A 130,443-nucleotide genomic window follows, 5' to 3' on the forward strand; every position below is an offset into this window, starting at 1 on the left:
GACAAATGACAAATCAAGTAGGGAAACCCCTGAATAGCGACAGCTACTGGCGTGTGATACTGGCGAATACAAGTTGAACAAAAAAAAGTTACAGATTCACGAATTCGGCGCTGCAAATTTCTCGTCACGTTTATGAACCTGTTAGAAGGAGAGATTCGCCTATAATCTGTCCTCTTTTTTTTAGAAAAGTGTCTTCTGATTCAGGATTTTTTGATGCTCGTGGCATATCCGAACGAAAACACAGCAACCGAGTTGACCCCAGCCGAGATGTATTTTTGTTTTCAAAATACATGTAATCACGTTATTTAGTCTGTCTCTTATTGTACCCCGGGCACACGATGTACAGTCCCAGCTGAGGTGGGGACAAGCATCTATGTCGTTCTCCGGGTCAATACATTGAATTGAAACTAATTGGAAAGAGCGTCTGGCTTACTGTAATACTGAACTTTGACCTTTATGGTAAACAAAGGATCACCTGGGAGATATAGTTTTTATTTCGCCGCAAATCTACTTTCGAGTATTAAATAAAAAATACATTTTAGTTCGAATATGATACCCTCTCTGAAGGGCTATAACTTTCACTACGAGTGTTTTGTATCATCCTCTTTTCAATTAGATTCTAAGTGGCTTGGATTGGGTTTGGGAAATGTTAGCCTATTCTACGATTATGGGGATGGGGAAGATTCGTAAATTAGGAATGGGCCCAGAAGGAAAATAAAACAAATAAATAAAATGTTATTTATTTAATTAATGACAGTATACATATATTTTTTTTTATCGGCAAGGGAGGGAGAAATGAAATGACAAACGCGTCAATGCGATATGAGATACTCCCAATGATTTTCAAAATCACGTTCATTGCTACCGACTTAATATATAAACCCGAAATACAAGCTCCTATTTATATATTATATATATATATATATATATATATGTTATGACAGTATATATTTCGCGCACAAATTCTAATTCCTAACTCGGCTTTGATACGCTAATGTCCGCTGACGATCTGTATCGATCACAGTCCTTCACGGACATTCGTAACTCGGATGACAGGTTGCAGCAGAACGGAACGCCGGGATTTTGATTAGGGTGTATTTATCGACTTGGCAACATTAGCTTTCAAAGAAAATTAAGCAGTTTTCTTGTTCATGAATAATTTAAACCGCTGTAAAAAATGTTTGCTCCCAACGAAATTATTTCCCACAAAGGGGTAATAAACAAGACATGGACAATAGCGCTGTTATCACCACGTATTATACGATGATGCAGCATAGAGAGGGGTCACGTTGGCGGGATGTAATACAAAATACTTTAAAATTTACAGCGAACCATGAAAAACGAATCAGCTATTGCGCCAATATTACAATTTCCCGAGAGAAATTCACACAGTGTTCTGCAGCTTGAATTGAAAAAACTCCACTTTGGCGCCAAAACGAAATAGGCTAGATGCTACGAAAAGTCATGCTTAGAAAGGCAATTTGGCCCATGCTATCTGTAACACATAGTTTATTTTCTTTTCTTCCAGGCACTGATCGATCCCACTCTCACAATTTGCCTTGATGGTGTTTTGGTTTTGAATAATTCACGCTATACAAACAAATTCCATAAACATAGCGGTAAATGGAATGACGTCGCCTCGTCGTTGTCTATGATGACTGCGTAGCAACGCGCCCCACTAGGGATGAGCTTGGAAACGAGGACGTCTATCGCCAATGGAGCGCTGATATCGGGATTTTATTTTCACTTTCCTCGGAATTTATGAGTTCATTACTTTCTGTGTGATTGAATAACAATTTGTCTTCAAGTTTATACGATATTGTGCCGGCCGTGACTCTCGTCAAGAAAGCTTAATTTTAGACCTCGAACTCGAAACACGACATCCTCAATGTAAAACCGCACCCCAAGAACTGTCCATGAAAATCTCCTGTGCACGGGATGTGTATTGCAATGTGAAAAAAGTAACATTTTTCACTCACTATTTAACTGGTGTGATATGCAAACATTTTTTGAGGGACGAGGGCCGGGAAGTATTTATTTTTTTCCTCAAGTTCCCGGATGACCAACCGCTCCCGTATCCTCATCATTTACTTAGAAACGTCACGGTATTTCCGAGGTCTATGTCGTAATGCAGCTTATGTCAAGTTATGACTACTGGCGTTTTTGCTATGCTCACGATGAAGGTAGGATTTTACGAACAGAAACGCATCCACACTAGTGAGCAATAATTATTCCATTTCTACCTCCGCATGACGTTATACATACAATATAAATACTAAAGAATATTTTAATGTTTTTTACATCTACATCAGAAAGAAGAATCGCGAAAAACTCAGTCTGTCTCTTGGTCATCAAAAAACGCAATATTCTAAAAGTTTAGAATTATATCTCTGAAGCGTCATTTTTTTTAGTTACTGGCTAAATATGGTCGACCAATCAAAACAGCTCAAGGTGAACACGTGACTATGCGCGTTTAACGTGTCTGGTTCTACACAGATCCGTACCATTCAGCTGATGCCAGCTGATTACAGCTTGATAAAATATAAAAGCGTAATCTCTTTTTGTCTTATCGGTGTAATTTATCTAGGTATATTTTCACCTAAATTGTCATTTCTGTCACGAGAATAACTGTCTCCACGAATTAACCCGGTGGCATAAACGGGGTTCCGAGCTGGAGCCGAATCTCAGCTGACGCAACACTCGCGTAACTTTAGAAGGTGGTTAAAGACCGTTCGAACTATAAAACCTCTGTGGTTTGGCGAGTATATCTCCTAAAAATCCATATTGAGTTATGTTTGCATGGATTGCGTGGTAAACTCTACCTTGTTGGGTCGGCATGGTTCATACCGTGCACGCACACACACTCTACAAACCAGTAAACGAGCACGTTGCCACAATGCACAGTGCTAGTTCTTCTAAATCGTGTACGACTGGAGACAAGAAATTAACAAGGATATGGCCAGCACCAATGGCGGCTAGGCCGTCAGAGCGGCAGACCAAGTGGCTTAGACTAAAACGTACCAATAACAATGTCCACAGCGCTGTAACCCGATCACAAATAAAGCCAGATGGCTTTAAATTGATTCCAATCCGTTTTCGACATTAGGCTTTAATTTCTGACGTAAATAAATAAAAGCCAAGTTTTCTCTAGCTGCGGATAATTCATCATTCGAAAATTGGTTTTTGGATTCTTTAACACAGTATTACATCCAAAGCGCTTATTTCCTCATTTTCAGCGGCTATTGGCGTTCTGCTCATTTCACAAATCCATATATCACCGGGTGATATACAATAAGCGTAACAATCTTAATGAAAACAAATGCGAGGGGTCAGACATAGGTCATGTCCACTGATGGCCAAAACAAACTAGAGGTAATTTTACAAAGATATTGCCTACGTGACTTTTACTCTTAATGTTCGCAAATGCATCCACTTTATCTGAAATCCGACATTCACACCCGGCGGGCGTTTTTATTCCCGATTCTGATTTTCATACATAACAATTATTGTCACGAAATTATGTTTTCTTTTCATCATAATGGCCAGGTCGCCTTTATGTACCTATTCCAATATATATGTTCACTGTTTTAAAAGTTGGAAGCTTTTGCATTCACTAAGGGGCGGTGCCTCGTATTCTTACATAAACAAAATACGGATTGATGGAACGTTGATAGGACCGCTTCTCGTATCAGCGTTATCTTACGATGGCAACCGGAATCCATCGATGACCCCAGATTTTATAATTCATTCTAGATTTTTATCTGTTCTATTTTTTCTGCTTTAATGGATACATTGTATCCGTTTTAAACAAAAGGTGAGTTCATTTCATGTGTTCATGTAATCCACTCGACCCCATTAAGCCATTAGTAACAGAATACCGAACGCACAAATGACTTTCACGCGAGATGCACACTTCGAACATTGAGATTTTACTCATTGCCAATGTCAAATTCACAATTTATCTTCATGTTCGTCTTCGACATTGAAACGACCATCGGTGTCATTTTTTTACGACGAAGCGACGAATATTCCCCGTTCCAAGTTGATTAGTTTCTCATCCATTATCTCTGTGTTTTGACATTGACGTTACCGGCGAGTGTATCGCTTTTCCTTTGATGTGCCCTCAGCAAGACGGATAAGGCATAAGTGGCGTGGTATTGAAAAAAAGCGGAAAACATGACCGAGTGTGTTTTGATGTATATTGTAGGGAAATGCATCATACTCTAAATGAACACCTGCGTCCTCGCCGTCACCATGTCACCAGAACGAGACTCATCAAGCGCGCCCTCCTGCGGGAACTTGTTGCGTATGTTTGGCACGTGCTGTTAATATCGGCATTTGGTCACATAAAGAGACTCAATACAATGCAAAAGTGTGTTGCCAAGCAATAACTGTACCGAGAGGAAATGTCCGTAGAATTGCGTAGAAAAAGTATCCTATGGCAATAATTATAAATTATATGATTACACATTATAATAAAGACCGGGAATCAATCACGTTTACGTGTGCTTGGTCTAATTGCCCGTGTCATTGCCACTGCACAACGCTGAGTACTGACGCATTGTGACTTCGCGTTATTTTGTCGGCAACGTTTTATTTGAAGCATTTGAGTAATATGCGTACTGTAATACATGCAACAGGTTTGGTTGTCATTGAATTGTAATCATCTTAGTGTGTCACCAAGCCACCGAATCACATGCATGATTCTCTGACCAGCAATCGAAAAGATGGGCTATATTAAAAATAATAATAATAATTAAATATTCAATGTGAAGTAATTTCAAACACGATTAGTCTGAGACGCACACCGAAATCTTGAGTTACCTGTGCGAGTATAGCCATTTAGTCCCTCTTTTGAATTTATTGGGCGATCAAGTTTTTGCCAGTGTTACCACTGCCCGCCGGTCTCAATCGAGCTTCTAGCATTACATACTTCCTGGGTTGGTTGTTTAGTGCGTTTCCCAAGCACAATTCGAACAGCAATACGTAAGAGGATTTATTGTAGTGAAGGCAATAAATATTCTAGTCGGTAAGCGGCACAATAAGCCAGGTTTATTCAGTATAACTCACGAACGCCGTAACTCTCGGATTTGATTTTTGGCCATTTTGACTCAAAACCGAGTTTCGCCGATAATAGTACACAACTTCCAAGACACATAAAGTTTTGTTTTCTTCGCAACGACTAAAGTTTCCAGTAACTTTAAAAAAGGGATGATTGTGTTGTAAATATTATATTGGCCCAGAGGTGCTATGTTGCAGCACACCAGTGGTGAAACTTCGAATTGTTGCGCTGATGTTTTTTTTCTTCTTGGTGATTTCGTTATGATATGTAATTTTTTAAAAAATCATTTTGCTCAGATTACTGTCAGCATCTCGTGTATCATTTAACCAGTCTTGGTTTTAAACTTGGATTGAGAATGGGCGGATGCTACGAAAGGAACGTTTCCACCGGAAGTGACGATACGAAGAGTGAAGTAAAATTCGCAAGAGGGCATGTAGGAGTCGAGCCGTGGAGCCCACTGGGAAATAATAAGTGCATGTTACGTATATAGTTAGGCTGCTATACTATCAGACTGGTAATCTCGCATCACAAACCTCTGACATTTTGTTCCCATTACATGAAATTGGAATCTCGACATGCAGTTTTGAATTCACAACCCCCATCCGATTTCTCCCCTCTCAAATATTTTCTCGCAAATGTCTTTTTAAACATCTTTCTTAGAAGCCTTTGGGGGCTTAAATAAAATACGTAATTATTTGAATTATTGATCGCACAAATACGAACATGACAAGTCCATAACAATTCCATAAATGGAATACCAATGCCATATACGGAACACCGATGTTATATATAGAATACCAATGCCATATATGGAATACCGATGCTATATATAGAATACCAATGCCATATATGGCAAATCTCAATTAAAGCAGCGCCGGTCGAAGTCACTTACTTAAATATCGATTTTTTTGAAATGTTTTCACAATATTATGATTTAATAATACTAATATTATATGACATTTGCATTTTATGACATCGAACAAAATTTTGAGATATGATGAAATAATCTCACCACATAAACCAGTGTAAAAATGACAATTTTCGTGACATTTTGACTCTCGAATCTCGAAAAATTGTCCCGTGAACCAAATTGTCTTTCATTTTCTTATCCTCAAGGCATGAACCCACAACAAATAAAAGTATGATAAACATGACATATATTCTTCAATTCGTTTCGACCCTCTTTATCACCAAATACGGCCATAGCAGGTCTTCATCTACACCAAATACGGGCATAGCAAGTCTTCATCTACACCAAATACGGGCATAGCAAGTTTTCATCTACACCAAATACGGGCATATCAAGTTTTCATCTACACCAAATACGGGCATAGCAAGTTTTCATCTACAGCAAAAACGGCATAGCAAGTTTTCATCTACACCAAATACGGCCATAGCAAGTCTTCATCTACACCAAATATGACAATAGCAAGTCTTCATCTACACCAAATACGGGCATATCAAGTTTTCATCTACACCAAATATGACCATAGCAAGTCTTCATCTACACCAAATACGGCCATAGCAAGTCTTCATCTACACCAAATACGGGCATAGCAAGTTTTCATCTACACCAAGACGGCCATAGCAAGTCTTCATCTACACCAAATACGGGCATAGCAAGTTTTCATCTACACCAAATACGGCCATAGCAAGTCTTCATCTACACCAAATACGGGCATATCAAGTCTTCATCTACACCAAATATGACAATAGCAAGTCTTCATCTACACCAAATACGGCCATAGCAAGTCTTCATCTACACCAAATACGGGCACAGCAAGTTTTCATCTACACCAAGACGGCCATAGCAAGTCTTCATCTACACCAAATACGGGCATAGTAAGTTTTCATCTACACCAAGACGGCCATAGCAAGTCTTCATCTACACCAAATACGGCCATAGCAAGTCTTCATCTACACCAAATATGGCAATAGCAAGTCTTCATCTACACCAAATACGGCCATAGCAAGTCTTCATCTACACCAAATACGGGCACAGGAAGTTTTCATCTACACCAAGACGGCCATAGCAAGTCTTCATCTACACCAAATACGGGCATAGTAAGTTTTCATCTACACCAAGACGGCCATAGCAAGTCTTCATCTACACCAAATACGGCCATAGCAAGTCTTCATCTACACCAAATATGGCAATAGCAAGTCTTCATCTACACCAAATACGGCCATAGCAAGTCTTCATCTACACCAAATACGGGCATAGCAAGTTTTCATCTACACCAAGACGGCCATAGCAAGTCTTCATCTACACCAAATACGTGCATAGCGAGTCTTCATCTACACCAAATACGGCCATAGCAAGTCTTCATCTACACCAAATACGGGCATATCAAGTCTTCATCTACACCAAATACGGGCATAGCAAGTTTTCATCTACACCAAATATGGCAATAGCAAGTCTTCATCTACACCAAATATGACCATAGCAAGTCTTCATCTACACCAAATATGGACAAAGCAAGTCTTCATCTACACCAAATACGGGCATATCAAGTCTTCATCTACACCAAATATGACAATAGCAAGTCTTCATCTACACCAAATACGGCCATAGCAAGGCTTCATCTACACCAAATACGGGCATAGCAAGTTTTCATCTACACCAAGACGGCCATAGCAAGTCTTCCTCTACACCAAATACGGGCATAGTAAGTTTTCATCTACACCAAGACGGCCATAGCAAGTCTTCATCTACACCAAATACGGGCATAGAAAGTTTTCATCTACACCAAATACGGCCATAGCAAGTCTTCATCTACACCAAATACGGCCATAGCAAGTCTTCATCTACACCGAATATGGCAATAGCAAGTCTTCATCTACTTCAAATATGACAATAGCAAGTCTTCATCTACACCAAATACGGCCATAGCAAGTCTTCAACTACACCAAATATGACAATAGCAAGTTTTCATCTGCACCAAATATGGCCACAGCAAGTCTTCATCTACACCAAATATGACAATGGCAAGTCTTCATCTACACCAAATATGACAATGGCAAGTCTTCATCTACACCAAATACGGCCATAGCAAGTCTTCATCAACACCAAATACGGGCATAGCAAGTTTTCATCTACACCAAGACGGTCATAGCAAGTCTTCATCTACACCAAATACGGGCATAGCAAGTTTTCATCTACACCAAATACGGCCATAGCAAGTCTTCATCTACACCAAATACGGGCATAGCAAGTCTTCATCTACACCAAATACGGGCATAGCAAGTTTTCATCTACACCAAATATGGCAATAGCAAGTCTTCATCTACACCAAATATGACCATAGCAAGTCTTCATCTACACCAAGTATGGCCATAGCAAGTCTTCATCTACACCAAATACGGGCATAGCATGTTTTCATCTACACCAAATATGGCAATAGCAAGTCTTCATCTACACCAAATATGACCATAGCAAGTTTTCATCTACATCAAATATGGTCACAGCAAGTCTTCATCTACACCAAATACGGGCATATCAAGTCTTCATCTACACCAAGATGGCCATAGCAAGTCTTCATCTACACCAAATACGGGCATAGCAAGTTTTCATCTACACCAAATACAGCCGTAGCAAGTCTTCATCTACACCAAATACGAGCATATCAAGTCTTCATCTACACCAAATATGGGCATAGCAAGTTTTCATCTACACCAAATATGACCATAGCAATTCTTCATCTACACCAAATATGGCCACAGCAAGTCTTCATCTACACCAAATATGGCCTTAGCGAGTTTTCATCTACACCAAATATGGCCACAGCAAGTCTTCATCTACACCAAATATGGCCACAGCAAGTCTTCATCTACACCACATATGGCCACAGCAAGTCTTCATCTCCACCAAATATGGTCATAGCAAGTCCTCATCTACACCAAATATGGCTTTCTTCATCTACACCAAATATAACCATAGCAAGTCTTTATCTACACCAAATATAGTCATAGTAAGTCTTCATCTACACCAAATATGGCCTTAGCAAGTCTTCATCTACACCAAATATGGCTTTCTTCATCTACGCCAAATATAACCATAGCAAGTCTTTATCTACACCAAATATAGTCATAGTAAGTCTTCATCTACACCAAACATGGCCTTAGCGAGTCTTCATCTCCACCAAATACGGGCATAGCAAGTTTTCATCTACACCAAATATGGCAATAGCAAGTCTTCATCTACACCAAATATGACCATAGCAAGTCTTCATCTACACCAAATATGGCCATAACAAGTCTTCATCTACACCAAATACGGGAATAGCAAGTTCTCATCTACACCAAATACAGGCATAGCAAGTTTTCATCTACACCAAGACGGCCATAGCAAGTCTTCATCCACACCAAATACGGCCATAGCAAGTCTTCATCTACACCAAATACGGGCATATCAAGTCTTCATTTACACCAAATACGGGCATAGCAAGTTTTCATCTACACCAAATATGGCAATAGCAAATCTTCATCTACACCAAATATGATTATAGCAAGTCTTCATCTACACCAAATATGGCCATAGCAAGTCTTCATCTACACCAAATATGACCATAGCAAGTCTTCATCTACACCAAATGTGACCATAGCAAGTCTTCATCTACAGCAAATATGACCATAGCAAGTCTTCATCTACACCAAATATGACCATAGCAAGTCTTCATCTACACCAAATATAACCATAGCAAGTTTTCATCTACACCAAATATGACCATAGCAAGTCTTCATCTACACCAAATATGGCCACAGCAAGTCTTCATCAACACCAAATATGGCCTTAGCAAGTTTTCATCTACACCAAATATGGCCACAGCAAGTCTTCATCTACACCAAATATGGCCACAGCAAGTCTTCATCTACACCAAATATGGCCACAGCAAGTCTTCATCTACACCAAATATGGCCTTAGCAAGTTTTCATCTACACCAAATATGACCATTGCAAGTCTTCATCTACACCAAATATGCTGTTGATCTGCACTGGCTCGGAAGATGAATTCTGATTGGCTAAAAAAAAACAAAAGACTTGTGGCGTTGAATGCACGTTCATTCTCAGTAATGTTATGCAAATTAGAAATTCAAACTAGCTAATCATTTACAACCTTCCGAGCCAGTGCAGATTAGCCCCAAATATGGCCATAGCAAGTCTTTATCTACACCAAATATGGCCATAGCAAGTCTTCATCTACAGCAAATGTGGCCATAGCAAGTCTTCATCTACACCAAATACGGCCATAGCAAGTCTTCATCTACACCAAATACGGCCACAGCAAGCCTTCATCTACACCAAATATGGTCATAGCAAGTCCTCATCTACGCCAAATATGGCTTTCTTCATCTACACCAAATATAACCATAGCAAGTCTTCATCTACACCAAATATAGTCATAGTAAGTCTTCATCTACACCAAATATGGCCTTAGCAAGTCTTCATCTACACTAAATACGGCCTTAGCAAGTCTTTATCTACACCAAATACGACGATAGTAAATCTTCATCTACACCAAATATGACCATAGTAAGTCTTCATATACACCAAATATGACCATAGCATGTCTTTATCTACACCAAATATGGCCATAGCAAGTCTTCATCTACACCAAATATAACCATAGTAAGTCTTCATCTACACCAAATATGGCCTTAATAAGTCTACATCTACACCAAATATGGCCATAGTAAGTCGTCATCTTCTGTAACACCAAATATGGCCTTGGCAAGTCTACATCTACACCAAATATGGCAATAGCAAGTCTTTATCTACACCAAATATGGCCATAGCAAGTCTTCATCTACACCAAATATGGCCATAGCAAGTCTTCATCTACACCAAATATGGCAATAGCAAGTCTTCATCTACACCAAATATGGCCATAGCAAGTCTTCATCTAGACCAAATATGGCCATAGCAAGTCTTCATCTACACCAAATATGGTCATAGCAAGTCCTCATCTACGCCAAATATGGCTTTCTTCATCTACACCAAATATAACCATAGCAAGTCTTCATCTACACCAAATATAGTCATAGTATGTCTTCATCTACACCAAATATGACCATAGCAAGTCTTCATCTACACCAAATATGGCTTTCTTCATCTACACCAAATATAACCATAGCAAGTCTTCATCTACACCAAATATGGCCTTAGCAAGTCTTTATCTACACCGAATACAACCATAGTAAGTCTTCATCTACACCAAATATGACCATAGTAAGCCTTCATATACACCAAATATGACCATAGCATGTCTTTATCTACACCAAATATGGCCATAGCAAGTCTTCATCTACACCAAATATAACCATAGTAAGTCTTCATCTACACCAAATATGGCCTTAGCAAGTCTACATCTACACCAAATATGGCCATAGTAAGTCGTCATCTACTGTAACACCAAATATGGCCTTAGCAAGTCTACATCTACACCAAATATGGTAATAGCAAGTCTTCATCTACACCAAATATGGCCATAGCAAGTCTTCATCTACACCAAATATGGCCATAACAAGTCATCATCTACACCAAATATGGCAATAGCAATTCTTCATCTACACCAAATATGGCCATAGCAAGTCTTCATCTACACCAAATATGGCCACAGCAAGTCTTCATCTACACCATATATGGCCATAGCAAGTCTTCATCTACACCAAATATGGCCATAGCAAGTCTTCATCTACACCAAATATGGCCATAGTAAGTCTTCATCTACACCAAATACGGGCATAGCAAGTTTTCATCTGCACCAAATATAGTCATAGTAAGTCTTCATCTACACCATATATGGCTTTCTTCTACACAAAATATAACCATAGCAAGTCTTCATCTACACCAAATATAGTCATACTAAGTCTTCATCTACACCAAATATGGCCTTAGCAAGTCTTCATCTACACCAAATATGGCCTTAGCAAGTCTTTATCTACACCAAATATGACCATAGTAAGTCTTCATCTACACCAAATATGACCATAGCAAGTCTTCATCTACACCAAAATATGGCAATAGCAAGTCTTTATCTACACCAAATATGGCCATAGCAAGTCTTCATCTACATCAAATATGGCCATAGCAAGTCGTCATGTACACCAAATATGGCCATAGCAAGTCTTCATCTACACCAAATATGGCCATAGCAAGTCTTCATCTACACCAAATATGGCCATAGCAAGTCTTCATCTACACCAAATATGGCCATAGCTAGTCTTCATCTACACCAAATACGGGCATAGCAAGTTTTCATCTACACCAAATATGACCATAGCAAGTCTTCATCTACACCAAATACGGTCATAGTAAGTCTTCATCTACACCAAATACGGCCATAGCAAGTCTTTATCTACACCAAATATGACCATAGCAAGTCTTCATCTACACCAAATATGACCATAGCAAGTCTTCATCTACACCAAATATGGCCATAGCATGTCTTCATCTACATCTAATATGACCATAGCAAGTCTTCATCTATACGAAATATGACCATAGCAAGTCTTCATCTACACCAAATATGGCAATAGCAAGTCTTTATCTACACCAAATATGGCCATAGCAAGTCTTCATCTACATCAAATATGGCCATAGCAAGTCGTCATCTACACCAAATATGGCCATAGCAAGTCTTCATCTACACCAAATATGGCCATAGCAAGTCTTCATCTACACCAAATATGGCCATAGCAAGTCTTCATCTACACCATATATGGCCATAGCAAGTCTTCATCTACACCAAATATGGCCATAGCAAGTCTTCATCTACACCAAATATGGCCATAGTAAGTCTTCATCTACACCAAATACGGGCATAGCAAGTTTTCATCTACACCAAATATAGTCATAGTCAGTCTTCATCTACACCATATATGGCTTTCTTCTTCTACACCAAATATAACCATAGCAAGTCTTCATCTACACCAAATATAGTCATAGTAAGTCTTCATCTACACCAAATATGGCCTTAGCAAGTCTTCATCTACACCAAACATGGCCTTAGCAAGTCTTTATCTACACCAAATATGACCATAGTAAGTCTTCATCTACACCAAATATGACCATAGCAAGTCTTCATCTACACCAAAATATGGCAATAGCAAGTCTTTATCTACACCAAATATGGCCATAGCAAGTCTTCATCTACATCAAATATGGCCATAGCAAGTCGTCATCTACACCAAATATGGCCATAGCAAGTCTTCATCTACACCAAATATGGCCATAGCAAGTCTTCATCTACACCAAATATGGCCATAGCAAGTCTTCATCTACACCAAATATGGCCATAGCAAGTCTTCATCTACACCAAATATGGCCATAGCTAGTCTTCATCTACACCAAATACGGGCATAGCAAGTTTTCATCTACACCAAATAGGACCATAGCAAGTCTTCATCTACACCAAATACGGTCATAGTAAGTCTTCATCTACACCAAATACGGCCATAGCAAGTCTTTATCTACACCAAATATGACCATAGCAAGTCTTCATCTACACCAAATATGACCATAGCAAGTCTTCATCTACACCAAATATGGCCATAGCATGTCTTCATCTACATATAATATGACCATAGCAAGTCTTCATCTATACGAAATATGACCATAGCAAGTCTTAATCTACCTTAAATATGACCATAGCAAGTCTTCATCTACACCAAATATGGCCATAGCAAGTCTTCATCTACACCAAATATGGCCATAGCAAGTCTTCATCTACATCAAATATGGCCATAGCAAGTCGTCATCTACACCAAATATGGCCATAGCAAGTCTTCATCTACATCAAATATGGCCATAGCAAGTCTTCATCTACACCAAATATGGCCATAGCAAGTCTTCATCTACACCAAATACGGGCATAGCAAGTTTTCATCTACACCAAATATGACCATAGCAAGTCTTCATCTACACCAAATACGGTCTTAGTAAGTCTTCATCTACACCAAATACGGCCATAGCAAGTCTTTATCTACACCAAATATGACCATAGCAAGTCTTCATCTACACCAAATATGACCATAGCAAGTCTTCATCTACACCAAATATGGCCATAGCATGTCTTCATCTACATCTAATATGACCATAGCAAGTCTTCATCTATACCAAATATGACCATAGCAAGTCTTCATCTACCTTAAATATGACCACAGCAAGTCTTCATCTACACCAAATATGGCCATAGCAAGTCTTCATCTACACCAAATATGGCCATATCAAGTCTTCATCTACACCAAATATGACCATAGCAAGTCTTTATCTACACCAAATATGGCCATAGCAAGTCTTCATCTACACCAAATATGGCCATAGCAAGTCTTCATCTACACCAAATATGGCATAGCAAACTATTCATCTTTCCGTCTCAAAGAGGGGCATTTCAACACAGAGGTGTAAAAAAGGGAAAATAAAGTTCAAAATAAAATCTTTTGCTTTTAGCGGCAGTCGTCCAGTCTGCGCCAGTCACGCAATGCTTGAGATCTCGCAGTCAGGTGTGCGTGGCTAGACTAGGGACAGCTGATAATGATGTGATCAAAGTCTTCATCTCCGGATACACATGCCCGATGAGAATTATGATAAAGCTATAACAAAGATATTGTTTATTTGAATTATACAATTTACATGCAATTGTTACTTTGTTTTGAATACTTACCTTGTGAAATGCAGCCATCCAAAACCGATAATGTTCATTGAATTTGTATATTTCAACCATGAAATGATATCAAAATCCTAAACTAATTTAACTTGGTTCGTCCCCCGTCCTCCGCCAGTCTCCCTGTGGGTCAAATTATTTCCCTGAGCGGCGGGTGTATTTTATGCCTTAATGGGGTTATCAAATATGAACTGATGAATTTAATGCAAAATATTGAATGTTCTGTTGGTAGTTAAATACAATTGTTTAACGAATGGGAAAAGGGACCTTTTAATATCTCAGAAGAGTAGTATTATGTCTTGCCAGCGCTGCCGGCGATGATGATACCCACCCAAGTACAGTCTCTCTGTTTCATCGATGCCTACATTATTTATAGTCACAGTGCCGCATTGGGATAGCGTCACATCGTTCGTTCGCGATAGTTCGTCGGTAATTTTAAGCGTCAAGTCGCAAGGGTGTATTTCCTATACGTGTGTGTTCGTTTCTTTTGCAAATATGTTTATTACAACGAGCAATAACTCACTTATCTTCATCAATTGGTATCCAAACAAAGGCGAGGTTGGCGTTACGATCATTGAACAGTTGTTGTGTCACGGCTGTATGCAGAAGTATGGAGCGTGTGCGCTGATATCAGACACAAAAAGTAAGGGGGATTTATAGAGAAAAACATTTTCAGATAAACCACCGCATTTATTTATTTATTTATTTATTTATTTATTTATTTATTTATTTATTTATTTATTTATTTATTTGTTTGTTTGTTTGTTTGTTTGTTTGTTTGTTTATTTATTTGTTTATTTGTTTATTTATTTATTTCGGACACAACCAGATTATACTTATAATCCATAATTAGTTTGCGTGTTCCATAATGTCTCCACTACTCGATACCATGGTGCGCCGACCGCAACACCACCCATGTGTATGCGTTAAATGAGACTGAGTCCAATGTGTTCCGTCCCTTGATTCCACACTAGAGCTGAATTTAAAACATGGCCCGTACACACAAATACGACTTTGAAGAAACTTATATATCATAAAATTTAAACTTGAACATTTATTTAGACATATTTTTGCAACGGACTGTCCGCTTTACACCATAGCCCGAATATGCCACGTCTGTTTTAAAAACCGGTGTACTTTTGAATATGGTCAGTCAGTTTGTCCTCTGTTGTTGGTTTTCTCCGTCCATAGCGAGATATACCTGAAATAGTTTCAACCTCAGTCGTTTGGGGTGATGATTACGTAACTAATTAATAACTGACAGTTAAGCCGAGATAGTGGTATGCTACAATGCGAATACGAAGTTTGTTATAAGATAAGACGGTCCAATCCTCCTGTGTCCTGCTACGGCTAGCTTAGTGTATGTACTACACTCACTGTAAACATGCAATCTGAAATAGACATCAATAATGGTGACGGGTTTCGGTGACCAGGATTCCTAACTATACAACGCTCAAGTATGGAGATCTGTACATAATCAGCGCAACTAATCGTTTTTTTTTAACATCCGAGAATTTATTTTTCTTTTGTCGATCAATCGCCATCCTTCAACCTGGAGGTCGTGTGTTGAAGCGGAGTGTGGTTAGTTTAACTAATTTTGATTGCATAACAAGATGTATCGGTTTAATATATAACCTTAGAATGTCGATTTCTGTACCCACTCGGTTTGCTGTGAGTCAGTATACGTCGGTGGCACGTGTGCGGGAGTCCCTGTGCGCCATGGTCATGGAAGACAATTTACTCGGCGACACTGTTGGGAGAAATACAATGGTACTCTTACGATACAAGAATTTATTTTCTAATGTTGTACCCGATGGGTACGGTAATTTGTGGTCGGAGTGTCAGTCCATACAACACGTGTTTAAACGTTAAATCCAGTGATGATTTGTCGCAGTTAGGCGAGCAACAAATATGCTTAACGTCACGTGTGTTTTTTCGTTTTTTAAGTGTTATTCAGTTTTAATATATTTGTTTCTTTCAACGTTTGTTGCTCCATGTGGTTACCTCGCACATGATCTGTTGTATTTTGGTTTGAAAAGATTATCGCCATTTGCGTATGTCTGGACGTGTTTTATCCCCTGAAATCGACGTGTTCGTGTTTTATAGAGTCAATAACACGCGCAGCTGCTACAGGGGATTTGCAAAGTCTGCTTTTGAAAAAAAAATCTGTGATTTTTTAAAACTAACGTGTTCGTGCGTATCTTTTTTTTTTTTTTGTACATTACTTTTCAACATTCGTGTGTTCTTCAGACATACACCATACACACATGCTCGAAATTGGTTTAATGCGAAAGAGATCCAAATACGATGAGAACAAAACTCCCGGAATTACGGTGTATCTGTAAACTAGACTCCACAGCCTCGGGGTAAAAACATTAATACCGATATTTATATAAATCAATCGACTAATTCGAGTCATGGCAGATGACAAATCAGGTCGGGTATTCTCTACGCCGTACGTGGGATGAAGCAGGGAACAAAACAGTATACAGAAACGACGGATTCGTCCCATATGTCCTATAACAAAAAATACACAAAGAAAGATACAGACAGAACTGCAAGACGGCATTCACTTCACAAAAAACAACAACCTGGTCTCTTTTAGATTGAAAATTGTGTTTCTCTAAGCTAAAGTTGTTATGGGGGTCATGGTGATTTAAACGTGGAGTAGTTGTACTGGTATATTATTTGCTCATATATACGTGTATTCCTTTTTTCACCGAATAGATCTTTGTATAATCCATCTAGAGCACGTATTCATTTACACTGCTGTCTTGGTTTATAGAGGATTTCTTCGTAAGCATTTCTAATTACGGTTAGTAACATTGCAAAATTAAGGTGAAGCAAACTATTCTTTTCAGGGTTGAGCGTCTTTTTTCTCCCGATCTTTGTCTCTATTGATACTGGTTTGGGTCTTCGACTAATCCGTCGCGTATAGGTTGATCACTGCTTTTTTGATCACCGTGAATAATTTTGCGGTGTTTTTCAGCAGTGGTTTAGGTTCTATTCATTCGGTGTGGAGATTATACGAGTTGCCGATCCCCTCCACAATTAAGTTAACTTGGCGACCGTCGGGGACGTGACCTCGCTTTCATTAGAGGTTGAAAGTTACAGCACTACGCCTGACGGGCTTATCCGTACATTTCCATCCACTGCCACGTGAGGGCGAGCTCCACAATTCGGCCGACCAACCGGTAAACTGCGAAGCAAGGCCCGGCAATTGTATTGTACATAAACTACGGCTTTGCTACTACGTTACAAGTCGTTCGAACTTTCCTCCAGTCGCCGTACATTGATAACTTGTCCACTGAGGTCGCCAAGCTTCTTTCAACTTGACACTATTTCTTCTTAGCAAGTTACACTCAGTAAGTCCTTCTCTTTTTTCCGGGTTCTTTCTTTTTTATATTTCAGTTACGTTATTTTATAAAATAATGTGATGCAACCGAATATTCATTCATTTATGAGCAACTTGTCAAACTTTTAAATTTTTCATCATATTTCGTTCCCAATGTTTGCATTAGAGTCCCGGGTGTTTTGACTATGAGTATTTTAGCATTTTTTCTCGCTGTTTTTTGCTGACTTCGGGGATCAAGCGCAAAGCAGTAGAACCGGCAAGCAAAGAAATGACTCGTGCTAGACTCAACTCTCAGAACACTCATCATGTTATTGGCCAAAACACCAAATTGATCGGATTACGAAATGTCTTATTGAAAGCGGGACTTGGGCAAACAGTAGACACGACACTGCAGTAATTTCTATCGTGATCACAGCATAGTACAGGGGCAGGAGGGACCCGTACTCCAGTCAAGGACGTGCCAGTGGCAAACTTGAATGCGTGCAGTCGAGAGTTCCGTTACCTGGATTGAGACACAGGCAACGGGCACGACAAAACGAAGAACGTTTTCTGGTGCACTCGACCGGTTTTCGCGACAACGTTACGGAACTGAACACAATAAACAACCTGTCGAGGTTTTAGCGTGTTTAAAAGCGGTGACCCTGACAAGTTATCCGGAAAGTCGTTCTTATTTCCTCGCCCAGTGCGAATAGCTGAGCTCCCCAATGACATACACTATGAGTGAATCTCAATTGGAGTTGTCAACGGTTTCCGGAGCGCCGGCGAACGTCGGATTCCGCCTTCTGTTAATTCAATCAGCTAACAAAAGTTTTCGCTGTTGTCTTAAGGAAACTCAGCGAAAGTTTATTGCAAAGCCAGGTCGACAGTATCGCTAACACACTATCGACGATGTCCCAGTTAAAGATAATGACATGACCACAGAACGATACTCAATATCCAACGTTAAAAGTAAAATTTAATCGGCCGACTTGTGCGTTTAACAAAGCTTGACTATAGGGCTTGTGACATGTGACCACTTCGTCCATACAATTTCCAAGTCAATTTAATGAGTATTTTTCAATTACCAAGATTAAATAAATTTGATTTTAATGTGGTTATCTGACGTAGATTTATCTTTAAAGGCATAATCCGTGTTAACATTTGCGATCTTCTTAAAAGTTTCGCCAGGAATTGATTTTACGGAGTTTCCACACCGATATCTAATATGCTATATGGGTACGTGTCATACGGTGAATCGACAAGCTACCGTTCTCCGCGTGCGTAACCGGTGTCATTAGCTTATTAACTTTTAAGACTTCTAAAATTCGATTTTTTTTTATCTAGTAAAATTACGCTTTATGCATGAATATATCACAATAGGAGCTCGTCGATACATTTACGTGGTATATAGCAACACACCAGAATACATTGAATGGTGCAAATAAATTCCACGTACTAAAGGGTAGTAACTGTGGGTGATTGAACCGATCTGGTATTTCAATGTATTTATTAACGCAGTAGCACGGCGCGGGGAGGCGTACAATTATGATAAACATCACTACCGTTTGAACACACAAAAAACGGGGTGAAGTTTAAATCGCCGGAAGACGTGGACAATTTAATCCATGTGTGTTACATGTCATAAACTAATTTTGACGGAGTCACATAATTCTGCAAAGCGGTGGAGGAACATTGCACCTATCAAATATGAAGTGGGATGAGTCCGCGGACCCCTTGTGATCATCACCGTACGATTCCACCTTGGGCTAAGTGTGCGGCGAGAGTTCACATTCTCGAGACGCAGACACGACGGAGACTACCTATTTAGCCAACATAGCCCCTAAGCAGTGATTGAATTAATACTACGAGTATTAGAAACCTTCAGTACGATATATTTCCCGCTCTGGCTAAATTATACATGTGCGGCTAAATTTACCATTATACAACTGGGATCTTCCACACTATGGGGCTCATTTCTACCGGGCTATATGGACTATGATCAAGTACGTGAAATCCGAAGGGACCGGCACCATTCAGGTCGATTTCAGTATCCAAAGTCCGTTTCTCTTACGGGGAGACAACACAAAACAATACGACCAAACGCGCGTGCGTGCGTGCGTCGGTGATGACAGTAAAATACGTTGAGTATAAATTCATTATAATATCAGTTTATTTAATTATTCTTATTAGTTTTTCGCTAAAGGCACTAAAGGGGGACACTAATTCCGATCTCGACGCCCTTGCGCAAGGATAATGTTCTACTGTAGGGACTGTTAGTATTTGTTAATGGGTGATTTCCGTAGCTTTATCAAAAACGTAGTGACGCATACGGGAAAGCAAAAAAACAAACAAATGAACTTCACGCTTCCATAAGAATTATGCAATCATTATAGGGCAGACGACACTTAAAAAACACATCGAATGAAACCCACCACGTGTGTCGAATCGATGCACAGAAAACAAAGAGCTTCCACAAGTTTTCTTGTAATTGAAACCAATACGGTATTACGAGCTTCCTCTCCAGTGAGTTCGTTTCCGCTTAAAATGTTTCATTTTCAATCGAATGAGTATATCTGGGATAAAAAAAAAACACGGCAGATGCGCTAATCAAGGTACAATTATGAATGTTAAACATTGTCAAGGTTATTAAAGTAGAAACAAGACTGACGGAACATTTGAATTTGGGGTTATAAAGCGGATTATGGCGTGATCCTGCCCACACTTCTGTAGAATATTCAGCCTCGGTGTAATATCGAGAAGAGAAATAGTTAGTACACTCTATGACTGTCCATCCATTGCACCTGTTAACCGTATTATAGTGGCAACCTGTCTTCTCTCAAACAATATTTATTTAATCGATAGTAAACCAATTGAATGATTGTCTATTCGTCTTTTGAATCACTCAGATTTCTAGTTCAAACGCTGAGTTCACTCGGTAGACTATTTTCTCTGTGATTCTCAAACAACATCGATCCTCGGTTTTTCCGATCATATTCGAGTATTGGTTTTAATTTTGCGACTTTATCCAATCCGATTTGAAGCCTATTCGTCATGCACAATTGACCGCATTTGCGACGTGCTTTCCAATAATAGTATAATTTTAATATTTTTGAAAGAAAAACATAATAACAGAAAATATCTACCGTATGTATGAATATTTATATAATTTCGAATTAATCTAATAATTGGTTTTGAGCGTGGTTCAAACGTGGCGTGCTTATTGTATTGTAGGGATTTCTGGCATATATTGGTAAAAGATTTATTGGTCTATATTGGTTTCTTGTACTTTTGTCTTGGTCGCAAAGTAAACATTAACTAATTCTATTCTAACAGTCTGCCCTGTGTTCAATACCTCGAGTGGTGCTACGCGGTCTAACACAGAAGGGAATGGCGTTGTATATTCCCAAGTTCACCCGGGGATTAAGATTGAGATATTGGCGAACCACGCTGGGACTGTTTGTGGTATGCCCGTATTGAAAACGTACACTAACAACGCACTGAAACGCGCGTCAATCAAAACGATCACAAGATCGAATCATCAAACAATGCGTGCTCCATTCACTCGGCCTGCCGCTTTTTAGACTCCACGCGAGTCTGAAACACAGTACAACACAGCACATCAGGGTGTCTGTGTGTTGTATACAGAGGAGTTAGCTTGGATTAAATAATATTAATATGTATTAATTATATAATAAAGAAAAAAAAACGTTATTATTCCCGCTCGTTAAACCAGTTTCCACGTATCAAGAAAATCGATTTTTGTCTACAATACCTCACAATGGAACACAGATATCTGTGTTAGTTTTTGTTTTGTTTACAAATGATAATGGGGATGGAAAAAAAAATCTCGATACTTAGAGTAAAAGCTGAAACTAGATGGAATTAATTTTGCTCCAACAACTGCGTTGCGTTGTAACGGACACGGGCTGTGCTTCAAGTATACACCTGTGTACAATCGTTACGGAACGATATCGGTGTAACCCGTTTCCACACATACTAATCAGTTGATATTTGTTTTTATTTGCACGCCGATCCAACGATTGCAAGAATATATCTCTTTTAATCCGTTCTATTATTTTCAAGTCACAGTTTCTGTTTTTATTCGGCTTCAAAATAGTGTATATTTTAGCATAAACCAGGAGTTTCTGTGTTTGTTTTTCAAACAAATCATTTTAAAATTAATGTAGGTAGGTTGAGTTTAGGCTCGTTTCAATTGTTGAAATTGGGTATAAAATGTGTTGAAGATTTATTATAAAGCTCGCACCATGGTGTGGGGTTTAACGCTTCTAGGCACATCGCCACGCGTGCCGTGTAATTTCCACCCAATTCATTCGCTGCATCCGTTTTAAACAATTTACTCATTTCCCACTAAAATTCTCGAACAATATTTCGGTAGATCAAGTCCCGATGGAAGGTTGCAGCGAGTAAAGTGTACCGGGGGAGGGTACTTTATCCCCAGTATCAGTTCATCGTCTTACCCGATCGTTATTTAGGGGTCAAATGTTTCCGGAAATACGAGCAAAATTGTGAAATTCGCTTTTCGGCATTTGTTTATAATGGCATATAACGTGACAGAAGTTGCTACACGGCGGCAACGAGTGTAAAGAACTCGGTAAAAGTTGTCCCATCTGCCGCGAACTGAAACTATCATAATTAACTGGCTCTCCAATGTTTAGCTGACCTTCAATTAAATGCTGCGATGGAAATTTACTGGGCATCATCATGTCCCATTTCACTTCACACTCTTTAATTGCAATGTCCTTGTCAATTTCGGGGGAAAAATTGTGCGATCGAAATCGGCCCAGCTTCGCCAACGGTTGAGACTATTTCTGCCTTAGCGACGGGGAAGCGCGTCTCTACCAGAGAATGTGGAGAATTTACTGCTCATAGTGAGTGGTGCGAGGACCGATGCAATGGATAAAAACACTACAGGATGCAAAGCTTATGTGTCTCGTTACTCGACTTGGGATACTCAAATAGAATTTGAAGTTTTGGATTCGAACTTGTCCGAATAAAAAATATCTAACCAAAAACACGACTAATTATACAATTATGCATTTTTTTTATATAATTTTATTTATTTTGACCAGTTTTGTTATTTTTAAAATCACAATTACGCTACGTCACTTGGAAATTGCGATGAGACAATGGGAGGAGAGATAATTGCCATTGCTTGGTCGTTTGGGGAATTGGATGGACAAAACATAATTGAAAGATGATGTCTGAATGTTGGTTTTATTCATTTTGGAAGATTCGTCAAATAAATGGAAAACTGGAGCGGAGTTGACAGCAGCTATCCATTCGGAGAGTGGCTTTAACGTGTACAAGCGATGTGCCAGTCAATCTGTACCCTCCGGCAATGTCTGCTTTGGCTCGTACTAACGGTACCCGTCGATCCCCTAAAGACGGCATTACTGCCATTCTGCAGGCACGCTACACTGATAATCGAATTTGGTTTCGCTCATGCACCTACTGCACAGTGCAGGTCACCTATAGGGACACTCTCATGGTTGTCGTATAATTCCAAACAGAATGCAGGCAAAATATGCGGTTGTTGCATCATGAAAACGCGCGGAAAGTAAAAACAAAAACAAAAAAAACTGAGAACCACCAAAATAATATTAGTGTGAATAGCGTAGTGAATTAATTTCTTTTCATCAAACTTTTTTCTTTTATACTTTGGTGTAAATCAGCTTGTATATGTTAAAGCCACTACGCTAAAACTTCCCGATTTATGTCGGAATACACAAACGACAATTTGCAAAAATAAACCTCGATAATGAAGAGCTACTAGAAGTATAGGTGTAATAAGGTGTTTGATAATTGGCATAATTTTTTATTTACTATGACGTTTAGAAAAGGATTTCTCATCTTCTTTGAAAACACAATGAAATGTTTGATGCATAGTTTATTGTTCCGCTTCTTATTAGTAAAGACAATGCGGATCTACGGACTTAATTAGTATTATTCTTAAACATGTCGGTGTGGCACTGAGCTAATTTAATAGCGTGTAATTGTGGGGACAACAAAGAATAAAGTATCCTTTCGCGGCAACTGTGCCGATAATATTCATGTTGCACGCGCTGTGTGTTACACTATACATACAACAGTCATAGAGATTTTCGTTATAGAAAAATTTAAAACTAACTTCCATCAATGAGAGATGTGTTTAACGTCTGAAAGGCTACATCAAAGGGTATCCGTTTCAAGTCTAGGGTTTGATACAGCAAGCGATTGACGTTGTCATTTTGTCGCACGGTGTTCACCATTCAAACTTCTCACGTTTCATCTCGCTTTTACATGGCGATAGTTTCCGCCTCGTCACCATCCCTCGTCTCTTTGTCTGCCATTTTTTCTCGTACTTCTATCAAATACAAAAGAAGATGCGCACCGTGTTTTCCTACTTTCCCGGAGTCATTTTACCATCTATCATTCTTTGAAAAAGTGCCTAAATTATCTGGACAATCTTTGGCGAAATTTCGCCCGAGGCTAGGCCATTGGGGCTAGCGAAATGAATCCCATAGGACGGGATATACATAGAGAGGCAATCTTATTCAGCCTTCCCGTCTGAAACACAGATATATATGTATATATATATATACACACACACACGTTTCCGTTTACTATTGTTTTAAGTTTTGTTGTAATATTGCCTCTTGTTTTCTGCAGAATTTTGATTTGAATGAAACAAATCACCGTAAATCTCCTGCGAATCGGAACAGAATGCTTGTGGTTGATCGAGCTACGTCCGCGGCAACAAAGACGTATATATTATTTAAAATGAAAAAGAATGAAAATAATCGTTGGGATGACGTAATTTGTGATAAATGGATACATTCCCCGTTAGGGTATTTTATATTTGTCCACCGAATATCAGTCGCCGCGAATCTTTCTCAATGGTGAATATTACACCTGATCCTTCATGTATTGAATAATTCGAATTTGGGCGACAAACAATTGATATATGCTGTTTTTGCAAACATTGATGTCGCAGAATTTTCCACATCAACAAACAATAAAAAAATACACGAATGTTCCCAATACTATTACTATCGGTGAATTCTAAGCAATAAATAAACTGATGACTGGAGTCCGTGAATGCTAAAACCCATAAATGGAATCCTAAAACAACGCCCGCTTTTGTCACGCACTTGCAATCTCCAAAAGTAAACAAGTTTGAATCGAATGTCACGAACTTTGAATCACTTCGATTCACAGTGCCAAATTTCACAATGTCGTTTATAGTTTATTACCCAAAGTCCAATTTCAAATCCAAGTACATTTTAATGTAAGTAATATCATAGTGAATACCTAGACCTTTCACCCGTAGGGGCATATCAGCGGCTGATATTTACGTTTATGGTATTGACGAAGGTGAAAAAATTACTGCTACCGTTTGTTCCACATCATATCTATAACTCACTCTCAGAAATGGTCAGATTTTTGACAGGTTTGTTGCCTTCAACTCACTCTTTAAAATCTCCCGCATAAAAGCCATGGTTTGTACTTTAATTTAATTTAATTGGGCTGATGAAATACGGAGTCGGGTTACTCCCATGTTTTTAGGCACTCTTCGGTATATATCGGATAGTTCTTTCTCCGTCCCCCCCCCCCCGACCGCAGTTGCATTGACATACGACTAATACCCTTTCGGCAGTTTTTAAAATATGTTGGTTTTATAATTACATATTAATAAGCGTCAGACCCCGAGAAAATGTTCGTATATGCAAGAACCGGAAGAGTGTACACATTTATCCGGAAATGAGAGATGTTTGCACGGAATCTACCGTGCCGGCTTTTAAGTTCATCATTTCTGTGAAACTATGAAGGGGATGGGGTTATTGTTGTATCGGTGTATACCACTAGAGGTCACGGTAACTTGTGGATATCCAGTCTTTAGCAAATAAATCATTATTGGGCACGTCCAACTTGAAAGAGCGTGAAAGTAGTAAACACATCACACCGACGAGCAAGGTTAGAGTTGCAGAAAGCAATAGACATGCGATTCAAAATGATACGATTATGTCTCATCAAACAAACACCTGCTCAATAATCGAACAACAAAATAATAAACAGCACTGTGGTTCAATAGATGCCGCGTAAACATCGCTGTATTGGTCACGGTTCAATCAACTTCAGATAGTCAAGTTGTCCGCGGGATCATCGCGGGCTGAGATACGAAGGGCTGGCAAACAAGTTTTGAACTTGCCGGGGTATCAAATATTTACTTGTGTTGCCAAAAACTTCAGTTGCGTTCATGGTGATCGTACACTAAACACGGAAGAAAACGACTCGTTGAATGTATGTGTCATATGTGTGTGGTATTTTTAGACGGTTAAAGTATAAAGACAAATGACGTTTCATAATGCGTTTAAAATATTCTGTATAGTGTTTTTTTCCCGCTTTTTTTTTGAAATTCGCACTGATCCCTCTTACAAAAAATGAAAATATGTATGATCCGAAATCGGTAAAATATTCTAGCTGACGCGATAGTGACGCAGATGGCGGTTGGGGAAACATGACTAGTGACATGATTCATACCTAACTCGGTATTACGAGCTTTTCGCGACCCACAAAAAACATTCTTTTATGTCGTTTTATTTAATTTTCAAAGCGAAAATGGGACGCCATTGTCCGATATCGACCGCGGCAAAAGGATGTCTTTGCTTAGTCTTATTATGCGAGGTTTTCAACCGTTTTGGCGAATTTTTGTTATTTTTATCGAAGATTTGGGATTATTGCCGGTATGCAAAACGGCGTAAAATAGTATATTCGATCGGACGCACGTGATGACAATGCCGTCATGAAATTCAATACAATAATGTCATTGGGAGCCAAGCAAGTGATAGTGTTCAATTATCATACGTACACGGGTTTCCAAGCAGGTTACACGACGTGATGTCCTCTCTATTGTATTCGTTTTGTTGCCCATATGGCGTTGAATTTCACTGCAGGAGAACGTGAAACGCCGTGCATTTTTCACGAATAAAATTTCGTGTTTCATTCTGTCTGCTAGATTTCATTCGCGGAGCCCCCTCCCCCTCTCTTCCCCTCCCGTACTGAATATTATTACGACGATTCACATGCGATGTACTGGGTACGAATTTGATCTGTTTGCAATGGACCACCAATAATATTAGGGGGGTTTCACAAATTCTGTACAACAGTTTTAAAATGTAATGATCCCCGCAGGCTAAAATGTACGCTAATCTGCAATCTAGTATTAAACTGATGCGCGCACATAGCAGAAAACATTTTAAGTGTGGGCTCACGTGGTTCGATTGCAAAGACCGCATCCTCGCGTTGCGAAGAGGAAAGGTGATGGGACTGTTTACGTTTCTATAAGGAATATCACCGCTGTCGTCGGTAACGACTTTTGGCCTGTCCTGTGTACGGCAATAACACACAGGAAAAGAAGCATGTTTTTTTTTAACGCCGTGAATGAAAACCATTATTCATGGCAATTTATGTTTATCTGGTTCATGTTTATTTTAGGACAATTGACTTTTGTTTATCCCGCAAACACGGTTGGGATTAATTATGTAAATTAACTTGTCTGCACAGTGTTGATTGGGCGCGCGTGGCCAGCGGCCTATCAATCACATTAGAAAACGACATCAGTCGTAGTAAAAGTGAGAGTGCGGCGGAGCTATTTGTTAGGACGTCGGCACACCCTGTGTTCTCATTGGCTGGTAGGAATTTTCTGCATAGTTTAGCCCATATAAGGAAGAATTGGCGTTGTCCTATGGCTTTGATCCGTTGTCAGTCCCTGTCAACATCGATTCCCTAAGGTATTTACCGTGCATCCCAAGGGAATTAAAATCCATAGGGAAGCCGCCGTACATACGAACACTTGAAACCAACAAAAGACGCCCCCCGGGAGACGGACACCCCCAAAAGCTGAAGAGAGTGAGCGAGAGGTACGACCACGTATCGATGAAGTAGATATATCGGTTTAGTTTGGTGTTTTTAGTGAGTGTGTGGTAGTCGATCGTCGTCGCTGAGTACATATACACACCAGGCAACGTGCTTACACCGAAGCCCGATTGACTCACTGCAGGCCCGTTCATGCATAGACGCTGATCAACATTGTAGTAGCCGGCCGCGTGTTGGATCGACATTTCTCCTTAGATCGTAGTTCCGCTTCGCTGTGAATGCCCCGATCCGTGTGCCTGATCGTCAACCCAGTGGACTAGTTTGCTGTACTAATTTCTCACTACGAAAATACGTCTTCAACACAACAAGGCCGCGTGGTTGTTGTTATTGTTGTTGTCAAAGTTTGTGTACAAGTGTCAGCCAGTCACTTGTGTACTCAAACTGACTTGTTAGTAATTGCACATATCATCGTTTTCAACCCCATAGGACGTTTTTCATGTTCGGCATCCAGGATACCCTATCGAGAGGTCCTACCAATCTTAAGGAGGAACCCCTATCCAGCGGTGTTCGAGGCTGGATGCAACCTACGATGGTTGAACAAGGAGCAGCAAGGTAATTATTTGAATTTTTTTATCCATTTTCCGGCACGTCCGATATATTATGTCCCGTGTTGTCATTCAGTGTATATGTTTTTATTTTGGCATGGACTATTTAGTTGGTCCCCTATGTATACACGGCCCCGAGCACTCAATTTACCGTCTGTTGTGGCACAGTTGACTGACATGACAGTGTTCGCATTGCTTTCGATTTCTTTAAATACACGTGATAAAACACACCAGGAATAATTTTTCTAGTTTTAGGAAATTTCTCTTTCGATATAGATATGCTACCAGTTTTGTTTTCATTCCACTTGCTTGACTGTCCAACTAACCCATACAATTTCTGTTTTGCCCCCTTAGCGGTGTAGGCCTGGCACGGGCCCACTATGAGAAACAACCACCGAGCAATTTACGAAAAAGCAATTTCTTCCATTTCGTCATCGCCTTGTACGATAGACAGGGTCAACCGGTGGAAATCGAGAGGACGTCGTATATTGACTTCATCGAGAAGGAACGGGTACGGAAGTGATTTTATTCTCCTCACTGTAGACCCCGCTGAGTATAATCACCAGTGTTCTTCAAATATATTCACGTGCAAGTCCCTGTGCACAGCGTAAAGGCGTGATAAAGTTCGTTGAGTTTCAACAACACACGTTTACGAACCGATTCACACCTTGACAGTAATTCAATTAATTTAGTTTTGCTTATTTCTTGACGCGAGTTTTGTTTTTTGTCCAGGAACCGGATAACCAGAAGACGAATAATGGAATTCATTACCGATTACAGCTCCTTTACAACAATGGTAAATAAAGTTCACTATCTATATATCAATTGCCCGAAATCCGCTAATATTTAAGGTTTTGGAGATTAAGTGAATTATTATCCGACTTAGCAGTTTTCTGTTTACGACTTAGAATCATGAACTCAATTATACAAATAGTAGGCATTTTTTTTCTGTTTTGATTCTGCTTGTCACTTTCAACTCACATGGTTTTCTGACACGCTTGTTGAAGCCGGCGAGTTGTTTACGTTCTCAATTTAACGTAGTTGCACAAGCTCGATCGATTTTGAAAGCTATCCTTCACCACCCGCCAGCCTTCCTTGTTCGAAACTGCACTGTTCTTTTTAGTGTGAATAGAAAGTGAAGTGTCGACCTCTTGTGTACTATTTGCTAAACCTCTTAAAACCCTTTGAACCACCAGTACACCCCCCTTCAAAATTTACGGTAGCTCTCGAGGCTCGTTGCGCGCTTGTTCGCTTTTAACGTGGGGCGTGCGACCATCCACTACTAAACGTACACTAATGACTCAATTTGACCATTTTGTGATCGACCTTTTACTAGCCCCGAGTCATGTTTTGTACACCAATTTCCTTGCACAATTCAAACAATTTTACAATTCTTATGATTTTTTTTCTTACCCCACCAAGCTGTTCGAAGCGTTGGACGAAATCAGGGGAACTTTGTCGCAGTGTAATTTTAGCGAGAAGGCGACTCGATCGACTCAGTCGTTCAATCGTGGGCAATTTTCGAATTTTATCTCATTTTATTGCTACTTGAAAGTAATAATACCATTTTTACATTCATGATTATGTTGTGTTTCACTCAGGTATTCGCAGCGAACAGGATATCTACGTCAGGCTCATCGATTCCATCACAAAACAGGTAGATTTCAATATTTTCGCGTCCGCTTATTAGATTGTAGTTGTATTTTTTGCCATCATGGCGATCGTCTTGTCTTCACTTCGCTGAGTAATTTAGGTTGGCGAGCTCGGCATGCTTCAGAGAACACCCGTTCTTCTTGTCACCATTCTCCACGATTGACCCAACATAGAAAAAAGCAGTAGCCCCGAAAATGTGACCTGCCCACCGCTGATCATAATAACTCTCTCGAAAACCCTTTGCTTGAAAATTGGGGGGAAATGAAAGCGAATCGCCCGGAGCATTAGCCGCGTGGGTGAGCCAGTTTAGCCGTAGCGCACACATCGATGTCTGAAACGGGGCAACCGGTGTAATATTAAATTGGCAGTCCTACACTGAACAAAAGCGTCAAAATGGCTTGAAACAGCTGAAAATAGAGGGCTTCCCTGTGTCACAAGTAATTCTGGGCGTTTGTTTTGGTTATTTTATGGCCACAGCTTATACCCTGTACACGTGTTCTGCTGTCTACTTGCGTCACGGCTGTTCTTCATTATGAAGCCTACTGGAATTGCAATTTATCCCTTAAATAAGAACTGATAGCCGTTGTTAAGAAACACTGAACCCCCAGAGCTCAACTAACCATTATAAAATTATAGCGCAAATTAATAAAATTTTAGAAATTTGATCGCGAAATAGCTTGTATTTCTATAGAATAATTTGGTTTATATTGCCGAGTATTGGCCCTCTCCCATTATTTTTTTAACGAACCCGCTTTATAGATGGGTTTAAACTGGCGATGGAGCTAAAACCGCATACAACCGTGAATTCTAATTCGATGCGATATTGAGGTTACGGCACTGGCAAAACATCCAGGCATTTAGGTATAAGTGTGACTAAATTAGAGACTCCGTGATTGACTTTCACCCGCTGTGGAGTGTTTTGTATAGCCTTATTCAAGTGAATGCCTTGTACATTATTCAAAGTACATCTTTTCTCCTTTGAAATTGTGTCATCATGGCTACTTGACACTGTGCCTTTTCCGTTGTTCTGAGTCCATTTATTCTCTGGTCATTTACGCCCGATCTTTTCGCCACATGGCATTCGTGTTGCGGCGTTTCTTTGGTGTCTTTGGTGACCCAGAAATGCAAGAGGCAGCGCTGTTTCTTTTGGTAGATTAAACATGCATACAGTGACTGTATTTGCTTCCGTGTTTTCCCTCCCCACAGCCGATCGTGTATGAAGGGCAGGACAAGAACCCCGAAATGTGCCGTGTGTTGCTCACACATGAAATAATGTGCAGGTGAGAATATTTCCCTTCTTTCTTTTCTATTCTTCAAAAAACTTCACAAACTGCAATAAATTAAAAGAGGGTAAATTATAACATTTTCATTAATTACCTTAGAGTTTCTTCAATCGTTGAATGTGTGCATTGTACCATGTGACAAAATCCGCCCAGCAAAAGAAACTGAACTGAATAAGTTGTTTGATAGATCTGTGTACGGATTAGTTAATCAAATGAAAGGGAACCCAGCAGGGACCAGTAATGTTGTTGTACAAACTTACCAAAGTTGGTTTTCAAGATGTTTTTTTCCAAAAAAAACATTTCCATCAGGCAATGAGATGCAAATGTTGATTTCTAACTTTTTTTTTATCTATTCCTTTTCATTTTAGTCGATGCTGTGACAAGAAAAGTTGTGGAAACAGAAATGAAACGCCATCAGATCCAGTCATAATCGACAGGTAAGTAAAGTTGATTTGTCCCCCTTCCTTCATCTCCATGGTTACGTACAACTTATTGCTGGTATATATAGTATATAACATAAGAAGTCAAGATTGTTGTACAGAAAAAGTGAGACTTGTTGTTGCATTGATCCACATGCAAAGAAGTGGTGTACTAGTATGTCTGGAACTTTCCTCTCACCTTTTGTTTGCTAGTGTTTGCAGAGATTAAAAAAAGTGGCTTGTGCCTTTTTTTGAAAACAACAATAGAGGCTGGCTTAGTCTGTCCAATAGAGTACACTATGTTGTACCCCATTGATGAGTTCTGAGTGACTAGTGAACACCATAATTAAATGAGATGTGGAATCTAATTGGATAAGAACTATAGTCCAGAGACTAGATCATATTACAATTTTAATTGGATTGGTCCAGTCAAGTCACCACCCAGCCTACCCTGGGCTCTCCCAGCTAACTCAACCCCACAGCTGAAACTTTCAGAGCTCTTTCATTCAGTTGTGTTGGCGGCAAGTGGTGGACTGGCTAGCCAGGAGCCTACAGGAGTCTAGAGTTACAACAAGGTCCCATTGAGTTTGTATATACAAGTGGGAACCGTTTAAAACTCTGTTTATACCCCATGTCATTTAACAGGAACTGTTGGTCAATAGTGCTATTAAAACCTCATAAAACTCCCCTTCATTTCAGTACCAGTCCCTACACCACTTAAATATAACTTGTTCATATCCCGGCTATAAATGTTTTTTCACAGTGTGTTTCATTCTGTCTAAAAAATCTACAGCCATCTGGTAAAGCTATAACTTTTTTTTTTAAGTTTGGACAGAGTTTTGGTCTATTTGGGCAATCTATTTCCACTCTGTCAACAGCATGCATTTTTTTAAAGATCAGGTGACAAATTGTCATAGAAACTGGAACTTTTTCTGCATATGTTAGTTAACTTTTGGTGGCCTGTTTAGTGTACAAGGCTGGCAGTAGTATTGTTTTGTATGAGAGTCTGAGAAAAATGTTCAGTAATTTAAATTAAAATGTTTGTCTTAGGACGAATGAGAAACGCACCTTGTGTATCATGAACCACTATGCTTCAACGACGAGTCACTAGAAATTTCTTAGTTTACTGCTGAACTTAAAAGTCACTAATCTAAAATAAATCTGGAGCTTGCTGTCTTTTTGGCGGTTTTTCTAAGAGTAAATATTAATAGTCAGACAGAATTTTGTAATCAATCCTACAAGGTATTACTATTTTTTATAAAATAGAAATTTAGAAATTTTACTAAATTTTCATTGTTGTTGGTAACGCCTTGATTCCTGTCTTCCTATTGGGTTTATTGGAGTGTGGACATATTCATAAAGGAAGCCATTTGTATCTCATTTCAGTTACGAGGAGTAGCGCAATTGACAGGATATGTGAAACTGTAATCATAATTATTAACGTACTCATTCTCATTCTTCATACCCATTACGTTGAATCATAATTTGCGCACTTGGAGAATCTCTCCAAAATGAAGCGACTCTTAAGCCATTAAATAACGGTAGGCATTTGTTTTGATTGTGTCGATTCAAAGCCTTTGATCTCTATTGTAGTAGGAGTCTGGCCCACATAAAACAACTTGAACTTCCTGTAATAAAGTGTATAGACTTTCGTACTTGAGAACATTCTGAGCTTGTCTGTCTGTCTTCTATTCTACAGCAGTCATTTTATTGATGTCAGAAATTAAGCTGTATTTTTTTTGCCAAATTGGTCATCATCATTCAATTATTAATAATATTTACAGTTTAGCCATATTTTCTCTAGTATTTTTTGTATTTTTTTGTATTTATTTAGGAATTCTCATCAAAAACACAACAACCCAACCTTGGCAGTCTAGTTATTGGCTTACCATATCTATAGTCAAGTACTTTAGATAGAAATCTTGTCAGAAAGCAAAATTGTAGAATTGTCTAGTTTCTCAACTTCGACCTCATTTGTAGGGGAATTATTCATAAGATTTCAGGTTAATTTAATTCATAAGATTTCATGGTAAATTTCAAATTAAGATTTGTTTTTTATGAGGCTGGGTGGTCATTATCAGTTGTTATTTCATTCCAGACTGCTTAGAAACTGATATCCCAGTGTGAAAACTCGGTTAACTGTAATCTAGCGATAACACATAAGAATATTATATAAAAGGGGGATAGAAATACGTCTGCTTGTAAAAAAAATGGTTACCAAACAATTAGTGAATTTTGTGTCTTGTGACGGTTCTCAGCTCTTTCTATGTCAAAGCTGTCAACAACGTGATGACGAGTCTCCATTTAGTACCACTGAAGGTACTTGACTATTCATATGAAAGCATTGTCAGTCATTTTAATTTTTCGTAAGTCGGGAAATTACCTTTCGGTAAATTATAATATAGTCTTGGAAAACATGAATCATTGGAACAGGAAGGTTAAAATTTGCTTAATAAACTAACTTGTAAGTACCCTTAAATTTGACCCCAAGTTGTAGGTAACTCACCTCGATCTGTCCGCAGGCAATTTTCAGAAGAGGTCACCAGCGTAATATTGTAATGTGATGTTGTTAACAAATTCCACTGAACGCAAAATACTCTTTTAAATAGCTGAGGTTATTTTATAAATAAATCTCAAATAGTAAAAAAAAAATGTGTTTTTAGCTGGGCTAGTCTGAATTATCGTGTAATAATCATAGGTAATCTTCGAAACATCTCGTAAGTGGCTCTTAAATTCTGCTGGAATGTCAGTAATCAAAAGGTGACGAAAAAATATTTTGAAATAAAAATAAGAAGAATTACCATACTAATTTATCGCTAGTGACTTGTGAGTACGTTATAATAGTTTTAACTGTAGAATACAAGACCAGTAATAAATACACTAAATTTTTGAAGCTCCTTGATAAAATGGATGTTTTCATTCCAGAAATCTGATATTTTTTTAATTTTGTTGTTGTTCAATTTCAATGTAAAAAACAAGAAATTCTAATCTGTATTATTTTTGCTCTTTGATTTATTATTTTTAATTATACTTAATTAGTAATTACCCATTGGTGAAGGACATTGTCAATTGCATTTAGCAGGGAACCAATAAGCAGGGTAATTTTCTTTATTTATACTATCTCTTGTGCAGTCAAATTAAATGTGAGTGTTAGTTGTAGTAGGGAGGTGTTAATGGCCCCTCAAAGAATATAGTTCAGATCACACCATACAGTTTAGATAAGGATAATAACTAATCAAAGCTCACTGGAGGAAACAAAACACAGTCCACAAACAGTCCTGATCTTGCTTTCCTGAAGATTTTTTTAATCTTTTTAAAATTACTATACATAATTTTTTTATAATAATTTTACATGCCAACGGAAGCTTCTAATTATTTAATAATAATAATATTTAATAACTCATACTGTCTCCCGAAAAACATAAAAATACAAAATAATCATATAAAAAAATACAAAAGAACAAAACACAAATTTACAAAAAAAATATGCCTTTTTCTATATTGTGAATAAAAACTACACCTTCATGACATTATTGTACTGAAAGCATAATCCATTTTTTTCATTATTTCTGTCATAATGGCAATATTGCATGATAATGCACTATCCTGGCATCAAGCATGCCCAAGACAAATGTAATCACCTGTGAACCGTAACCAAGGTTTCCACATTAAAAATTGCATTCCCTTAGCCAGTTTGTAGCACACTAACTTTCCTAGAGCTGCGACCTTTCATGATTTGTTGTCCTAAATCCCACATAGTCCAAAGTCAGAAAATTTTGATGGAATTTTCAACCATGAATATCTTTTAAAAAATTAATAATTTCAGTGAAATCAATATTTTGGGTTTGAGGAAGACACAAACTTGCTCATCCTCGGTACTTCCACTTTGTGGTCTTAAAATATTATAACTTTTGTAAAATCTGCCACTGTTTATTGAAAAAAATAAAAATAATATTCTCATCATTCAAATATAGCTGGGTATCTTGTCAATATTTTGTGTTAATAATTTAATGCCTTTTATTAAAATGAAAAATGTACATTGTTAAGGGATGTCTTTTTATTTTAACCATGTCTAGATGCACCTGTTCTCTAACAGCAATTAAATTGGTAGTAATTTTCATTTAGTGTCAGATTCGTTTAGTTTCATTAATCACATTATCATGTTGATTTGGATATGATTAGACATGATTATCAGACTAGTCTATCTATTTAACACCCCCCCCCCTGATTTGTATGCAATGTTTGTCTCGCATTGGAAGGATAGTTTTAAAAAGTATATTTCTGCCGACCAATGTTCTAAGATGTAGTTTCCTGGTGAACTTCAAAACGCATAACCAGTTGATATTTCAAGACGGGCGATGGCTGGCTTTTAACGCCTATTACTAATTGTAACGTCTCTTCTGTCGCTGGTCCTTAATGGAATTTACTTATACCATATTAGAACGCACTTATTTTTGCTTTCTGTTTTTTTTTTTCTCTTTGAGAGACTAAGCCGGCAATTGCACCTATAGTCAGTGCTTAATGATGTTTTTAGAGGCTACCCTGATTGGATTTCCTGATGATGAGATAGATTGGTCCAAGACACCACTTATATGACTTATTAGATTAGCAAGCTACATCACACTTGTTAATATTAACTAGAATGTTAGGCCAACATTATTTCCATTGATAATATATAAGAATCACACTTCATGAGACTGATACAGCCGAATTGGCTATGCAACAATTTTTCGATGTAACTGTAATATTTTTGGGGCTTTGACGCTGCTGTTGGAGTGCAGGGAGGTGTTGCTTTAGCAAAATTTGTAGATTTGAATATTAAATAGTTTCTTAATTTCAGAAATATCTACTTTGTTCTAGGAAATTAAATGGTTTCGTTGTTTTTTTGCTGGCTGTGAGAATTTACTAAGTTTGCAATCAGCATCAACATTTAAAAATATAGTGTCTCCAAAAACTGAAACTAAAACATAAAATTAAATAATTGTAGTTTTTGGCCAAAAAAAAGCACAATTTATTAAATTGATAATTTGGGATAACAATTTACTATTTAAATTTTCTATAAATTCATATAAAGTGGTTATTTTGCTGAAAATCCAACACAAATGATTGTCTCTTCATACCAGTTTTAATTTACGATGTATTTCAATATTTATTCGTGACGAGCGCCAAGAACTACACCAAAAGTTATCATTTTCTCTCCTTTTCAGCACCCATTTTTTTTATCTTGATGGACCTCATCATTCTCCCGATTTTTTGTCTCTTAAATTCTCATCTTTTGCAAGTATGGCAACTGCATCAACTGAAACAACCAAATTTTAAAAGCAAGAATTAAAATTGTTTTTGTTTTTTTAATCAAATCCGAAATAAAATTAAAAATTTTTATTTCGTTTTTGGACAGACTTTGTGATATTTATGAGTGATACAGTTGAAATTGTATATGAGAGAATTAGGGTGTCATCCAGCATATTATTAATGACGTTAATGACATCAACGAAAAGGTTTGAATGGCTTGGCTTTTACCCCATATGTCAACTAGCTAGTGAAATGGACTTTACTAACGGCCAGAGTTAGTCGGCCTTTATAAATGGAGAGCCATTAAAATTGCTCCATCAATAGTATTTGCTAAGATATGACAACCACTATAAACGTGTGCCGAGATGGGGTAATCTTATTAATTTTTAAATAGAGGCTTACTTGAATCCATTAACGGACCAACTGTCATTGCAAAGATACTTCCTTCCATACCATGCTCTATAATAATTTACATCAACTCCAATACAAAAATATTTGGGACCAGAGAATAGAGATTATGTCGGTATTGTTTGGTGTGTTTTTGTGCTCCACGGCTCCAAAGAGTGGAGAGTTCTTTGTTGCGTGACTCACCCAACTATGAGAGTGCTACTACTGGGCCTAAGTTATTTGATCTTAGCGAGGAGGGGTGGTCAATAAGGCCCTGATGAAAGTATGCAGAGGAAACTTGTATTTCTTCCTCCAAATTTAGCGGGTTATTTTTTATGGCGATGTTGCTGTTTTCAGAATTCTGTTTGCATAATCTGCAAGGCTCTAGGCTCTGTTTTATGGCGACAATGTTGTTGTTATGATTGCACCACACTTAATGAGCTATCTTCCCCCATGCTGTTAATGGTTTCACCCTATTGGAAATGTAGTTGGGCTCAGGTGAGACTGTTAATTGCTCTATGCATGTTAAAACACTTTATGGGTTGTTAAAGATTCAATTGTGCAGCATGCGTGCCATTCTTTGTAAACTTATCCACTCCCCTGTTTTGGCTTCCAATTGCATTAGTCGTACAATTTGGCGAAATTGCCGACACCATGGTGTCATCCAGCAGAGTTCAAAAAAGCAGAATTCAGGTAGCGAGCAAAAAAAAAAAAATTCAAGCATTGTTTTTGTTTTGTTTTAAGGAAAAAAAACATCTTATCAATTCGTTAAAAGCCCGATTGCATGTGCTGTTTTGTTTTAAATTTGAGCTGCACAGAGATAACCCAGTTGTTAGCAGTTTACCGCAGTTCATTCAATTAGGCAACAATCTGTACGATTGGACCACTGGGTGAGATCGAAGACCAATCGCTGATCACATGATGCGGGGATTGGGCCCAAATTAATACTGATAAATTGCTATATCAAGTGAAATGCAGTCATGTTTACCCTAGACATTAAAGTAGCTTGGGCTCTAGCTCACACGCGCTACAGAGAAACCCATTCGTTATACATAAAATATCTGTCAGCTACGGTAATAATAGAACCAAAAAAACGAGCCATTATGGCCTACTAGGGTAATAAGAAAACATCAACCTCACAGCGGAGAGAAAATAAATACATGCACAGTATTATTTTGTTTCGAGTTCTGATAATTATACTTATTGGGTAAATACTGTAATTGAAGAAACATCACTGGAGCAGTTGGCGATATAAAAAAAATAGATCTTCAGTTAATTCAAGGCGAGGACTGAAGCCATTAGATAAATATTATTTTATATCAGTGTGTGTATTTATCAACTACTTCCTGAATAACTATATACAAAATGATAATTCATATATTAGTCTGTAGGCAAATATTGGCATTAGATAGTGTTCTGATCTTACCTCGCGAATTTAGCCTGTCTCTGAAGAGCTAGATGAAGACGAGGACAAAAAACACACATAATGACTCGTTTGAGAGTTCCGAGTGATTCACAAGCGGTACCTTCACCATGCAGTGGATTGCAAAAAAGTGAATCATCTGAAAAAACTTTATTTTTTATTTTTTTATTTTTTTTTTGACGAAAATACAATGGAGTATTTTGAGAAGGCCGATTTGCATATTTAGAGCGAGTTTTACAAACTGTAATACTTTAATGTGCTGTGAACAACGAACCGGGGGCATATTATCAACTTACCATATAGCTATACCAAATCAGATTAGCAGATTAAAAGAGGATCTCAAATCACACAAAACACCCTCATCGCACAAAAATCCCATGTCAAACCCCGAGCTCATTTATTATTTAAAAAGCTTGATGCAGTTGGTGAATTATTCACGATCAATTTTATCCTCCGTGAAGACATGCTGATCATCGTGTTGTATCAAAACTGGAGTCTTTTCATCGGCCGACGATAAGTTATAAGTCATTTGACAAACCAATCATCACCGCGCATACAAACAAAGCATGAACGGCCGTTGACTTTGAAAATGAATCATCGTCATGACGACATTAAAATTGTAGGTCGTTAATCAAATGAAAAAAAAAATTGTTGTCATGATGTTTTCACATCTCGCGTGATCGTTCTTTGATTTTTCTATAATATTAGATAACATTATAATCATAGGGGGGGGAAAAAATGTCCTCTCTCGTGGCCTGCACAGCCCCCTAACAATTCTTTTCCCCTGCAACCATACTTTACCTTGCTCAAGCCCAATTTACCTGATAACAAAGTATAACACAGTTCAATTGTAGCTCTTATTTTTCCGTGTTGATTTTTTATAATAATTTCTCCCCTGTTGTATAATTATCGTCCCCAGTGTGGAAGCTAACTAGGTGTAAATGCCTCTGTAATTGTCGCCATACTTCTCAGGTCTATACTCAGCTGCCTTCCTCAGTGAGCAAATCACTTGTGAAACTGTTCCTCCCCGGACTGTCATCAAATCTTGTGGCTAATTATCACAATATACCGGAAATATCACCAAATCTTGATTCTTTAAATATGGTGGGAAGCGTAAATTTTTAAAATTTACAGATGCAATTATGTGTTTCAAATTTTTATATTTTTTTGAATAATTATCATTAATAGAAAATATATATTGTTTATTCCAAATGAAAACTTGATCATGAATGAGGCAAGAAAGTTTTTTTAACTTATTATGATTGCACCATCCAAACCCACCACATCTACTTTTCAAATTATTTGGGATTCAACCATCATTGTCTTATGACTTTGATATTTCAGACAAAAAACCTATATACAACTTTTGAAATGTGAATTTTCGGTTGAAGGAATAGTACTTGATATTCAGTACTGCGCTGGGAATTCAAATTAGATTCTGTGGGAGTGCAGATCAGTACGTGGTGGTGGGTGATTTAATTTACAGATTTTAACTTAAATTTTGTAAATGGTAGAGTGGAGTTCAGTTTAAGTTTCTGATATGACTGTAATTTGAGATATTAACAGATGTGTGCTTCCAAAGTTTAGAATAAATTTATTAAGTCAAGTTGTGTTTTGATGAAAAAACCCAGAACAAACCACAACGACATTTTGTTCATATTACTAAATGTTTGATGAATTATATTTCTATGTGTTCTGGAATTGAAATTATAGAAAACACAATTTTATTTTGATATTTTCTCAATTTGTTTCTATTTAAAAATTAGTTTACAAAAAAAAAAATTGGATGCAAAAGTTCCTGTAAAAGTTCAACAAATAATTTAAATGGTGTGTGATTTAACGTAATTTTGTCATTTCAAATGTCAGTAAAGCGCCACAGTGATGCATCATTTTTGATATGGTTTCATGCGATGTATAAAACTCATATAAATTACGCTTGCTGTGTTGTGACTGAGACGTTTGAAATTCATCATAAAAACATTGAAAATCAAACTAATTACAGTATATCAATTGTTTAGAGAGAGATTGGGGGGGGGGGGGGTTACGAAGCTGTTCATGAACTTTTTTAAGAGACTGGACTATGGTAAGAAGTAGTGTGAATACGTTACAGTTTTTTTTTGTAGTTGGTGAAATATGGTTGTAGCGGTGACTGAGCACGTGTCTCGTTCTGGTGACATCATTATACTGCAGGCTGTAAATTAGAAACTTAGAGATACACATCTGCAGTAATTTGCACTATGAGATCGGGATGATAAAATATTGTTGTGCATTGCAATTAACAGGAATAGCTGCTTGCGTATAAATTAACACGATCAGCGAAACCTGGAGTGGAATTTTAATATAAATATCATAATTATACGACTAATATACTCTATACGATATGATGTACTGAATACAAACTCACCTATGATAATATTTCCCTCCCTCTCATTCTTCTCGATAAAGTTATCCATACTTATATAATATATGTTATATACACTGACTTGCTTGAATTACAGGTTTCCAATTTTGTATGACCAATTATGCGACAGGACTAAAAAAAAAAAAAAAAAAATTTGTGGCATGACTAATGGAGCCATAGAGAATGTATGAGTTGGCTTTCTCGCTGGATATAGCCTCCAGGCTTATAGGTCGTCGTCTCCTTAATAAGAGGACTGTTCCGTACTCCCATCTGCCACCGTTTTCAGCATGACATTTCATTCGTAACACCATGAAAACACCAACAAACCAGTCTGCTCGTTTCAACAGAAACTAAAAAAAAAATTAACCTATCAGTGACTTACTCAAGAGTTTATTTTATTAATTTATCATACATCATATATATATATATATATTTTTTTTCATGCTTTTAAGTTTCTTTACTTGTCATGTATCCGCCCCTTATATGTTAGCTTGTGTGTTGAAAGTTGGTTAGTAGGCCATTGTTCCAACCCCATCCGTCCGAACCAAACGACATTTCAATGGAAAGTGAATGACTACCTAATTCAATTGATAAATTTAAAAGATGAGATAAATTAATATGATTTTCTAGGATATATCGTAACCGCTTTTGTACTAAAACACAGGTGTTAGCGCTTTTAAAAATAAAAAAAAAAAAAAACGGTTGAATATACTAATACGGGATTTAAAGTTTTTTTTTTCTCTATCCAAAGCCCACAGAAGCATGTAATCTTAATCCTCAGCCTGTAGAGTCAGAATGTACTCATTTATAACACTGGTACTTACCCCTATGGCTACTAGGTATAATGTACACTGTCAATACGATAATCGCCATAACCAACCCAAAGTGGGCAATTCTTATCCTTATGTAGAATAATACAGATAGCTTACATCTGGCTAAAACATCATGATATAAAAAAAAAAATATTTCTTCGTTACGGTTTCACTCAGACCTTCGCCGCTGTTCTGGCCTAATCATTTACTGTGTAAGAGCCATTTTCCCCATTGGTAGACATTCCCCATTTATTTTTCATCAGTCTCCCCGGCAGTGCCTGATTATACCGTACACATCTACATCTTTATTAGGGTATTGTCGGCTTTTTTGGGATGGTAATACAAAAAGGGTATTCATTGAGTAGCAGATACATAGCCTAAGACTTTCGTAGATAAGCCAAAGTGTGTTCTCTGTACTATGTATGGCGGTGCGTTATCTCCAGATTCCTTGGTATATTAGAAATGTAACGCCATTTCATTAAGGAATGGCACAAAGGGACAGATACTATTGCCATATTACTTGTCCACGGTAAAACGCTCCCCAGTCGAGCGTTGTCGTCAGTCGTCGGTTTATAATCCTTTTAGCCAACAGGCAGCTATCGTGTAAGATAGACCATGGATAGCGTAATCACAGCTTACTAGCCAATTCAAGTCAATATACACATAAACACGGCTGTTCAATCGATATTATTAAGAGACGATTTTCATGACTAGAGAAATGGCTCTCTATGGAGGGGTGATGTTTACATAACGTCTTGACTAGTATTTGCCGCTCTACTGGCATGTACCTATTAGCCCAGCGGCTTTCACCTTCGTCTCTTTAACACGCAAGTCTGGGAGTTACAGTTTCCTGTACTCTGCCCTACACTGCGGAGACTTTCCGTCTTTAATGGGGGACCCCGTTTCAACTGGAACTTTGAATTTGCCGGAAGGTGATCTCTCCCTGCGATGACGATGATCGGGCAGCTGAGTTACAGCTAGTTGAACAAAGTGGTCTGTGTTATGCCACCAGGATGGTTATTATGTGTTTTAATTACAGCCCCCAGGTACCACGTAATTGATCCGCGGCCTTATCTTTGATGGTCGCTGGTTTCAGTGCTGGAAATCACCCAGTGGTCACTGGTATATGTAATGTACACCTAAACTAATACTTGAACAACTGGAAGAAAACATGGAGGAGGGGATATAAAATTACTTGTTGGTTTTTTATCTTACAAAGTTTCAAAGAACCTCTGCAAAAAGTTCGATAATTTCACAATTGCATGATTAGTCCTATTTATGGCTAATTTGCACAATTTATCGTTCAACAAAGTGAAGTGAAAAAAAAATAATAAATTTTTGATTTGAGAGAAAATTATTTTCCAAAAAAAAAATATAAACACTCAAAAAAAAATGCTTTAGAAAGAAAATTCACGATTTTTAAAAATGAGCATCTTATTTAATTTGCATATGAAAAATATAAATAAACATTTTGAACATAAATTAAGCTTAGTCTTACTATTTACTTTCTTTAAAAGAACTTTAAACAAATTTCCTTTCTTCAGTATTGTGGACATTAAGTTTGTGTCTATAATAGTTGGCCAATAATATCCAATCGGTGTGAATAAGACATGTGTATATAAAGAAAACACTTGGAGGGAACCCATCCCACTATGAAAAAAGGAATCTAGGTGAGAAGAGTTAATTAACTGGTAATTAGTCATTAACTACAGGTGAAGCTTCGTCAAAATGGCTTAGGCTAAAAGATGAATTAGTTTATTATAATTATAATAAGTAGCTTTGTACATTGGTTGGTCGTCTCTATTACCGTAGTACAATAGTATCGTAATGAAAGAAACTCTGGCACTCTGTAAGCACTATGGCCAGGTGGTCTGTTTGGTCAAACAGACAAAGCTATCAAGTCAAAAAGTGAGAGCAGACATTATTCGTAGATAAAAAAAAAAACTAACTCAGTTAGTGCTCAGGGGGTTGGATTGTAAGCACTCTTAGCCTAAAGCATGGCATAGAATTGAATGGCTAGTTTTCGCTGAGGTCCCAATAGTTCCATTTAACAAGCCCATGGCCCCTTAATTGTATCTACCTTCCAATTACATTCAAACAGAAACTCCTTTTGGAATGGTGGCGTTGGATTGATGGAGTGCGTTGATTGTTGTGAAAGTTGTGGAGCGTCCAGTCGAGTCTACTGAGGCTTGACAATTGACTGCATTGGTCAGCGACCTCCTGCGCATTAGGTATTGCAGTGCTGTACCCCCTATAAATTAATCTTCTTTCTTTCTTGAACAGCTCATTGGGGTGCCAGTACAATTTTATTGAAACCGTAAAGACTGTGTAATGAACTTCTTGCGCTAATTGTGTTTCATTGGTTATTTAGCCGCTCAGATTTGACGTAAAGCTGTCCAATTCGCCCCTCTCCCCTGGGTCAGTGTTTCATGCTTCATAGACCCTGCCACAATTCAAACTAATTTTTCTCCCATATACAGTGCTGGCTTCTTCCTAGGTGGCCTTGGCTGTCACAGGCAGTATATCTTGAGGTGGTCCTGTGTCGGTATTCTTCATGGTTAAAATATCATAACATCTCGATACAACTATCTGCAATTGATATGTGAACTGAGCCGCTTCCCAAGACCTTAGAAATTAGCAAAGCATTTAAGGCACTGTGGGATGCCCGCCTACATGTGGTTTTCATTTTTCTTCTGGTCTTGACTATACAACTATGAAAAAGGTCCCGCCCCAAGAAACTATCAAAAGGAAAATTCAACCAATTGCAAATTTTTTTTCATTTAACTTTTTTTGTGAGCCTATCATGGTATCCTTGTGAATTTTCATTTTCTTGCCTAAGAAAAAATAATAGTTCCTTTAAAGTGATATTTAAAAAATGTGTTTTGACTTTGAATCCATGGAAATATAAATACTAAATGAAAATTGAAACGATCGTATTTCTAAAATGTTTAAAACTTGTTTATGTATAAGATTACCATATTTGCTCCATAAGAAGTACATTCCTAATAGGCATTCTCATAAATCAGAAAAAAGAATTCGTTTTCTAACAGATGATTAAAATATGACTTATTTTGTGCATAGACACACCTGTGTCAGTATGTTGCATATAAAGCTAAAATACAAATATTGAAACAAATTTATGCGAAGTTGTGTAATTATTATATGAATTTTTCTTCATTTACTTCATTATCTCAGCTTATTAGATTTTGTAAATAATAATTATTTTCTTAAAATTATATATATTTTTTTTAACTGCATAATTTATTCTGCCAACATTTTAAAACAGCATTTCCCATGTTTTTAAGTGTTTTCTGTAATTTATTTGTTAATTTTGGACCAAAAAGACATCATCTTTCATTGCCTACATAGGTTGATCAAATTGTTTTTTTTCTAAATGTGGAAAAATTTATGCAGATTGATTTTCTGAAAGTTGATTTTGGTGTAAAGTGTTAAAATGAAAGACACTTTGTACAGAATTCTAAACTCTGACAAGATTGTTAGTGACGGGTTAGTCTGCCCTCTCCAGTCCACTGTTGTGATGATCAAAACCATAGCATACATTTACTGAGATACTTAGCTTGGAAAATACAGCAGTATTTTGGATTGGTATACAGTCTGGCGTTATTAGTTTACCACTCATATGATCAAAACCCAAATGAAAGCGGTAAAAAAACTATTTGTCCTTTTTTCATTGCAGTGAATCATTTAATGCATGCACTCATGTTTCCGCTCTCACTGAGTAACCATGTCAACTTTATTACAAAGCGATGGGGTTTTTACAACCTTTTGCCCCCACTTAATTTAATTGTTTTGGCTTGTCTTCCTTTTTTTTTACATGAGTTGTTTAGGTAGGTAGGTAGGTATGTGTACACAACTTTCGGTGCTACAATGATGTCTTCATGTGTGAACGCTTTGTACAATTATTTGCTTCCCCACTTACGTGGCTCATTCAAGTTATTTTTGCACTCAACTTGCCAGTCACTCTCCTGTTGGACAGTTCATTAGCATTTAACATCTCCCTAATTTGCATAATAATGAGCTAATTAGCATAGGACCACTTTGATAAATGCCATGCTTTGCCATTGCTATGTTTTTGTGGATTTTGTGTTTTTTTTCTCTCAAAAGACAGTCAGTAGCTTGAAGTTGATAATGGCAACCACATGTGGGGCAAAGCTTGTGTCTGGAATTCCCACAGTGTACTGATGGACAAATAAAACTGGTTCTTAAAGAATCAGGTTTCTTAATATTCTAACCAGGGAGTTATGTAGAAGGGGGACCTAGTAAGAATACCTAAATATTGACGTAAAAGTGGAACTGTTTAGATATTAAACTTGGGAGGGGGAAATTTATCCCTCAAATGAATCCAGATCAAATTTGTCCACAGCGTCAATTATTGAGTGGTTCATTGCTTGGAGTAGAAAACATACACACCACGGTGGGTTTCATTGATGCTAGATCTGTGTTATAGTCTGTTAAAGCCATAGCCACGGTTTATTATCCCACACAGCGGGCAGTCAGAAAGTTGATGAACAGTCTCAAGGAGTAAAATGTTTGTCTAGGCCTCCCATTTATTTGACTAACCCAAACAATAATATTGACCAATGTTTAAAAGTATGGACCTATTACCAGAGTGGGCTGTTAGATTGGATAGTCCAACTTTGACCCAAACTCCAGTTTTAAAAGCTCTTCATTTGGCTTGTACTGTTTTCACTAAGATCCTATTTCCTTTAAGTTATTTACTGTGTGCCGAACAATAGATTGAAATGGACGGCTCGCCACACATCAACACTTTGTACAACACACAAAACTGTTTTTTTTTTTTTAAGTTAATTCACTTTTGCTTAAGTGCATTATACTGGAAATTGAGGTAAGAAAGACGCTGTTGTATGGAAATAGAAAAAAGAAAAAAAAAGAAAAGAAAAATATGTTGACCACCCAAGATAGATGAGATTGAGAAATGCCATTTTAAAATTTTATATATTTAAACCTCAATGACACAAAATGAGAATATGCGATGCAAAAATGCATAATGTTTTCACAGTTGTTTAAAAGTTACATGATTGACCGACTGACTCAATTTGATTTGATGCACTGTAGTTATGTTTCATCTGAGTTCCAGTTGCGAGAAATCACTAACCTGTTGCACAGAGATTGTCGTCGCACATAAAAAAACCCAGAAAGAATGATTGATATAAAGCCCTAGTTTAAGCAAACACAATTGAGAATTTAATTGTCAAACCCTTGAAATAAAACGAGGGAATATAATACTCAAGGAAGGAAGTCCCGATGTGTAGGAAATCACTGAAAATAAACACTAAATAGGAATAAAATGATGCCCTTTGTTCCTGCTACTCACTTCCGGGATTTTGTAGTTGCTATGGTGACATCTGTTGCCACAACAACTGTAGTCCAGCTGGCATTCGTTGAGCTGACAAGGTGAAAAGTCTGCTGTCTGATGAGTTGAATTAGCTTTTAACCACACACAAGTGTCAGGGATACCCAGTTCGGTTTCACTTTCAAATCAAACTGTGAATAAAAACAAACTGAGAATCTGGTAGAATGCGAAAAAAGGATGTGTGAATAGTTTTCAATGCCAAATGTCTTTTTGTTTCAATTTTTATCCCAGATGATGTTTTTTCTGGTTTTCATCAACCACTTGACTGACAGCTCTTGTTTGATGTTATAGATTCTTCAGCACCCAAAAACATTTATTTTTATTTTTTTTAGGTTGTTATACCAACAGTACCATACATATCACAATTTTTTTTTTTTTTTGTCAGAATTTGAGAAAATCATAGATAAATCATAATAAAAGCACAAATTTTTTGGTCTTATTATGTGTGATACAAATGTAATGTATTCACATCAACCGCCACCGAGAACATTGATGTTTATTGCATTTATTTTGACTTTATTGCATATTTGACATGTTTTAAGATTAAAACCCGAATTGATAATAAAACAAAATGAGAAGAATTAACAAAAAATCAAACTTAAATTATTAATAACAAATTTTAAATGCTATCCAGTAATGACATAATTTTTTTTTTTTTTTCGTAAGTTTTTGTGCTTGACTGTCTTGAAATTTCATATTTGCGAGGGTATTCATCTTCCAATAAAATTGAATATCAAGTCTCCAGTCAGGATTTCTAAGCATAAAAATAAAATAAAAATGCATTGTACCTTTGTGCAAAGCTTATAACTAAATAACTACGATGGGATTATCCGTTCATTCTGTTATGATTAGAAGGATTTTCGTTTGATTGCTTTTTTTTACTGACAAATGTGATGGGTTTTTTTCTGAAAAACGGGATTAAACGGAATTCAACCCCTCTCTCAAAGCTGTAATCTTTGGCTTCAAATCTGCAAGCACTGGGAAGTTTATGTTGACCTCAATAATAATGAAAATAATACAGGTACATCACAATTGATGTTTTTAACATTTGTTTTTCGCAAGTGTATCCATCATTTTCAATAATTTGAATTTTTTTTATATAATTAGTAATTATAACAAATCAGTTGTTGTCCTTAAATCCAACATTATCACGTGCCATTAGAAAATTACTTGGCTTAATAATGTCAAAGACTCTTTTTACGAGGCATTTAACTTGGACAGAAGAGCGATCATGTTAATGGCTACAGCTACAGCCGTGCAGGCTATGCCACTTTACCCTGCCCGAATGTGATGAGTTTTTAAGTCGTCTACAAAGCAACACTGACACCGTGACTATGATGAGCAAGATAGAAAAGATGCACCTTGGGAAACAATACCGGGGAGACGATGCGTTCCCGGTAAGATATTCACCGGCATGTCCTTTTAAGCCATTATAAACAATTTGCACTCTTTTCCAGTGTGTAAATTTCCTTTGTGCGACTTGGGACGTGTAGCTTGTTAAAAGTATCTATATCAAATCAAAAGTAATGAAGCTGTTAACGCTACCATTTTCGTATTTCAAGTGTTCTTCGATGCATCCCAAGTGTCAGATCTAGTATACATACATCACAACTGTTTACTGATCATGACAACGAATTTAAGTTTAATTGTCTGATTTTTATTTTTATTTTTTAATTTGGGTAATGTTTTTACTGATTTTTAGAAATTTTATTCGAAAAAAGACGTAAATCAAGATTTCAGATATTTGCATGACAGTTGTATTTCTCTGGCCAAGAAAAAATCAATTTTTTTTAGCTTTCTAGAATCCAATTTTTTTTTTCTTTTTCTCTAAAATTATCAGTAACTTTTGCTATATGCTTTTGTTATGAAATTTCATGAAAACTGAATTTTTCTTTCATGCTTTTTCTAAAATTCTGACGATGAATCTAAAACAGAAATTGTGATGAGATGTTTTTAACAGTCAAACACAATGAACTAAAAACATGAATATTTTTTTTTCTGGCCCTTACAATCACACACAAATATTTAATACCAAGAGGATTATAATGATAGCTGTATTGGGATTTGTTCGTAACCAGGAGACATTTGAACTTGAACTAATCTTTTGTATTTCCGATTTATTGGCCCCAAAGCTAGTTGTTATTAGATATACATCATAGAATCCATGTAATTCATCCTAGTAATATTATCTGCCAACGCTGTCAGTATACCTATAAGACATATTTTTTTGTTTTTGGAGCCACTGTCAAAACTATTGAGATTCAAAATCCTTTCTCTATTTCATTCTAGTATTAGTTTCTCAGAGACCACCATGGTAAACAGGAAAGAAAAACATTGCTTTTAGCAAAAAACCTGTTTTTGTAAAGCCCCCAACTACGTGCTGGGTTGGTCTGTCACCATGCAATTTATATACAAAATAATATGAGAAATCATCAAATACAAAGAAAATAAGATAATAATTGCTGTTTAAAAAAAAAAAAAAAAAATTCTGACAACGTTTCAATATTTTGGGTGCAGGCAAGTTGCTAGCTTAGAGGAATTGCTTGACTGGTCAAAGCACTGACACACAACAAATTGTGGTCAAAATATTTAGAATTTTCCCTTCAGCGCTGAGCGTGCTGAAATAGTTAGACTGTTTACATTAAGTCCTCAACTGAAACAAGAAATCAGGCTTGTCTGAAATATGAACCATGGTAATGTCCCTACCAACAACTCACGGACAACTCACTGGTACTGACAGGCTTTACAGTCAGGTGTTTAAACTTGGGGGGGGAAACAGTAGAGAAATATTGCCAAAAAAAAATGTTTTTATAAGGGGATGGGAAAGATATGTGAATGTAGTTTATTGTCATGGCAACCAAAGATGGGGAATTAAGGCAACCGTGTTGGCATGAAAGCTTCATCGTGTAACGAGTAAATTGTAATATAGATTCTATTTAATAATAGTAATATTGTTTAGATGTGATTGTTAATCATTCTAACCATAACTGTTAACACTTATGTGCTTATTCCAAGGTTACCTCAAGCATTATTAGAGGGAAAAATTGGATTTAGAAAAAAACAAAACAAGGACGCAGTGGAAAAATAAATTATAACTCTAAAAGAGTCACTTCTGGCAAAACCAACTAAATAGTCCAAACGATGATGATAAAATTACATACTACTGATTTTCAGCTCCATCAACAGGAAGTCCTACTTGGATACCCTAGGAAATAGAAGAATTTGATAGGCTTGGTTGCCATGGTGATGGTATATTCACTATCACTTAGCCCATCTATGTAGGAGTTTCTTCCTCCTTCTGAAATTTGATTTTTTTCAGCTCGTTCGCTACTGACATACTATCCAGCATGAATTTTGTTATGATCCCTGTCATGATTGTAATCCACGTTTTTAATTCCCCTTGTTCCGCATCTGATAAATGGACTGCACTTGATCTCGAAAAGATTCCCCAAATTGCTTCTGAAACGATAAATAATGTGGTTTTTTTTTTGGTTTTTTTTTTGAATGATGGTAATTTAGTCTTTTGAAAGTTTATTGCGTCGTAAATTCACAACTTTGCCCAATGCAGGGTCAAAGTTGAAAAATAACATGTTTAAGGTTAATAAGATGCATAGAGGTGAAAGGTCATGGGAGTGCAAGTTGTTAAAAGTAATTTGTGTGATATGCAATGTTGTGTGATGGATTGTGTGCCCAATTTATCCAGATTTGTGGAAAAAAAATTGTAAATTGCAAATGTATGAGTGTCCTACCTGATTTCTGCCTCAGTGATACACAGCAGGCCTTAAATCTTTAAACGCTGAAGTAAACTATCGTCACCTTTCTGAAAATAAACCTACTTCATTTTTTTTCAGATTTCAATTTTGAAAACATGAAATTATGTTAAAAAAATAAATTACAGGCAAATACAAAAAAATTGAAAAATTCTTGTGTTCAAAAAGTTAAATTTGTTTATTTGATAAAACAACAAACATTGCAAAAATAAAAAAGATTATAGCAAACAGAAAAAATTAAGGCCCTAACCCTATGAATCTGACTTGGTGGAACTGTTTTAGCTCCTCAGCCTCTGATTGGTTGCTTTTGATGGTGGCAAGCTTTAACTTGTCTCTCATCATATCATGGATATGGATCAGTGGCGTACTGCTCTACTCACATACCAGCCTGCATTTTGGGTTTCTAGCGCTGGCTGATCACGCAATGTCGTAAAATGATGCCTTGTCGGTATCATCTGAGATATTATGTAGTACATTTTTCGTAGGTGTAGTAATCAGCTGGTGTTCGGTGATTGTATCAGCTATGTAAACTGTTTACATCTAAATAGAAGTTGGACCGTGTTGTATATATTATCATAGGGAGCTGGAGTTTTGGAAACTTTTAAGAGTGCATGGAAGTCAATAGAAGGAGAGGGTTTTTAACAAAAAATTTGCTGTTTTTCTACTAAGGGGAGGACTTTACAACACTTTTGCAGGAAGCAGTCCAATAATCAAACCACCCACCCTAGGACTGACTGCGGGATGATTGAACATCATCACCATTTTCCATCATAATTTCCTGAAAAAATCAGTTTTAGAAAATTGTTATACTTTTATTTAAGTTGTCAAAAATTAGAGATGTTTGATCTCTGTGATTTGTTTTAGCCAGACAGCACCAGAACCTTATACATTTATTATTTGACGCCTTTTTCTCTGATCTCCAATTTTCACTTTCTCACTTTTCTCTGTAATCAATCAAATATCCTGACAACATTAACACAAAAACTTTTTTGTGCAAACATGTGTGATGGATAAGCCTGAGCCGAGATGAACTGATTATGTCGTCATGGTGACAGTACTTTTAATGTATTAATGCTCATATAACAAATCTGCTGCCTCAACACAGTGGAGTTTTGTCTGTATTACTGAGGGTGGGATGTCTAATGCGGTAAAGACGCCCCACGTTTTGGAACCAGATATGCCTGTGCACTTGATCAGACGGTCCCCGCTCACTTGTACAAGGAAATTTGAAACAAGTGGAAAAAGTAATTCTATATCAAACACAAAACTCCAGACAAAAACAATCACTGATGAGCGATCCTTGGTGTCCAGGTCTCAGCTCTGTGATTGGTTGCCGGGCTAGTTGCTGACACAAACAACGCACGGATACAGCAATGTCTTGAACTTTTTAATAAACAATTCAGTTCACCCAAAATAAAAATTGCTTCAATGTTTACACGTATACAGAATTGAATCTTGCTTTAAGAAAATAAAACTGTAATTAAACTTTTTATCTAGTTTCAAAACATTTTGTAACTTTTTTTTTTATTCTTTTACATATTAGCAAGAATACAAACATAACTATTTTTTCAAGTTAAATTATATAAGTTTGAAAACTATTTGGTATCTGCTTAAAATTAAAATTAAAAATTAGTTTCTAATATTTTAATGAAATCAGAGAAAGTGCAGCTACTCAAACATGTGAGAAGTATTAAAGTATGACCGTATTGCTGACCAATTAGACAGCAATTGTTGTAACAACAAGGAAGCCATCAGGTCGAAAGAGATCTAAGCAAAAAAATGCTAATAGTAAGACCATTACATTGGTCTTTTCCAGGGATGACAGTCTCACTCAGGGGGATTCTCTACTCTTTTGTTGTATGTGTTTTGCAGAATTTACACTGAAGTCGAGAAGTTGAGATATTACTATAATGCCATTGCATTTTTTATGAGTACGTAGCAGATTATAGGTTTCGGGTATCAAAAGACCGGTATTAAAAAATGAATTATTCATTTAAATGCAGACGTGATTTCTGCAAAGTTTCTCTAGCACTGCTGTACTTTCTATATCTTGTTTTAGTCGCGGAAGGTAAATATTAGTGATGCACAGGTGTGCATAGCAGCGAGCCTAAGGCTGGGTGTTGAAACTATTAAACGGAAAGGGAGAGGGGTACTAAAACTCAGTAGCGGAGAAAATGAAGATTTGAGTACAAATACATTTATTTGTCTTGCCTGAAACATGTATGTTTTAATTGAGGCGGCTACGTTGTCAAGAAACTGCACTCTGAAATCTGACAGCTTGAAATGTTGGAACGATTCAAGTGACCATAACGTAGGGGGGTAAATGGTTGTGTTTGAATCATGAGGGACAATATTACAACAAGCTGTTAACCCCCACCCTACACTGTTCCTATTCCCACTAGCCTGTATTGTGTGTTCACGCAATGAAAAGCCTCTCATCACTATGGACAGGTAGATGTGCAATGGTTGACTTACTACAATTATTGGCAGTTTGGTGGTCTTATTGTCAGGAGCCGTGTTTGCAACACGCTGGCCAACTGGCCCTCTGTGATAAATATACATGTCTAATGCATTTTTAAACTTGCACCGACAGCTTTTGTATTCCGAATTCATCTGCATTATCTAGCCATTATAGAGTGAAGTAATGAGAATGTTTTAACTCCTAATGCAGAGTGATAACAAGGCAATCCCCATGTGTAGGCCCTTGATAAGAATTCAAATTAGGCCCTAGGATACACAGTCCTAGGAGACTCTCACTTCTATTGTACACACTGTGTACTTTCCAATGAGTTTTTTGCTGGCTTGAATAAAAGCAATATGCGAGGAAATCAAAAGTTAGTTATCAGCGTCTAAGCAGCACGGCTACTCTATTTTTGTGCAAGGTTTCTGGGAAATAAGAATGGCTATTTTAATATCATTTGGGAATACCCTAATGCAATAAAATAGGAATGATAGTACTGGCATAAACTATATGCATCTATGGGGAGGAATGCTAAAAGGCAAAGCATCTGGGAAAACTCGCTCTTTTCACTCTCTGTAACATCCAAATTGCTGCTTAAAGCCATGTGGTTTTTTGCATTGAATGGTTGTCATGGAAACTAATATAAATAAAAATGAAATAATGTCTATTTTGTAGGTGTTAACATCGAATTAAGGTAGGAAATGCACTGCGGTCGATTTAACAGGTGGAATTTTTGAATTTTTATTTTCTGTTGTCACAAGTGGACAAATAAAAACAATTGTCACATGTGTTGATATAATATAAACAAATTTGATTTGTTTTAGGATAATGTTATAGTCAACTGTCAGAATATTTGCCTTTTTCCTTCACCTGTGCGCTAGTGTCGTTATTTCAATAGTATTCGGATAAACAAACATCAGGGACGTCAATGGGACTACTCGGCCGCTTGCGTCATTAACATTCAGAAGATGATTATCACCCTGATAAATTCTAGGGATGCATTTTTGCTCTACAAAATTTGAAGTGCAATTGAACGACCTTAAGTAATTAGAGTAAGAAAATTCATTGCAATGGACACTGGTCCCCAAGTGGGTTCCATCCAATGAAAAGCTAATTCCTGTTTCTATCGCTTGTTTTTGTTGTTAGCGTTACAGGTAGAATGAATTGTATCTCCTTAATATTCAAGGGATTGTTGTTCTTGAATTGTAGCAGCATCGCCTCAGCCACTCAATTGCGCTGTTTCCTTAACGCCATGATAGATGGAGGCAATTTTCAAACGGTCCCAGTCAGTCTGCCGAGATTTAGATGGAGCCGAAAAAAAAAGAGGTATTAGAAAATCATGATGATCATGAGAATCCTCGGGAAGCAATAAAAAATTTGCTTATTCGCCAATAGAAGGTAATAGAATTGGCAGGACATGTCAATCAAGTGAGGCAGAAGAACTGTTAGAATACTGAGCTGTCTGTAATATAATTAACCGACCAGATCTCGGGAGATGAGAGAATCTTAACGGAGCATAGTTAACAAAGTTCGCGCGTTGAGGGACAAGAGATAGGAAGCTTAGAGACATACCCAAGAATGACACGTAAGCAACGAAACCCACCATGGAATTGCTGCATTGCTTAAAGTTGATGACCGTGCGTACTAGTAGTCGCAGCATCCCGCTGGGTCTTATTTGCTTCTCATCTTTAAGACACTCGAGTTCTTGGCACAATGTCTCTTCGCTCATCATCGACTCCTTGTCACAATTGTCTCTTTCCTGTATGTTAGTGATCACCTACCAGGGGGCCTATTTTCCGCATTTGCACCTTGTTTCATCGTCGGTACCACTGTGTGTATCATAATTGCTGAGCTTTTTTTTTATGTGTGGTGGAAATAAAGAGAGAAAGAACAAAACAAAAAGTTGCGTGAATGTGTTTTGAATGCCGATTCTCATGTAAACACTGGAAAGTGGCTTGCAGATAAATGTATGTATTTAAGTATATAATAGCAGAGAATCAGGAGGGAGAATAGCGGAGTTTTGTTTGATGGAAAATGGCCATGTCAATCTGTGTCATCATGGGGGTATTTCCAGTTATCAGAGAATGTCTCTCTAGGCAGCGTGCTTGATATCTTCCATTGGGAAACAAACTATCTCTGTTATGGAAAATTGAAATCTCCACGGTTCGATTTAACAAGCGAGAAATTCACTCTATTTTTAGGACGAGAATAGGAGTCTCCGGCGACGACTTTAGCTCGTTGAGATTTCACGTTCTAATATGGTCATGTGGGTATGCCCATCTCACCGGACTTATCGGACTCTATTCAGTCGAAACTGTCCATAATTTTATTGTGGCAAGATGTGTTGGGTATTCACCTCTGCCAACGAGCTGTGAAAGCACATTAATGGATCAGTAGTATGGTCCTCACCGTTGATTTACTCTACTACGCCGTGCATGCACGCACAGCCACTAAAACTTAAAAATCAGAATGTATATTTTTTTTTCTGATGACAGTGGAGCCTTATTATTAAATGGAAATTTTCATTAAGAAATATTTCATAGAGGTGCCAGGGGAGGATACATATCTGATGTATGTTTTTAATGAAACATTAATATAGAGAAGTCTGCCTTGGGAATTTTGAGGCAGGGTGTCGTAATAAACACTGACATTTTCCGGATGCAATTGATGCATAGTGTAGCGAATAAGTCAACCGCTGAAACATATACAAGAATGGACATGGCATAAGGGATGGCGTCAGTCTCTTAAAATATATATCAGGATGTTCGCAAAATGATTGTAGCTTTTCTATATTTAATTGCCCGATGTATAGTACGGATTTATTTTTTTCTCTCGCTCAGCTATAAATTTTTGAATTCTTTACTGTCAGCTTTTTATTCAAGTATGCATGGATGTATTCCACGAATCGCAGCTATTATTATTTTGTAGTCACTAGTTTCATAATTATGGGGAAAATATTTTTTTTAAATAATTTAAACATATCTCAAATTAAAAAAAAAAATATTTCTGTATATAAAGTTATACAAATATCAATCATTTTCAAGATTTATAAGTGTTAATTATTAAAATGATAAAATGCCTGGGGGTTTACATAATTTTATTAAAACAATTACAAAATGAAATGACATTTTCCTTGACTGTGCCTTTAACTGACTGATATTGGCCTGTCTATATAGTTACATATAAACTCATTGGGTACATTTGAGTAGTCGTTATTGGCAAACAGGCTAATCAATGGCTTGATGGGAAATCCAAACAGAATACACGCAGGTGTCAACTTGACGCACAAGTAAACAATCGAGAAAGCGATTCAGAATGGAACTGGAAAACAAACACGCCTAGATGGGAATTAGGACGAAAATTGATGAAAACTGGCGTAATGTTACACTGTGTATAATCCACATGTTCACAGCAATTTTATTTCAGTCGTATCAGTGTCTTTTTTGATATACAAACGACATCTGAAATAATCAGAACTCTAATTCTCTCCAATATATTATAACCTCCAGTCAGTGTGTTGTATTTATGTTTTTTTATCTCATTTTATAACATACTGTGGAATTCTTTATTTTCGCTGGAAATAATTTTTCGCTGAAAAGGCTTTCTGGGTGTTTTGTATGGAATTTATTTTCACTGATTTTTGATGAGTTTAATGTGAAATATAGGAAAAAAAGTATATTCGCTGGATTTTATTTTCACGGACTCATCCCTTCGGAAAATAGCGAAAATAAATTCCAAGCGAAAATAAAGTATTGTACAGTATTGCCAGATTTGTTTTGTTTTCTCAAATCAAAATTTTTAGCAAAGACATTATGATAGAACAAGGAATAAAAAAAAAGTAATTTTTTACATCAGCGATTTTATCCAAAACTTTTCAAATTAAAAATATATATAAAAACTGGTGATCTTGTTTGTTTTTCGAGCAGTCGGTGTTACATTGCTCTTAGAATGAACAATGAACAGAAGGCGACAGTTGACTTTCTTTTTTATGGCTCAGATTTGTAGTACCTGCAACATCAGACAACTAAAGTTCATGTTTGTCACTTTCTAAGTATATGCGTTACAAGTCATAATTTATTGAGGTGTCTACCGCAGAAATTATAGTTGCTCAACAACGCTTGTCATTATCCCAGGAGAAAAAAAAAATGAATAGATCATGAAACTATATTCAAAAAGTTCATTAAAAGTGATATTTCTGCTAGGCGTGTGTAATTGTTTCTTGGAGGAGAAAAAAAAGCACAGCTATTAAACAAATTTAACTTTCTATTTTTTCTGACTCTTGCTAGGAAACGGGCGACTTCTTGTTGTCGGCAGTAAAAACGATTGCAGTGAGCTCTTTTCTCAATTATAGTATTATGGGGGTAGAGGAGATTTATTACAAGGCCGTAAAGATGAAACCTACTCTGACAGATGGAGAGGAAATTTATTACTAAAAGTCAGGGTTAGCCGAGATGTTATGAAAATACATTAATCCCAAAAACCATACTTTGTGGCTGCTTTCTTGAATGAAATGACACTTCATATATCGAGGAAAAGATATAGGACGCTTAAGTATCAGTTGATAAAGCTGGGTTGTAATCTTGATGGGGAAGGAGTATGTAAATTCAACTTGGGTTGGGTAGAATGTTGAAATGATAAAATGATAAGTATGAAAAATAAATTTAAAAAAAACTAGTAATTTTACAGAAGTGCTGAAGAAACACCTGCCTGATTGAAACATCATTCAACAACTCAAAGTGTTGATGGTTTTCTCATCTAAAAAAAGGAGAAAAGTACCCATTTATGGAAATTTTTGCACTACTTAGCTGAAAACTTAATCGTCTTATCAGGATTGGTTAATTAAATTATTAGGGCTAGTCACATTGATAGATGACGTTTTGCATTTGAGGCAACAAATTCTAAATTGAAGGTTACGGAAAGTTGTGAAAATTATCCTGTAGAAAAATGGACACGGAATATTTACTGGAGATCTGAGATCAGCAAACATATTTTTCAATATTTTGTTGATGGCGTATGTATTTTTTCTCAGTATTGAAGGAATGTAGACATAATTTGAGAAATGACAAAGTGATGCGCAGGGTTTCTTAGATACCTTCTAAAAAGAAATTTGAACGTATAGAGCTGACAGATAATTACAATGTTGAATTGCAAGGATAATTTCTCTGAAAAGACTTTTTATTATTCTGATCTGTTGCAAACTAGTCTTTTCCTTTGCGAGGTTTATGGGATATCCTTCGCTAATGGTCTTAAAAGAACTCGGGTTTGAAGTTTGATATCATTCCCATAGATTGATTGAGGTGAAGCAGGCCAGCCAGATCTAATCCGGTGTCTAATGATAGGTATGGGGCAAATCACCACGGAATATATCCTCACCGCTAGATCATATGTACCTGTATACTTGACAGCATCCGACTTTTCGTCGCTGTTCTCGAATTAACGGAGCAAACGACTGACTGGCGAATTGTCACAGAGTCTACTGTCGGTTTTAATGATGATGAATAAGCAAATTCACTATCGCAAATCATTCCCGTCTTGATTAGGGCAAAGTGGACAAATGGGTTGCCATGGTAAAATGGCATACATTAAATTGGCGCTTACGCCACTGACACTTACAGTGACCGAGATCAGCGTGTCGAGAGATGGTCATTGCTGGTTTGTTCGAAAGCAATTTAGATCTCGACTGGATTCGTTTTGTGATTTCCGTGAGAAGTCAGCGAAGTCAGAGATAAAAACTGACAACTTCAGCTCAGGTTGTGTTTGAGGCGAGCGTTGCATGGTGTTTAATTATACATATCTTTGTGACAGTAGATGGGGAGAACGGCTCCCATATCTGAGTGATCATCGCCGTGCTTTACTGAAGCCATTTAAATGCTAAATAGGCAGCCTGCTAGCCGGGCCGCTGTGGGAATTGACGCAGAAATTCAGCACTCAGTTGCAAGAATGACCAGTGTGTTAAACAGGGCAGTGAAGCGTGAGGTTGAATGAAACGATCTGCAGCAAATTTCAGTGTGAGATGGCAAAGATCACAGAAACGAGATGGAGGTCAGGGTAGGAGGGGACACTAATGGCGAAGGGACCTAACACAAGCCCTTGAGTCAGAAAAATGACCTCAGAGATGCGAACCTTTGGGGAAACTATCGGAAATAGTTGGTCAAAGTTTAAAGAAGGGTAATTTTGCCAACATGTTTTTTTGGGAGCTCTGGGATTCTTTGACGGCTGGAATTACAAAAATGAAAAAAAAAAAAAAGAAAAAAAAAAATTTAGATCATGTGATAGTTGGAAGTGAAGTTCAGTAGAATTGAGAGCAGTATTAAGGTATTAATGTATGGCATATATACACTACTGATAACAGCATGGGTAGCAAGGGACTTATTTGTTAGTTTGTTATGCGTGCTCTATACAATCCTACATTGGACTGTTAGTGCAGGGCCTTGAGAGCCTTGGAGATCACAGGTTACGACATAATTATCTTGTTGCCGTTACTGCCGGCAATTTTTGACAAGATGCTTTTATATACTCCTATCTTCAAATGTGTATGTAGAGCTTTGAATTTTTTGCCTTCATAATAAAATGAAAAGTAAAAAAAAAAAAAAAACACAACGCCAGATGTGCTGTTATATATCATACAGTTGGGATCTTGCGTGCAGCGGATATTTCATCTTTTGTTTCAAAGCTGTCTGTATTACAGACAAAAATGACGTATTTCATCATTCGAAAACGATATTTTATATACGTAGGTTAATGCCTACTTTGGTTTAGGTTTCCCACAGATTTCCCAAGAATAACTTGGTTGATCCATTTTCCAATTAAGTAACAAAAAAGACGAAGATATGTTTTCATTCCCCGTTTTCAGTTTGAAGTAATTAACCACGACAACGTATTTGATTGTTATACATCTTCCATTCTACCGCACTCCAAATATAGCAAAGCTACAGATATGTAAATTTATCATAAATTTTCAGTACAGGACAATATTTTAATACTTTCCATGATATTTTGTCATATACATTGTCTAGAAAAAACATTTAATTATGTAATCAGCACCAAGTCATTATAAACGAGGAAAAAAAATCTTCAAGCTTTACTATAGACAAAGTAACATATTTACAATAAAATAGCCTAAATTAAAAAAAAAGCAATTTTGTCGGTATAACGTGTGAATAATCCAATAAGTGATATGGCAAGTGGTTGTGTTTATAAATTTCTAACTAAACCAACCGTATTCAATGCAGACTTTCTGTGCTAATCCTTCTATAAGTAGTATACTAAGCGAAAGCAATCTCATTTCTTCTACATTGTAAGTACCTATACAAAAAAAGGTATAACTTAAGACCTTTTGGTAATTTTCCTTTTCGGCGATTGAGTTTTTGTTATTTTTTTCCCTGATTATAAAAAGAGAACAAAAGCATGGTGGTATGCGCTTTTGTGTGTACGTACGTCGGTACGTGGGGATATATATAATATTGGTCAGCACAAACAGACTGAAATATTGACACTTTGTTCGTGATTTGAGGGAGTTTGCATGCTGTGTTACTGGGGCATCCACTTAAGTTTCAATTTGATCATTTGTCTGTAGCACAATCAAGCTTCTTTACAAGCTAAGTGAGTTAGATGAAGGGAAAATAATGCGCAAAAAAGTCAGGATCATTTGAAGGGTTGGCCTCCTCTGGGAGTCGGATATGATGGCAGAGAAGGAAATTGCGCCCAGGGCCAAGCAGCTTTAGAGTAATCTGTCTGCCCGTCCCTAGAGCGGCTATTAAAACAGTATTACACCCTTGTAATTCCTGATTAATGAATGTTGTTTGACCAATGCCTTAAGTCTGCCCGTGTTCACAGTCATGCCACGGCACATCAGGGCTCATCAGAGCTCCTCGGGACTTGCTTATTTAATGAGTAGGACAAACACACTAGACCACTAGGGCTCTGGCTTTTGTTACCTTGTTGATTATGACACAATTAATGCACAATTGCTTACAACGGTGTGAGGAAACCAACACTTGGCCACTATATAAACATCATGCCAACTATCCCCCAAGAAACAAGCTTATATTAAGTGCGGCGGGATTATTAGGATTCTGAAAGCGACACAAGTCTCGTTATGCGTGACTGAATGCCTTCATGGTTACATGGCTAGCTCAGAGCAAAAATTTATTGTGGGCATACTACTGATTAAATAAATGCAAATTATAGGTCTTATATTTGTCGCACCACCTTTCAGTAGCATTCACGGTTTGACGTACGACCCACGTGAAATGTAACTGGGCTGTGACGGGTAGGGGTGACAACAATTTGTTCCTGTGTGAGTATGTTAGGGAGTTAGGTTAATACAGAGAACAGCCAAATGAGGGGACTTTGTGACATTTTCACACACAAAAAACAGCCAAATTGTCAGGTGGAGAAGACAACGACAGCCAGTCATACGTACTGTTCATTTACAAGTGTGTCAATTGTTTTGTTACCTGCGTGTGAATTGCTATAGATTAAAGGTCAAATTTGTGAAAACCGGTAATTTTCAGAAAATCATAGTAATTTCACCATTTTAATTGGCCAGGATGATCGACGATCAACAACAGTCGTTAACAGCGTACTCGGATGGCAGGTGTCGCCTGTGGCATGACATTAAAATTGACACTGTCTTTATTTTGTGACTGATGGAAACACCCAATCTACTGGTGATAGTTGTAAAAAACCACATGCAGTGTGCCAGATGAAAAAAAAAACTATAACCAAGAACAGTGAGACAAATTGAGCCCTTTTATCGCTCATACAGCCCAATTTATTTTAATGGCTGGCAAGTAAAACTTTTTTTACTGTTCTATGTTTACTCAAATATATGTCTATAAGTGAAGTAGGTAATATTTATGTTTGGAAACTTTTTATTAGTCCCCAATTTATTTCAGGTAACCCCCCCCCCATTATTTTATTCTTCTCATAGAGTGCCTGGCCTGGGCAAGTAGACAGAGACGGTGGCAACTACCAATTCCTCGATGACCAGTTAAAAAGATTGAATTAGTTAAAATTGAATAGCCGAGCAGTAAATTAATGCTGAATCAACTTAATGAGATTACAGTCAGTCATGTGACTTTGCAACCCAGCATCTGCCGCTGCTTTAGTCCATATCAGTCTCAATTCAAAGCAAATTGCATAGACTTAGGCTTAAATGCTAATGGGCTCCATGTCAAGTTCAGGTTATAGGATCATTATTGTTATTGCTCCCCCCCCCCCCAATAATTTACTTGTACATTCCTGTTGTAAAATGTGAAAGTTTACTTACTTACTAGATGGATTTGTTGACATGCATCACACACTGTTTTTGACTTTTTTTTTTTAATTTTTGTCATTTGTGTAGTAGTTTCAAAGGGGTTATTATAGAGCCCCTCCAGGCATCTAGTACGAACACAAAAACTCTGTTTGACCTCCTTACACGTTTGAAAGGACCACATTTAGTCGTAAATGGGTCGGTAGTCACAATAGCTGGAGTAGACATATATTATGCACGACTCTGTACTGTACAGATGTTGCTTATTGCATCCCAATCTGGTACCTTTTTTTTTGTTCTCCCCGGTGAAACACTAACTTGATGTTTCACCGACAGCTAGACAGGCAAACTACGGTTGTGAGCGGCGCGGTCTTTTGAGCATGGGTGTCATGTACGCTATTCCAAGTGGAAGTGTCAGTGGCTCAAAACATGCTCGGCAATCGTTTTGCCGTTAGTTGTCGCTTCTCTAAGCCCCGGTCCCAGTGAGGCCTGACTGGCCGCATCTCGTGGGGCTAATTTTGTTCAACGTATGCTGCATCTGCCAATCACAGTGTATCTTAGGGGGTTAAACGGCTATCTTCTGAATTTCAAATCAGGTCTCTGAAGCACTGTCTAGAATAATAATAAGACATGCACATAACCCACCCCCCACCCCCCCACCCCCCAATATTATCAGGTGTAAATAAAATATATATATTTTTATTTTTTATAAATTAGGCTTAATATGTGTCACATAGTGTTATAACATTACTGTTGCTCAGAAAAAAAAAAAAAAAAAAAACTTTTACAAAAGAACTTCCACAATGGGCAGCAATTAGAGGGCACATGCCTAGCTGCTCTCTTGGGATTGGTGGAATCGGTATCGAAGGTACAAGGTTGTCAAATCATTCCCCTTTATGCTGAGTCATATACTGTGACAACTTGTATCAACTGGGGCTTATTATGTGACCTGTCAATCAGAATAACGTGCGAAAAAAAACGCATGTAAATGCATTTTTCTGTAATTTTTGACACAGTCATTATGTTTTGCACAAACACTCACTCTATAGCTACTACTGATAATATTTCGGCTGTGATTTTAATTGTTTTTGTCTCAAAAATGGTTAATAAATATTCATTGAACTCAATTCCCTAATCGTGGCGGCAATGGCATTAAAAGTAGTGTATGAGGAATTAATTATTTAATAAAAAAAACAAATAAATATATATTATTCAGAAGCTTTGCTAACTTCTAACATAAAACATGTCTCCTGCAGGTTTTTATTTTAATATTAATTATATTATTATTTATTAAATATAATCTAAATGAATAAGTCCATATGGTAATCCTTTTTTTTATCGAATACTATACCAAAATATAAGCTGCTTACGAGTATCAATGTCGAATTTTTGTAATAAATTGCAAAAAATGTTCTTAGAATCTCAAACGAGTTTAGTCAAAATAATGCTAGGGCTATACTTTAAGGTTTTTTTAAAAAAAAATAACTAATATAAAAATGTGACTTGTGTATATATAGGCCTAATTATATTTGTCGTCAATATTATTAAAAGATGCATTAAAGGCACAGGAAATGCTGACATGGGATGCTCTGATTTACATTAAAGGCACAGGAGATGCTGACTTTGGTCACTCTGATTCACATTTAAAGACACAGGAAATTCTGACATGGGTCGCTCTGATACACATTTAAAGGCACAGGAAATACTGACATGGGTCGCTCTGATACACATTTAAAGGCACAGGAAATACTGACATGGATCGTTCTTCAATGTTATAGAATGTCTATTTCCTGTGTATGTTGAAGTAACATATACGTGGTGTTTCCACCATCATTAGACATTTCCTTCCACTAATTCTTTTCCCGATCCCGCATAAAAAAACAAGCGCACACATATCTCAGAAGTGCCCGCAGATATCAGAACTATTTCTTCCTGTAATGGAACCTGAGCAAAGTCATCTGCAGCGCTGACCTCCGTCATCGTAATTGTGTGGGTAAAAGCTTTTTTTTTTTTTTTCATCGTCTTTTTGCTCCTGAGTCCACTTTGTGTTCATTGTGAGGAACAGTAAAATCAATAAATATGAAAGGGTTTTTATATTGGTTCACAAGTGGTCGGTTAATTTGTTCTGCTTTGGATTTCTTGGTCAATTTATTCCTTTATTAATCACTCACGAAATCTCAAAAAGTTGTTATTAATGCGATGTTTTCCCTTTTCTTTTCGCACTTCTCTGTCTGCACGTCTCCTGGTTTTTTATAATCACAAAGCTAAACACCAAATGTGACTGTTATTAACCAAATTTATTAAAACGCAAATGCCGAGTAACGATAATACGGCTGATCCTAGAGCTCCATTCTTTATCGTCAATTTGTCGTAATGCATTAATTTGAAAATTATACTCGTGTCGTGGATAGGTTGGCTGCATTTTAACAATGTCGGTATGTCGGCTATTGATGTCAAACTAAATCTCATTATATTTTTAATTTGGATAATGCTACTATTCATATTGAAGCATATATACCCCCCCTCCCCCGCCACACTTCTCAACTTCACTTTTTGTTTTTAGGGGCCCAAGCCTGTAGGGCGTGGCCCCTATTCTTATTGTTCGGTTTTTAGGGGCCCAAGCCCAAAGGGCGAGGCCCCTATTATTATCGTTCAGTTTTTTCTTTCTTTCTTTCTTTCTTTCTTCCGTAACTTTTTTCGTCAAGCCGTTTGAGAAAACCGCTGAACGGAGTGGTCTGATATTGCTCTATACTGATAGTCCCTAATGTGAACTGGTGCAACATGCTTTCAGAATTTCGATTGGTCAATTAGTTTGGCAGCCATATTGGATTGAAATAAAACCGGAAGTGGCTGTTTGACCACTTTCTGAGGGTCTAGGCGTCTCGATTTTTTTATGGCATATAGTACAACTCATGTGTAATAGATATCAGCAATAAAAACTTTAGCGGTCATGTGACTTTTCCCGCCATTTTGTTTTCCCTAAAAACGGCAAAAAACACTTAAAAATCTTCTTCTTCAGAACCACCAAGCAGAATGCTCTCATATGTAGTATTCATCTTCTATATATGAATCCCATTTATGTTTGCAAAAATTATTGTGATTGGTCACGTGGTTTGGCCGCCATATCGGGTTTCTTCTAAACAGGAAGTAGTTTTTTTACTCATGCCACACTTGAGAGATTATTTTCCATATTGCTGTATGGCATCTCTATATCAATCTCTTTCAGAAACCTAAAAAAGATTTCAGATCAGTCACATGGTTTGGCCGCCATCTTGGATTTTAAGCAAAATTGACTAAAAGTTTGGACATTTGTTTCTCAGAGGTGATTCAACCAATGTACTAGATGTTTTTATATTTACCATGCCTAGCCTTAGCTTCATATGAGAAAAATAATATTATTTTGATCAGTCACATGGTTTGGCCGCCATCTTGGATTTTATGAAAACAAATCTTGTGCATTTACATGTGTTGTATTGGTCCGATTTTGCTAAAATTGTATATGTGCATTCTACTCATGAGATGCATTCTTTCAACTGAATAGCACGTGGCTGGGTTTTGTCGCTGGGCGCCTAAGGGGTGGGGGCTTCTAACCTCATTAATATGCATAACCATTATATCTTAAACACTGTTGCAGTTAGGAAGATGAATCCTGTGTTCTTATGACAACAGTGAACAAGAGATTTGATTAAAATAACAGATGACCATATATGGTCATGTGAACTCATTAATATGCATAACCATTATATCTCAAACACTGTTGCAGTTAGGAAGATGAATCCTGTGTTATTATGACAACAGTGAACAAGAGATTTGATTAAAATAACAGATGACCATATATGGTCATGTGAACTCATTAATATGCATAACCATTATATCTCAAACACTGTTGCAGTTAGGAAGATGAATCCTGTGTTATTATGACAACAGTGAACAAGAGATTTGATTAAAATAACAGAAGACCATATATGGTCATGTGAACTCATTAATATGCATAACCATTATATCTTAAACACTGTTGCAATTAGAAAAATGAATCCTGTGTTATTATGACAACAGTGAACAAGAGATTTGATTAAAATAACACATGACCATATATGGTCATGTGAACTCATTAATATGCATAACCATTATATCTTAAAAACTGTTGCAGTTAGGAAAATGAATCCTGTGTTATTATGACAACAGTGAACAAGAGATTTGATTAAAATAACACATGACCATATATGGTCATGTGAACTCATTAATATGCATAACCATTATATCTCAAACACTGTTGCAGTTAGGAAGATGAATCCTGTGTTATTATGACAACAGTGAACAAGAGATTTGATTAAAATAACAGATGACCATATATGGTCATGTGAACTCATTAATATGCATAACCATTATATCTTAAACTCTGTTGCAGTTAGGAAAATGAAGCTGTGTTATTATGACAACAGTGAACAAGAGATTTGATTAAAATAACAGATGACCATATATGGTCATGTGAACTTATTAATATGCATAGCAGTCATATCTGAAACACTGTCGCAGAGCAGGACATGCAACTAGTGTCATTATGAAGACATTGAATGAAAGATGTAACTGACATTAGAAATGGCTATATATGATTATGTAATCTAATTATTGTGCATAAGAACATGGCTCATTATATATCTTGAAAACCATATTTTGATAACCAAACCAGGTAAATACATGGTACCAACTTTATTTTGACCTCATGTTACTGATAATTCAAGCTACCTGATTGTCTAACATGTGACCTCATTAATTATGAAACAGAATCTTGTCAGCTTGGGCCCCGGTGACGCCGCTTGCGGCTTTAATTTCTTCATCTTCTTTCTTCTTTCTTCCGTAACTTTTTTCGTCAAGCCGTTTGAGAAAACCACTGAACCAAATAGTCTGAAATTGCTCTATATTGATAGTCTCTAATATGAACTGGTGCAACATGCTTTCAGAATTTTGATTGGCCAATTAGTTTGGCAGCCATATTGGATTGAAATAAAACCGGAAGTGGTTGTTTGACCACTTTCTGAGGGTCTAGGCGTCTAGATTTTTTTTATGGTATATAGTACAACTCATGTGTAATAAATATCAGAAATAAAAACTTTAGCGGTCATGTGACTTTTCCCGCCATTTTGTTTTTCCTAAAAAAGGCAAAAAACACTTTAAAATCTTCTTCTTCAGAACCGCCAAATAAAATGTTCTCATATTCAGTACTTAGCTTCTACATATGGAGCAGATTTAGATTTGAGAAATTCATTATGTTTGGTCACGTGGTTTGGCCGCCATTTTGGATTTGTTCTCAACAGGAAGTAGTTTTTCACTCATGCCACACGTGAGCGATTATTTTCAATATTGCTACATGGCATCTCTATGTCAATCTCTTTTAGAAACCTATAAAAGATTTCAGATCAGTCACATGGTTTGGCCGCCATCTTGGATTTTGAGGAAAATTGACCAAAAGTTTGGGCATTTGTTTCTCAGAGGTGATTCAACGAATCTACTAGATGTTTTTATATTTACCATGCCTGGCCTCAACTCCATATGGAAAAAATAATATATTTTCGATAAGTCACGTGGTTTGGCCGCCATCTTGGATTTTGTGAAAATTGAAACTATGCAACTACATGTTTTGTATTAGTCCGATTGGAATACAATTTTGTACGTGTATTCTACTCTTTAGATACATTCTTTCCCCTTAATGGCACATGGCTAGGTCATGTGGCTACGCGCCCATGGGGTGGGGGGCTTCTAACCTCATTAATATGCATAGCTGCTATATCTCAAGCACTGTTGCAGTTAGGAAGATGATTCCTGTGTTATCATGACAACAGTGAACAAGCAATTTCATTAAAATAACAGATTACCATATATGGTCATGTGAACTCATTAATATGCATAACTGTTATATCTCAAGCACTGTTGCAGGTAGGAAGATGATTCCTGTGTTATCATGACAACAGTGAACCTGAGATTTGATTAAAATAACATATGACCATATATGGTCATGTGAACTCATTAATATGCATAACTGTTATATCTCAAACACTGTTGCAGGTAGGAAGATGAAACCTGTGTTAGTATGATGATGTTAAACAAGAGATTTGAATAAAATAACAGATGACCATATATGGTCATGTGAGCTCATTAATATGCTTAATCGTTGTATCTCAAACACTGTTGCAGTTAGGAAGATGAATCCTGTGTTATTATGACAACAATGAACAAGAGATTTGATTACAATAACAGATGACCATTTATGGTCATGTGAACTCATTAATATTCATAACATTAATATCTCAAATAAATATATGGAACTAACTGCATGGGGTGGGGGATTCTAACCTCATTAATAATCATCACTGTTATAACTCAAGCACTGTTGTAGTTAGAATGATGAATCCTGTGTTATTATGACAACGTTGAACAAGAGATTTGATTAAAATAACAGATGACCATATATTAATAACCTTTATATCTCAAATAAATACATGGAACCAACTGCATTTCGACCTCATGGTACTAATCATTCAAACTAATTGTGTATCATTTGACCTCATTATTTATGGCATGTATACTTGGGCCCCTGTGACGCTGCTTGCAGCTTTAATTAGGGGCCCAAGCCCGAAGGGCGAGGCCCCTATTCTTATTGTCCGGTTTTTTTAGGGGCCCAAGCCTGAAGGGCGAGGCCCCTATTCTTATTGTCCGGTTTTTTCTTCTTCATCATCTTCTTCTTTCTTCCGTAACTTTTTTCGTCAAGCCGTTTGAGAAAACCGCTGAACAGAATGGTCTGATAATACTCTATACTGATAGTCCATAATGTGAACTGGTGCAACATGCTTTCAGAATTTCGATTGGACAATTAGTTTGGCAGCCATATTGGATTGAAATAAAACCGGAAGTGGCTGTTTGACCACTTTCTGAGGGTCTAGGCGTCTAGATTTTTTTATGGTATATAGTACAACTCATGTGTAATAAATATCAGTAATAAAAACTTTAGCGGTCATGTGACTTTTCCCGCCATTTTGTTTTTCCTAAAAACGGCAAAAAACACTTGAAAATCTTCTTCTTCAGAACCACCAAGGAGAATGCTCTCATATGTAGTATTTAGCTTCTATATATGAATCCCATTTATGTTTGAAAAAATGTTTACGATTGGTCACGTGGTTTGGCCACCATTTTGGATTTCTTCTAAACAGGAAGTAGTTTTTTACTCTGGCAACACTTGAGGGAATATTTTCAATTTTGCTTCATGGCATCTGTGTATCAAGCCCTTTCAGAAACCTAAAAAAAGTTTCAGATCAGTCACATGGTTTGGCCGCCATTTTGGATTTTAAGCAAAATTGACCAAAAGTTTGGGTATTTGTTTCTCAGAGACGATTCAACCAATCTACTAGATGTTTTTATATTTACCATGCCTGGCCTTAGCTGCATACGAGAAAAATAATATTATTTTGATCAGTCACGTGGTTTGGCCGCCATCTTGGATTTTGTGAAAATAGAAATTATGCAACTACATGTTTTGTATTAGTCTGATTTCTTTCAAATTTTGTATGTGCATTTGTGTCATCAGATGCATCATTTTGCCCCAATAGCACACTGTTAGGCCACGTGGCTGGGCACCCATGGGGTGGGGGCTTCTAACCTCATTAATATGCATAACTGTTATAACTCAAGCACTGTTGTAGTTAGGATGATGAATCCTGTGTTATTATGACAACCTTGAACAAGAGATTCGATTAAAATAACAAATGACCATATATGGTCATGTGAGCTCATTAATATGCATAACTGTCATATCTCAAACACTGTTGCAGTTAGGAAGTGGAATCCTGTGTTATTATGACAACATTGAACAAAAGATTTGATTAAAATAACAGATGACCATATATAGTCACGTGAGCTCATTAATATGCATAATCGTTATATCTCAAACACTTTTGCAGTTAGGAAGATGAATCCTGTGTCATTATGACAACAGTTAACAAGAGATTTGATTAAAATAACAGATAACCATATATGGTCATGTGAACTCATTAATATGCATAACCATTATATCTTAAACACTGTCGCAGTTAGGAAGATAAATCCTGTGTCATTATAACAACAGTGAACAAGAGATTTGATTAAAATAACAGATAACCATATATGGTCATGTGAACTCATTAATATGCATAGCAGTCATATCTAAAACACTGTCGCAGTTAGGAAGATGAATCCTGTGTTATTATGACAACAGTGAACAAGAGATTTGATTAAAAATAACAGATGACCATATATGGTCATGTGAACTCATTAATATGCAAAGCAGTCATATCTAAAACACTGTCGCAGAGCAGGACGTGTAACAAGTGTCATTATGAAGACATTGAATGAAAGATGTAACTGACATTAGAAATGGCTATATATGATTATGTAATCTCATTATTAAGAACATGGCTCATTATATATCCTGAAAACCATATTTCGATAACCAAACCAGGTAAATACATGGTACCAACTTCATTTTGACCTCATGTTACTGATAATTCAAGCTACCTGATTGTCTAACATGTGACCACATTAATTATGAAACAGAATCTTGTCAGCTTGGGCCCCGGTGACGCCGCTTGCGGCTTTAATATTTATTTATTTCTTCTATTCATTAGCTACAATGGCAACCTATCTTTATCCAATTTGTATTGTAGGTTGCATGTGTGTGTTAAAACCTATCATTATTGCCTACTGCCTAGACATACACTTACAGTAAACGTGTCTCAATTCTTAACATGCTTCCTGAGACTGTTTTCCCGCCAAAACCAACGGCCTACATTTTTCTCCAATGAAGTTAAACTTTATGAAACTCTTCGCAAAATCGAATGCAAATTTGTTTTAAAAAAAAAAATTCAATGAATGTTTAACTGTTTTTAGGGGCCCAAGCCCGAAGGGCGAGGCCCCTATTCTTATTGTCCGGTTTTTAGGGGCCCAAGCCCAAAGGGCGAGGCCCCTATTATTATCGTTCAGTTTTTTCTTTCTTTCTTTCTTTCTTTCTTCCGTAACTTTTTTCGTCGAGCCGTTTGAGAAAACTGCTGAACCAAATAGTTTGAAAATGCTCTATAATGATAGGCTCTACTATGAACTGGTGCAACATGCTTTCAGAATTTTGATTGGCCAATTAGTTTGGCAGCCATATTGGATTGAAATAAAACCGGAAGTGGCTGTTTGACCACTTTCTGAGGGTCTAGGTGTCTAGATTTTTTTTATGGTATATAGTACAACTCATGTGTAATAAATATCAGCAATAAAAACTTTAGCGGTCATGTGACTTTTCCCGCCATTTTGTTTTTCCTAAAAACGGCAAAAAACACTTAAAAATCTTCTTCTTCAGAACCACCAAGTAGAATGCTCTCATGTGTTGTATTTAGCTTCTATATATGAATCCGATTTAGGTTTGAAAAAATGTTTACGATTGGTCACGTGGTTTGGCCACCATTTTGGATTTCTTCTAAACAGGAAGTAGTTTTTTACTCTGGCAACACTTGAGGGATTATTTTCAATTTTGCTTCATGGCATCTGTATATCAAACTATTTCAGAAACCTAAACAAAATTTCAGATCAGTCACATGGTTTGGCCGCCATTTTGGATTTTAAGCAAAATTGACCAAAAGTTTGGGTAATTGTTTCTCAGAGACGATTCAACCAATCTACTATATGTTTTTATATTTACCATGCCTGGCCTTAGCTGCATACGAGAAAAATAATATTATTTTGATCAGTCACGTGGTTTGGCCGCCATCTTGGATTATGTGAAAATAGAAATTATGCAACTACATGTTTTGTATTAGTCTGATTTCTTTCAAATTTTGTATGTGCATTTGTGTCATCAGATGCATCATTTTGCCCCAATAGCACAATGTTAGGCCACGTGGCTGGGCACCCATGGGGTGGGGGCTTCTAACCTCATTAATATGCATAACTGTTATAACTCAAGCACTGTTGTAGTTAGGATGATGAATCCTGTGTTATTATGACAACCTTGAACAAGAGATTCGATTAAAATAACAAATGACCATATATGGTCATGTGAGCTCATTAATATGCATAACTGTCATATCTCAAACACTGTTGCAGTTAGGAAGTGGAATCCTGTGTTATTATGACAACAGTGAACAAGAGATTTGATTAAAATAACAGATAACCATATATGGTCATGTGAACTCATTAATATGCATAGCAGTCATATCTAAAACACTGTCGCAGTTAGGAAGATGAATCCTGTGTTATTATGACAACAGTGAACAAGAGATTTGATTAAAATAACAGATGACCATATATGGTCATGTGAACTCATTAATATGCATAACCATTATATCTTAAACACTGTTGCAGTTAGGAAGATGAATCCTGTGTTCTTATGACAACAGTGAACAAGAGATTTGATTAAAATAACAGATGACCATATATGGTCATGTGAACTCATTAATATGCATAGCAGTCATATCTGAAACACTGTCGCAGAGTAGGACATGTAACTAGTGTCATTATGAAGACATTGAATGAAAGATGTGTCCTGTGTCATTATGACAACAGTGAACAAGAGATTTGATTAAATAATAGATAACCATATATGGTCATGTGAACTCATTAATATGCATAGCAGTCATATCTAAAACACTGTCGCAGTTAGGAAGATGAATCCTGTGTTATTATGACAACAGTGAACAAGAGATTTGATTAACAGATGACCATATATGGTCATGTGAACTCATTAATATGCATAACCATTATATCTTAAACACTGTTGCAGTTAGGAAGATGAATCCTGTGTTCTTATGACAACAGTGAACAAGAGATTTGATTAAAATAACAGATGACCATATATGGTCATGTGAACTCATTAATATGCATAGCAGTCATATCTGAAACACTGTCGCAGAGCAGGACATGTAACTAGTGTCATTAAGACATTGAATGAAAGATGTAACTGACATTAGAAATGGCTATATATGATTATGTAATATATGATTATGTAATCTCATTATTGTGCATAAGAACATGGCTCATTATATATCCTGAAAACCATATTTTGATAACCAAACCAAGTAAATACATGGTACCAACTTCATTTTGACCTCATGTTACTGATAATTCAAGCTACCTGATTGTCTAACATGTGACCACATTAATTACGAAACAGAATCTTGTCAGCTTGGGCCCCGGTGACGCCGCTTGCGGCTTTAATTTCTTCTTTCTTCTTTCTTTCTTTCTTCCGTAACTTTTTTCGTCAAGCCGTTTGAGAAAACCGCTGAACGGAATGGTCTGATAATGTTCAATACTGATAGTCCCTAATGTGAACTGGTGCAACATGCTTTCAGAATTTTGATTGGTCAATTAGTTTGGCAGCCATATTGGATTGAAATAAAACCGGAAGTGGCTGTTTGACCACTTTCTGAGGGTCTAGGCGTCTAGATTTTTTTATGGTATATAGTACAACTCATGTGTAATAAATATCAGCAATAAAAACTTTAGCGGTCATGTGACTTTTCCCGCCATTTTGTTTTTCCTAAAAACGGCAAAAAACACTTAAAAATCTTCTTCTTCAGAACCACCAAGTAGAATGCTCTCATATGTAGTATTTAGCTTCTATATATGAATCCCATTTATGTTTGAACATTTTTTTACGATTGGTCACGTGGTTTGGCCACCATTTTGGATTTCTTCTAAACAGGAAGTAGTTTTTTACTCTGGCAACACTTGAGGGATTATTTTCAATTTTGCTTCATGGCATCAGTGTATCAAACCCTTTCAAAAATCTAAAAAAAAAATCAGATCAGTCACATGGTTTGGCCGCCATTTTGGATTTTAAGCAAAATTGACAAAAAGTTTGGGTATTTGTTTCTCAGAGACGATTCAACCAATCTACTAGATGTTTTTATATTTACCATGCTTGCCCTTAGCTCCATATGAGAAAAATAATATTATTTTGATCAGTCACATGGTTTGGCCGCCATCTTGGATTTTGTGAAAATAGACATTATGCAACTACATGTTTTGTATTAGTGTGATTTCTTTCAAATTTTGTATGTGCCTTTGTGTCATCAGATGCATCATTTTGCCCCAATAGCACACTGCTAGGCCACGTGGCTGGGCACCCATGGGGTGGGGGCTTCTAACCTCATTAATATGCATAACTGTTATAACTCAAACACTGTCCTAGTTAGGGTGATGAATCCTGTGTTATTATGACAACGTTGAACAAGAGATTTGATTAAAATAACAGATGACCATATATGGTCATGTGAACTCATTAATATGCATAACCATTATATCTTAAACACTGTTGCAGTTAGGAAGATGAATCCTGTGTTATTATGACAACAGTGAACAAGAGATTTGATTAAAATAACAGATGACCATATATGGTCATGTGAACTCATTAATATGCATAACCATTATATCTTAAACACTGTTGCAGTTAGGAAGATGAATCCTGTGTTATTATGACAACAGTGAACAAGAGATTTGATTAAAATAACAGATGACCATATATGGTCATGTAAACTCATTAATATGCATAGCAGTCATATCTGAAACACTGTCGCAGAGCAGGACATGTAACTAATGTCATTATGAAGACATTGAATGAAAGATGTAACTGACATTAGAAATGGCTATATATGATTATGTAATCTCATTATTGTGCATAAGAACATGGCTCATATATCCTGAAAACCATATTTTGATAACCAAACCAGGTAAATACATGGTACCAACTTCATTTCGACCTCATGTTACTGATAATTCAAGCTACCTGATTGTCTAACATGTGACCTCATTAATTATGAAACAGAATCGTATCAGCTTGGGCCCCGGTGACGCCGCTTGCGGCTTTAATTAGGGGCCCAAGCCTGAAGGGCGAGGCCCCTATTCTTATTGTCCGGTTTTTTCTTTCTTCTTTCTTTCTTCCGTAACTTTTTTCGTCAAGCCGTTTGAGAAAATTGCTGAACTGAATAGTCTGAAAATGCACTATACTTATAGTCCCTAATGTGAACTGGTGCAACATGCTTTCAGAATTTCGATTGGTCAATTAGTTTGGCAGCCATATTGGATTGAATTAAAACCGGAAGTGGCTGTTTGACCACTTTCTGAGGGTCTAGGCGTCTAGATTTTTTTATGGTATATAGTACAACTCATGTGTAATAAATATCAGCAATAAAAACTTTAGCGGTCATGTGACTTTTCCCGCCATTTTGTTTTTCCTAAAAACGGCAAAAAACACTTAAAAATCTTCTTCTTCAGAACTACCAAGCAGAATGCACTCATATGTAGTATTTAGCTTCTATATATGAATCCCATTTATGTTTGAAAAAATGTTTACGATTGGTCACGTGGTTTGGCCACCATTTTGGATTTCTTCTAAACAGGAAGTAGTTTTTTACTCTGGCAACACTTGAGGGAATATTTTCAATTTTGCTTCATGGCATCTGTGTATCAAGCCCTTTCAGAAACCTAAAAAAAATTTCAGATCAGTCACATGGTTTGGCCGCCATTTTGGATTTTAAGCAAAATTGACCAAAAGTTTGGGTATTTGTTTCTCAGAGACGATTCAACCAATCTACTAGATGTTTTTATATTTACCATGCCTGCCCTTAGCTCCATATGAGAAAAATAATATTATTTTGATCAGTCACATGGTTTGGCCGCCATCTTGGATTTTGTGAAAATAGACATTATGCAACTACATGTTTTGTATTAGTCTGATTTCTTTCAAATTTTGTATGTGCATTTGTGTCATTAGATGCATCGTTTTGCCACAATAGCACACTGCTTGGCCACGTGGCTGGGCACCCATGGGGTGGGGGTTTCTAACCTCATCAATATGCATAACTGTTATAACTTAAGCACTGTTGTAGTTAGGATGATGAATCCTGTGTTATTATGACAACAGTGAACAAGATATTTGATTAAAATAACAGATGACCATATATGGTCATGTGAACTCATTAATATGCATAACCATTATATCCTAAACACTTGCATTTAGGAAGATGAATCCTGTGTTATTATGACAACAGTGAACAAGAGATTTGATTAAAATAACAGATGACCATATATGGTCATGTGAACTCATTAATATGCATAACCATTATATCCTAAACACTGTTGCATTTAGGAAGATGAATCCTGTGTTATTATGACAACAGTGAACAAGAGATTTGATTAACATAACAGATGACCATATATGGTCATGTGAACTCATTAATATGCATAGCAGTCATATCTGAAACACTGTCACAGAACAGGACATGTAACTAGTGTTATTATGAAGACATTGAATGAAAGATGTAACTGACATTAGAAATGGCTATATATGATTATGTAATCTCATTATTGTGCATAAGAACATGGCTCATTATATATCCTGAAAACCATATTTCGATAACCAAAGCAGGTAAATACATGGTACCAACTTTATTTCGACCTCATGTTACTGATAATAAGAGCTACCTGATTGTCTAACATGTGACCTCATTAATTATGAAACAGAATCTTATCAGCTTGGGCCCCGGTGACGCCGCTTGCGGCTTTAATTAGGGGCCCAAGCCCAAAGGGCGAGGCCCCTATTCTTATTGTTCGGTTTTTTCTTCTTTCTTCTTCTTTCTTCCACAACTTATTTCGTCAAGCCGTTTGAGAAAACTGCTGAACTGAATAGTCTGAAAATGCTCTATACTGATAGTCCCTAATGTGAACTGGTGCAACATGCTTTCAGAATTTAGATTGGTCAATTAGTTTGGCAGTCGTATTGGATTGAAATAAAACCGGAAGTGGCTGTTTGACCACTTTCTGGGGGTCTAGGCGTCTAGATTTTTTTATGGTATATAGTACAACTCATGTGTAATAGATATCAGCAATAAAAACTTTAGCGGTCATGTGACTTTTCCCGCCATTTTGTTTTTCCTAAAAACGGCAAAAACTACTAAAAAATCTTCTTCTTCAGAACCACCTAGCAGAATGCTCTCATATGTAGTATTTAGCTTCTATATATGAATCCCATTTATGTTTGAAAAAATGTTTACGATTGGTCACGTGGTTTGGCCACCATTTTTGATTTCTTCTAAACAGGAAGTAGTTTTTTTACTCATGCCACACTTGAGGGATTATTTTCAATTTTGCTTCATGGCATCTGTATATCAAACCCTTTCAGAAATCTAAAAAAAAAATTCAGATCAGTCACATGGTTTGGCCGCCATTTTGGATTTTAAGCAAAATTTACCAAAAGTTTGGGTATTTGTTTCTCAGAGACGATTCAACCAATCTACTAGATGTTTTTATATTTACCATGCCTGGCCTTAGCTGCATAGGAGAAAAATAATATTATTTTGATCAGTCACGTGGTTTGGCCGCCATCTTGGATTTTGTGAAAATAGAAATTATGCAACTACATGTTTTGTATTAGTCTGATTTCTTTCAAATTTTGTATGTGCATTTGTGTCATCAGATGCATCATTTTGCCCCAATAGCACACTGTTAGGCCACGTGGCTGGGCACCCATGGGGTGGGGGCTTCTAACCTCATTAATATGCATAACTGTTATAACTCAAGCACTGTTGTAGTTAGGAAGATGAATCCTGTGTTATTATGACAACAGTGTACAAGAGATTTGATTAAAATAACAGATCACCATATATGGTCATGTGAGCTAATTAATATGCATAATCGTTATATCTCAAACACTGCTGCAGTTAGGAAGATGAATCCTGTGTCATTATGACAACAGTGAACAAGAGATTTGATTAAAATAACAGATAACCATATATGGTCATGTGAACTCATTAATATGCATAACCATTATATCTTAAACACTGTCGCAGTTGGGAAGATGAATCCTGTGTCATTATGACAACAGTGAACAAGAGATTTGATTAAATAACAGATAACCATATATGGTCATGTGAGCTCATTAATATGCATAACTGTCATATCTCAAACACTTGCAGTTAGGAAGTGGAATCCTGTGTTATTATGACAACATTGAACAAGAGATTTGATTAAAATAACAGATGACCATATATAGGCACGTGAGCTCATTAATATGCGTATTCGTTATATCTCAAACACTGTTGCAGTTAGGAAGATGAATCCTGTGTCATTAGGACAACAATGAACAAGAGATTTGATTAAAATAACAGATAACCATATATGGTCATGTGAACTCATTAATATGCATAACCATTATATCTTAAACGCTGTCGCAGTTAGGAAGATAAATCCTGTGTCATTATGACAACAGTGAACAAGAGATTTGATTAAAATAACATTTAACCATATATGGTCATGTGAACTCATTAATATGCATAACCATTTTATCTTAAACACTGTTGCAGTTAGGAAGATGAATCCTGTGTTATTATGACAACAGTGAACAAGAAATTTGATTAAAAAAGCAGATGACCATATATGGTCATATGAACTCATTAATATGCAAAGCAGTCATATCTAAAACACAGTCGCAGAGCAGGACATGTAACTCGTGTCATTATGAAGACATTGAATGAAAGATGTAACTGACATTAGAAATGGCTATATATGATTATGTAATCTCATTATTGTGCATAAGAACATGGCTCATTATATATCCTGAAAACCATATTTCGATAACCAAACCAGGTAAATACATGGTACCAACTTCATTTCGACCTCATGTTTCTGATAATACAATCTACCTGCAGCTGATTGTCTAACATGTGACCTCATTAATTATGAAACAGAATCTTGTCAGCTTGGGCCCCGGTGACGCCGCTTGCGGCTTTAATCTTTCTTCTTTCTTTCTTTCTTTCTTTCTTCCGTAACTTTTTTCGTCAAGCCGTTTGAGAAAACCGCTGAACAGAATGGTCTGATAATGCTCTATACTGATAGTCCATAATGTGAACTGGTGCAACACGCTTTCAGAATTTCGATTGGACAATTAGTTTGGCAGCCATATTGGATTGAAATAAAACCGGAAGTGGCTGTTTGACCACTTTCTGAGGGTCTAGGCATCTAGATTTTTTTATGGTATATAGTACAACTCATGTGTAATAAATATCAGCAATAAAAACTTTAGCGGTCATGTGACTTTTCCCGCCATTTTGTTTTTCCTAAAAACGGCAAAAAACACTTGAAAATCTTCTTCTTCAGAACCACCAAGCAGAATGCTCTCATATGTAGTATTTAGCTTCTATATATGAATGCAATTTATGTTTGAAAAAATGTTTACGATTGGTCACGTGGTTTGGCCACCATTTTGGATTTCTTCTAAACAGGAAGTAGTTTTTTACTCTGGCAACACTTGAGGGAATATTTTCAATTTTGCTTCATGGCATCTGTGTAATAAGCCCTTTCAGAAACCTAAAAAAAATTTCAGATCAGTCACATGGTTTGGCCGCCATTTTGGATTTTAAGCAAAATTGACCAAAAGTTTGGGTATTTGTTTCTCAGAGACGATTCAACCAATCTACTAGATGTTTTTATATTTACCATGCCTGGCCTTAGCTGCATACGAGAAAAATAATATTATTTTAGTCAGTCACGTGGTTTGGCCGCCATCTTGGATTTTGTGAAAATAGAAATTATGCAACTACATGTTTTGTATTAGTCTGATTTCTTTCAAATTTTGTATGTGCATTTGTGTCATCAGATGCATCATTTTGCCCCAATAGCACACTGTTAGGCCACGTGGCTGGGCACCCATGGGGTGGGGGGCTTCTAACCTCATTAATATGCATAACTGTTATAACTCAAGCACTGTTGTAGTTAGGATGATGAATCCTGTGTTATTATGACAACGTTAAACAAGAGATACGATTAAAATAACAAATGACCATATATGGTCATGTGAGCTCATTAATATGCATAACTGTCATATCTCAAACACTGTTGCAGTTAGGAAGTGGAATCCTGTGTTATTATGACAACATTGAACAAAAGATTTGATTAAAATAACAGATGACCATATATAGTCACGTGAGCTCATTAATATGCGTAATCGTTATATCTCAAACACTGTTGCAGTTAGGAAGATGAATCCTGTGTCATTATGACAACAGTTAACAAGAGATTTGATTAAAATAACAGATAACCATATATGGTCATGTGAACTCATTAATATGCATAACCATTATATCTTAAACACTGTCGCAGTTAAGAAGATAAATCCTGTGTCATTATAACAACAGTGAACAAGAGATTTGATTAAAATAACAGATAACCATATATGGTCATGTGAACTCATTAATATGCATAGCAGTCATATCTAAAACACTGTCGCAGTTAGGAAGATGAATCCTGTGTTATTATGACAACAGTGAACAAGAGATTTGATTAAAATAACAGATGACCATATATGGTCATGTGAACTCATTAATATGCATAACCATTATATCTTAAACACTGTTGCAGTTAGGAAGATGAATTCTGTGTTATGACAACAGTGAACAAGAGATTTGATTAAAATAACAGATAACCATATATGGTCATGTGAACTCATTAATATGCATAACCATTATATCTTAAACACTGTTGCAGTTAGGAAGATGAATCCTGTGTTATTATGACAACAGTGAACAAGAGATTTGATTAAAAATAACAGATGACCATATATGGTAATGTGAACTCATTAATATGCAAAGCAGTCATATCTAAAACACTGTCGCAGAGCAGGACGTGTAACAAGTGTCATTATGAAGACATTGAATGAAAGATGTAACGGACATTAGAAATGGCTATATATGATTATGTAATCTCATTATTAAGAACATGGCTCATTATATATCCTGAAAACCATATTTCGATAACCAAACCAGGTAAATACATGGTACCAACTTCATTTTGACCTCATGTTACTGATAATTCAAGCTACCCGATTGTCTAACATGTGACCACATTAATTATGAAACAGAATCTTGTCAGCTTGGGCCCCGGTGATGCCGCTTGCGGCTTTAATTCTTCTTTCTTTCTTTCTTTCTTTCTTCCGTAACTTTTTTCGTCAAGCCGTTTGAGAAAACCGCTGAACGGAATGGTCTGATAATGCTCTATACTGATAGTCCCTAATGTGAACTGGTGCAACATGCTTTCAGAATTTCGATTGGTCAATTAGTTTGGCAGCCATATTGGATTGAAATAAAACCGGAAGTGGCTGTTTGACCACTTTCTGAGGGTCTAGGCGTCTAGATTTTTTTATGGTATATAGTACAACTCATGTGTAATAAATATCAGCAATAAAAACTTTAGCGGTCATGTGACTTTTCCCGCCATTTTGTTTTTCCTAAAAACGGCATAAAACACTCAAAAATCTTCTTCTTCAGAACCACCAAGCAGAATGCTCTCATATGTAGTATTTAGCTTCTATATATGAATCCCATTTATGTTTGACAAAATGTTTACGATTGGTCACGTGGTTTGGCCACCATTTTGGATTTCTTCTAAACAGGAAGTAGTTTTTTACTCTGGCAACACTTGAGGGAATATTTTCAATTTTGCTTCATGGCATCTGTGTATCAAGCCCTTTCAGAAACCAAAAAAAAATTTCAGATCAGTCACATGGTTTGGCCGCCATTTTGGATTTTAAGTAAAATTGACCAAAAGTTTGGGTATTTGTTTCTCAGAGACGATTCAACCAATCTACTAGATGTTTCTATATTTACCATGCCTGGCGTTAGCTGCATACGAGAAAAATAATATTATTTTGATCAGTCACGTGGTTTGGCCGCCATCTTGGATTTTGTGAAAATAGAAATTATGCAACTACATGTTTTGTATTAGTCTGATTTCTTTCAAATTTTGTATGTGCATTTGTGTCATCAGATGCATCATTTTGCCCCAATAGCACACTGCTAGGCCACGTGGCTGGGCACCCATGGGGTGGGGGCTTCTAACCTCATTAATATGCATAACTGATATATCTCAAGCTCTGTTGCAGTTAGGGAGATGAAACCCGTGTTATTATGACAACATTAAAAAAGTGATTTCATTAAAATGACAGATGACCATATATGGTCATGTGAACTCATTAATATGCATAACCATTATATCTTAAACACTGTTGCAGTTAGGAAGATGAATCCTGTGTTATTATGACAACAGTGAACAAGAGATTTGATTAAAATAACAGATGACTATATATGGTCATGTGAGCTCATTAATATGCATAACCATAATATCTTAAACACTGTTGCAGTTAGGAAGATGAATCCTGTGTTATGACAACAGAGAACAAGAGATTTGATTAAAATAACAGATGACCATATATGGTCATGTGAACTCATTAATATGCATAGCAGTCATATCTGAAACACTGTCGCAGAGCAGGACATGTAACTAGTGTCATTATGAAGACATTGAATGAAAGATGTAACTGACATTAGAAATGGCTATATATGATTATGTAATCTCATTATTGTGCATAAGAACATGGCTCATTATATATCCTGAAAACCATATTTCGATAACCAAAATAGGTAAATACATGGTACCAACTTCATTTTGACCTCATGTTACTGATAATACAAGCTACCTGCAGCTGATTGTCTAACATGTGACCTCATTAATTATGAAACAGAACCTTATCAGCTTGGGCCCCGGTGATGCCGCTTGCGGCTTTAATTTGTTATTCTGATTATGCTTTATTTTTTTATTTCATTCAGTTTTTTAACAATTACGTTTCCTGGTTGTTTTTTTTCACTGAAATCTTATCAAGGGCATATGTGATAATAAATTTGAACTATGCATCTTAAACTTGGCTGTAAAATTTGTTCACTAAAACGAAAAATTAGTTCTCTTTCAGAGGCATCAGCGTTTGGAATGGCATTCAAAACATGTAGTTGTTTTATTGTGAATTAATTCGCTAGATTGGCTGGTAAAAAGTTAACATGGTGTTTTGACAGTTACGATTGGTCTTTCATTTCTTTATTAGTTTTAGTAGGGCACTATTAGGGCTTAATATGCAGAGTGTCTGCATAGCTCCTTGACATGAAATTGCAATAAATGGGAAGCAAGATGACACCAATATTTATGTATTTACGCTATTTTTACGAGCAGGCACGAAATGAAATTGATGAACATCACGGAAAGCAGTAAAGGTTACAGCATCAGTTGTTAGCATACGAGAGACTCACTCAGCGAGCTCGTCAAAATTCGTAAGAGGTCCAAAGACAAGATTTTCATTTTGGTGTTGATCAAGTGCATCCCATTTCGGCATATGGTGTTGTTGTTGCGTCTGTATAATTTATAGTAGACTTGTAAAAGCTTGACCATCAAACAGTCATCATTTCCTGCTAAGTATCTGACTACGTCAGAGCGTACGTTACATCCAACCTTATGAATGTTGATCCATTTCGCCTCGGGCCGTCTTGTCTAATGTCACTCCTTTTTCACAATGTAATGTGTTATGTGCGCTGTACGACATCATATACAACTGTTCGTCTTATTCGCCTTATTCCGGCTTGAATTCACACTCTGCCTAGTGCAGGCCTACCATACATTAGTACAGCTATTCGCAAGTTTGACGCATTTTGCTAAGTAAGACATTGGTCTGTAGTTGCTGAGGGTCTCTCTTTTTTTTATTTATCTTTTTTTATTCGGGCAAACCCTTACAATGATTTTGAAGAATGACTTCATTTTCTACCAGTGTGCGTGCATTGTGTTTACATGTAATGCATCAATGCGTATAAAGATAATTTATCTGACTAGCTTTGTTCATTGTGAAAATGGTTTGCCTTTGAGTCTATCCATACTCTGAAGGCGTGCACAGTCGGGTGCACAAACACAAAAGCATGTAGCACAATGAAAACACTTTTTTTTTTCTCTTCTACAATCACATCATGTATGGAGGGGGGGGGGTCTATTATCAGTCCCATGTTTGTTTCAACTTATTTCCAATAGTATACATTCCTCACAATACAACGCAGTTTCAAATCGTTGGGTGTTGATATTTTATTCAAATTATTTTACATCTACAAAAATTTAACTTATTAGTAATAGTCCTCAATTGTTATTTTTTTTTTATATTCATATTTATATCAATACAGTTCTGATTTTATATTTGTTTAATATTAAAATTATTTTTTCTTAAGAAAGTAATATTTAATATATTCTATACTCATGCTCATAGCAATGTCATATTTAATTTTTTTAACAAGTCAGGATTAGTACTTGTATCATTAATTAGATAGAAAAAACAAACATATTTTTGTTTAAATCACTCTACTTTGGTCTACCAATCATTATCACCCACTATCAATTGTACTAGTTGATTGGTTGTTGACGAATATTTCACTATATTTAACACGTGAGGGTGTTAAAGTAGTGACAACAGTACCATTCATACCTGAATAGCTTCTAATTACTACTACACTTTCAAAGCATCTTTGTGATATCTTCAGAGATCCGATACAGCTCTGTAATCCTCAAAATTCCATACATACAAGTCCTATTTCTTTTTCTACGTCAGTGTCACATCATAGGGTACGCTTATAGTGTGTATGCATCCTAATTCCTGTAAACCAACCTCCTCTGTTCCTGATTTTGATCAGCATTTAAAACCCCTTACACTTCCAAGTGTAGGGTTATTCCACCAGCGCAAAGATGTTACAAATTGAGACCTTGACAAGCCAAATTATATTCTGAAACGCAAGTGAATTTTGCGATTCTCGTTAACAGCGTTGCATACTGATGACCCGATGTCATTTGCATGGTGATTAAGAAAGAGGGAGTTAAAAATTTCCTGCCCCTTTACTCGGCAAGGTTAACACAATTTATTTGCTAAAAAATCTTTCCCTGGCAAATGCATTTTTAATGTGCATCATTTTCACGACTGCGGAAGCTGAAATAATTGAATTTGTTCGCTAAGATGCAGTTTTGAACTTTTTTCTGTAACAGTATATCATACTCTGTGTGATATTTACCGTTGTTTTTGGATTTGTCGGATGTATATACTGTGGACAGACAAATATTCACTGGATTTATTTTTTTATTTTTTATTTGTTGTATACAGAGATATTCATTAGTATGTTAACTTTGCATATTTTCCTGGGTTTCAATTTAGCATATCTTGCTATAGGTAGAAATAAAATCTAGTGAAAAATAAGCCCTGCACTGTATCTCATCAAAATAGCGAATATATCTAGTATCAAAATTAATTATTAGAGGTTATATTCTAAGAAAAATTTTAAAAGTCTGAACATTAATCGTAGAGTTTTATGCGTTAAAAAATAAACATGCAATATCACCTCCAAGTAATTGCATGGTGCATAGGTTAATGAAATTTATATAAAAATTGCCGTAGCGGCATGAGTGGATCGTACGCCTGCCATCCAATCACAAATTGTATGATTGATAGCCACGTTGGTACTCATCAATGGTAAAATCAACGGTTTGTAGTAGTATTTAATTCCAACCCGCTGTTAGCTTTACTCTTTCCATGAAGAGTGATTTTACTTTGTAAAGGCCAACAAATGCATGCTTTCTAGTTTTCAAAATCGTACCCTGCAGGCTTCCTGCAGTGATTAAGGTGGCAAAAACTGACATCATCGTTTGTACTCTGGCTACGAAGTCGACTTTCTTGGAGTACGACTCGTGGCCTACAGCAGTGACATTATTTTTTTTTTCTGTGACCTTAGTTTCTAACCATTAAAAGCAGTTAACCGGAAGGAACTTAATATCTTAATATGGGTTTTGTGGGGAATTTAATTCGGCTGCTGAAGTTTACTTTTTTTTATTCCACTCCCCTATTAGCTAATATTTTTTTCTGATTCCGTTACTATGGAGATAGCTACATCTTACTGCCTAAGTCTCATCATCAATAAAATCACTCGCAAAATGCGTTTTTTTTTTTTTTCCCTCACTTTTAAGTGGGACTTTTAACTGACATTGTAATGAGATTCGTAACATTAAGGTTAGAGTAGACGAAATTAATAAAATGTTGGTCATCTCTGTCCATCGCTTGATGCAATAAACGTCAAAGACAGAAGGTGACTTGGCTAATTTAAAATTAATGGAAAAATTAAGTATTAAAAAGAGCTAGCAGAAATTATAGATGACGATAAGTCTGTTGAATGAAAAAAAAAATTGACACATAAGAAAAATTATCATCAATTTCTTAAGAAAATTTCTGAGGAATAACAATGTTGGTAATGATATGATTTGTTTGGGCAATAGAACGCTTCAATAAACCCATGCTATCTGCAGAGCGTTATTTCTCATCACAAAACGAGATTTTCACCCTGCATTGTTGGTGTTAAGATAAGCCTGAATATCGATAATTTTTTACTCAATGCTAACAATTTTACCACTCTATTCTGAGCTTTTAGGCTGAATGAAACGACAAATATTACTCCCACAAAGACTGTTTAGATGCATTATTTGAAACGCTATTAATACTTTGTACAAATATGCTAAACGAGTGAAAGTAGATACAGTTTACACAAGCATTCGTTTAATTTTGATATAATTTGAGGTCTTCGCATATATTCGGTGGAGGAGGATATTAAATGTTGTTGATCGTCCTCATATTGTTATCTTGAAAAGTAGGGGGGAAAATATATTTTATTGACAAACATGGCTGAAATTCCAAAATTACTTAGTCGTAGGTGGTTAAACAACTAGAAGGTATGCCCCAAATGTAATAAAATAAAGAACGGTTCGTAAGAGCGTTTATCAAATTCTCACATTTCCTGCTCCCACTGGGTCACAAATTGGTCATTTGGCGAAGATTACTAATTTAATAACCGAAATAATTGGTGTTGATTCGCAAGCAAGCGTTGCTCTCAGGTGTAACACCCCCAGATAGCATGAGATAATTAAGAACTAATTAACATAAACCTCAATGTTTTGGCTTCGAAAGCTCATTAGTTGTCACGATTACCAACCGCCAAATTAATACTAACAATGTACAGAGACAGCGAATTAACCCCAATCATGGCAAGCGGAATGTAGGATGGAATTCTCCCGAGTGTCAACTTTACAAATTTGGTGGTTGCAGGTTGATTGAATAAAAAATGCTCTCAGTATGATGGGATAGGTGATTGGGTTGTACAATTATACTTACTATTAAACGCAGACGATACCTGAAAGTGATAATAAACAGTTGAGGAAAGAAAAAAAAACAGAATTTTTTTTCTTGACTTTTTCAATGTTTTTTGATCCGATAATTATATTTATATCAAAATAGATAATCTGATAATTGCAGATATAAGAACAAATTAAATAAAAATAATCTAAAATGTTGTATTTTTATTTGTTTTATGTACCCTGCTTTATTATAGTTACTGTTAATCTGCGAAATGTAATTGCTAAAAAACTAATGGAGTTAATTCTAATGAGAAAGCTGCATTGTCATCACCACGGCAATTATAGTAACGAAATGATACTGTTAAATTATACATGCTCCTATTTCCTTTCTGTCCATGTGCTTTGTTTAAACAGACTGATTCAAGCTAGCAACATAAGTAAATTGCGATCAGTCGCTCTCTGATGCATTTTCTACTGCTTATTTAATTGTATATGACAACCACAATATCTATTGCCATTATCTCATCAACACAACGAGTATCTTTTTTTTATTTTATTTTTCACATTTTTATGGCTTTTTGAAAATTCCATATCTTAAAAAAAAAAAAAAAAAAAAAAAAAAAAAAGAAATTAGTACTTAGTGAAATGGGATGATTGATGTCAATTAATTGTCATCAGTCTCCCGCTCTGTATGGGTGAGAAATGTACGCAGTAACGTGTTAATAATTTTAAGAGCGTCTAACAATGAAATACATCATTAAACTGTTTTTTTTTTGTTTTTTTTAATTAGAAAATGAAAAAAAAAAATGATTAAAGTTTTATCAGTAGATCAGTTTTTGATAAGACCCAGGCAGAAATAAGTGCAAGATATTCCCATCCTGTGTGTAGATGATTCATACTAGGTCGGGATATACACACCAATGTAACAGTATGCATACTGATCACATTTTATTTTTCAAGCCTGTCCTTACAAAGTTGGTTTGGAGGAAATACAATAAACCCTGGATGTGGCGATAAATCACTAGAATTTGTTGAATGGAAGAGGACTTTTTGTTTCTGAATAGTCATTAGAGAGACGTACTAATATATCAAAATGCTTTGACACTTGCTTCTAGGTCGTACTTAATAAACTAGTGTTTACTACAGTGGGCATGAAATCAAGACGAAAGAGTTTAGCTGCTAGTCAGGAAAAATTTGATGAATGAAGTTTTTTTTGAGAATTGAATCGTCTTTATTTCTCTTATCGGTATTGGAAGGATATTCTACATGAGAAATTTGATTGGTCCACTGAGGAACATGGACAGTTTGATTGGCCCACTGAGGCTGGCTAAACTTGCATAGCTCAGTCAATAGTTTTTCTGCTTGTCATTTTATTGTACCAGCTTGAATTAGGAAGGAAGCTATTAAATGATGCAACAGTGCGCTGATTAAACAAAGGAGGATTTCGGAGTGGTTGAAACTTTTTAAACTGCTTAGGATTTAACCATTTGAAAAGACGGGGGTGTAAAAAATAAAATGTTTTTTTTTTTCTTTTGAAAGTCCGAACATTGATCAAAGAATTTTATGTCTAAAAAAAAATATGCTATGGTTTCCCTCATGTCAGCCTAATTACATGTGTGAAACTTTTTTTCCAACTTTGAGAAAGATTTGTTAGTTCTTCTGCTGCTTCTTTCTGTGTGAGATTTTTTGGCCTTTTTTTCAACATGAGTTTTAATGTGATGCGAATCATTAAATTAAAGAGACAGCAAGCCACATTGAAGTGAGACTACCTTGAAAAGTTCAGGAAATTGTTTTTGTGGCCATAAAACTGCACTTGACAATACATTTGAAAGACAAGAGGAATGAATGGGTAAAATCCTAGTACGCTGGTTTGTAGGCATTTCACAGATACTTGCTTCAAGAAAGATCAAATTTATGGGTCCCTTTATTGAATGTGAGTGCTTAAGAACTATTCACGGTCAGGTAGTCGCAGTGGGTCATATTCTAGGGAGCTGTTTTAGAATTTTATTTGTAGTGATTATTAATTCACAAATTGAGCAGGGAAAACTAGAAAGCGGTGTGTTCGAACGAGGCCACAAGATCAGAAAGGAAATAAAATCTAAAACCGCGTTTTAATATCTATGAAATGAGGTGGAAAGCTTCTTTTTTTTCAAAACTACGACCGGCTTTAATTCTAGCCAGGTGCCTATGCCTAGTCGATTGTTAATAATTAGGGAAAGCATCAATTTAAAATCGTCTGCCCGATTGCCAGACAAATCAGAGTTTTGTGGCTCCTTTGGGAGGCGAGGTCTAGCAGTAAAGAAAGCCCAAATATCAACACTCTTGTGTACAAGTTGCCGAAGTACATCATGTTGAATTGGTTAGAAGTCACTTAACTCTTGAACACTGTGTTAACTTTGCAGTCGATTCGCAGGTGTTGTTAGCATAGTTGTTCCACATTCTAGCGCATAAATTACCCAGCCTTGCTGTATTCTCTACTTTGTTGGCCCATCTGAAAAAACCCCATAAATCATCTGTAACTGGGGATGAATGAATGAGGTGGGCTCTAGCCAGTCAAGTATTAGTCCTGCTATTCAACGGTTATGAAAGGAACCACCGGAGGCACGGACCTGTAAAGTTTTTTTTAACTGCGCTCTAAGTTACCATTATAAAAATAAAAGTTTAGCTGGGTTTACACGGTCTCTAGACACACCCACCGAATTGAGAAGTTGCTCATTTGACATTTAAATTAGATTTATGCCAAACTTCAACACCTTTTTGCTAAACAGCTGTGGTAAAAAAATGTTGTTCCATCTGTGCAATGCTTTTGTATTTGGTGATTCAGTTATTTGCACACATTGCAGTTGTTAAAACAATACAACTAAGATGGTTTTATTTTTACCTCCCTCCTGCTACTTGAGATTTTTAAAAGTGAGTACATGTGTACATTGCACTGACATTGAAATCACATTATTTGGTACTTTGTACTCCTTGGTTTACTCACTCGTCTAACTTAGAAACTTTGATGAAAAAAACAGATTATGAAATTTAGATGAAAAAAAAACAAAAGAACACTTTTGTAATAATAATAAATGAACAAAAATAAAGAATAATAAGAATTACAAAAAATAGTTATCCTAATTTAAAAAAAAAATTCATTCAGAAGGACAATAATTATGAGTTACTATGGCAACTTGAATCTAGGTATTTCATACGAAATGACAAGCTTAGTTCTGCCAGTTCGTTGTTTGGTCACAGGTGATTCAGATTATACTAGCTGTATAACGACATGTATTCCTGGTTCAGCTGTTGGGATCATCCTACCATCGTGTGTGGAATTTCTGATATCGTCGGGATTAGAGCTCCATTAAAAATGGACGATTCTTTTTGGTTTTATCACTTTTAGTGACAATGCCTCATTCATTTAATTTTTTTTTTTGCATTCTAATCTGTGTTTTTTTGGAATGCCACTTTTTATTTATTACCACAGAAAAACAAAAATAATGCAAAATTTTTGTTTTATATGTCAACAAACCTTTTTTTCTTCTTTGATTTTATTAAAAACAAAGAAAGATACTGCCATTTTGTTGTAATATTGAAAAGAGTAGTCCGTCGCTTTGAGATTTGTTTTATTTCTTGAGGCTACTACTCAAAAAGTATAATGTGTGTGTGTTGGGACTTGTTGAAATTTTTCCTGAATCGTAATTCCGAGCAAACAGGCGTACTGATTAGGGGAGCAAGAGGCAATTATAGAAGAAACAATCTTTTGCCGAAAGGCTATGTTTTGATGTTTCCCCAAACGTGTTTAATTAAGAGCCTCAAATATCTCAATTTCATTGCTGTGTAGGGGAATCTACCTTTAGCTTATTTTAATCTGGGGAGCTGAAGAGGGAGGGGGGGTATAAGCAATCCAATAAGAAAGAGTGGCTTAAAAGATATCGTGAGACACTGTGGAGTATTTTTAGAAATATAATGAACATGAAGTTAGCTTTGTAAACTTCACAGTGATAATACTGACTTTGACTTTCAACTTTTGAATGAAAATGCATTGAGCAACATGAAGAAGAAAACAAACTGGAAAACAAAACTTACCACATTGAGCAGCTGCAAGTTCACAATCAATAAAGGTTCTTGTGTTTATTTCCTCATGACCAAGTTCATTATGTGTCCGTCAATTCATACTATTTGGGAATTTTTTTTTTTTTAAAGTTTGAGAACATCTAAGATTAAAGTTTCCTTTTACTGGAGTTGTTATTGTTAAGTTTGTTTTCCCATCGTCCTTAATTAAGGTACCCTTATTTGACTTTGATGGTTTTATTAGAGAGGAGAGGTGTACACAGTACAGGTCTAAGGCCTTTGTATGCCACAGGTAATAGATGGAAAAGAGATTAAAACAAACTGGTCAAACCGTGAAATTAACCCCCAAAAAACTAAAATAACAAATACCAGCATTCAATTAAGTCCATTCCTTTTATTTCAGAATAAGGACTGCAGATCTATTTTTGAATGAATCGGTTCTTTTCAATTTAATTCGTTTGAAGTGTAAATAGAAATTGAACAACTAGTACAATACTTTTTTAAGCAAGAGAAAAAATGTTGTTATCAGAAAATAAGTGAGTTTCAGTAATTTTGATATTACTATTAACTTTCAATGTTTCAATGAAAAAAGTTTCAATTACTATGTCAATCTTACTATTGTATCTTTGCATCTGGTTTACATGTACCGGTATCACAAAGTTAATCATGAAAAAAATATAAAAATTCATAGACTATTTTCTTTTCTTTTTTTTGGCGGGAAATTGCAGTGAGTGTTGTCAGAAACATGCTGAAAATTGGAAGTACAACGACTGTTTCTTATATTTATTTCAGGGATCAATAGTTCAAATTACAGAGAGGGTTGGTGGGACATTATTGGCCGGTAGATTCGTTTTTTATCTTACATCGGCTGTACGTTTTAAACCAGAAATTGTAATGCATCTTTAGAGGTCTGTGACGCTTGATACCATAGCTAATTTGATTACCCAGCGCTTGGGACGGCTTCCTTTTATCTTTTGACTCAAATGCCTCTATGAGACTCAGCAACGGTGTTGTGTATGTTTCAACACTCAGCATGTAGATGGCATGATGAGAAAAAAAGTCAAGGGCCCACCATAGCTGGATTTATCCACTTAATAAGTCATAAGATCACCAACATAGGGATTCTCTTTTAATGTTCTCTTTTAGATTCATTGGGCAGTGCATCTTTAAGGCCCTTTAACTTAGATGTGTAAATAATTTTGCAGCAATTTAATTTTTTTTTTTTAAAGATTATTTTAGTAAACAATACTGTGGCATTATAAAAAAAAGGATTTTTGCTAGAAAAAAAAATGGTTATCTTTTTTATCACAATGAACTATGCAATTTAATCTTGCTGTTTTGAATGAAGGGTCAGTTGTTTTGGCAGATTTCATTCCTCTATGGCATGTGCACAGCTTTTTCCCCAATATCACACTAAATGAAGTGTTGTAGTATAAATTACATATCTAGCAGGTTGAATAATTTCACTTTTCTTCATTTATTTTGTATAAAATACCCTTAAAACATTAAAATTAATGAGTTTGTATGAATACTTTATACTTGCCGCTGTTTGCTCGTAGCATTTGTCTGTACGGCTCGGTTCTAACCTTTGCCGCTGGATACTGCATGACAATTTTATTTTTTTTTTTTTTATTTCCTTCTAGTCAAAAAAACAAGTTGAAAAATTCTCAGAAACTTTACACATTTTGCATACATCAAGACAGCGTTCTTTCATCAGTTAAAAGCAATTTACGCCATTTCCAAAATAACATACATTCTGAAGACAGCGTTCCAATAACCGCCTTACAACATAAGTGCATTTGGCAGACAACAGACTTTGATTTCTTCGGTTTATAGATTTCTCGACACGGTGAACTTGTCATGAAAATTGAAACTGCTAACAGTAAATTGTCATTCACCCGTTGAGAACTTTGCCACATTTTGAAAATAAGCGGCATTGTTGATAGTCGTGAACGAAGTCAATTCGTTGCCAAATGCTGGTAGGAGAGTTACAGCGGAGGTTTGGATGCATAACTGCATGTTAAGTATACGCAGCAGCTTCAGAGGTTGTGACCCAGGTGGCTTGATTGACAGTATCTTTTTTTTGGTCACAGGTTTATTTTTTGTTTTTTTACCGAGCAATTAGGTATATGTTTATCCAGTCTAAATGTCCCTACAAATACAGGAATAAATCCAGTGTTGTATTTTGTCTGGCAAAACATAAAAAGTCTGTTATTCTGCATCAGCCTTGGTATGCTATTTTACCTCAGTTTGTTGATCTTGGCTGAAAGCATGTAAATGTACTCACTCTGGTCGACTGTGTTCTTTTTTTGTCACTTTCTGATATCTTTACTCTTTGGTCTTTGTCTACGTGGGTAACTGAGGACGCTCGTGCGTTTTCACCAGAATATTTTTAGTTTACGGCTTAATTCATTGTTTACGTGCAAACATTGTCGTCTTAAGGTCTCAATTGAAGGCACTATTGGACTTTTGTCTTCTACATGGATAGTTGATTTCATGGTGAAGGGGGCAAAAAACCAATAGACAAACATTAAAAACGGCGACAAGGAGAAATGATAAGAGATGCGAGGGAAAATATCTATTCCATGAGTTATCTCAATTTGTTTTCTATTCACCTCTGACAAACTGACTACCTTTTAAAAATGTTGACTCAAGGAGTACCCCCGCTGCTTCTCAGTAAAGATAAACATTTAAACAAAAATGCAAATACCTTTCTCAAAATGTTGCTAGGCAACAGGCAGAACTTTGAAGTGATTTCTCCATTTGCGATGTCAATTTGGGTGAAGCGGGAAACCTGAGGAAAAGCAAACACTTTTTTTTTGTGAGTGTTTTAATTCCTTGACATTTTTTTTTCTGCCCTGAAGTACATAAATTAAAATACTGTATTTGTTTTCAAAGCTTGTTTCATTCTATAAATGAAATGAAAAAAAAAAAAACTTTTATTTTTTATTGGTAAATAAAACTATAATGATCCAGGAACAAACAATTTGTTTGCCCTCAAGGATTTAACCAATCAACATTTTCCTTGTAAATGGCAGTCTGACCAACTACAACAGGTTTGGATAACTTACCATTAAATTCTGTAGGCATTTGTTTGGAAATAATTCTAATTTTTTTGGAGGAAAAAAATGCAATTAACTTTCTTTAGCAGTTCGCATAGTTAAGAATTCCCAGGACGGGAAGCCGCGTCTTTTGAATTGAGCGAGAGAAAAAGCTACAGCACTGAATTCACGGCTTACAAAGAACCAGGTGAATTAAACTCCATACAGCTTTTGATTTCTCGTCATTGGATCTAGTTTTCCACTTCATAAAAGACCCAAAAGGTCAAAATATTTTGCAGATCTTATTTAAATCTGTATTTGTCCAGCGTAGAGTGTAGCTAATACAGTATTGTGCCAGTGTCACGAGTCGCGTATCAAAGTTATTTTTTCTCGGGGATTTCATTGCCTTAGTAAAGTGGTGTTCAGGTGTGAAAGTTTCTCTAAGTGGTATTTCAGTCAATCGATTGCTTTGTACTAAGAAGGGCTTAATGTAGCCAAGCTTTTTTTATCCCATTGATTTCATAAGCTCCTGGTTTATTTTCCAATTTTGTTTATGTTTGATTTTAAGCAGCTTTGGAAATATCACCACACTGTATGGTGTACATGGCTCGCTTTCTTTCTTTTATGTTAAATCGGATTTTTCCTCATGGAAAATTAAAGTTTTATCGTGTCTGAAATTAAAAGATTATGCTTACACTCTATACCGTCAATATTCATCACGAGGTACTCCATTGTTTGGCTGTCGTAATGTGGCACTAAGTTCAGAATAGGCAAACTCGTTTCGAAAAATCTCCCGGGTGGATGTTTTTCTCAGTGGTTTGATCATAATGGAAAAGCAACCTTTAACATTGATTTTATAACAAGTTACATTAATGGCTGCAGATGATAACGGCAAAATTATGAAATGCAAGCTCTTGAATGGTGATAGCATGCATTCTATATCTGAAACATTACACAAATAGTGATAAACGCCCAAAACATGAAATTTACCACCCTCATTTAATCCCCATCTTATCGCTACTCGCTCCATCTTTGAGTACGCATGGATTTTGAGTATCATAATAAAAACATGATATTAAATGCTAGCATTGATGATGTACTCACTTACTACAAAAGATGCGTCGTAAATTACCATGTACGACTGATAAGAAAAAAATGAGATATTTGCCCAATACAGGAAACATCTCACTTCCTGAGTATATTGTTAAAGTACAAACAAGCTTCCTTACGATTTGATTCAGCAATTCGATTTCAATTTCTCTATTCGATTTTTTTATCTGCTAGATACTAAAAGTGCCTTCACTTTTAAAACAGGACAATAAAAACGTATATGAACCCCCCCCCCACTAAAAGATTAAATGTATTTTTCTATAGTGATTTGATCGGAGCGTATATTAAATGATATGTTGTTGCGAACTCGTTAATTTATCAATGTACCTACAAATTGAGAATTCTAAATTGCGTTCATTGATGTTGTGAAATAAAATAAGGTGAGTACCCGGTATGATTAACCAGGCAATTGATTTCATAGTACACAGAGTGTAATAACCATCACTCTGCTGTTGTCGTCACGACGATGCTTTTGTCATTGACACCAGAAATAATATTTCTAAAACTCTTACCCGTGTGTCATAAAAAATTCAAAGCATGACTTATCTTTTTCACCAAATACCATTAATATTGTTTAATAATTAATATCATCAAACGTAATTAGCCCGTAGATGAGTTCTACTGCGTAATGGAAAGGGGAGGGAAATATAAAGACTTCAGCTCCGACATATTTATGCAGTCTTTATTAAAAGTGAAATTGGCGCACGTATTTCGGCAGATACTATTATGAATATAATGATTGGTAGTTAATAATTAAGCAGCCGCACTAATGTAGTGTCCCATCTTCCCCTTTTCACTTCTAAACCAAATGTCACTTCACGTTTCAACTTCAATTTTTCATTTTCCTCCATTATTCTATTAGCGACCAGGCATCATTTCGCTTTGCCATATGCCACCACATTGCCGATCGTCACCCCCCTCTCTCTCTCCTGTCACTATCTCTCGCTTCCCCTCATTCGTCTGCTTAGTTCTAGCCCTCTGGCCTTGCAACCTCATGCTCTCCCTTTCGTTGATTCACAACTCAAGTGTGGGACTATTCTCTGTGATGTAAAAATAAAATCAAATTACGAGTGCACACAGTAGCCACACAATGTAAGGACAGATCAACACACTTGCCAGACAATCACATTCCCCCTGTAAGAGGATTGGATGCAAAATCCGTATTTAGTAGCTTTACTCTAAAATCATTTTTGCATTCATGCTTGTACCATTCTTCGTACTTTATGAGTTCTGCTTATATCTTGGTTTAATCCAATAATTGACTCCATTCAACACGAGCTTTTTTTAATTTTAGGAGTTTTTCAAAGCGGTTTAATGATCGGCTTTGCCTGGTGATTTGAAATGTATTTATGAAATTTAACATCATGTAGTCGAACATTGGTACTTTATTTTCTTGTTTAACTAAACCGCTTTGTGTTTGTATTATTGCAATATTTATGAAAATGCTTTGTCAGAACATACATATTTATGATTCTGATATTTTGTTTTGATAATAATTCATTATAATTTGCTGAAAAATATTTTCATTGTAATTTTTTTTTTCTTTATGTATCCTTAAAAATTATAAAATTCAGGAAAAGTTTTTTTTAAATTTTTAATATAACGTTTGACTCAATTAGAAAAACACATTGAAAATATTAATTGATGATAAATTTGTGAGAGGGAAAAAAAGATGCTTTGGAATGTTTCTATGGGGATTGTGGTGAGGAGAGGGTTGGGGACATGGACGAACTTTTGTTTTCCAGATGCAATAAATATTTTAAATATATCATGAATGAACAGACCATTGTAAAAAATAAATAGACGGAGAAAAAAGTTGATTATTGGGCCCCTGTGACCATATAGTAAGATGACCTGTAGTTCCTAAGAACCATCATGCATTGGGATATGCCGTGAGTTGTCGGAGAATTATCCCTGGGACAAGAGTCAAGTCTTAGCACCAATCTCGATCATAATATTCTTGCTTATAAGTGAAATATACATCATTTCATAGGTTATGACGGTTAGTAGGCCCCCTAGAGATATTTCATTTTTTCCTACAATTCCCTCTGGTCAAATCCAACGTAAAACAAGAGATATCAGAATAATTATGATCCTTCCAAACAAAGACCAGTCAACCCTGGCGTGTGCTATGGACTCTTGGGTATTTGCGTTAGATTCTGTGAGGCAAGAAAAAGATATGTTCGCCACACGATAACAGCGGACAATGCCAGCAAGACGGTTGACGTGAAAGGGTTGTTACTCAGCCTGTCAACTAGCAGCCTTTCAGCATGCCTTCTATCATGCACTACTAAAATAGATGGCCACTGAATTACCATTTCATTTTAATTTTTGCATTATGATTGAGCTTGTAGAGTCACACATCAGCGACCGCGTCAGCCGCAATGAAGGGTGAATTTGTTTCCTCTCTTCACATGCCAACTCAGTTCCTCAGCCCCATTTTTCCCCAACTGTGAATGTAGACGCTAAATTACTCTGGCTTTTATTTGCTCGTTGTTCTCGTATGTCCATTTATCAAAGACAGTTGTAATTTCGTTAACTTGTCTTGATCAGGTCCTAATCTCAAACCAATGCAAATACATGCAGATTTTCAACGCCGTAATAAAACAGTACTTAGCAACCATAACCGTGTTAATATTTCATCCCAAATGTATACAAGTGACTAATAATAATTTTCTTTAAAAAAATCATCACAAGAAAGATATATTTTAAATACTGAATTTAATTTTTTTGTTAATCTTTCACTTGCATGAAATGCCCATAGCAACACAGCAGCCATTTTGTATTCTTACCCAAAAATTCATTAAAATTTAAAATGAGGCAAAGAGGTGATGGAAGCGATAATGAAAACATGAATTAGAATGATTCATAAAAGTCTCTATACCTGTGTTTTAATTAAATTTTAATTTCTTTGAGTGTTGTTTTGAACCTTTTTGTTCAGTACACTGTTTCGTAACGCTTTCTGTGTAGAGTTTAATTAGGCAGTAAAATGTGAACTTTTTTCGCTTTTATTTTGGCCAAATATTAAATTCCTTATCAAGCATATTTTTTAGACATTTTTCCAGCAATTTATTGTTTCTGTTGTAAAATTAACAATGTAAAGTAAGATAAAAATAAATAATAAAAATAATATTCAATTTTTTTTCAAGATGGCTGAAATATTGTCTGCACGATTCTGAAATTAATGATATTAATGAAAATAGACAACCATTGAAATTGGTTATTCAGAACTAAAATAATTGGTTTTGAATGGATTTCGAAAGAAGTACAGTTTCATTTGAAGCAAAGCAAACATACACACCATAAATGAACATCATAAAGTTTTATGAATTTTTAAGAAAAGGAATTTAATTTGAGGCTGCGCTCTAGACAACATTCATCATCAAATTTTTGCATAGTAAATTTTTAGTGAAAAACTGACTAAAATGTTTTATTCAAGATAAAATAAAATGCATAATTGTTTGGATTTGAAAAAATTATAAAAAGTACACAGCACCCAATTTTTGTAATTTATATCATACATAGCCCAATTTTTCAGTGTCCTGATAAATAAAATTAAGTTGCTGAAGAAAATTAAACTATATTCGCTTTGAAAATTTGCCACGATTCGGCTGAATTTGGTTTTATCACGTTTGAAAACTTTTGCTATCAATAAATTTCTGTAGCTCAGCTGATCAAACACGGTCTATGAGACACAGATGATAGAATGCGCCAGTAATAGTGGTAGTAGTACACACCACAGATAGCCGAAATGTACTCACTTTGCAGCAACGCAAAGTGTCAGTCTGAACGGTGCCGACGGAAACAAATCTACCGAAAACACAGTTAAATGAGTAATGTGCGCTTGTAATGAAATGAGCGGTTAGATGTTGACTTTTGAACGATATTAAAAATTCGATATGATTTTGAATTCTTGGGGGAATACCATCATTACTGCCTGGTGGAAAAGAAGGATGACGCTAAGCAGAAAGAAGATATACGATTTGTGCCTTATGAATAATCAATATACCGAGAGACAATGATCGTGCACGCTGATAAACAGTCTTTAATTAACATTATTAGTTATTTCCTGTGGTTGACTGATTTTCATGATTTTATGTCATTATATTAAAATTGAGTAGTAAATTTGCCAATGGGAAGCCATCAGTAGAGAAATCATCTTGTTGATGTTGTGACCCATCCTCTCTGAGTATAGGGCTCCCTCTTGTGTTGATATTTGGAAAGAGATGTCAAACGTTGATTTAGGTATGGTTCATTTAACAGCCAGTGGGGGAGGGGGTATTATAGAACCTGATAAGGAGGGACCATTGATTTGCCCTGCTCTCTGACTTACAAAGCCTCTAGTTCTTCTTTTAATGATTCCAAGTCTTATAAACACCTTCAGCAAAATGGATAAGTTTTTTTAATGCATTTTCTCTCTTGAAAATATTGTAGTGATTAAAATCATTTACTAATGCTAATATTAATGGTAGGTTAAGATATTTGATTTTAATAAAAAAGAAACTTAATAATCATTCACATGATTCAAATAATGATAATGATAATAATGATGATAAAGATAAAGGAATATTTTACATTGAGATCCTTTACTTAGGGTTGAAACTAATACTACTAATTAAAGATTAGATTTTTGTTATGACTGAATATAACTAGATGTAACTGGCTATAACTAAATAAAACTAGATGTAACTAAATATAACTAGATGTAACTAAATGTAACTGGATATAGCTGAATATAACTAGATGCAACTGGATATCAACTGGATATAACTGGATCACTCGCTCAGATCGTCAAGTTTCAATCTTACTCCTGTTTACAGGTTTTTCTTGAAGTTATTCTTGAAATGTAACCAGAACTGCCTCAAGAATGCCGGCAACCCCAGGGATATGCGAAGATTTCAGGTAATTTGATCAGTTATTTTTTTTACTCAATATTTTTCAGGTTTTTCTTGAAGCACTTTATGAAATGTAACCAGAACTGTCTTCGGAACGCTGGCAACCCCAAGGATATGCGAAGATTTCAGGTAAAAAGTCAAGACCTTGATCACGAAAAAAAATGAAATAATTGGTCCTGGAGCCTGACAAGAAAAAGGATATAATAAACATCTTTTTTTTTTCTGGATATATGTTAGATGTGGATTTTTAAATTTTTTTTTTTATAAATATGTGTTTCGTGTAATTATTTTTATAATTATTTTGTATAGGTTTGAAAAGTGTTGTAATGATTTTTAAAATTGTCAGTTTAATTTAAAATTGTGTGTGTATACTTTTTTTTTTATATTTCGAATAACTAGATGTACTTAGTTATGGTAGGGGTCATGCATGAAACATATAGCCAACCTATTTGAACTGGATGCCTTGGGACTACTCAGACTCTGCCAATGGCATTATGTCGATCCCGCTTTCATGATATTTCACTGCAAAAAATCACATGCCCCGAAGTGATCCTTGGAGATCCTTCTCTATCTGTTTTACAAGTATCCTGTCAACATGGTTATCTCCTTCTTTTTGCATTTTAAAGACAGTCGATTTCTTTAGAGACCGACTCCGCTAATTTGAATATGTTGTTGGTGACCTCTGGTGTCAGCATCTGACCTCTGCTTTTAACCTTCGTATGTCGGCTGACCAAAATCATCAAAATTGACGGAATTGCAACAGTGAGCGGAATGGCTAAGTCTGGTCACATGACAATTGGGTTTTTCTTTCGTGGATCCCAGCTGAGTTGCTGAATTTGGCAACGGAGGACGGGAATTCTCGGCAGACTGAATTAACAACAAAATCACCTCCAGAAGAAAAAAGTAGATTAGTCAAAGACGAGACTTATAGAGACGAGACTTTTGCTCATTTCGAAGGTGAAAGGTCGACTCTCTTGGTGAACAACCTGTCATTTTCCCCCACCACAAAATTCTCATTAAACCATCAAGACCTAAAATAAAATTATTGTGATTTGATTCGTGACTGTCTGTCGACTCATGACAGATCAACAAATTATATTTTTTTTTTCTTAAAAATGATAGACAAGTAGAAATAAAAAAAAATGTCTTGATTATTCTTACAGGTTGTCATATCAACGACTCCAAATGTTGATGGCCATGTCCTTGCCGTGTCCGATAACATGTTTGTACACAACAACTCAAAACATGGTAGAAGAGCCAGACGGTTGGACCCATCTGAAGGAGGTAAGATACTGAAATACTATTGCCTCATTGGATGGAATAATAGCAATCAGCTTTCTGATTGGTTGAGGTGCAATATTTAACCAATCAAAAAATGGGACTACAAGTCTTGATGAAAAGTTTTGAAAAAAATATAGAAAAAATGATGCCTGTTTATTTTGTGAAAAGCACAAATATTGACGTTGGCATTCAAAAGTTTTAGAAATAACAGAAGAATTTGCTCAAAATAATATTATGGAATACAGAAAAGTAATGCATGTATGTATTCCTCCTTTCCCACAATTTTCCCAGAAGTATTAACCACTCCACCTCTGGAATACCCTCGGATATAATAGCAGTACCATGGGATAGTCAAAAGTTCAAAGCTCAACTGTGTTGCCTTGGCAACAATATATTTAACATAGAACTGTGAAATATAGAATATTTAATATGGCTGCCTTTATAATTTTTAAATTCTAAAAATACAACATTGAGATTTACTTTGTGTGTTTGTTAAAAAATTGTGAGAAAATGGATGAGATTAGTCTTATCGGTTTAGAGTCTCTAAAATAATGTAAACCAGTCTTAATTGTAAGTCAAACTGATAGAGGGGGGAGATGTGTGAGAAAGGCTAATCGAGGCGAGTGTAGTATACTTATCAGATACGTCTTGCTTATCACCCAATGCAGTTTAGTTAAGAAATCCAAGATAACCCCTGGGTTAGATGAGTAGAGTAATCAGTGCTTCAATTTGGTTACTGTAATTCAACGGAAACGTCATCAAATCTGATGCTATGAGATGAGAAATTTTATCCCATTTGACTGTTTTAACTTTTAATTCAAAGATAAGAACGCAGAAAAAAAAAATCAGTACGCTTAAATTGAACTGTTTGACTAATGGGTACTACCGATTGGGTGAATACATGAGAAACGTTGCTATACTTTATATGTAAATAAAATACAGAAAAAATGCTTAAAATTGTGAATATCTTGTTATAAGTAAATGTATAGTTACTCTCTAAGGTCAGAGGGCAAATGACATGCCACACATCGTTAAGGGAAGTGTTGCATCAAATTTGGGTCACGTGCGAAAGGTAGTATCAATAAAATAATAAAATTAAAGCAATTGATACATGAAATCCATTTTGGTGGCATTTTATTCCAACATATTATCTCTCAAATTTAATCAGAAGATAATGGTAAAAAAAAAAAAAAAAAAATTAACATAAAATGATTTTGTTGTTGTAATTTTTGTGTCTCGGAATTTTGTCTCTGAATGTGCAGTCTGTAAAAAATAAGATATATAATGCACTAGGTAGCAGGTGTATTTTCCTAATCCAACTTAAACATAAAATGACAATATTGATGCAGCAGGTGAAACCATCCAGTGTGCTATATGACGTGAATATTGCTGAGAAATGCAACACCTATATACAGTACTTTAGCAATGATCAAAAGTAAAGATATTACAGAATTTTAGCAGGTGGAATTCTCTCAACCATGCCGGAAATTTGTAGAAATTGACGAAGAGTCATCGCTAGTAGTGCATGACGTGGTTGAGCACTGAAATGTGACCAATCTTTGTGACACTCGGTTCGTCAGAGTTTCAACGATATTCTGCTGAATGCCAAAAATTTTTTTTTTTTTCGTCCCCATAAATCTTATTTGGAAATTGCCTTACGATGATGATGATGATCAAGCTAACATTTTGTGTACAGTAAAATTATTAATTCTCCACTTAAGATCTGCCGAAGTGATAGCCTTTTGACCCGCTTCCTCATAGATTTATGACTGACCTCAAAACATACTTATACCTGATGCACCATATTTTCTAGCAAAATAAAAAAAAAAAAAATTGGTGCAGATGACTCTTCGTTTTATTTTAAATTAATGATAATAATATAATTTATTAACTTTTAATCATAATCATAACTACGTGTCTTACAGTGAAATTTACAAATGGTGATTTTATTTTGAGGTGAATAAAAACGAAAAACTGAATTTAATTGATGGGCTGCCTTTTCCATGTATTTTCAATGTTCCTTGCCGTCCTTGTTTTATTCTGAATTAATGTGACTGTTGAAATATACGTATCAGTGACAATATCATGCACAAGTCAGAACGTAGCATAATGCCAATGAATCACTTTGCATTCTTCGCTTCATTCGTAAATCCCCGCATTTCCTGTTACTAGCGCATGTTTGAATTGTTAGTTTCTGTTAAATCATCACCGATCGGGCTTTTCCTGTTAGTCATTATTCTTCATAGTGGAGGAATCTTTCTCACTGCTGTTCAATATTTCATCCAGCCCAGATTGTTTTTGACGACAATCATGTTTCAGCGCTCAGATGAAACGGATATTCTGAATTTCATGATCCACATGATTAAATAATCAAATGAATAAATAATTAAAAAGAGAAATAATTAAAAAGAGACATCTATACCCCGATACACAATTAAATGAATCAAGTTTTACACTTCAAAATAAATAAATTGATTAAATAATAAATATTCATTATTCATATTCCTGTCTGTGAGTGTGTTGAGTTCTCGGACTTCTCAGCAGAACTGATCACTGTCAAAGTCCTAAAAACACTATTTTTGACAAGAGCTGAGATTTTATCAGATCAAAACTGATCTAGAAATACTAAGGTTTACACGTCTGTGAAAAATAGAAATCAAATGTAAAGCTTGAAAATAGAGATAGAAAACATTTCCATTTTTAGCTGATTGCTTTGAAATGTTTTTAATGTATGAAAAACAATTTAAAAAAGATCCCATCCTTTTCACCCTGTTTTATTATATTTTATACCACTTTTTGCTTTTTTTTCTCCCTTCAACAATAATGTATTGTAGGTTATTTGTGTTTTGTACCTGCAGCTACTCCCTGCATTAAAGCGATCAGTCCGAGTGAGGGATGGACGACTGGCGGTTCTACAGTCATTATTATTGGAGACAATTTCTTTGACGGCTTACAAGTAGTATTCGGGACAATGATAGTGTGGAGCGAGGTGAGATTTTATGCGATTCTACGATTAGAGTCCTGAACATCAGAATTTTGTTATCTGATTTCTCAATAAAAATTGGCATTTCAGGATCTGATGTTATTTGCTGTGGCTTTAGACCAATGCTATACAATTAACATATTCTTATGAAAGTAAGTTTTCTTTAAATTATAAACTAAATCATGGTTTTTTGGGGGTTTTTTCACAGTTGATTACTTCACATGCAATCCGAGTTCAGACACCACCAAGACACATCCCCGGCGTAGTGGAAGTTACGCTATCCTACAAATCGAAACAGTTTTGTAAAGGAGCGCCAGGAAGATTCGTGTACACCTCGCTGACAGAGCCAACGATAGACTACGGGTTCCAAAGGCTTAGTAAACTAGTACCCAGACATCCCGGCGATCCAGAAAGACTACCCAAGGTGGGTTCATGGGTAATCTCTAACACCCCCTTAAAGTAATGGTTACACCCAAACTTTGCTGTAATTGGTTGAAACCATACCGGTACTCTTTTTAGGGGATTTTTAATATGATGAAGTTGATGCTGTTGATGAATTCTAACAATACATTGCATTGAAGTATGATAAAGTCAGGTGGCCTACATCATTATTTATAGCATGTTAATTTGTATCACATGGTTATTTTTGACCAATCAAATTTATTCTACACAGTAAACTTTGCGTGAGAAGTTTAATTTTTTCCTGTAATATGTTCAAAATCAAAATATCACAAAAAATGACAACTTTTATTTTTGATTGATTTGAGAATCAAATTGTTAACACTGCTTCAACTCGTTACCACAGTTGAATTGAAACAGATAAGCCAAACTTACACATCTCAAGTGCTTCTCTTAAACGTGTGTGAACAATTTTAGAATTGAGAAATTGCGTGTTGGATGAGAAATTGCTTTGAACCACCTTTTGAATTGGTTAAAAAATTAAACATACAAATGGTTGCTAAGTGTAACCAAGCATTGATTGATGCTGTCACAGATGAATAATTTAGTACAAAGTACAGATAGTGGATATAGTAGGGAATAGATTTGCTTGTCAACAAATGCAGGTGACAATGAAGACGTATTATTGACATTTGACCCCTGGCAAGTCAGTTTGTGAAATTACGGGGGGTGATATATCCATACCTTCATAAAATCCAATCCCTCTGAGACTCAAACAACGTTTCTATGATTACGATAATGAACATCTTGAATGTGTTTGGATTCTTAGCATAGAAATAAATCCAGTCTTGCCTCTTGTCCATTTTGATAGATTAAATATCCTGCTATCTCAATGTGTGGACATTGCATTTTGTTTTGGCTTAAACTTTAAAAAAAAAAAAAAAACTTGTACCATAACTTTGTTTTTGTACTGTACTGTACATGAGATATTGACAATATTGTTGATGATCGGCATAGCAACAAATTTTTGTCAAGGTTGAGGCTTCCACTATTAACATGTTTCTGGATAAAAAAATATGATTGGCTTTAACGACAGAGTATATGAACACAATGTAAATTTCACAGTTAGATTATGCATTTCTGCTCCTTATTAAGATCCATGTGGAACACGTCAAGAGGTATCTTACTTGCAAGGACTTATTTGTAGTAAGCTTGTAAGTTTTTTGTGGAAGCTTACTCACATGATTTGTGGGACACTACAATAATATGTGTTGCCATAGGGAACGGAATTGTCGCATTTGTGTAAAAAAAGTTAGTATTCTGTAATCTTTGTGGTGCACCTCCTAATACTAATTGGTTTGATTTTTAAGAGGGGTACTTTATTTTGTATTTTATTTTTATGTTGGTGGTGGAGGATCATTATCTAAATGTTGATGTTTTATCTGTGGAATATTTGGACGGATTAGCGTTGTAACAGAAAGCCAGATCCATTAAAACAAATAACACTTTTACTTATCTATGCAGTAAAGTAAGACCATTGCAGGTGTATCCGTCGACAGTGTTGTTAACATTTTTCTTATGGATGTTTTAATCCGACTTTAATGTCTCATTTTCAGGAAATCATCTTAAAACGTGCTGCAGACCTCGCTGAAGCGCTGTACAGTATGCCACGTAATCAACTGCCCGCACTCACCGCTCCTCGTTCACCAGCCTTAAACAATACAGGCAGCATGATGGGTATGAATTCATTCAACAGCCAATTAGCTGTCAGTGTGCCAGATAATAGCGGTAGTGGCGGCCAGTCAGGTGAGCATGGCATGCTGGGATACATTCCATGACTGTGATGCTCCTACCAAATGATAATAAAAAAAAAAAGAGATAAGAAAACATCAGTAGTGCAAGAAACAAACAAACAAACACATTGAAAAAAGATTTAAAATCAACATAAATTGTTCTTTATAAATCATATATTCTTGGGAATTGATTTACCCTGGATGTATGCTTTTATTTTGTTCCAGTGTGTCGTCCTCGTCCAGAATTATGCGTGTTGTGGAATCTACTGTGATTGTGTATTTTATCACTTCCAGATATAAAATCCTTTCAACAACAAAAATTTTAATATATAAATTTTGGCATTAAATTATTGAATGTATTTGTTTTATTTTTGTTTACGAGTTTAGTTCTTGCATGAAGTATACGATACCAGCCCACTGCTCACTTTGGCTTGCCATTTTGTTTAGTTTTAGAAAAGCGACTAAAATAATGAAAGCACTAATACTGTATCACACAATGTTGCATCTATAGTAAAATAATTAATATTATTTTATTTTATTTTTTGAATTTTAATTGTATTTAATAATTTAATTAAACAAATTAAAAAGTCTTTTTAATTTGTATTTAATTCATATTGCAATAGTTGTGAGATACAACCTACTAATAGTGTAACTTTTATTTTGTTTTGTTTGTTTTTTTTTCACTAAAAAGACTAATTCTGTCTCTGATATCATCTCTCTAAATTACTTTTGTTTGTTTATTTATGTGTATGGTTCTCATTGCTTGTCGTTTCTAAACAGTCAGACTTTCAGTGAAAACTTTAATTTTGGGTGGATTTTAATCATAATCGCTAATTTTCGAACATTTAAACAGATTTCACACTTGCAGTGAACCAAGTATTGTAATATAAAAATGCTGTTTGGATAATGCATAAAAACAAATATTGTATCAAGTTCATCAGAACGTTGTGTTTTGTTACAAATTGCGTATATTGATTCGAACGCTTCTCGGCTTCTATTGGCAGGCTTTTCCCGAGTTCAAAGCAACAGCATGTCACCGCGAGGGTATTCATCAGGTGTTTCAACACCACACAGTAATGGTAGTTCGTATCCTACTAGCTCAGTCAATGGTTACGGCAATGGAAGCTCGCTGTCGTCGATGGCAGTGCCGTCATCACCAAGTTTTCTTAATGGAAGTTCAAGTAAGCACACTTTTTTTTTTTATGATTTTTTGTGAAACACATGAAAACATATTTTCTGAAAGCTAAGTATGATTATAAAAAAAAACTGGAGTGGATTTTCAAAATGTTGACATTAGAAATGTTTCTGATTGTTATAGTCAGAAAAAAATATGTATTTTATCAAAATTGCTACAGTTTCATTTTTTCCCGCTTCTGTTGTCTTGTGATTCATACGAATGTTGGTTATTGTTAAGATGATTCATTCAACATTATCAGTCTGTTGTTTTCAAGAACTTGTCTCATATTGCAAAAATTTAGCACTAGTACTGAAAATTGTGATTTTCAATTTGAGTAAACGAGTCAGCTAGCCAGCCATCTTATTTACGCTTTTATGCAATATTTTTTTTTTAAAGTTTTATTTTCGGTTTCTAGATTCTTTCTCAATTTTTTTATTCTCCTGATTATCAACTTTGTCACAAATGCTTTTTTTTCAAGTGTGAAAGTGTGAACATCCATGACTACCCATGATGCTTTGCACTCAAGATGGCTGCCTTTAGAGCAGTGCTTATATACATTCAATGTGGGTCGGCTAAAACTTTTAATGTGTGTTCTCCAGAGATGTTTTTTTTTAAATTGACCATTGGGTATCAGTAATGGCCAAATTGTTCCACCACAAGGAATTGTATCTTTTATCTTCTACCCAACAAGGAGTAATGTAGCTATTGATTTTGGCAGAGTGCAAGCGATATATCTCGTTATAGAGAAATTTAATGAAGTTATTCTGCAATTACTTGAATTAGATGCTAATTAACACATTGGTAAAGATTAACCATAGAGGTAGTTAGGTGATTGTAGTTAATACTTAAATTTTAATCAATTCTGGTATCTCTCGTTGTCACAACGAATGAAAAAAAGTCAGATGTTTAACCTCCTGGATGAGAAAAAAAGATTTCTTAGCCTCAGTTTGATTCCCATCTCCAAGAAGAATTAGTTTTAGTGGCGGAATAAAAAGTAAAAACAAAGCTTGGAAAAAAAACAAGGTTGGTTGTCAAGGGACTGATAACAACAAATCAACCTTATTCGAAATTGTGATATAACTCCTAGATTCCGAGCCATAGTGACCACTGGGACATATTAAGGTTGTATTTTAACAATTCTAGGTAGATGTTGTCTGGTTACGATCCTCTAATCATAGTATTGTCTCTCTTTGCTCTAATCCATGTTCTCTGCTTCCATGGCGATACCATCGTGTTAACTGTTGTTTAGGGAGTATAAGCAAACAGCAGAGCCCATCATCGCCCGGACGGCAACGCCATGGGGGCAGTCCAACCCGAGAAGTGAATGATAAATCGTTCCCTGTTAAATGTCAGACAAAATTTGTTCCCTCCTAATCCCTACAAAATACTGCTGTAATAGAAATTGGAGTTATCCGAGATTTGATAGGATTACATGCCTGAAGCAGCGCTCAACTTTGCTCCATGAATAATTCCATCAAGTTTTCTTTTCTAGAACTCTAAACAGAATGAAATCCTCGTATAAACCTAAGATTAACCCAACTCTTCCTCATAAGTCTTAAAGTTACCTCGTAAATTGAAGTTTTTATTCCGAAAGGTGTTTTTTTTTTTGTAGGTTTATCTGCTAGAGTTGCTATTCGATTTCAGTTGAAATTTTTAACTAATTGTAAAAGAAGTAAAGAAAAATGCGATCAAATTCGTCTTGTCGAGTATTGAGATGTAGTAGCGTAGAGGGTTATTTTCCACTATAGTAAAAACCCCTGAGACTAATTAAATGTTAGAGCCGCTCCGAAAACAACAAATAGGCAGCAAAATAACCACGATGTTCAGAAGTTCTTTTCGCCTGAATTCCCATGAATTCCAGAATTGGTAATATTTGTGACAAACTTCCATCTGGGGCCAGTGGTTAGTTCAAATGATTTGCCTCTATGTGTCGGAACATGGGTGAAATACCAATTATCTTGGTCAATTGGAATATCCTAGTCAATTGAAGTGCCACTTCATATTACTACAAGAGTTGAAAGGAGACCTGTCAAGGGGACACAGGGGGGTTACACGCTTCCAAGTCTCGTCGTACTTAAGGCATCAGCAGTGACGTCTTTTCGGTTTTCGTTCTGCTTCAGTCAAGTTGATTTGTCAAAAATGAGATAGTTAAATTGTTACCATAGACAAGCGGTAATTAGACTGTAGACAAAACTAGTGTACTCCCTAGATTTCAGTAGTTTTCAACAGACTCCTTAAGTTACTGCAAACAATTCACACTAGTTACAATTCTTGACATCATTACTGGATTTTCAGATTACTTATTTCGGATTTTATTAATTTTATTAACTTGTTAATTAATAAATATTAAGTTAAAGACCGAAAGAAAAAGAAAACTGTTGTTTTTGCCTGAATTTATATATAATGTGAAATTGTCTGAAAATGTAATTTGACTGAGTTAGATGGGGATGTTCCACAGAACAAGGTGGTGACACCCAGTAATATTTATTATCTAAGTTCAAAGTTCCCGATGAATTGGCCAAGATTTATACATTTGTTGTCATTTATTATAAAACATAACATTCGGCCGTAATTGCTTTCTCAATGAAACTTGTGATTAATTATACTGGTCACAATCTTTGATTTTTGTGTGTAAACTTGCGAACTCAAATCGGCTTAGATCACCCTTACTCGGTATGGACGCTGCGCACAAATTTGTCGAAAGTTTGGTGTTGCGCATTAAAACGGGCTTAGATTATCTCATAATTTGTGAATTTGTCTTGTCCAGCGGATTGTATCTGACACCTGCTCGCCATCGCCGTGATCTATGGCGAAGTGACTAATATCTATAATAATGCTCGAGATTCGTGCAATAATCTGGTTTTAACGACAGGTCTCAGGATACGGATAAACATACAATGGATTTCTGTATTCATCTAGTGGCATGTCATGCTCCGTTCCTTGCCCCGTCTCTCTTGTATGACAGTTATTTCAGCATGGTTGATGAAGAAGTTGAGCAGTTGATCTGTTCTATCTCAGAAAGCGTATGCGTCAATGTCAAAATTAATCTTCCCCTTGCGGGGACCATTATAAGCAATCGATTTTGAGATGCATAGTATTTCACAGACAAGATCTTATCCCGTAACAAACGTATTTCTGTTTTTGTTTTGTTTTTTTAAAATAACACAAATTATTTTCATACAAACAGTAAGCCTATTAACACAGAAAATAATTTAGTATTTTTACTATTTGAGTAATTGGATTTTTCATTGAAAAAAATTAATCTGTCAATTGAAACATTCAACAAAAAATATACAATATTTGAAAAAAAAAAAAACATCAATATCTTCGTCCTCTCTTTGTAATATACTATAAACTATTTTGTCTTCACAAGAGACAGATATTCAGTGAAAATCATGAAATTCTGTAGCAGTGAAAATTTATCTGTTGTCCATGACATGAAGTACGACTTTCACAAAATTTCGTCTGCACAAACGCCATAAATTCCTGAAATTGCGACAATTTATAGCAGCGAAAATTAATTAGTTTACAGTATTCACACAATTCTGTTGAACTGATTGTTGCTCAGTACTGACGCAATTAAGGTGTCAAATGATTTCTTGAATTGGTTTCAACTTGATGTGTGAGGACATTGATTGTTTTTTCTAATGAATTATGGGAAATGGGTTTCTGGCTGTATACACTTTGGTACTTCCTCTCAAAAAAGTAATTTATTTTTTGGAAAAAAATCCATTAAGGCGTTCATGCTTGTAATGTAATGTGTTGATATCCAGTAAAATTTGAATATTAAATGTAATCATTTACATAAATTTCGACAATATATTTTTTTTTAATTTATCCCGGTTCCAAGATGAACTATGAATTCTTCAGTTGAACTGTAACAACAAACTAGGTACATAATTCAAATTTGCCTTATTTTTCCCACCCAAAAATTTGGTACAACAATTAATGTTACTTTTCCTACATGTCAAGAAAAAAAAATTTAAAAGGGTTATACAGGTTTAATTTTTTGAATGGTGACAAAAGTTGACATTACCAATCAAAATGTTATGAGCATTCCTGTCTTAATAACGACATCTTAGTGTTGATTTGTTTATTGTTAAAATTATTTAATTTTTTCTCACGAAATGAAAGCACTTTATAGATTTTAAGTCACTATATATTTGGTACCTGTAGTTTAAGAACAACATCAGTTTGTGGTTTCTGATGATTTGCATGTCAATATTGCATTCAAGGTTGTGTCCTCCATGAGATCTTCACTGTCTAGCCAATCGTAATGAATCATGTGTCAGTCCAACTTGAATGTATCCACCACAAACTGTGTCAAAACATGTTAAAGACATGTTTTTTTTCAAGTCCATTGTTTCAGCAGTTGTAATGACTGTGTGCATAGGAATGACTGCCTCTCTTTGCGATTACTTATTTTGCTGTTACCTTTTGTGCAACTTTCTTTTTATGGGGGTTTTAATCCCCTTCAATCTTTTCATGGCTTTGTTTTTCTCCCCTCTTTTATCTCCCCCTCTTGTGTTGGGGGTATCGTCAGTCCTTTAAGCAGCTACCTAACTTAATCAGCTTATGTGGTCTTTCGTATGCAAATTTGTTTTGTTGACTTTGATTCCCCGTTCCCTCAGCTTTATTTGTGATGGTTTTGTCGCACAACAGCCAGCATCGGCGAGTTAATGTCTTCAAGTCAGGAGTTTGTTTCAAATTAGAAAAGAAGGAGAACTCCTTTGATTGTATTTACATTTGTGCAGATCAAGAGGGCTCTAGAACAATGGACAGTGCCCCAATATAGCATTAAGGCCAAGAGAAAAAATTTTGTTTCCTACTCTCTGCGGACGGATTTAGAAAACTCGCACCAGCGATTGTTCAGTTAATAATGCTTGCCACAGATTTGTATGAGAAAATGAAGAAGAAAAACAAACAAAAAACTTTTCTTTGAAATCCCTTTTGAGAAAAAAAACAGGATTAAAAAAGAGGAGAATGGTATCTTGATTCTCCAGCTGGCTTTTCAATGCTACAGGGAATTTGCTATACTTTCATACTCTCAATACTCTAATCCTGTCAACGTTTTCTACATGTATATTTTTTTTTTTTTAAATATATTCTTGTGCACAAACAAAATATAAATAGCATCCGCATAAAAATTGCAAGCGAGAACACATAGCGATTGAAGTATAATTTCACAAAAATCAGCAGTCTCTTGCGCTTTTAGCTTACTGACTAAGTTATTTGGCAGACTTTTGCTTTTTTTTTATTTATAGCATAAATATGTGAATAAATACTTAGTATTTATGCATTTTTTGTATCTACATTTTATAAAAATCAAAGCTAAGCCAGAGTTGCAAGGAAAAACTTTTCTGTGTACCACTCTCTCTAACCTTCTGCTAGAGGGCGCTGTTCCTATCAATTCAGACTAACACCAGTTTTTTTTAACCCAAATGTGTTTAGGTATGATCTATTCATCATCAATGCTGCCCCCAGCAGTCTGAATAGAGTGAAGTGAGTACTTCATTTTTCGAACCACCTAAGTGTAAATAATTGCTTCTTTTGCAAGGCCCTCTAGCTTTTTGTTTTTTTGTCACTGCTGGGTTGTTTTCACTTTTTTAAACTTCTTGATTTGATGAGAACGAATCCTCGGGCAACATTGATTAAGGGAGAAGAAACTGACAGCCAATCAGAAAGCTGAATTTTTCTTTTTCTTCAGGTTTCACAATGTCTCTACACTATGAAAAATCCTGATATCCAAATTTCAATTCTCTTTTGCCGAATGTTGTCTGAAGGATTTCTACAGTAGAAAAAAAAAAAAAGCACCGTTTGTTTTTCTTATTTGACACCAACACGCACTCTTCTGTTTTCTGTCCCACCTCTACAGTTGTCCCTTCCTCGCAGTCTATGCCCCAAAGTGTCTCTTGTACTACGCCTGCATCCAGCAATCAAAGCAACCACACCCCAGGAATTTTCTCATTCTCACCCGCCAACATGATATCGGCTGTGAAACAGAAGAGTGCGTTTGCGCCTGTGGTCCGCCCCCAGTCCAGCCCACCCCCTGCAGGAACCTCCTCGATCAACGAGTGTAGTGGGACTTACTTGCCAGGTGGGTGGGCATAGCTGCATGGTACCTTCCTTAGAATCGAATATTGCCGTACGTTGACATTTTATTCTTTAATTATACGCATTGGTGTCTTAGTATGTAGTAATAGCGGTAGTAGTATCAGTACCTTAAAAATGTTATCTTTGCAGTCGTAGCATTTTCTTTCTTTTTTTTCTTCTTTTTTTTTTGGGCATGTCTGATTTCAGCTTTTCGTCAACGCTGCTAAACAAACTCTGCATGAACGCAAGTACAGACGTGTGAGAGCGTCGCTCTCCTGAGATGTTGCATACACTTGATTGCACTATGGGTAGAGGCAAGCATGACATGTCACGGACTGTAAGCTGACATTTGAAATCTCAGAGAGAGATATCGTTGATCAGACATATGTACCTATAATATTATTCTATTTTCCTGAATTATTTAGCAGCTTCTCATCAAGGTTTCATGCGATTTCAAATCTGAGGGTGGATTCTTTCATGCAGGCTGAATTGTGATATGATACGCATGGCCTGGAATTATTAATAAGTGTAAATACATGTATTATTATTGCTTTATTAGTCGCAGTATCTGGTAACCCAAGAAGTGTCAGCCATTTACTAACTTTTTTTTTTCCTGTTTCTTTAATAGGGAGTGGTATTGTCTCTCCACCGTCATTTGTTGGTGCTATGGGCGGTCCTTTCGCACTACCGACGTGTACAGCACAGAGTTATCATCATCATGGTCTTGTGGACAGCACGGCAAAGTAAATGCAACGTTCTCCATAGCAACAGGACTTAACAGGGTCAAGAGGAGTAATTTTCGATTTACTGGGCTGTTCACCTGGAGAGAACTTTTGAATCACGCACTCCGTCAACACAAGTATTACAAGACCTTACCAATTGCCAATTTTTATTATTAAGACTTTTATGACCGGCTTGCGGTCGCCCAGCAAGTGTTTGGGAATAATTTCTTAAAGGCTCTTTGCCATCTTTGGTATCCATAGTTTTTGAAATTTCAGGACCATTTCATTAAAGAAGAAGAAATTTTCATGACTATTTTAAAACTTATAGTGGAATTCTTCACTTTCCACAGTATATACTTTCTCAAGGCACTTTATCTTAAACTTTAAAATGTATATCAAAAAGTTTTTTTTATGTCTGTCTGTGCATCATCTGTCTGTATTGTGTATTTGTCTCGCTCACATCTCTTTACGGCATTGCAAAAAAAAAAAATCTTCTATCAGTTGATGAAATCACATATTTGTCGGAAAACCTTTTGTTTTTAAAACAACCTTTTTTCTGAAATACATTACTCCAATTTTTGTTGTGCTTTAGAATTTGCCAGAATGCAGCAAAATGCCATTTCTTGTCAAAATAGTCTAACTTACTCAGTCATGTATGGATTTGTTGTTACGTTAGTTTGATCTCTTATCCATGTTATCACCTTGGATACCAGGTACAAATAATTTTGTAATCCACTTGAAGTTTTTTAGTCTTAATTTATTTTATTTCTTGCAATGTTGGACAGAAAACATTTGTACAATATTTTTTTTATTTTTTAATATTTTAATTATTTTATTGACCATTTTTTCAGAAGACGTTATTTCTTTAAAAAAAAAACAGTGCTGTGTTCCAGTGCCCTCAACGTACAGATGTACGCTAACTCCCTAATAAGTATTGATTGAAATACAAATTAGTTGCAAATAGAAAGGATGTTTCCGTAAATTGCAATTTACAAAGGTAAATTCAAGGGAAACAATCTGTCGTAAAAGTTACAGAAACATCCTTTTTTGGTCTGAGGTTGCTACTTAAAAAAAATCATGTCTTAAATCATATTCTCTATTTAAACTTGATAAATATCAAAAATTGATGAAATAGAAAAAAAGAAAAAAAAAAAAAAGTGTACTATATTCTTGTTGCGACTACCCAATGTATATTTTCCTTATTTATCTATAGATCCTATATTTTTTTCTTGTATTAAGTTGGAGTTGTTTAGTTTTTATTACATGCATAATGATGTTACGATTTCAACAAGCCCCACCTGTTATCTGTTGGTTCTCTTCGTCTCGCCACTAGATGGTGCTCTTTCAGTTCAAACACTTATTTCTCTACACAATAGCAAACGAAAAGCTCAAACTTTCAAACACCAACAAATCTTCCTTCTCATTGTGAATAGTCGGATATTGAAGACACTGCCATAACTTTCCAAAATCACAGACCAACTAGAATTAGTGAGAAAAAAAATGTAAAAATACTGTTATTTATCAAGGATTTGGATATCTAGTGCAATATACGAAAGAAGTCCCACTGATATTTGCAGGAAACAGTGTATTTTTTATATACTTCACTGTTACCATAGTAGCGTATCAGTGATGCTAAGCAACCAATTTTGAGGTTGTAGTTTGCTGTTGATATGAATTGTTTATTTCTGTTAACTGCTGTGATTATTTGAGTTCTTAGCAAATTGTGAACTATTTTATGAGTCAATGCATCCATACATTACCATAGCAACCATGACAACTTTGTTTTTTTTTAAATTGTTTTTTTTTACAAAAAATATTTTTTCTTGGTGAAAAGAACAACAAATTTCCTTCAATGCAAATTAATGTTAATTAAATTAAAATAGTTTCTGCAACTATTTAATAGCTGAGACTATTTTGAAAAACAACGAGAAATTTTAGTCATAAAACCATTTATGATTACAATATGCACTCTGCGTTGAATGAAACAAATATGTTGCTGAAATAGATATGAAAAACAAAAAATTTGTGTATTATAGTAAGGGATGGACCATCTGACTATTGGGGGTCAAAATCTTGATGTATGTGATTGCCTGACTTACTAATTATTTTTTATTTTTTTTTTGGCAATCAAGACCATCCCCAAGAGTTCAGATGGACTACCCCTTAACCCCATATGCCAAAGCTCTAGTAAGTTTTTTTGTGACAATGCTCTAAGTAAAAGCAGCTAGAACAATCAATTTGCCAAGCAGAAAATGAAAACGATACGTGGATACGAACACGTTTTTTTTTATAATTCAGAAAAGTTAAAAAAAAAAGTTTTCTTTTTGCTATATTTGTTTTAAAAAAAAAAACTTTCCTAGTGTAGTGGAAATCATCCAACTTAGCCCCTTTAGTATAAATAAATATATATATATATCTGCATCTAGGCTTGTACATTGCACCTTTCAACTTCTGATAACCTTTGACCTTCAAGCCTTGTATCATGGCATCACTTTCAAAAACAAATTTCTCAATAATAAGTTTTTTTCTGTACATTTTTTCTCTAGCCAGTAAGTTGCTAATTTGGAACTTTACTGGTGTGACACTGTCTATTTCAAACTTATTGTTTTTGTTACCCTTTCCCAGTTTTTTATTTTCATTTTATCCGCTCATCCAATTATGTGTACTCCAACAGATGTCGTCATAATAATAATAATAATAAAAAATTACATTAAATATAAATTATTGCAATGTGTGTTCATTTCTGTTTTAACTTAAATGTCAGTGAAAATAAATGATTTTACAGTAGTTTTACACGCGTGTAGCGGAGGTTGATGCGGCCTTATGCTGTCTGAGTGCATACGCTATGCATACTCAAATTAACCTTATTATTATCATCTCCATAAATTTTGATGAGTTCTCCTACATTAATCCTTCCAAATGGGCTTATGATTTAGCGTAAACAAAAATATTGCTTTAACAGCATGTGCAACAATATTTGATGAAAGAACACTTATTTACATATGCAGTAATTGTTATTGTGCGTACCAATCATTACATATATTGATATATTGGAGAAGGTTATTGTTACTGTGAACGTATCCATGTGATGGAGGATTATTTCCAATGCATTGAAATGACATGTTCTCATCCTAATACAGTCCTGTAGGTTGGCCTTCTGCTGATCATCCGGCCCCGGTGAGGGCTAATGATCAGGGCCGGGAAGGAGGCCAACCTACAGGACTGTGCTCAGGGCTAGTTCCCGTCTCTATTGCCAACGGTTGTTATGTTGTTACTACATCTCAAAATTGCTGCTATATTATAGCAACCACCATGTTTGAACTGATATTGTCCTTAAATCTTGGTGTCTCACAAGGAAAAACTAAAGAACGAAATATCTGTGATACTTCTCTCACTATAGTCATGTTCATTTCAGACCACAACACTTTTTTGATAGCGTGAAAGCCCCATGATAAAGCAGCGGTATTTTTGTGTCCTAGCCTGGCTACTTCCGGGAAAGTCGTCTATGGCAAAGTTTGAAAGTGACGTCGCTACGCGATCAGGAATTTATTTGGTGGTTGTTGTGGTGGTGGCAGAAACGGATTCTTCAAATTTCGCAATAAGCATTAAATATGACACAGTTCATTGTCATTGTCACCATCTCTCCTCACACTTTCAAAAATAATAACACGTACCTGATGCCGGGACTGATGATCACATCTGTGTTCAGTTTGTTGTGTAATCTGTTCACAAAAATACCTAAAAATAGAGTGGTTTGATAAAGTATATATAGCTGAACTTAGAAGAAGATCGTCTAAGAAAATTATCTAAATAAGCCCTAATCTCGACTGCGGATTGTCCCTGGATTGTCCAGAGACTGTCAGGCGTTTAAACATTCTCCAAGCCTCGACTGGTTACTGACGTTGGTGGCATGGTTGGCGTTCACGCGCTGGGGAAATGGTGGGGGTAAAACTCAAGTACCTATCGTACTTTTACTGCGCAGTACATACAACGTTGTGCATGCAAATTTGTCATGTAAAATGAGAGATACAGATTGTATAAGTATGCTGTGGTATAAAATGAACAGGATAGTTGTTGCATGGAAGGTATCTTCCATGGTTGTTGTAAAATACCCTCAATGCCCTGCGTTAAAAAGACGCGCCCTCTAGCGACGACAGCTTCCGTGACGTAATTCAGTGTAAGGAGGACTTTTCAAAATTCAATATACATGTATAGTAAAATACTATACTTATATCACGTTGTGAGTTACAACGTGTTGTAACTATTTCTGTAGTTGCACAGGATATCTGCATCCTACCATTTTATGAAATATGATTTTCAAAGATGGCAACTTTTTTTGAAAACGAAGTTCATAGAAAGAAAGTTCAAATAATTTTCATCATTTTACTCAGTTCTGGGCATCCTACGCCACATGGTTTGATCGGGAAGGTGTATAATAATAAGGTTATGATGCATAGCGTATGCACTCAGACAGCATAAGGCCGCATCGACCTCCGCTACACGCGTGTAAACTTTGCGACACCCTAGATCCTCCCAATAATAACAATAATTAATTCAACAGGAAATACCACTTGGGCATTGTTGTGGCTGTACAACAATAAAAGTTGAAAACAAATTGTTTGGTGACGTTGCAATCATACAAAATCATCAGGCAAATCTAACTCAAAATGTTTGAATCTTGTTTTAAATTGAGTGAATAAATTATCTCGTTGAGCTTGATAATGAGATTACTACAAATGTCGCCCAACTACGTTATTTTGATGTCACGCGTCATTACCAGAGAGTTCGGTTTATAGGGATGGCGTATTCCACGTAACAAATGAAAAAGACTCTCTCAAAGTCTCTCATCTGAATACCTGATACTAGTAGTTTAGAATGTATAATGAACCTAAAATCAACTTAAAATGTCTAAACTAAGCTCTATTATACACAGAAAATGTTATACTACCCTCAGACTAGTAATACAGTCTGAGTACTAACTAAGATCTAGTGCTGCGGTATGTATTACTCCCGGTATTACCATATATAACTACTACCGTATAACGTACATTAGTGGTAATGCGCTGACATATGATATATGGTAATTGTTAAAAAAAAACTACATTGCCATATAAGGAACATCAATAGAACTGTACTGGTATATATGGTAATTTATATAACATTGTCGCCATATTAGGTGTTACATTTACATTGTTTATACAACGTTTTTCTGTGCAATATATTAACCGAATCGTATAACCGTTGACAGTGCAGCAAAACCAATGATGAATGCACTACGGCAATATCTGCGGGAACTGGCCACATTTACATTCTCAAATTTATTGGTGGTAAACAGTTAAGTTTCTTTATATATTAATAATGAGCATGGAGGTGAAAAAATGAGAAAGTAATTAGTCTATTATAGTTCCGGGCGGAGTTAGATGGGTATGCGATGGTAAAACTTTCGTTGGGGATACATACACATATATATATCCCACAATGCAATGCAGTATTTACGTCATTGTAACCGTGCCCCTCCTAACCAAACATTCCGTAGACTGCTACTGAACGTTCGTTAATAGAACTTGTGAGTATATTATTATGGTGAACTTCTCACTGACAAAATGGTGACGATATATTATTTTTTAACAAATTTAACATTGTTCCTGATATCTTTTCAGCAGAACAGCATTTTATTAAACTATTAAAAAGTAAACATCAGGAAACCATTATTGAACTTGGTCGACTTGTCTACAGTTGTTTTCAAATGAGAGAAAAAAGTTTCAATAAATAAATGTACCAGCTGTCTCATATCAGAACCATCAAAAAATAAATAAATAAATAAACAAATAAATAAATAAATAAATAAATAACATTTTATTTTAATATTACCATCTATGCAATGTACTTATTTTACTTTTGTATCAACTGAATTTTCTGTTTTTACTTTTTTTATTATTATGATTTTATTTTTTATTGTAATTTTATCTATATCTCAACAATAAAGTTATTATTATTATTATTATTATTATTATTATTATTATTATTATTATTATTATTATTATTATTATTATTATTATTATTATTATTATTATTATTATTATTATTATTATTATTATTATTATTATCGCCTCTTTTCGGTGAGAATTCAGTAGTAGGAAATGCCAACTGATTACGTTCTCGCAAACAGCAGTGGTATTCAAGTTAGAGGCAAATCAGAATCACCTGGGACTGGAAACCACAATAATTAGATCAACACAATTATTATTTTGTTCAAGAATTTTTATCGCTGCAAACACCAAACACACGTGTGTTTTTTAGTGTTTGTAACGGTGACAAATCGGGAAAATATCAATAATGCATAGTTTTGATCTAATTATTGCTATTTTCAGCCCCAAGTGACCGTGACTGTGAAATAAACACATTGACGTATCGACTGTTTGGAAAATGGACAGTTCTCTCTTTAGTGACGGTGGTTAATATTAGCATACACGGTGATTTCACTGATATAGAGCTATATGCAGTGATCCTATGAGAAGGAAATGTCGAACCATGAATACCTTAAAGAGATGTGTCCCGTAAACTGGCAGGGTTCCGTGAGAAAAAAACAACAACATATTTTTGGAAACGAAACTTTTCAGCCCTTGAATACACCAAAATGTGCAAAAAAATGGTCGATGTCGAAAATCAAATCCTCGGTATTTGTGTTATGGTAGAAAAGAAATGCTAGCAATGCAATGGAGTCATTTTAATGTGGAGACGTTATCCTTTAATATCACAACATGTCTTGTCAAAATATGTTCACTTATATAAATATGTTATCACCTTATACTCCAGTGGTTGTGGACGCACTGTGCCACGGATGGTCGCAGTTTACGGGCCTACACTTTGTGACCAAAACTGACCAATACGCCAAATAAACTAAACAAAGAAATGTGATAAAATTAATCAATAATTTATTGGTTATCGGTCCGCTTTTTCCTAAAGTTTTCATCATTTTCGTCGATGTAGCTGTTTATAAGAATATGCACGTATAAGACAATAGCGTTTGCCTGTTCTTATATTACAAAAATCATTTGTATAACTAGCATGATATGTAAGCGTAAGTAGCGCCTTCGACGGCCGAACGTCATCAGACCTCACCTGTGTTGGGTTTGAAGCACCGCGGAGGGTGAAACTCACATGACCTTGTCAGGCTACCGTATAACTTGATACATCGGAGTATTCTATTGGTTTGAGTGAATGCAGTAACTTCATTGGCTTTTAAAAATCCCAATGAAAACGAAGATAGATGTTGAATAAATTCCGTTGACAAACACAGCATCTTCGGTGGTCTAGTGTTCGAACACAGTTATTGACATGGTTGCAGGTACACACATTCAAAACTGTTCCCATGACAACAGTAAACAGTTTTCTAGTATGTTTCAAAAATTATAATTACAATGACAGCTGGATTAGAACTCCAGATTGACGTATAACTACGTCATACACATCAAGTGGTAATGCAAATCGAATCAATGAACAGTTCGACGTACACGGTCGTTATTACGAAGATATGACACGGGAGCCAAACACTTCATTCATATTAAAAACAACACAACAATGTAAGTGAGTCCAACTATTATTGTAGCTATTATTTTTAAAATCAAATGTAAAGATAGTTCATATTAAAACTTACAAACCTGCCCAAGTTACAGTTCATTGACCGTCGGTGTATATCAAACAAAACCGGCGCTATTAGTAAGAGGGTTGACAAGGGGTATTTTCTTAAGCTGCAATCTATTGTTTTTATTTTCGTAATAATGTAATTTAAAAATTAATAATTAAATTTCTTAAACATGGGCGAGGTGTAAAATGTAATCAGCTATTTTATTCGTCCGTAATTTGTTCAAAGATATTATTTTTTGTGAGCGTATAAAGCATTTTCCACATTAAATGTCGCAGTTTTTACTGTAAATAGAACTTTCATTTTATTTCTTGTAAAAGCGTAAAATGCCGTTTTTTATTTCCTGTAACCTGTACCAGCTATCCCCTCTTGCAACCACTAGTAAGAGTACGAAAACCGGCATATGATGTGTGAACGCGATGCGCTTCAAACACGGGATACATACACTGTAGACCACAATGCATTGCAACATAACCCACAAATGAAGATGTAACCGAGGCATCAAGTTCTTTCCACATGGGGCAAATGTTCTAGTCACCCGGCGGCGGGAAGCAGCCAAGTCAAACAAATAACGTCAATATGACTTGAGGGAGGCGGCAATATTGTTTAGTTGGAGCAGATTTGAACATCTATATTGATTGTCTCCCGGACTTACTAGTAAAACTGGTTACGTTTCTACTTGAGGCTGCGCGGCATGTTTTGTCCTTATGTACCCTTTTCACCGTGCGTAGCGTCATTTACGTCTGTGAGGGCGGCATCGAGCGACAAAATACAAAACATCGCGTGCCCTGAGCTGATGCACACACGCTACACACACGTAGGTGTTTAAATCATAGTTTCTATAGAAAACTATGTTTGAATTGAACAATTAAATTAACCGTTACTGTTTGCTGTTTGTGTGCGTTTTTTCCCGCTGATTTCGTTCAGAGCTAAGTGTGCTAACGTAATACAAAGTAAACTATCCGTAGACAGTTTTTTTTAAGTGAATTTTAAACCTAGTTAATACCCAACGCCACTAAAATTAAAATCAGTTAAAATTTTACGACGTGTGTAGTTCTGGTGGTTGATCTTAATCAAGAGAAAGATAGCGGATAATAACATTTTAATTAGAAATTATTCTTAATATACGACCAATGCTTCGGCGTCTATTTTTAGTCTACATTTGACTTGGTTGGCGAGACTATTTTTCGTGCACCTCTTTTGCATATTCCCACATCTCCCCCAACATCCGATTGTTTGGCTACTGCCTAAATACAACAGTAGTTCTTCGTGAATACATCCACACATCAACACCGTTTATTGAAGAGGGTTTTACCTATTTGGTTGGCTGCATGGTTTGTTAGAAGGCCAACAACAATGTTACATTCACAATTTGTCCAACTTTTCCAATTCGCGCAAATTTTTCACAAAATACTCGTGCACAGCCTTTTTTTCATTCGAAGAACTCCTAAATATGACGTCACCGTTAAGAGAGTTCTGAGAAAGCGAATTATATAGGCCTACGATCATATGGCTCTTCAGATACGTACGATGAAATGTTTATTTTAGTATATAGAGTTGAACAGAACAGACTAAATGTCGTATATTTTTGTTATATGAATGCGTTTATTGAGAATACCAAAAAAATATTCATCGAACACCCTTTCTCTAAAAAGGGGCCACTAAATCTATGTTGTGTGTGAAGGTGTCTGAAACATAGTGCGTGCCATGCGTAAACTCACCGACTAAAGTAGTATGAATGTCTGTATGTATTTATTATTTAGTCGCGTGCTATTGTGTGAATACTTTATAACCTAAAGTCCAGTGATTACCATCGTTCGCAATTTTTCGAATTCCACGCTAAATTATATGCCCATTAGCCGAGACACTACGCCGTTTCTATGGTAACCGTCCGTGCGTTCGAATTACTCTCTATATATCATACAAAACACACATTTTCGATAGTGGTTTTTGTTTCACGTGTCAACAAAACTGTGCCTAAATTCTACCTTAAAAAGTGAGTGCTTTTCGGCTTTACGGCGCATTGTAAAAAAAAAAAGACGCCAAACAAACTGAACCGTCCCACTGGGAGCCCATGAAATAAAAGGTCTGCTGTTTGCCAGGCCTTGACATCAAATTGGTTTAATGTAAATTCGCGGCACTTGTCAGAAGAATGTCCATTTACGGCTGATGCGCGTATACCTAGCCTCGGGCTGTGCGCGTATGTTACGTATGTACCCGCCTCTAGGCGGCGCACTATTCCATTGGCAAAACTAGATTGTGTTTTTCGTAGTCGATTCTGATCACGAAAGCACGACAAATTAGTCGATGTCAAATTATAAGCATACAATGCGAACAAAACGAATTTTGAATTTCATTATTAATAGTTCCGTATCTAATTTAGATAGACAACGCTACCAAAAACAAAAACAATTTAATTTCATAACACGTTCTATTTACCACAATTAGGAAGAACAGATAATAAAATGTTGGCGGCCTAAGAATAATACAATACACTAATGAGGAAGCAAATGTTAGTCAATTAATAATAATATTATTATTAAAGAACCTTAGTCAATGCGTCGTGTCTGACATTGATCCCACGTGTCACATAGTTTGTTTACTCAAAATTTAACGCGTTGCACGACGACGCGCACTAACCCGGAAAATATAATAAACTAGCCGTGTTTAGATTCACCTACGCATATTCGAAAAGACACGGTCACCACCGGTTAAAAAAAAAAGAAAAAAAAAAAAAAAAAAAAAAAGTAAAACTGTTTAAGACCTCAAACACGCTTGTGGTAGTTTGGGTATCTTGCTTCGGATTTGTACCAATATCACAATCTTATCGCATGGGGGCGCTACATATAAAATGCTCGTAATGATGCTTAATTCGTCACGGTGCATTTAGATGGTGACCAGGAGAAGATCGTCTTGTGTGTGGGGGGGTCGTATAGTACCCGGTATATCATATCTGTAAACCAAATCACATGTAAGTAGTTATAGTCAGCTGGGAGGTAATACTGATAAGACAATTACTTTCAAGTTATTATTTTATGTACTTGACACATATAATAGGTGAAATGACATCTTGAATGATTGTTTTTTTCGAGAAAGCGATAGTCAAATCATAGACCTTAGAAATACATACATATATATATGTACATATAGGAATTTATTTCTAAGGTATATGAATAAATCCAATCTAGTCATTCTGGTAATTTGTTATGAGCAATCAAATACAATGTATGGATCACCGGCTTTGATCTCAAACTAGTCGAGCCTTGCAAAAGTTCAACATTTGATACAGTTCCTCTCAAAATGGCGCTACTTTGGGGCATAAAACAATGAGAGAATTTGAAATATATAATCTATATTTCCATGGCAACAAATGTTGTTGTTTTTTGCCTACTGATTTCGTACAATCTGTAAACTCAACGAATATTATATTGTGTTAGAGATATCCTAGTTGGCGAACGATAACACAGCAAAACACCTGCCTTCACCTATCTACGTCATTTTAAAGTCAATAATGAGCTATGTCACTAGAGGGCGCAATTTGTCGGTATTGTACTATGATTTTTTTTCCTGCCACAATTTCAATTAGTCGAAGCGTGTTGGTCGTCGCGGCGACGCGTCTTGTCGATGCGGGTCCCATGCGAGGTGTACAGAACGCGTAAAATACATTTTACGGAAGTGAACAGAAGCAAATTCGTTCGGTTTAATCGACTTCAGACTATATCACAGCGTATAAGCGTATTCCTGTGCGTGTAATTAACTGCCCATTAGAATACTCATTATACGGAAACTTCAACTTGATTAGCTCTCTAGGCGGTAATTGTGTACATTTTATTTTGTCTGGCAAATCACCGTGACTGATTGCGTGTTAATTTGGACCATAGCGTAGCGACCAGGGAAATGTCATCGTGTAACTATAGCAACGTGTACACCTTTGTAAGTTTTAATAACAGAGAAAAATATTGATTTTCAGATTTTATTCTGAAATATATGTAAGAGTTATCTGCGAAGCGAGTCAAAGTTCCCTGGACTTAACAAACCCCTTTCTAGCACACGAAAACTCCATTCTGTAACACGCGACTCAATGTTGCCCGTAATGTGCAACATATACATTTATATACTAGTATTAAAAGGGGTTTGCTAAGATAACTTTCAGACATTCCTAAAACAAGATATTCAATTTAAGTTTTAAAAATACAAACACAATGTCTATTTTCCAGCATGCAAGACACATTTGAGTTGTTATTTTTATATTGAACTCAGCACGGTCATACAGTTTTTTCAGCAAAAATTGCCATCGAAGATGGCGCCCTCGCAAAAAATATGAAATTATATAAAATTGTGCCTCATCTATTCAAGTATAAGAAATGCACATTTGGTTAATTGGAGGGAAAACATTGATTTGTCTCTTTGTAAAATGTTTTGGAACAAATTTACTGACGAATGAAGAAAGATTGTTTTGAATAAATTACTGTCGCCAGACGAAATTATACTTGGGGATCCATACTTGTGAACACTACTAAACTTTCTATTATTGGTTGCTAGGAGATAAATTCATACTTATAGACAGAAGGCCATATTTGAATCAATTTAAAACCTGTATGTAAAACGAGTATGTAATAGCAATCAAACATGGTAAATTTGAGTCACATCTAAATAAAATGGGGCAAATTACGACAAGTGTTGGACAATGCCTGGCATCCGTGACTAAGAAGACGAATTGTAGCTTGAAATCTGTATCCAGTGATACACTTATTTCATCATTTTCATGATCAAGAAGATCAAGATCAAGAAACTTTAAAAAATGCGTAACTGTAAATAAACTACAACTTTTGAACAAGTTGAACTTTCATCAATCATATACTATGAGGTCATTACGAGGTTACTGCAAAGTATGCACGAAGACAGTACAGCGGGAGTATCGTCTGAGTGCAAATTTTGCAGTATCCTCGTAATAACCTTATTATTATACATCTTTTCCTCCCAGTGATACATCATGGGAATGCCAAAATCCAAAACGTTTAGAACAGATTTAGCGAACTTCATTGTGTGGGGTCCGGCCAAACAGCCATGTTTGTTTCTATTATTAGAGTACACTAATACGCGCGTAATCGTTCCATATTTGGAATTCGCGTTTCCTAATATGGTAAGATGACAATACCCAGTGCAATACCGCTAAATCACGACACGCTGTAACTTATGGCGTTACGGTGACGGATGTATAATAATAGCAATTACCTGGAGGTTACAAGTAATTTTGAGGAAATCATTAAAAACAATGAATATCTAACAATCGGGACGTAATGATCACGCTAATACCACCGGGAAGATATGGAAACATGTTGTTTTCCCGGCGGGCCAAATCCAGTAATAAATAACATTTTCTTCTATGTTATCGATAAAGAGCCATTGCTCGTAACGTCTAACTATTTTTTAATAGTTAGTTTTTTAGGACGACGATTATTAAACTATCTACTATATATCAAATCCAATAACGATTTATAAAAGAATATAAACATTTCTAAATATATATCTGTCTGGAATATTGTAGAATATGTTGAAGTGGGCTTGAACAAAAGGTATACATTTCGACATTGTGAAATTCTTTCGTTTTTATGCAGAAAAGTACAGTATTTTTACAAAGTATTATAATACTAGTATTTATTAAGGTTATTGTTTATACATGAGTTGGTGAACACAATACATAGTTTGTAATTTCATTCAGATTTGTTTATTCATAATTCAAGACATATTTAAAGGCAAAAATATAGAGAATATAGCAAATTATCTTTTTTTTATGTAATATTCTTTTATAATCAGTAATTATCAAATTATTTATGGTGCATAGAGAATACATTTCGTTATGAATTATTCTTAATATAAATTTCCGAATTATTTTGCCGAGGTCAGTTTTTGCAGGGTTTTGTCTCCCAAAAAACGAAGGAATTTTACATTGTCGAAAACGAATAGTCTTTGTCATAGTGTTAAAAAGAACATTTCAATCAATTGTTTGCAATAAATATAGGAAACAAAATACAAAAATGTGATACATGTACAAGTAACATCAAATAAAAATTACTCGTATGCAATTTCATTTCGAGTTATGAAGCATATGTGTACAAAACTTCCAATGCTTTTTATCATTTTCTCATCTCTATTTTAAAGTTGATATATATGTTTCTAGAATGAATTGGTGATTTTAGCAGGGAATGTCTGTAAGAATGTGATATTTAGGTCAATGTAGTAAAAGTGTAATTCATCTTCAATTTCAAGCATTGTTTTCAAATTCAATGTCTTTAACTGGATATGCCTTCCTTTCTCAATTGCTAAATTGTGGTCACTTGTTCTAAATTTAGACATAATATTTTTTTGTTTGGTATTTAATAAAGCGAGATAAGGTCCAAAACTGTAGTTGTTTTTGAACTCATTTTAATGGTTGTTTTAGGCATTCTACATACGTGTGTTTGTTAATCATCTGCATACAGGATTGGATTTATTTTAATGTCATTTAACTGAATTTGATCTCCTGCAGATTTATCTAATGAATTATGTAGCTTATTAATATATAGATTAAATAGAATAGGACAAATGACACGTTCTTGTCGGACTCATTTTGTGAACTCAAGTATTGATGAAATATTGGTGTTGTAGCGGATACATGATTGTGTATTATATATGTTCTTTATAATACTATATATTTTCCCGTTGATTCCTCTATAACCAGTGACCAGTCGAAGCCATTGCTTACAAATCGAGAATAATTAAGATCAAATATAGCATAACACATCCCATTTCCCTTTGAGCGTTTTTAAAAACAGCATTACAAATATCAATAGCTCACGTTTACTCCTTCAGAAAGTGTCTCTCTTATATATTTCAAAATAAATAACCTTTATCTATTATATATACTGAAGTACGTCGTCTATAAATTATGTACACAGAGTAGAGACCTATGGGCGACCAATCATGGCCACGTAATATTACATATGCTTTACGCCTTTGCGCCTTTCCCCGTTCACGGCAATTGCAGAGGCACTGCGCCCTCATCGGTCGACTCAGAGGCAAATTATCAGATTAAATTGTGACCCACCCTTCTTCAAGTTAGTATTTTTTAGAAAGACAAACA

The 130,443-nt window shown here is 35.9% G+C and overlaps 1 protein-coding gene and 1 long non-coding RNA gene across 8 annotated transcripts; one reads left to right on the plus strand and one right to left on the minus strand.

Annotated features, from left to right (window-relative positions):
* The first annotated feature begins 17,995 nt into the window (after positions 1-17,995).
* olf (early B-cell factor 3-like) lies at positions 17,996-118,396 on the plus strand. Of its 7 annotated transcripts, NM_001164974.1 has the most exon segments (15): positions 17,998-18,091; positions 28,423-28,548; positions 28,896-29,052; positions 29,274-29,337; positions 30,143-30,198; positions 31,401-31,474; positions 31,846-31,914; positions 101,153-101,234; positions 102,391-102,511; positions 105,343-105,497; positions 105,700-105,915; positions 107,507-107,696; positions 108,688-108,864; positions 114,312-114,362; positions 115,582-116,817. In NM_001164974.1, coding segments are annotated over 13 exon segments (1,518 nt in total). In that variant the 5' UTR covers positions 17,998-18,091; positions 28,423-28,432; the 3' UTR covers positions 114,353-114,362; positions 115,582-116,817.
* LOC146737846 (uncharacterized) lies at positions 107,381-117,081 on the minus strand. The gene is made up of 2 exons (XR_014930696.1): positions 116,974-117,081; positions 107,381-107,739 (listed from the first exon to the last, which is right to left on the minus strand). It is a non-coding gene; the product is annotated as an uncharacterized LOC146737846 (long non-coding RNA).
* Positions 118,397-130,443: the final 12,047 nt, after the last annotated feature.

This window comes from Saccoglossus kowalevskii, chromosome 10 (genome assembly GCF_978046115.1).
Source record: "Saccoglossus kowalevskii chromosome 10, keSacKowa6.1, whole genome shotgun sequence".
NCBI classification, from domain to species: Eukaryota; Metazoa; Hemichordata; class Enteropneusta; family Harrimaniidae; genus Saccoglossus; species Saccoglossus kowalevskii.

Coding starts and splice junctions, on each gene's coding strand:
- olf (XM_078005708.2), top strand. CDS start 28,433: ATGTTCGGCATCCAGGATACCCTATCGAGAGGTCCTACCAATCTTAAG. Junction 102,512..105,342: donor GTTGGACCCATCTGAAGGAG/GTAAGATACTGA, acceptor AATGTATTGTAG/GTTATTTGTGTTTTGTACCT. Junction 105,916..107,506: donor ATCCAGAAAGACTACCCAAG/GTGGGTTCATGG, acceptor TCTCATTTTCAG/GAAATCATCTTAAAACGTGC.